The 109,136-nt window shown below is 40.3% G+C and overlaps 3 protein-coding genes and 1 non-coding gene across 12 annotated transcripts; 2 read left to right on the top strand and 2 right to left on the bottom strand.

Moving 5' to 3' along the window:
- Window positions 1-12,720: 12,720 nt before the first annotated feature.
- PARG (poly(ADP-ribose) glycohydrolase) lies at window positions 12,721-73,818 on the bottom strand. 4 transcript variants are annotated; one of them, XM_038140572.1, is made up of 18 exons: window positions 73,445-73,818; window positions 70,545-70,611; window positions 67,179-68,153; window positions 66,007-66,193; window positions 64,799-64,921; window positions 64,043-64,126; window positions 62,875-62,949; window positions 47,616-47,708; window positions 45,345-45,502; window positions 34,452-34,531; window positions 31,983-32,043; window positions 31,247-31,322; window positions 28,887-29,034; window positions 23,814-23,892; window positions 22,903-23,011; window positions 20,188-20,293; window positions 16,911-17,039; window positions 12,721-16,162 (listed from the first exon to the last, which is right to left on the bottom strand). In XM_038140572.1, the coding sequence occupies exons 1-18, from the start codon at window positions 73,572-73,574 to the stop codon at window positions 15,990-15,992; spliced, it is 2,853 nt and encodes a 950-aa protein (XP_037996500.1). In that variant the 5' UTR covers window positions 73,575-73,818; the 3' UTR covers window positions 12,721-15,989. The 4 variants fall into 4 exon arrangements, with proteins under 4 accessions (XP_037996500.1, XP_037996501.1, XP_037996503.1 ...); XM_038140573.1 differs by having other exon boundaries at window positions 66,007-66,190; window positions 73,445-73,734; XM_038140575.1 differs by lacking the exon at window positions 73,445-73,818 and adding an exon at window positions 72,762-73,438.
- A 21-nt stretch (window positions 73,819-73,839) lies between these two features.
- TIMM23 (translocase of inner mitochondrial membrane 23) lies at window positions 73,840-94,616 on the top strand. The gene is made up of 7 exons (XM_038140607.1): window positions 73,840-73,997; window positions 74,430-74,488; window positions 77,377-77,470; window positions 77,695-77,779; window positions 79,979-80,037; window positions 82,588-82,698; window positions 91,645-94,616. Exons 1-7 carry the CDS (start codon window positions 73,901-73,903, stop codon window positions 91,758-91,760), a joined length of 621 nt encoding a protein of 206 aa, XP_037996535.1. The 5' UTR covers window positions 73,840-73,900; the 3' UTR covers window positions 91,761-94,616.
- LOC119702942 lies at window positions 79,272-79,474 on the top strand. The gene has a single exon (XR_005257490.1). It is a non-coding gene; the product is annotated as a small nucleolar RNA SNORA74 (small nucleolar RNA).
- Window positions 94,617-95,759: 1,143 nt separating the features above from the next.
- Window positions 95,760-107,918, bottom strand: NCOA4 (nuclear receptor coactivator 4). Of its 6 annotated transcripts, none has more exons than XM_038140594.1 (10): window positions 107,843-107,918; window positions 102,284-102,437; window positions 101,683-101,823; window positions 101,473-101,561; window positions 100,908-101,016; window positions 100,251-100,322; window positions 99,697-99,840; window positions 98,455-99,465; window positions 98,044-98,133; window positions 95,760-97,506 (listed from the first exon to the last, which is right to left on the bottom strand). In XM_038140594.1, the coding sequence occupies exons 2-10, from the start codon at window positions 102,422-102,424 to the stop codon at window positions 97,501-97,503; spliced, it is 1,803 nt and encodes a 600-aa protein (XP_037996522.1). In that variant the 5' UTR covers window positions 102,425-102,437; window positions 107,843-107,918; the 3' UTR covers window positions 95,760-97,500. The 6 variants fall into 6 exon arrangements, with proteins under 6 accessions (XP_037996522.1, XP_037996518.1, XP_037996520.1 ...); XM_038140590.1 differs by having other exon boundaries at window positions 107,744-107,878; XM_038140592.1 differs by lacking the exon at window positions 107,843-107,918 and adding an exon at window positions 107,631-107,731.
- Window positions 107,919-109,136: the final 1,218 nt, after the last annotated feature.

The raw sequence follows: 109,136 nt of genomic DNA, 5'->3' as shown, positions 1-109,136 counted from the left end.
CGTTTGCTCTCCAAAATTTTTACATAAAGTAGACTGAACGTAGTAGACCTTGACAAAATGATAATATCTGACTTATATGACCAAATATAAATGCCAGACAATACAATTTCAAGCGTTCCTTTGCTGGTAGAATTCTCATTTACAACTTTCATATTTTCTCCTGGTTGCCTTCAAATTACATGTCTGCCTGTTTTTTCTCATAAATCAAAAATGACGTATTTTTTTACTTACCTGCTGTTAACAAGTTACAACCAAGATCAAATGCCTATGTATATATGCAAAATTGGTACTTCAGATAAGTATTGACACCATCACATACATTCTAATGTTTGTTAACTTTCTGGATAAGTAATAAGATTGATGGGAAAACTGGACACACATGAAAAGGAAGGAAGCGAGAAAGAGCTATAATTTGTTTTGTGCTAAGGATATAGTGCAAAAATGAGTTTATCGGGGTCAGGTTCAGAAATGGAAAGGAAAAACTTCAGGAAGGAACAGAACAGGCTTCATCTGGGGTTTTGTCACCTAAGGGTCACTCAGATTTTCTTGAGGCTTACTGGTTGATACAATTGTTGATTAGAGTAAAATTAATTTCTTCAAGATGAAAAAACACTTAATCCTCACATAAAGACATCAAAAACCTTATTATCATCTCAGCAGTTTTCCCAGCAGCTGTGCACCTTCAGGGGACTGCAGAGTGAGGGTGTGAATGATGTATTCATGGTTTTGTGCTACACTGTTTAGTGCAGGGAACAGATGGAGCAGGGATGGGGCACAGGGAGCCCCCAGGACAGCCCACCCCTTGCTCAACACTCCCGGGGAGGGTGGCCCAGCACCCCTGCCAAGGGCAACAGGAGCTGAACTGGTACCTGCAGCTGGCCAGATGCTGCTTGAGCCTTTTGGCAAGTGGTGAAACGTTGTTAGATGTTGCAGCTACTAATTGAGTCTTAACCTTATTATGGGCAGACAGAAGCCATCTTTAGAGCAATCATGTTATGCTGACTGAACATAAATTCAATTAAAAATTATAGTGAGGAGAAGCAGACCTCCCCTCCACTTTAGAGGGAAACCCACATGCCAAATCTGACTGTGAATACCATTGCAGTGAACAGGATAAATTAAATATGCTTGGATAGTCACTAAGATACTGTAGTATGTTTCAAGCGCTTATATTGCTCCCAAAAGCCTTTGCCCAGTTTCACATTTATGTTAGTTTTCTTTTCTTTCTTCTTTTTTTTTTTTTTTTTTTTTTTTTTTTTTTTTTTTTTTTTTTTAATGCTTCACACAATGGGAATTTGTGTACTTGAAACAGAAAGATTCTGGTTTATTGGGATTTGGAGCAGCTCCCAAATTCTCCAGTATTAATTGTGATGTGGTTGTCCCACCAGCCTGACCCAGCAGCTTTTGGTGTACTGAGCTATTGCCTTGCTGCTCCTGACTTCTGGTGTCACTTTGTCACCAGTCTAAACCCCTGAGCAGCACCTGCTTGCCACTCACCCACTTGCTCTCCAGTGAGACCATGATGGACAATAAGCTATTTGCCCACAATTCCTATTTCAATCCTTACAGTTTCCATTTACAACTCACATTTACCTACCTATCTGTGTGTCCACTTGTATACTTACCTCTCCCTCAGCCAGCCAAAGGGAGATACACTGGCTTTGCTTCCTGCCAAACCATCACACTTCAAAATTGGCTGGAATGGAAATCCATCAGCAGAATGAAAACTTTGAACAATAGTGCAATCCCTAGCACACACTGAGTCAGGTGTGGCAGCTTGCTTCGTTCGCATGGTTCTCGTGCCGGCTCCGTAGTGAGGAAATGTTATGTGTTAGAAAAGTTTTGTGCTGGATAAAATGTACAGCACAGGATAGTCACAACAGCACCCCTGTGCTGCCAGCGGTGAAATTGCCTGCTGTGCTGAAAGACACGCTGCCTTGCCATTCTTTATTTTTATATGTATCCTTATGTCCAGCAGCACCAGTGTGAATCTAACAAGTTTGCTTACTTATTTCTGCCTCATTTCTGCCTTAACTCAGGCATGAGTTAACAAAACTAGATCCAACCTGTTTAAACAACCCAAAGCATGTTTTTCCAAAACCCAGCTGGTTTTGGAAACTCACCGTGCTGCCCACTGAGGGCTCAATGTGCTTGTTCCAGGGTACGGTGCTGCACGCCCCTCTAATGCCTTGCTCCTGTCTTCTCTTGGGTTTGGCACGAGGGTTTTCCTTGGCAGATCAGCAGCCACTTGCAATCAGCATTGAGTTCCTGCGGTTAATTGCTCCACACAACTCTCTCTCCAACACAGCACGACTTCTCAGTGGGCTTGTTTTTTCAAAGGGTAATCTCATAGGAGGTGGTCAGGGTACAGGATTACTCACAGAAGGACAATCTCATTAATAGCTTCCCCTCCTGAGATAGATACATTTATGTATTTTTGGCAACTCTTCATTGTTGTTGGTAATGTAATTCCACTAGAGACAATGTTGATTGGAAGTTCTCTTTAAGCCAAGCCAGAATGTCCACTTGCCTTTATTTCCCCCTGTGTTTATTATACACAGACTACAAACTAACAGAGGTTCAAGTCTAAAGCACCATCTCTTCTCAAAGCAAGGTAGTTTGGAAACTGTAAAACCTGCTCTCACTTTGAGCCTAACATGGATGTCACACAGGACTCTGGTCATTATGTTTGTCTAACATTTAAATTTGACACCTAAAACCTTAGAGCCCAGACCAAACAGCTGCAACAAATTATTCAGTCAGTTTTCAAAGGAGAGGCTTTGGGGGGATTTGAGAGGTAGACATTTCAACTATGTGCTAAAACCCTTTTTTAATCCCTTTCTTTGTCAACAAATAATTTATCAAGCTGTTCTCCCTCCTCAGTCCTACGTAAGAGAGGTATTTTAATTACATCTGACACCTCCTGCAGAAAATGTCACATGAGGAATTTCTCATGGGTTATTCTGTTCCCTTTGCTCTCTGAAACCTTGGCTCTGTGTGCCATAAGCTTCAGTAATATCCCTGACCTCCATGAATAAACTTCCTGTGGTAAAGGAGATGTGCTGCTGGATATCTGAGGGACAGGGAAGTCAGTCCCAGTTTCACACAGCTCCTTTGGGCAGGGTAAATGTGAGGCAGCAGGGAAAGCCAATGGCATGCTGCGCTGTGCCAACTGAAGCACAGCCAGGAGCTGGAGGGAAGCAATGACTGACTGCCCTTTCCTCAGACACAGGGATAACCTGGGAGGGGAGGGAGTTCAGCAGGAAGAGAGAGCCAGCAAAGCCAGGCTCTTCACAGTGCTGCACGGCAGGAGGTTGAGATGGTGAAATAGAAATGGCTCCATCTGGACACAAGGAAAACAGTGTTCACTCAGAGGATAAAAAACATCACAACAGGGACCCAGAAACATGATGCCATCTTTGGAGGCATCTGGATCCAGCTGAACAAACCCCTGGACAGCCTGGTGGGACCCCAGTGTTGATCCTGCTTTGAGCCATGCATGACCTCCAAAGTTCCTTCCAAGGTAGCACCTATTGTACCAGTTTCACAACAGAAGTCATGTCAAACCTAAGGGTAAGCAGGCCTTCATTATTTGGTCAACAGACAAACTCATATTGATATTTTTATCTGAGTAGCAGCTATCTTGGGTTTACTTACTCTCTAAAATGTCAGGCTGTGATGTTCTGGAGAAAACAGGTACAAGTACAGGATGTTTGACTGGAAGACCGGTAACACCCAAGACTGCTCCTTGATTGATTTTGGCCAATAGATTATTTTTAAGTGATTTTATTCTCCAAGCATATTTCTGGACAGAATCAAACTGCAGGAGCCCATTTGTCTGGCCACAGATCTGTTAGAGAAAGACAAGCTAGACAACAGGGCTGATTGAAAATCAGGAAAACACAACTCCTACTTGATGGTTTCCCAAGTCTTTCCTAATAAACCAGCCCATTACAGCTACAAGAACAAAAGCAACTGTTGCTGTAATTATTTCTTTGATACCTCATTGTACTTTCATTAAATTCTTAGAGTGAACAATTAACTACAGTATATACAAAGCAGTGAGTGAGTCAGAAAGATACGTAGGTTAAGGAGGAACTCTGGCATACATTTATTATAGCTGCCAAATAATGAATTCATGTGGAAATTAGCAAGAGCACTAAACTTAATTTGTCCCACTATTTTAATGGAAGGTTAGTACATTGGCAGGCAAATCAGCAAGAAGTCTTCCCACTAACTGTGGAAACAGATCACCACTGACACTGCAAAAGAGCCTGCCAGTATTTGGCACGATGACAATGAACAAAAAAGCAACTGCCCTTGCTTTAACCAAGAAAGAATTGAAAATATCTTCTTCTATTTGTGGATTAGGAGAAAACTGCTAGAAAATTGTTTTCAGTATTTGCAGGTGTTTCATTAGAGAATCCTAACAAAAATAGAAAAAAAATTCTTTTTGATACCTTTCTTTTGGCTACACCTAAAACACACTGCATTTTGTTAGATTGTTGCTTTGGGTAACAATAAAATTTTAAGGTGCCCTGACTTCATCATATTCAACTGGAAAATTATCCTCATCTATTTAGAACTATACCACTGGCTGTGTTTTCTTCAGGAGTATCTATTTTGATTTTTAATGCTATTTATCCAGATGAAGGAATATGTAATTATCTTTCATTTGGAAGAAAATAAATAAGGGAAGACAGTTCTTCATCAGCTAAAACTTCTGGGGTATCTGAGATTTACAGCTCGCACTAGGAGCAGGATTTGCTAATGAAGCTTTTGAAGCCACAGTGGCAGTGTCTGATTGTAATTGCTGAAAGGTGACTCTTGAAGAGCTTTATTTGCACTAATCAACACCACGTTGTGCCTCAAAGCTAGAGTTCCCTTAGAAGCACTGTCCCTACTGAGTTATTCTGCAATAACTAAACAGGCTTTTCTGTTTACTTCTGTTTTTCAGAAGGAAAATTTTTTCAGTGTTTTTCAATGGGATCCTTTTGGAGTTGCACTCAAAACCTGTTGTACAGTTAAAACATCATAATTTCTTTCTAACACTTTCCTCAGGCATTCCCAACCCTTTCTCTTCTGGTGCCAGAGCCATAGGGATCATCTGCAAAAGTATTAATGTAAAATACCCAAGGGCTCAGGGGTGGCCTTGGAGTATCAAACCTGTTAGATGTAGAGTCACAGTAATTTATTTTCCTGATGGCGGCCATTGGAAACATTACATTCACAGTGCTGAACTCAGCTGGACAGTATTCGAGAGTGCTTCTGCTTCACAGCTGAAACAGCTCTGTGCTTCCTTTATGTTTAGTTGCCAGCAAACTCTTCAATTGTTTTCCTGTAAAGAGGAAACACCTGAACTGAGCAGACCTGTGAGCATCTCAGTTACCAAGGTGAGCTTACTCCTCGTGCTTTATGGAGAACACTTGATCCACTAGCAGCCACCATCGTATCACCAAATATGTTTTCAAAAAATAATGCTGGTGCCATAGAAAAATGCAACAACTAACCCCAAACTTGCCTGCAGTCTGTAGTTTTGGGCTTGTTTTATCATCATGGAATAAACTGTTCTAACTTTGCTCTAAATCCCTTTCAGAACAGTTTGCTGTGCAGTCTGTGCTGTCACCTCAGAGATCCCCCTATTTTACCAAGTCCTCACCCACTGATGCTGAGCTCACGGAATCGTTCTAATGCTGATTAACACGAGGCAGCTGTGGAGCTCAGCACACAGCACCGTGGCACTGTCCAGCTCTCCAGTCTCTGCAGGCCAGTTCTCAGTGGGTGTCTGTGCTTGTGTCACGTATGTAGAAAGAGTATCTCTACAGCTCCATTTGAAGGCATTTTGAGCTGCATGAAATCATCATCAGCTTGCCTGATGAATCATAATATCACCTTCAATGCACAGAACACTACATGAAGAACAACATCATTAAGTGAAAGGCAGGACCCTCAGTGAGATGACTTTTGGCTGTAATGATGCTAGGTTGGGAGTTTTAGTGCAATTGCTCTGGCAACCTAAGGCAATTACAGATGTTGCCTTAACAAACAGACCTTTCCTACATAGACCCATTCCCTGGATGAGTACAGTGCCTGTGGGAGGCTGTCACTGAAGCCAATTATAGAAAAATATTGAAAAGTCTGTAAAGGTGTCTGGCAAGTAAGAAATAAATCCTGCCTGTCACTTCTTACTCAATCCCACAAGCAAGTCATAATCCTCAGTCATCACCACCTCGGAGCTTGTACAGGGGAAGGATCTAGCTAGGAAGAGCCAGGATTGCACGTCACTTCGGGGACTGTGATTAGCCCAAGCCTTAGGAAAATGAGCGTGGCTCTGTCAGTTCGGTCAATGCTCCAAAGCCACTGTGCATGGCCGGCACACGCGGTCCCCAGCGGGAGCGAGCCCCGAGGCTGAGTTACGGCTCCTCCCGCAGACAGGGTGAAGTTTGGGGCGAGGCTGAGCTCATCGGCCAGACGCTGCTGAGGAGCCGTCTGCCCAGAGCACAAATAGAAGGCAAGCTCTTCGGTAAACAAAGAGGCTTTTGCAAGAAATTTCAACTTCTCAAGAGCGGGACAAAACACACATGAGTCTCAGCCGCGGGACTGCATTGGTAGCAGTGTGTTTGACCTCTGTGAGGAAAAGGCGCTGCCTGGGTCTGCTGGGCACTGCCTGAGCAGGGGACAAGGGACACTCACGGGGTCCCTCCCCTCCCCTCCTGGCTCATTCTTTCCTACATCCCACTTCAGAGAATTCCTCTCACCTGGGTGTATAACCAATACTTGGTTTTGGAAAGGCTTAAGGACACAAACTACCAAATACAATATTATGATACTTCCTCTAGTTGCTGCCTTTGTTATGTCTCTCAGCCCTGGAGAAATATTAAGGCAGCAGAAAATACCTGGAGTTATTTGATCTAGAGATCAGGATTCGAAGTTGGACTTAATTCCCTTAAGACGTAGTTCTGTCAGGTCATTGCCACATGAATTTTCAGAACGGCAAAGCCTTCCCCTGCTCATTTAAGTATACAAATGCCTTATTTTGGTCATAGATTAGGCATTTCTCAGGGGTGCAATTTTACCTTGGACTGTAACAAAAACCAATTTCAGAGGAATTTATTAACATTTTGAGGCTCTCTGAAGGTCATATGTAATCAAGATTTGAGGCAAAAAGAAGGGGATGCTTGTCTAAAGCAAACAGAAATTTGATTAGCCTTGAAACCCTTCAAATTACCAAGGCCAAAGCCTTTCCTAGTAGGCAAAGGAGGTTCCTGATGTAAGTCAGGGTAACAAAGCCCTTCCAAAGCTGACATGCAGAAGGTGCAGATTCATCTGTTTCCAGGTCTCACGCCAATGACTGGAAACAATTTTAAGACTTCAAAAACTTTAGGAAAAAAAACAACCCAAAAAAAATCAGTGAAAAGATTTAGAGCCACAGAGGCTGAAGCCACATGACTTTAGGAGGTACTTAGTTGTCATTAGAAACATCTCATCCACATGATTGCTTACAATCAATTTCAGATAAAGAAAAAAAAAAGCTCCAAATCTGTTGCATTTTAAATTCAATCTGCTGGGTTTGGCTGCTGGGTTTTGTGTACATGGAATTGGCAGAATGAGGAAGGAGTGGACTCAATCAATCAGTAGGTCTTCTTTTTTCATCTGAATGCTCAGGGAATTGTCATCACCAACAGTAAAGTCTAAATGGCACTTAGCTGAGATTTACAATGTGGATGAATTAGGAACTTCCTTTTCTCAAAGTTGTGGTATGTTCAATCCATGTCCAGAAGACACTGATTGCATTTTTTCTCACCTTTTTCCTCAAAATGCAAAAGTTTTTGTTTCCCACAGAATGTAAAATCAAACATCCCTTCACTCCTGACCTACATTTGCTGCAGGTCATTTAATTATGAATGAAAATGCCACTTTGTTTATATGAGTTCAATTTATGACAGAGATTAAGTTACTGAATTTGTTCTCCTGGCATCTTATTAATACTGCTCTGCTGTAAAATTCCTCAGGCAATAGGCAAAATAATGACTTAAAACTGCAATGATATAATTACCTAACGATGCAGGCATTTTGAAGATAGACATAACTCTGGATTTGAAAATACAATTTTTAGGACCTTATCCTTTATATAAAAGGGTGTGAAACACTCACAATTACTTTAATTTATTTTCATGACATTTTGGTTTAGATCCAATCAATTCCTACTACATTAAAGAAAATTTTGTCATTATTCAATAACAGGATTTTAGCTATTCACAGCAATTTTCTTAACCTTTAATTTTGAAAAGGTAAGTCTTCAAATCTTGGCAAAATTAACTTTGTGCCATGATGAAACACTTTGATCTATACAGTGCCTTTATTGCATCTGGTATGCCAAGATGCTTTGATGAATGAAAAAAAGAGAGCAAATTCAGCACTTCCCATCAACTTCCAGCTGAAAGGCAGTTGTACATGTGCAAAGGAGCCAAGTCCTCACTAATGCAAGGCCATGGAGGAGGATTCTTCTGAAGCATCTCTGAAGCAGATGTCATAAACTACATCTAAATCTTAAGTGGACACATAATTTATTTGATTTAGCTCCCTCACCTTCCAAATGGATGTAAACAAAACTTCTCTCTCTTTAGTGATAATTCGCACAGTTCAGGATCATGAACTTTCCAAAATGTCCCTTTATAGGCAACACCTGATATAGAAATAGCACAAGAGATTAATTCACAAGAGTGGAGTGGGTTAAACTGCTGGGAAGAGATCTTTAATATAGTGCTTTTCCCCCTGGTCCCTTGTGCAAGGCCAAGCCAGAGGGGATACCCTGCTTTCTCTACATGTGGATTCAGTTCATCACTGGCCTGGTTATTCACTGTCACAAAAGAGGACCCCAATAACATGGGAACATCATGTTACTGGTGAAGATGCACAAGCCCACAGAAACAGGAAAACCTACTCTCTGGTGTTCCAGGTACACAAAGCAAAACAACTTCAACCATCCAGGCAGCCTGGAGAAAATTTTCCATATTTTTCTTTTTCCAATTCTAAAGTTGCAAGATTCTAGATATGTAAGGTGCTTAACTTTGTCATTTCCCCACACAGCTCCAAAACAGACATGACTTACACAGGTCAGAGCTCACACTGGTGTTTTCAGAGAAACATCACCCTTGTGGTTTTTCTCCCCTGTAAGCAAAGCAAGACTACTGTCAGGATCCAGTCAGAGTAGCCTTTCACAAATGAAAAACATCAATCAAACAGGTACCAAAAGAAGCCTATACAGGCGTTTCTGCTTGGACACCAATACATGGGAGATGGCAACGCAGCTAAGAGGAACACAGAAACAAAAATCAATTGCCTCCTGAAAGTGTTTTCTGCCTTTTTTGCAAAGACCTGCAAACTTTGAAAGTAAAGGCTATTTGGGAACATACATCCCCACCTCCCTTATAGCTGGTCTTGATGATGATTTCTGAGAGAATCTAAGCATCACATCTAGAGAGCATGACTACAGAATATTACTGTAATAAATATGAAAACATTGGAGTTTGCCCCGATTCTTTCTTTGCTTTCCTGGTTTATTTATTTAACAAATACTATTAGCAATTTCTGAGAATAAATGTGACAATTCCCCACAATCAAAATAATTCTCTGTCTCCATCAAGTGAGTGTAAAAGAAAAGTGAAAGCACTGTCTTTGAGCAAGAAGATTGCAGTTTTCCCCTGTAGCCTCCCAACACACTCCAGCACCCTGAAAAGATTTCAGATACTCAAAAGCCATTACAGAGCCATCCAGACAGGATTTACAGAGATTTAATTCCTTATGCACTTCAGATGTTGTTCTGAGTGTAAATTACAGTTTATAAAAGCTAGCAAACATTGTCCTTCCAGGCAAAATCACCCACAATGCCTGTAACGTTTAGCTAAGGTCAGATATATTAAAGAAGTGATGACATACAGATATATTAAAACTAACAGTTTGTAATTTGTCATTACTGCCTTCCTACAAAAATAGCCTTGGAATGAAAGTTCAGGATTTGCATAGGGACAGTGATTAGATGCCAACACACATACAGATGTCTTGGATCCAAACTGTTAACATCATGTGTGGCACTGCATTATTGTTTCTTGTTAACTCTAAACATGGACTTTTGAAACAATCCTGCCTCACTGGTCCAAAGGTCCTTTTGCCCCTCCTATTTAGCAAATACAGCTTTGATCTGTGCAGAATCTCACTTTGATAATATTAGTTACAAAAGGAAGCAGCTGTAGTAGGTATAAAAATTCCAATCATTCACAGAAGGCATCTCTAAAAAGCAAACAAAAAAGATGTTACTGAACTGGGCCTTCCAAGTGAAAACCACTGAGAGCAGAATAGACAAAGTCTCTGTGGTAAGTTCTGTACAGAGAAAGTAGGTCCCTATCTGCATGTTACATGAATTTTCCAAGAGATTTGCAAAAAACAATGTTTATCACTTGAGCAGAAGGAGATGAGGCTTTTCAGGAACCTTTACCCAACCAGGCATACTCTTACTGTTTTACACCCAATGGAGCAATGCCTTCATTGTATTCCATTTCTTTAGAAATCTGAAAATCAAAGTAGGTCCTCTTAGCTATTCAACAATACAAATACAGGGCAAAACACCTCATGTTTAACATCATCTGTTCAATTTACTATTAACTAATGAATAAAAAACCACAGGAAAAAAAAATCAGCACAAGAACTTGTCACTTTTAGGCACATCAGCAATGCAGTTTTCAGTACAGTCCATCAGAGAGAGGACAGCTGACTGCAAAAGGTTGAGGGGTGTGAACTGTGGACACAGAGAGCCCACAAGCACAGCCAGCTCATAAAGACAGTGCAATCTCTCTCTAGGTTCCTATCCCCTGCTTCCCAGATTTACAGCTGATGAGCTACATTAGCAATGATCCTCACTTCAGTAGCTCATGGCAGCCTCTTTAAAGCTTTTTCAATGTGTGTGCATGCACAGCACAGTGTGCATACAACCAGACACATCCCACAGTGTCATCAAGAGGACTTGGAACACACCAGTGCCTCCTTTAGCTGCAGACCAAGTGCCACTTAGCAGGACCACGCAATGAGCCTGACAGCTCAGCTCAGCACAAATTGATGGCATTGCTGTAATGGAGTTATCAGTGACAAATACCTCCTATGCAACTTCCAGGTCACACTCACTTAAGCAATGATAAATGAGCATGAAACAATGTTAGCACAAAACAAGATCATAAATACTCAATTCTAAGCTTAAAAAACCTAACCATTTCAGACAGCTGCTGCATCTTGCAGTCTCCATGATTTTATGGATGTTCTCACTCTTGGCACAGAGGTGCCACAAAACAGCAAAAGATGACTTTATGCAGATATTAAAAAGAAAAAAAAATATTTTAAAAGAAAAAAACCCAAGTCATCCATCCAGAGCAAACATTGCATCATCCTACGTTGACTAATATACAATTACCTCAGTGAACCTGACAGAGTTTGTAAAAGCTTTTGGAATCCCAAAGTCTGACATCCATCTGTCCATCCTTCTGTCATAGAAAGCTGCTCAGGATGACAGGATGCAGACTGTCAACGCAAACATGAAAAGTTGTGAAATTCATGTGTCTGGAATCCCTTTGTCCAAACACTGACATAGGTGGGAAGACAATGGAGAAAACCAGGAAAAGTCCATGGTGAAGCAGCCCTTGCAATTGTGCTTTATCCCCCAGAGTCATCTCCACAGGCTACGGTTGCTTTTTGAAAGTGTATTTATGAGGATATTTACTCATTACAGTGAGATCAGTGACAGCTTGGGACAGACTGGCAGCTGCTTCTGCACTGCAGCAGCACAATGGGAGCACCTTCTGCCTCCCCTGCACCTGGGATTTCCAGGGTACAACATGAAGGCATCAACCCTTCTCTCCCTTCCCAGTTGTCACGCAACCAAAGCCCGGCACCCCTAGCTCCTCCAGCACTCAGCCAAACACTGAGTGAAAATGGGATCTCTGGCCATTTCCATGAGCAGAGTTACCTGGGCACAGTGCAGGAAGCTCCTTGCTCAGCCACCACCCACCTGCTCATTCCTGCTCCCCCAGACGTGTCTGTCAGTCACCATCTTGGCTTCCACTCCTGCTGTTTGATGGGCAGAATCCTTTAGCATCAACACTGCAAACTTCATAAGCACAGCTACATATAAAACCTTAGGAGCAATCAAATTATATTTTTATTCTAATTTCCTGTAATGCTAAAAAAATTAATTCTGTAAAACAGTATTTTGGAAAAAGTTTGAAATGGTTTTATTTAGAAGGATCTCAGCCCCACTCTTACAAACCATAAAAACCCCAATACAACATGTTAATTATTTATATATATTTTAGGGGGTTATTTGCTTTTATTTAGTGACATTTCCTTCATGAAGTTCAATGAATAATCCAACATATCTACTTGCTTACCAAAAGCTTGGAAACATCAGAATATCTGCATATGGCCATACACATGGATGAAACCTCACACTCACACTGACACCCTTCCAATTTACAGCAGATAATTGTGTTTTACGGTGCTGTGCATTCAGAAGCAACTACCACAATCCTGTACAGGAAGAATAAATTTCTCAGCTCTGTGTTATCTGTCAGTTTACTGCTAGAATTATCTGCGGCATTATGCCCTGTGCATTCAAATGTGCTGGAATTCTTCTGTCCTGGAAAGTATATTAAGTGACAAATTACACAACATGGCTTCAGTCAGAATTTTTTAATTGTATTCCTACAAAATTATGTAAACATTAGCATACAGATCCAGAAAAATCAATACAATATAATGGTGCATAAACTGCAAGTTTAGAAGAATGTCAGGAACACTTCAACAATTTATAAATTAATATATACAGTATTGGATACTCCTCATTGGATAAGGAAACATCAAAACTGAGCAATTTAGGTGCAAGAGCTGTAGAACAACAGAAGTGCTCAGACACCAAACTTGACTATGAGGCAACATTGCAATCGACATGACTGCCTGTTGTTGTTTCATTTTAAGCATTCAATTTAGCTGCTAAAAGGTATAAAACAAAAGTTTTGATAGGAAGTTTATTTTTATTGGAAATCAAATAGCAAACATCCCTAAAATAATGAAAAATCCCAAACCTAGAATACTCCATCACCAGGTTTCTGGAAGAGTGAACCTGAAGCTTCCTAGGCTGCACAAGGAGATCACTGGCATCTCCATTCCACACTACTTCCCCCAGAGCACCAAAGGCATTGCCAGCTAAAGGAAACATTTCAGGGAGTTTGGAAATGGGGAGTGCTGGGTGGGGAGAAAAAGAAAGATGTATAGCATATATTGGGCTGACATGCAGCAATCTGGGCAGTTCAGCTCTTTACTGAATTAGAACATCATGGGAATGAAACACCACCGCTAACTAATTCTGGGCTATTTTGCTTTAAAAAAAAACAACAAAAAACCAAAACAAACAAACAACAACAAAATAATCTTCAGCCTGCCTGTGATCAAAATAATATTCAAAGCATTCTTACAATGTTGCCCTTTATGAGATCAGGAACACACCATAGAATCCAGGATATATCACTCTTTTGCAGACAACACATGAAATGAAAAAGGAGTTCTTTTCCTTTGTTCCTGTCCATACAAGCATAATTCACTAGAGGAAAAAGGTATGGTAAACATATCCTAATGAATGATCTCAAACAAAAAGCATTTTTCCCCATATTAGAAAATGCTCAGTATCACTGAAACTACAGACTGCATAAAAAGACTAGGATCATCCTGGAAGCACTTGACACTGCAAGAACTCTTTTAACTGCATACCTGTAATATGATCACCAGAGAATCTCTCCAAAGTTTAATTTTTTCTGTTTCTAGAGTTGAAGTAGAATTTCATTCCATCATATTTTGGTACATTTTTCATACCTGACCAATCACTTCTCACAATGACTACATTGCACTAAAGAAGAAGTATTAATATATAATAAAGGGGAGATCATTTCTAGCCATCTAAAGCTTTTTGTTGTATTTTTTTTCCAGTTGTTTAGGAACAAATTCTGTTCATCTCTTCTATACGAGATCCTGAGTAGTAAGGTGAAAAAGGTTTGGCTGATAGCACCAGTTTTCCATCACTTGTCATAATTCCCAGGGTACATCTATCATCAGCAGTGTATCTAGAAGCACTATCATACTTGAACCTAAATGCCCAAATTCTTAAGAGCTAATAAAACAGTTATTCCTATTGCCAGAATCTGAGCCAACACTGAAACACCAGGAGCAGGAGAAAAGATTTCTGCTAAATCTGAGGACACAGGTTGCAAACATAGAAAAAAGCCGAAAATTCTAGCCAAAATCTTTCCCTCAAAATGGATGGGAGTGGAGAAAACTACACCTGGTGGGAAGAACAGGAAGAAACCTCTGTGTCCATCACTTCCCAAGTAACACACCTGCAAGCTGCCCACTTAGAATTCATGCTAAGGTACAGCTCCCTGAAGGTACTTATAAACGACCCAGACTCCTTCCCATTGCTTCCTCCAGAGCAGATCAAGCAGTGAGTGATTTATTCTAAGCCAGACTGCCAACAGCTTCCAGTATTTAATTACCATGGTGTGTTTGAGGCTTGGAGAGCTTTATCTGACATAACTCAAAAGGATTCATTGATTAAGAAACTTAGGTCACTACATTTCCTGCTGCAGATTTGACATGTATTGCTAACTCGTAATAGCAACTGTGACAGACAATAAAAATCTAACACAAAAGAGGTTAAACTTAGGAATCTGGGCTGAAACTTAAACTGGGGTTAAATATGAATAGACAAAAGTTTCACTGGATTTGCCCTGTACATAGACCTGAAAAAGTTTTATCACAGATATATCTGCAGTTTTGTGTAAACTATTAATGTACTACAGCAACACTAATTTGGTATTCACAGATAGTAAAAGCACAGGTTTTAAAATGTTTTGCCAACACTTCACTGTTATTCCCATGTCTAAAATGACACAGGCAGAAATCCCTAACAAGATCTCATGTTCTTATCTACAGCCTTCAGAATTTCCTCCCACTGATATGTGATTTGTTTCCTCACTCACATATCCCATGGGGATCTTATACTCACATATATGCATACTGAGAGAAGGGAGAACTGATACGACAATATGAACACAACTAGCAGACCTTAACTCAAATTTTGCCAGCAGCAGCGAACCTTGAGAAACTTCCAATAGATTAAGACCTTGTTCAATGTGGTAACAGATAGCACCAACAAAATGGTATTGAAGAGTTTCATAAGAAAATCTTTCCCCCTCTGTTTCCAGCTTTGGTCACATTTCTCATTTTCCGACTCTCATTGCTCTTTCTCTACTTCTTTATGCTAACTTTTATGTGTAATTTGCAGTTGTGAAATAGCATTCTTGGCTCCCCCAGAACGTTTCAATTTCTAACCATTTATTAAAAAAATTAATTAGACCCAGGACATTTTAAGTTAAACAAATGAAAACTTTGGTAAGAACACCAATGGTACCTTGGCACTCTTAATGGTTATGACAATTTTCAGTAAGAACAATCATTAAAATGCTTCTCTCTAACATCATCCGAGGAGTTACATGGTTGTCTGTACTCCAGCTGTAAGCCTCCATGAGAAATCTACATAAGAGCTCTGAAAAATAACGGCAAAGGAGTACAGGGAAATCTGAAGATTTTTAGCAATCTCAAGTGAAATGTACATGTATACCAAAATATTCTACTTAACAAGGTATAGTATAATGCAAACCAGACTTACCAAAGAACTTTTTTCTGTACACACATGAACAAGGTTTTCATGTATCAAACCATCAAACAAATAAATCTCATCTCTCAAAGGTGTTTGTAGGGTTTTTTGTTTGGGTGTAATACATAACTACCAATGAAGTCAATATAAATTAAGCCAGCTCATTCATTATGTCCAGCAATTCACACAATATACCAGTGGGAGGAGATAAACATTATTCTGATCAAATACATTTATTTTAATCTTCAAAACACAACCCTTTTTCTTCATCCTCCTCATCATCATCAGTAGAATGTGCATAGGACTCAAGGGTGTTGTATATGAAAGAGTACAGCTTGACATCTGGTCCTGAAGTAGAACAGTTTCTGCATTGTTCATTGTAGTATCTCAGCAACAGCCTATAAATGTCCCCTTCAAAAACCAAAAAGAAGCCATTAAACACCATGTAAGAACATGCCACATGAGCAATGCATGATTGCAAAGGAAGGCTAGAAATGCACATGCACACTGAGACAGTGGCTAGGAACATCTCTAAATGAGCAGTGACAGAGAAGGCAGAGGACTGTGTAAATGGGAATGTCTGCACGTGGTTCAGAACATAGGACAGCCTCCCTCAGCTTCCTGCACAAGCTATCCTAACATTAAGCTTGCATACACATTACTTACAAATGTATTGCCAATTACCCAGCTTTCTGCTTCTGGCCCAGAAATTAAAAGACACATAACAATTACAATAGGACAATGGATACACAGCTTTTCTTGTATTGCAACTGAATAACACGCCAGACCACATCTCAAGACAGAACCACTAGAAGACAAACCTATATCAAGAATGCCTAAGCAGCTTTTCCCTTTTCAAAGCCTTACTGAGTTATATCAAAAGCTTTTGCAAATCTTCTACCTACCACATGTACCTCTATTTTTCAAATTCTTCAGCATAACTCCTAAGTGAATCAGAAAAGCATCTAGAAGTCTTCTAACTGATTAGCACTGTGCAGTAGATCCCAAATCAGAAGAGTTCCCCATTCTGGAAACAGGTACAAATAAACTGAGATCCATTTCCTTGTGTTCAGGACTTAGTGGCAAGAATTCATGTTGGAAAATTTCTACTTAGAGAGTCATGTCTCTTTTGTGCACACAGAGATTTCTTTTTGCTCACCAATAGTTTGGCCCTTTTCACAGAGAAAAGTATGCAAGCTGTAAATGTCCCGCATCAGCTCCACATCTCCAAAGGTAAAATACACAATATCACGACCAGCCTCAGCAGCTGCCAGTATCTGAATTAAGGCTGAAACAACAAAAAAGGATTACACACGAACACAGGATAAAACAATTTGCTAAAGGAAAAAACACAACTTAAGTTTAAAGCAAAGAACCATAACATCCATTTCCACGTGGATGCTGCAAAGCAGTACAAACAATGGGTAGGTAAATATTCCATTTTTTAAATGAAAAAATGAAGTAGTAAAGAATGCTGGGCACTGCAAGTCAAGAGTGTTGAAGCATTCTGCAAGAGCTGATAGTGACATCCAGCCTTACTTCCAGGTAAACAATGTGCTTAAAACTGAGAGGGGTTTATTTTGGTCGATGTCTGCCCCCAAGCAGCGTGCAGCCATTAATTAGCCAATAAATGCCTGTGGCAGCATAGGGCAACAGAGCACCTCCTTCCATCCTGGTATGAGCTGCCCATACAACCACAGAGAGTGGGGTAAAAAGCATCCATAAGCACTTGGCAAATTCCATTCTGTGCCATCTGTAAGAAGGAATGGGGCCAATCCTTTCACTAGGTAAGCTATGCAAAGTGAAGGCTGGCCCAACTTTTAATCCAAGAGAAGAACTATGGTTCTGCAGCCTCTTTAAGGTGTCCATCATACCTACAATAGAAGTATGCAGCAAGGAATACGACGGCTTATTCTGACCTGTGAGGGGTGATGTCAGCAATGCAATTCACATTACTTAACTTCCAGCTTTCTGTCAAACTCATTGGCCCAAGCTGCATCCCAAGTTCTGCCAAAAGCTAACATTACAATATAGACAGACTTTGTTCCTCTATATGCAGAAGAAAGAAAAACATTTCCTATCTTGGGAACAGTTTTTTGAAGATTCACCTTGAGAAATCATCTGGATCAGTAGTGCTGCTGAGCCAAGCTAATGACCCGCTTCACTTGGAGAAAGTAGCTGTGGCCCACTTCTCACCCAGCTCCTGACTTTTCTGCAGCTCTCTGGTGCTCATCAGACATCACTGTGCCAATTCCATTCACCAAAGTGGCAGAAAAGTTATACATGCAGAATAAAAGCTAATTGTTTTCTGCTAGAACAGCAGTTGAATTGGCAGAGTGAAAGGTGTGCTAAGAGCCAGAACTGAGGCAAGGGAGGGCACCAGACCACAGAGCCAGGAACAACAAAGGGGGAGAAGAAACAGTGAGGGGGAGAAGAAAACCAGGACCCTTTTAGGCAGCACCAAACTTAGAAGAGTGCAGCTTTTTCATCAGCCATCCCTGCCCGGATGGAGTGCCACAGAGGCGTGCAGTCAATCACGGGCTCATTTCAGGGAACTACAACAGCTCTAATGAACCCCAGCAACTATTTCATCTGCTGCAGCCTGTCTTACTTCAGAGCCTGTTGGTGCAGCTCTGATATTAATGCCTCCTTTTTCTACCCAGTAGAGTTAATTAAAATGTGATTAATTTTGTCTTTGTAAAGATTAATTTTAAATAAAACAGTGTACATAGAGCATTACCACCTGCTAGTGGAAGCTAAATAGAAAGCTGTTCAGAGCTCAGCTCAAGAATCTTTCACATTTTTAAACAGAGACCTATTAAAACACTGCACTCCTTAATCAAAATAAAAAAACCCTCCTCTTGTAAACCCATAGCCAAAATTATAAATTACATGATTCACATGTGAAATTAATCTCAATCTGGGAATGATATTTTAATTAAACTGCTGAACCAGCTGTGGATTTAGTAAAGCTTCAGTAGTTTAGCTTTTAAAGAGTCTAATTAACTAGCTTGCATAGGGGACCAGAACCTAATGAATCTTATTATTCATTCCAAACTGCAGTTTCAGTTTACAAGATGTTGAAAATACCCCACTGCTTATTTTGAATTGCTATAGATCTCATGAAACAAGGATCAAAATTCCTGTCAAGAATCAGACTTCACAATCTTCTGGACATTAATGATACATAATACCATGGGAAATTTCCATGCTACTGGTACAGAAAGAAGCATCACAGGAAGAGCAACAGAGCCTGTGGTATAGGGGTCTGGAGGGACCTGAGCTCTCTTGGTCCTTGCACCCAGCTGATATGATCCCACTTAACTTCTGGACTTGCACCTGAAGCAATGGCTGTACTGACATCCCTTCTTCTACTTTAAGAAAACATATATGGATATTACTGATCAGATCCAAGATCTTATGCAAACTGAAGTACTTGTTAAACCTTCCTAACATAAATCAAGTATGCTCAGATCTTACAGTAAATACTAGTTCCTGATATTGATAAGATATGCATTTGGCAGCCTATTTTATCTAATGGAAATCAAAAAACAACTGCCAGAAACTCAATGAGCACTGAGAAAAAAAATAGATGCTTGATGAATTAAGCTCATTGAGAAATAAATGAAACTGGTAGCCTGATGACTGTCTCACTGTAGCTACCTAAAGCTGTTCTGAAAAGCAAATCTGAAATACTCTTCAAATGCTTGGAAACAACAAAGGAATGTAAATTTCTATTTAGAATTATATGAACCAGGATATGAATTTGTATGTCAGGATCCATCAGTTCTTGAGTTGATGGAAAAGGTCTTAAATGAATGTAGGCATGTGATATCTGCTGCATTACAAATACTCTAATTAAATATAAAGAACATGAGAAAGTGAGTGATATAGCAGGCAAGTCAGGAAAGAAAGCAGCATGACCGAGTGACTGGAAACCTCTCTGGCATACAGCAATATATTAAGGAGTAAAACTAAACATTAACCATTGCTAGCAAATTTGTGAAGCCTTGCAAATCACCAGGTACTTTAAACAGCTTTGCAGAGATATGAATTTCAGGCAGAATCTAAAAAGACTGCTCCAGAAAGGTCAACTGATTTATATGACTGACAACTGCAATGAACATGTTCTGTGAACTAAAGCTGCACATTTGTGTTTTGGAAGGTTTCAGTGCTAGAAGTTCTTGCAAATCCAGCATTTCAGTATCATGTCCTTGCCCCAAACTTAAAACTGAAAACAGCATAAAAGTCTTCAGCACAAAGAATAAAGAGCCTAAAGATCAGCACTAATGTACCAATTCTGTAGAGTGCCATTTCTTGGCAAACATGTATTAATTAGAACAAAAGCAAAAAATGTACTTGAACAAAACCATATGGCCCAGGACCAAAATGTAAGTTATTGATTAATCTGAGCATTAATAATTGCTAGGATTTACCTTTTAATCGGGAGTCCCCTCCAAAGGCACCACATCCCCAGTTTCCTGTGGCTATTGCAGAGAGATGTTGAGGTGGAATGTTGGGTCGAGAGAAGCCACAGTAGGCCTGCATGCACACAAGAGTCAGAGATGGATCTGAGAGGCAACCTGGTGCAATACTTCCAAACAATAAAATTGTAACAAAAACCCTCATTGTCTTCTAGCAATACCAAATTCAAACTACTTCAATACACCATTAGTCTTCCTTTAAATTCAACTTCAATAACAAAAAAATTTAAGACAGGAAGACTTTTGCCTTATTTGGACCCAAGTTAAAAATTAAGATACAGGTCCTGAGTCCCAGGCATTTCATCACAGCTACAGGAAGCTTTTTAGGAAAGCCTGAAAAGAAAATTAACTCAAGTCTTGTAATTTTCCTTAAGTACCAATCAGTCCTCATAATAAAAAGAAATCTGCCAAACCAACACACCTCATAAACACTGCAGTGATTTACCATAATTTATTTTAAAAATCCAAACCAAATCAATACATTGAAAATTGTAGGCAGATCATAAATACACTGATGTATGTAATTTGAATTTTGTACTAAGATATCAGTGAGGTTTACAAACTCTACTAGAATGTCTTTTTAGGACTAATTTCATTACCAACCATGAAGAAACAAGCTGATGAATGTTATTTTAGTCAAGATGCTAAGGTTTCACAACTAATTTAAATTAGTCCTTCAGCACTGTCCATCATTTCAAGAGGGTGTATTCCCTTTCCAGCTGAGAATTAAGGCAGTATGTTCCTATGTTTGAATTTATTTAAAATTCATCCTATAAAATTCTATACCCTCCATACTGCAGAAAGCAGGAGACTTTAACAATAGTAGCATTGAGCTCTCATATTCAACATCCAAGCTCACCGCATCTGTAAATGTAGAATCTCACTAAAGAGACTCATCAGCATGTTTTGATCCCAAAAATTGGCACACTGGCAGAGTATAACTGAATTAGCATTCTCATACTTCACTGCCCAGTAAAAACAGCACTGCCACTGCTAGAACAGGCCTCACACCTCTCACTACCTGTGCCTTATACTGGCCATGCAAAGCCCTAATTCTGGCCCATTACCCTTCTTAGTAACTTAGAATCTGCTTTGTGAACTGGAGACTGATTCCAGACACAGCATGTCAGCAGATAACATTTGTGCATGGGATAACAGCAAAGGCCTTGAAAAGCTAAGGTCCCATAACCACAGACACCTCACTGACGGCAATTACTAGTCCCTGTCAAAGTACAACCTTAAAGGCTGAGAAAAGACTGCTTTAACTTCAACAAAAGAGCAGCAGCACAACAAGAAGAAAAACAAGTGTAAGGAAAACTCTGGCTATGCAGATGATAAAGCATCTGCCACAGCTTGGGAAAGTAACCCAACATTCCCAAACATTATGCAGCACGTAATCCAAGGCAGAGACCAAGGACTGGGAAAAATCTCAAATATCTTACTTAAGGACAAGACCCCAAATTAGGGATGGCAGAGAAGAGAATTATGTGCACCACAGTTCCAGCTTCCCCTGTCAAAGAGCTCTTCAGCCTGGGAACTTTGATGTGTGAGATTATCAAGGACCACAGTCACTGCGAAGTGCAGTTTTTAAACACACAGCTGACTCGGGGCAGGGTCAAGGACTGAAAACTTTGAATAAATAATGATAATGATTAATAATGTGCAAGAATTATTAGTAGGAAGCATGCTAGTTTTAAATGTCAGCCCAGAAGCTTTGTTTAAAGGATTGAAACTGGCCTGCATTGTCAGTCTTCTTGAAGACTGTAAGCTCTGACTGGCATGTATGCACACATATGTAGCTACAACAGCCCTTACAGCTATTGTGAAAATAAAGGGGATTTATGAACAGCTGGATCCAATCTCAAAAAACATTAATATAGGAAAAGGTAAACTCCCAGGCAATATGTCAATACCCCAAGAGCAAAGAAGAAAGGTGGAAGATAAGCAAATGGCACCATATTTACGAACTGCCTCCTTTTCCACCTTGACTGCACAGCTGAGTGGGATTCAACAGCACAAATCATAAAGAAAGAACTTAAGACTCATAATTTAGAATCATAGAATAGCTTGAGTTGGAAGGGACCTTAAAAACTGCCTCATTCCAACCTGCCTGCCATGGGCTGGGATGCCATTCACTAGCTCAGGTTGTTCAGGGCCCCATCCAACCTGGGGCTGAACACTACCAGGGATGGGGCATCCACAGGTTCCCTTGGCAACCTGTTCCAGTGCCTCACCTCCCTCACAGTAAGGAATTTCTTCCTAATACCTAATTTAAACCTGTCCTCTGTCAGTTTAAAACCACTGGCCCTTGCACTGTCACTATCTGCCCATATTACAAGTCCCTCCCTGAAGCCTTCTCTTCTCCATGATGAACAGCCCCAACTCTCAGTCTGTCATTTGGAAGCAGGACAGGGAAGAATTAACAAAATGTATATTTTGTTATATAGTTTCATTTATAGTTTTGAAAGTTATATAAAATACACCTTTAAATAGCACATCAAAAGACAAGAAATACATTTGACAATCTTTTGCTTTAACACTGGACAGCAAATCCCTGTCATATGAGACACAACTAAGCAAGAACTTCCTTAGATGAAGACAATAACAAAAATATTTGAAAAGGCTCTATAAACATTAGACTACAGGCTGTTGTAAGAAGTTACTGGCCTTGTTGAGCTCTCTTCTAATTTTATCTGGACCAAATTGATCAAGGAAACGTCTGAAGTGAAATGCATCTATAGCAACAATTTCAGTGTAGCGTCGTTGCCATTCATCCCTAAAATTGGAGGGGGGAGAAAAGTAGATGACATTAGTTGTTAATATCAGTCATATAACCCCGATTCAAAATGAGAAATTCCCTTCAGAGCTTCTCTGTTAGAAGCAGCTGAAAAGGTGAATTCAACAGACAATGGAATACTTTTTCTTTGTGGGTTGGGAATGAAAGCAGCATCAGAAATGAGACAGGCCTCCCCATAAATTTAGAAATACCCTGGCTAGACTTTGAGAGTGAACGTGAAACAAATCTAATTACACAGCACTATTTATCAAGTATGTAAGAACATTGCAAGGTCAGTATTTCTCTGTCTTCCTCCAACATTTAAATGAGAGTACACTGTGTATGTTTCTATACCAAATGAGTAATTTTCTGTATATACTCTAATGACATTGCTGGAGAAATAAATTCAAGAGCTCACAGCTTCCTACTCAGATTCATGGTATTGATTCTTATTTTGCCACACATCAGCTGCACTGTGGCATCTGAGGTATTACTGTCAAACTTCTAGTGACATTGCAAACCATAGTTCAGTCAGTATCTTAGCAAAAATGTGCACTAAATACAATATATCTCTAAACTGTAAAAGATGTTGGTCTAAGAACCGACATAAGGGTAGGCACCACTTATTAGCATTAGTATGGCATTACTAATATGGCATCACTTTCTTACCTTGTTGGTTCTGCTGAAGAAAGCAACATCAAGCAAATATCCTATTAAGGCAAATGCTAGAAAATACTTAAAAGTTTTCAAATTTCTAACACTTCTTTCTTCCTTCACTTAAAATACTTATGTGGAACTTTACCTAGGGGTCTTATCTTCGTGGCTCCTTGCCCAGCGGTAAGTCTCTGCATAGCCTGTGTACTCACTGTACTGCTCAGTACCTGAAACAAATTATTTTCCAGATTACATAAAATATGTACATTTTTTTTTCACTTGGTAAAACTTTGATAGGAATCACTGCTTCTCCAAATGAACACACAGCTCTCAGAAGCAGTGGGAAACAGAGAATTTGTATTTGCACCACAAATACAAGATTTCCTTGTAAAGCTCCCTTCCCACAGGTGATGAGCAGCACCACCACAGAACATTATGAGTGCAGACCTACGTATGCTACCCAGTATATAATGAGAAAGGGTCAGCACAAAAAAACACAGTCTGGAACACACTTGGCTGCTCTTGAAAAGGTCCAAAAAGGGGATCTTGGAAAGTATTAAAGGCTGTTAGAAAGCAGCTCCTTAAGGCCACTAGTAATTTTAGCTACTATGCTTGGCTATACCAAATCCTTTTCAAAGGTTTATCCCAGTACAAAGAAAGAGTATCTCTTAACTGAGAAGGATCGTAATCTTTCTAAAAGGCTGCCTTTCACCTCATTTTATATAGCTTCAGGACCTTGCTTCACAACCTGGGCACTGCACAAATGCTTCAGAGAAATACTCCTGAAGTAATGCCACAGCAAAATCACACCTTTTCCCTGTTCTGAGCTCACAACAGCTGAGTTTCAGAAGCAGTCACAGAATCATAGGATGGGTTGGAAGGGACCCCAAGGGTCATGAGTCCAACTCCTCAGTGAACTCACGACCTTGGCATTATTGGCACCATGCTCTGACCAGCTGAGCTGACTTGTTTGGAGCTTCATGCAGGTATAGTTTGGCACAATTACAAACAGTAAGAAGAGAACTGTTTAGCAATCCCTTAATTTGTGATACCAGCTATGTCTATAAATAGAACGGGAAGAAATAGGTTTTAAAGAATTGCAAGCTGACAGCACAAACCATCTGATTACTAAGACAAGAGCACTGCCTAACTATTGCACAGATCAGCAATACCCTGAGAATACAAATGTTTAAATTTAATCTGAGTTTTCCAATCTCTAAATAAAAATGCAATTGAAGTTGAACAATCAAAAACATGAAACTATTAACTCTAAACCTCACTGACAAGGAAACTTGAATGTTTACCTCCAGTAGTCTCAAGCACGGGAAACAAGCTGTTAAAAACTGTTTACAATGATGCATATATGTAAAGATATTTTCCCCATTTACCCATATTAATTTTAACTGACAAGACTTATCAATGCTCATTTAATTCATCTGCCCTGTTACCCACTCATTATTTATTTAGTCTAGAAGATTAATCATTCTGAAGGCACACAAATCTCACTTAAGGCTATTTTGAAAAGCTGCTATGCAAAATGAGTGGAATGGTAAGAGATTCCTCACCGAGTTCACTTCCTGATTAAAAAATCATCTGAAAAATGTGGCTAACAAAATATGCCCATGTATTTACACACATCCATGCCCTCAGACAAAGGACAACCACAAGCAGCTTCCATATTCTGAAATCAGTCTTCTAATTGAATTGCAGGCTATCAGCCTTCACTAAGACTTTTCCTGACATGAGTAAAATTCAGTTCTCTTGATAACTTTGATGAAAATGTCTAAGCACAGAGCAAGAAAAGACAGATAAGGGAAGTATGTGACTCTTTTGAGAGCTCTCTTTAGAGGACAACCTAGCAAAACTTCCAGCTTGAAAAAGGAAGCATTTACTTTGGTGTCTAAAATGGGGAAAGACAACTCTAAGTCATTGAGATATTGCACCAGGATAAATGATAAAGTATTAGGCTGGCTTTTTCAAGGTTCAATGTTTTCATTAATTTTTATGGAAGTGTAGTGTCTGACAACAAAAGCACCAGGAAACAAACACACAAGCAAATACACCCATATACACATATATATCCACTAAAAAAAAAAAAATCAATACTGGAGAAACTCAAGGAAATCACACAGACTCTAACGTCATGTCCCAGAAACCCGCAGTTAATGAAAATCAATGCGTTTTCATAAGTGAAGTTCTGGAAATTTGTCAGACAATTTTCACTGGCAATACTTCTGCCTGTGAATTACTGGGATACAAACTTCTGTTGCTGGGAGAACAGAAGCGATATGGGATAAGCTAGATATGTTAATGTTTCTGGTGAATCTTTTTTGTTCCTATTAAAAAAATAAAGAAGTAAAAAAAGGCAAACCACAAATACAGTTCCACCAGAACTTAAAAAAAAAGCTACAAAACCTAGAAAAGCCTACCTAATGTCAAAAGACAGTATATATAAGTACCATTCCAAAATCTATCCTTTGTGAGATTTGTAAAAGTTACAGCATCAGACAAAAAGTGAAATTGCCAGCCAAGTGTCAGTGTTTATAGGACCTCACTAATTTAGACAGATTTGCAATTATTACTAAATACAGATTTGCAATTATTACTTTCTCAGACTCCATAGTCTAGCTTTACATTTGCATATGATCTGTACAGCATTATAATGTTTCCAGGGATTGGGAAAAATCCCACCATAGTGTTCCTCTAGTATTTCTAATGAGCTAGAAATTATACCCCTGATGAGGCACGACCACTAGCACTAAACAAAAAGTACATGCGAAAGTTTCAAGAGTTTAGTTTTGTAGTCACCAACATAAAGGCACATTTAGTGCCATAAGAGAGAGGAAGGTCCTTCTTTCCCTTTCAATCTGTTCTTCCAATCCTTATCTTGTAGCATCATTAGCCTTTGGCTCTCCCAACACTGGCACAATCAGCCTGCTAAATCCAGCTGAAAACCAATTTTCCTCTCTGAGTAAATTTTCACCAAACCAATTATCTCATCTCATCTCATTTGCTGCCTGGCTAATGTGGTCAGAAGTCTCCAAAACTGCCCTGCTAAGATGTAGTACTGACTGGCCATTGATAGATCTGTAAATTTAAAGCAAACAAGGAACACAGCTCTCTCATCTGCTCTTAACACTGCCTGAGGATGTATGAGCTCAAACAGGAGGGAAAAAAGAAAAAGAAAAAAATCTGAATGAAAACCACTCACACTTATTCCCAGCTCTACCAGAAATGCAGCTGTAGGAATCTCTGGTGTTGCTGCTGACATTTCTGTAAGTAGATGTCTGTGCTGAAGAACTCGACTGTTTGCATGACCAGTTTCATAGTCATTACAGCAGTGATCTTAACCAGATACTGTAAAATCACAACAAATTTAATTTATCTCCCAATTTCTTGGGCTCCTCTGCAAATTTCAGCTACACAGTTATACCCATTAGGCTGCCGAGTCAAGATGCATCACAAAGAATGTAATTTATCAAGAGGATCGTGACACAGAAGAGACTTGGCTAAGAACCAAGGTGGAAAAGCTCCAGGGATTAAATAAAAATGATGGAATGGATATTTCCATTAGAGAAGACCTCCATATCCCAAATACTAATTGCAAAATACTGGAAGATAAAATATCAAGAAAGATAAAACGTTGCTGCAGTGAAAAAACATTCTCACCTTTACTTTCCATGCCAAATCACCATTTTTGTTTGCAGGGGAATGGAAGGTCTTTCAAAACACTAATTTAATGTTTCCCCCTAATCAGTTATTACCCAGACTGATAGCTTTGCTCTGTTTTTACCCTTCCCAAAAAAGTCTCTCCCAGAGGACAGTGCTTAAAATATGTTAATCTAGTATCACATCCAAAATACAGAACAGAAGTCTGATGGCCAAGAACTTCTTTTCTGACTCATTTTTTTTAAATGTAATCACAAAAGCCAATTTATCAAAAACTTTTCACAGAAAAGGCATTAATTCTGGCAGAGTGGAAAAACAAAATAAAACACTGTCTTAAAAAATTGCCAAGCATAAGACTGAAAACAAAAGATACTCTGCCCAGTACAATCAATAACTCAGGACAGAGTAAGACCTGCAAGATTTAAGCTCAAATTTCTACTGTGTATGCATGTGAGAGAAAGAAGTGCTATTGATGGATTTTTCCAAGAAATGTGCTCTAATACCTACAGAAACTCTTGACTTTTGAAACAGCTCAGGTAATTAAACCCAACATTTTTGCTACAGCAGACTGACAAATATAAACATAGTCTATTATAATATTTACCCAGAGGATCTCTCTCAGTAAATATATTTTTTTCTTTATAGTTATTTGTTAGTGTAAATAAAGTCATATTATAGCATCATTTTATTTCTTCAGTCATGAAAAATGCTCATTCATGTATAGAACTGAGACATGCAGCATGACTGGGGCTGCTCCAGTTCTTAGCAGTGACATTTGGTTTTTGATGCTGTTTTAATCCAATGGATAATAAAACAATTCAAGATCTATGACAGAGTGGCAAGCAAAAGAAAAAACCCTTTCAGCTAAGCTCTGGACAGACAGGACGTCTCCACACACAACCCCTCAGCACCACACTGGAGAAGCAGGTTATTTTTGATGTAATTAGGAGCCCATAACTAACCTTCAAGTAACATAAACACATATGTGAAACTTATAAGATAAAATCCTTCACAGACAGTTCCTAGCTTTCTGTCCTTTCCTAATGGATGCAGACGTTCTACTCTTCCTCCCCTTTTAGGTAATCAGAAGGTAGCTCCTTTTCTTAAGAGTATTCAATCCCACTTTGATCACATCAAATGTTACAAATTCAGGAGAGGAACAAAAACCCCACATCCTTTAACATAAGAACATAAGAGAAGCAGTATCAGCTAATAGCTGGAAATTGTGACTGTTACCTATATTGCCCATCAGCATTCTTTAGCTAAAGACACAAAGTCCTCAAACACATTTACAAAGGATAAAATAAGTTCTTCTGCTTGCTGTCACTTATTTTTTCTCCTTTCACAAAGCATCTGTGGAACAGTGTCCCTTGTGGTGTTAAGTGGGATGAAGTAGAAGGCTCTTTATCAAATGAGTATTAACTTTTTTCCTTTTTTTTTTTAGTCCTTACAGCTAAGCTTCTAAATCCTTCCACACTAAACTTCAACCTGAAATATATTTTGTATATCTAAAACCAGAATTCGATGTGAAACATTTTCTGCAAAGACTAACCTGTGATGATAAGACATTCATTGTGATCCAAGACTTCAGTGATGAGCCTTGATACAATCAGTTCTGGATTGATTAAAAACCGAATTTCTTCTTGTACTAGTCCTGCCCCGGTCACACCACCTCCGACAAAACGGTTTGCAAAATCAACCTACCAAAAATACATTCAGGAGGATTATGATAGGATAAGAAAAAAAAAAAAAAAAACAAAAAACCCCTTTGTTACCAAAGTAAATAAAATCCTGTACAAATTTCAATTATTGTGTTGAAATCTGCTGCTATCACTTAAAACTACAAGCAGAGAGACTGATTAACATGATCAGGCCTCTCTTTTTTTTTTCCATTCAACTTCTCAGAAAACTTAGGACAAATGAGACATTACATAGCAAAAGAAATTTTGCATCTCAAAGGCTCCAAATCCAAGTTGTGTGGATTTCCCTTGAAGAAGCACATATTTCAGAATAAAACACATTTCAGTAAATGTGAAAGATGAAAACAGCATTCTTTTTAGGGGCATTGAAAAATCATTAGTTTGTCCTTTGGAAAGCATTCTGCCCCAACTGTGCACATGGAAGTGCCAATCTTTAGATTAGCACTGCTCCTGTAATAGTTCTATACCCAAAAAACCCTCTAACAAATTCTTCGTGCAATGTACTAACAATCTCTTATGAATTGTCCTTGAAATGCACTTGAACAAGGCAAATACTTTTGACTCCAAAGGTTTCTGCTTGAAATTGAGAAACTCTGGACTGTTTTTTGCTGCAATAGTACATATTTTGCAAATTACATTTTCATATAGACAACTGTTTTAAAATTAGTTTGTTTATTCAATAAAGTAATTACTATTCACTCAAATTAACTGCCCATATAAATTTATAATTTTAAAAAGTTTGTTCATCTTCCAAATACTATTAGCTTCTTACTGATTTTTACTTAGGCAGCTGATGAGAGCACAGGTACAGGAGGGGGACAGAAGTTGCTGGGGTGACATGAACACCTGTGTAGATTACAAACTGACCCAGGAGGCAGAGTCCAAAGCACACCAAGAGCCAGCCACTACAGCAGCATGTGTTCCTCTAGTCTATCCTGGAAATACCAATACATTTCAGTAGTTTAAGATTTGCTAAACTTGACTATGATAAAAACAAGTTATATGAAAACCACTCAGATGTACAGCGTGCCGGGGCCCCAAAGCACTGTAACTGTGCTGGGCAGCCTCCCCTGGGGCCCAACCTTGTCCCACACAAACACCCACCCTGTCCAGCACCTCACCTGAGACACATCACCTGTGGGCCCAGGCCCAGCCCTGCTGATGCCCACGTGCTCACCAGACCTCTCTCACTGTCCCTGGTGCCCTGACCCACCACCTTGCCTTTGTCTGATGGCCACAGCCAGTCAGCAGGGGCTGTGATTGTCACCATCCCTGCCCACTCAGGCTGGGGTCACTGTGGACTCCTGCACTGTCCTGCCTTGGTCATCCTGCTCCCTGCTAGTATCAAATTTTGTTTGATAAGACTTGAAATAGCCAAGAGCAAAAGCTATCACCCCATTATACAGAGTACAATACTAGAAAAATGGTCATTATTGAGCAATTGCTGAGTTCTTCGTAATTTCAGCACATAGCTGAGTGCTCCAGTTTCATAAAGTTACGAGACATTTTAAAGTCTGAGCAAAAAGCATTGCAGAAAAAAAATTCTCCTTGTCTCCTTCCTCCTCTTCCAATCCAGTACTTGTCCCTGGCTAAAAAAGTTCTGATTTTTACTTTTTTTTTTTTTTTTTTTTTTTTTTGGTAAAAGAATTCTAGAACGCAGACCATTTTTTTTTTTTTTAAAGAAAAGCAGAAAGCAAACAACTAATTTGAAAACTCAAATGTGTTCCTTCCTATAGATATGGACAGGACATCCTCCTTATGAATTTCTTTTGCTGACTGCCTCCCAGACTGAAACAGTAGTGCTGGCAGCAGCAAGAAAGTCTCCTGGATCACTGACCTGGTCACTGTCTGGGGCACAAGAATAATTTTTTTAAAATAAACTGAAACCCTTGACAAGTCATCAAGATCGCAGCCTGAATCTTTTGTTTTGTCAATCTTTGATCCTGGCTTGAACCAGAAGACCTGAAGCTGTCCAGGACTTGTGATTTTCTGTCAGCCCTTTCTGTAACAGGTACATGTGCTACCTAGATGAGCTGGGGAACATTGACAGTACTAAGACTGCCCATTGAATTAATTTTGATAGGTTTTTTAATGCTGCATAACATCTTGTCATTTAATTCAATTGAGGATAAGCAAGTAACTTTGTTAAGCTGGCAGACCATGAAAGTATGACAAAACCATGAAATTCACATGAACCGTTATATGCACTTACCTGTAGCATACCTTGTCCATTGCTTTCAATGGTGCCTTCATAGGTGACATGCAATCTAGATAGCTTTTTCTGAGATCTACCATTGAGGAAAAATATTACACAGAAAGGATAATTTCAGAACCCTCACAAAAAACTATTCATTTTAAAAGAAAATTCACCCAAACCCCAGCTGCTTACACAAACACTTTAAACATAAAGTGGTTTAAAAAAAAAAAACAAACAAAAACCCTGATGGATTAAAAAGTTTGCCTTGCAGAAACAATGTGGAAAAGTTTAGCACAGTCATTTGTTCAGTTTCTTCACCTTTTACCACAAAACCCCACATCTGAAGTTCTAAGTTCTTCTTGTTCCCCAGCAATGAAGCTGCGATACTTATGCTCATGCTGATCACCACCCATAGTTCATTATATTACCTGTTATTTTTTAAATCAAGAAAGTATTGGTAATACAATCCCTCTTTGTTTTTTCCTCCCACTCAAGCAACAGCATCAAAGATACATTACTGTTTTAAAACTTCAACTAATACTTGTTTGCTTTACAGAAAAATGTATGGGAAAACTCAGGACACAAACTACTTGTGGCAATTCAGCCACTGCCCTCTGTATTTCTTTTTGCAACAGTCCATAGCAAAAATTGTTTTCTGTAGTACTTCTAGACCTGAATCAACTCCAAAGGAATGACACTCAGTTATTGTGGACTTAAGAAACTTCTTACATTAACAGGATGTTTGACTTACCTCTCCCAGTCTGGAAACTCCTGGAGACACTGCCTTGTGAACGTCACCAATCCCGTAGGTTCTACAGGCAAACCAACCCCAAAGGAAAATGTATTAAGTGTGGGAGCTTGGCCCTCAGATTATCTTAACTGATAATCTTCGAAAACTACAAACATCATTCTTAGTCGGTACCAAGAGCTTGACTTTCCTTAAGAGTGACTCTGATTTCTCCCCTGACAGCCCATGCTCCAACTGAAGACAAGTAACATGAAGACCAAAGTATTGACTTCTCTTCCCACTTTGCAGTCTGAGTATTTTAGTTTTTCCAGATCTAGGAAAAACTATTTCTGAAGTGATTTTCAGTTTAACAACACTCAACACTATTAGAAAGATCTAGTAGTTGAAGTAAAATGTGCTGCTTTAGAGAAAATGAGATTGTGAACCTTTAAAACCAACAACTGTTCAGTGCCAGAGAGTATTCAACCTACGGAGGGAGGAAACAGCAGCTCATATTTCCAAGGAAGTCCAACTATGTCAATAAGCATGCAGTGTTAGCAGATTCAAAATCAGGCAGTTTTTAACCCTGCCAGGATGCAAGTGAAATTCTCTGTATTCCAACGGAGAAAAGACTCCTGCTCATTGAAGGAAGGATGCAGTACCATCTTTTCTCCTTATTTCACTCAAAAAAAGTTCCAGTTTGCAACAGAAAGAAAATATCCACCTTTTATTAGGTGATATCATCTTTATAAAATCTTCAATTAAGATTTATTTCTCTGCTACAGTAAATCTACTGTGATTTATGAAAACATTGAGAACACTATGTAAAACACAAATGCATCCTTCTAAAAAAGCCTTAAATAGTTCTATGCTTTACTTTAAAATTTAGGTTTAAAAAAGGTTACTTTCTCTGAAAAAAAGTGCATAGCTTTCAAGCATAATAATCAAGTGCTCTTTCACAAGGGAATTCTGGTATCAGTTGTGGTATTCTGCAAATCAAGCATTCACCTTTTGAGCACAAAGTCTTCAGTTTCCAGTGTTCTTTTACAGAGAACTCAATTATTATTTACTATAAAAAGAGCTACAAAATTATTACAGTAACTTAGAGAGCTAAGTTACTTCAGCCTTACTAATTCCTGGGACACAAAGAAGAATACGAAATGGGGTATTTTAAAGGTACGATAGGAATTTTTAATTCAAGAAAAGAGCATTCAAGAATCTCATTAAATATTATTTAAAGTTCTAATGTTAGGAAATCTAATAGGGTAGTTTCATAAACCATGTTCCCATCAGATTTCATATTCTCAGGGGCTCAGGGACAGCTGCATCAATTTAGGATTTGGTTTGCACAAAAACATTATAACTCAGGTATTAAAAAAAGCTGGTACACTGTATCTCTTCTCAGTCCCACACATAGATCACAAGCTACTTTTTACCTCAGAGATTCAGTTCTATTGATATTGCTTAAAGTCTGACAGCTGAAATAGGATATAGCTGCATTTATTTTGTGGTGAATTAAAATGATGAAGATGGTCTGCACCAAGTAAGGGGCTTTTATATTTAATAGCTTAAATCTGTCTTTCTTTTAAAATAAACCCTTCTGAGAAAGTATGAAGTTAATAGTAAAATGCTGACATGGAAAGAAAAAGTGCTTTAAAAAAAGGCTATTGTAAGGGTATTGCTGCAGATCTGATGTATGCTACTATACCAAAATCTTTCTCCCCAAAAATGCAATATATAAGCTATGGTAGTTATCACAAAAATAGATCTGTTTTTGAAAGCTTATGCAAATGTTCAAATCTGTGGTATTAACAGAAGATCTGACTATGCATTAAATTCTCACAGAGCAGGAGATATCTCATGTCTTGCTATTATTTGTTTCATTTGAACTGGGCAAACCTAGAAACAGCTTTGCTTTGGAACCATAGAAGGGAAAAACCTGAAATATCAACACGAGCAGGGGAAAATCCCTCAGAACTCCAAACATTATAGTCAAAAGACTAAATATGCATTCTGCAGGAAAAGCGAAGCTTGACTCAAAATCTTTAAGCCTGTGATTTTAATGGCTGTAATGGTGCCAAGTCCCCTCTACATCCTCACTTTGATGTGGTGATGGAAGTGGTTGCATATACCACTAGCAATATATATTTACATATATTTATATCTACACATCTACACAATTACATACACACACATTTTTACACACACACACACATATATAAAAATATTTCTGCATTTCACACACACCCCATATATATTGATATATATTTTTCAGAAAAAATAAAACAGAATGAGCTCTGGACAAATAATTTGCTTGCATGCATCCTACGCATGGTAAGAATTGCCATTAGTATGAAAATCAGTGTACTTTGCAAGCTGTCTTTTGTTAAATACTTCCATCATGGCTGTATAGCCATTTCTAAATTGAATGGGATTAAATTTTTCATCTATCTGCTTTGCAGCTCAAAAAAAATTTTAAAAAAAAGGATATACTTTTTTCTGTGACTCTTCTAAAATAGCAGAAAAGGGTCTTAAGTTTCTCAGGCTTTCTTGGTGACCTCCCTTCAAACAACCTGAAAAACAGGAAATAAAAAACAAACAATTAGATTTCAGGGAGACAGTGCAGAGCAATTAGTGCTACTTACTAATTGCAATTTGATTTTTTATAATTATTATGCACACATTTCATTAGCTTTGCATTTAAGTACTGTACTGTAGAAAGAACACTCTAGACAGACCCTCTGTAATTCAAGATTTTAGGATTAATAAGTTTATTGACTTGCTGTATTTCTGACGAAGATGCCAAGTGAATGCTTCTCTCACTTGCACCAATTTTCTAATACCAAGAAATATAATTTCAATATGAACATTTTGGAAAGCTACTAGTTTTATTTGCAACAAATTGAAATGTTTAACAGGTCATTAAGTGACCAAGGGGTGAAAACATATGTTGAGTACTCCAAATGTCCCTCTCCTTTCTGCTCAGTGAGTTGCTCAGAAGAATTAATGCAGCCTTGTTGCTTTCAAGAGCTGCACTGCACCAGCAGCATTTACAAAGAAAAGAACCTTCCCCCAACAGAAATGGCTCCATCCACTGGGCTGTTACAGCCATTCTAACAGACATTTGTAAAAAACCTAAGCATTAAAACGAAGGAGCCTTTTTTTAGCCATTAAGTGAATGTATTCTTTTAAGGTTAGCAGAAATACTTTTACTGCATCATCTATCTTCCAGCAACTTGAACATGCATTACTTAATTTCACTTCCAGCAGAGTGACAAGGGATTGTTATTGGCAACACATAATGGAATTTATCTGGAAGGAAGAACAGCAGTGACTTCAGAAATAATACCCTTTGAATAGGAAGTTTACTAAAAGATGTCTGATCCACTGAAAGCCCTGAGGATATGATTCTCCCCAAAAAACAGTCTAAGTAAAGCAATGACACAACATTATTCATTTGTTTCTGTGTAGTGGAATGACAATCTGCCTTCAAAACCAGAATGCTGAAAGGTGAATTAAACTAGATTCAGCAAGGAAGTGAACTAGATTTTTTTCAGCATTTAAAAATTCTTATGATGTATACAGGCTGAAGAGGTCATTTGCATCTGAAATCTATATTAGGTCACAGAGGTTAATTTTATTAGCACTTTATTCTTTGAACAGTGAATAGGGACTTTAGGAAGGTAAACTCCAGACTTTACAGGCTATTCTAACATGGGCCCACATGCAAGCTCTATCAAGGCCTTGAGCTTGCACATGTAAAAAGGGGTTTATGAAAGGAGTCAATGTGTGCATGTGTGTGCAGGTGCTGCCTAAATTACCCCCAACCTCTTATCTGGAAGTCTCAATTCATATGAAGCCTTTAAACTGGTTAATTTATCTGTCAGCCTGATCATGCCTTTACTAATTTTTTTGCCTCTTCACATTAAAGTGACATCTTGCTTACATTGCAAACTTTCAGGAGAAAGTTCTTCATGTCACAAAGGCAATATGTGATCCAGCATAAACAGCAGGCTGGGCAGGGAAGGTGCAGAACTATGCCTGAAGTAAGTCAGATCACTAAAACCAGTCATATTTGTGAATGCAACAGGAAAAGCAAGCGATATTTACATGAGTCAAAAATGGCCTGCTCTGACCCCATTAACTTAAATGAGGACATCACATGGCAAATTTACAAACACTTTAACCTTGGACCTTATTTCAGAAATAATCAAATGGGCAAAATAATGAAAATTTTCTTCTTGAAGCAAATATTTTAAAGAATAGAGCGATATGAAGGCATCACTAAGATATTAAATAACATTATTCTTCAAGTACTGCAACACAGATCCTACTAAAAATCCACCCAAAAATCTAAGTGGAAACCACATAATTTCCTGACAGAACCACCTAGGGCCAAAACCCATTAATTTCAATTAAAGAACTCATCCAGATGAAGCACATTGTAAATCAAGCACAAAGCACTGCAAGTCCACTTTCAGAGGAAGTAATTAAAATCTTAGTGGCAACTTCATATGTAAGCTTTGTACAGGATGTTCCCACTGCCATGCAGTAACTTCAATTTATCAGCTACAGGAGCTGAGAGAGCCTCCAGGACTCATCACCAAATTTATCTCTGGCTCTCCAGCCATGCCAGGGCAGCAGCAATGTTAATCAAACAGAAAACCTCCCCAGAGATACATTCAGGTATTCGAGGCCAGAGATTTTAAAATATAAGAAAGTAGATGTGTGAACTTTGTGTTTATGACATTGCAGATTGTAAAGTCATTGTGGCTAAATGTAAAATCTTTCCTAGCAAATATTCAGACATTTAATTGTTCTGAACAGAAACACAATACACGAGAAATAAAATACTAAAAATAGTAAGGACTAATATTGAATGAATAGTAAGTGAAGTAAGCACACAGTGAAGTATGCTCACTTCACGTAGTAACTGCCAGTAAGCATACAGTAAAGCTGCAAGGCAACAGTTCATACCATTTCAACAATTATTACAGAAACATGTATGAGCATCTTCCTAAAAATTCCAGGGTGGAAAAAGAAGCATTTAAAAAGTGCAATCAATATTCTGGTTTTTGCAGTCCTGACTGTCAACTCAAAATTGTCATATTTGCAACCAACATCTCCACCTTCTAAAGCTGGAGTCAAAAGCTCCAAAGAACCTACTCCCAAGTCCTTCCTTGCTGAGGCAAGTGGACTTTAAACTTGCAAAGAACTTCAAAGGGTACACTGAAAATAATGCAAGAGAAAAATTATTTAAGAACATTAAGAGCATCACAAAAGTGACCTTGGCTTGCATGGAGTTTACTGGGGAGAATTTGAACCAGCCTAAGTGAACAGTTCCCAAATACTCTGTTTCTGATTAAGGTAAAATTAAAATACAGTATTTACCTGTAAAATTTAATTTCCAAGGAGTTAAATTGTTCCCCCGATGTTACTCTAAGAACTGGCTCCAGCAGGAGCCATTACAATCACGTGATTTAATCTCCCAGTTCAATAATTTCCTAATGATATTTCCATACCCAGGCTGGCCTTCCTTTGAATATTCCTTTTCAAAGAGAATAACCATGTCTTTACATTGAAGTTGGAACCTATTTTAAGACCCAGAAAGGTGTACACACTGTAACAATATGCAAAAATTTGCAGTACGGATCATACTTCAAATAATAATTCCCCTTCATAAATCCAGGGCATTCCATGGGTACTCTTTGCAGAAGTGTGGATACACAATTCTGTACTTGTGATCCCTACAATTAACCATGTGTAAGGTTTCCTCCACTACCCACAGGCACTAAAAAGTGTCTTCATCTTTACTACTGGACTTAAAGAAACCTTAAGTTGTTCATTTATTGTGTTGTTTCTTATATTTTAGTGTGATCTCACTAAAGATAATAGAACATCTGAACAAGTACAAAACATTTAACTAAAACCTGATCTTCTCCTACAAACAGAAGTCAAACAAGGACTTACAGAGAAGTCATATGGATAGATGAATTTCACCCAGTAAAGGGACTGAGCAGGGGGAAGGATGGACAGTTAAGGCAGAAATGAAAATACTGGATTGATGTTTCCTTCCACCTCAAGAACACAGCTAATCACTTAACAGTTTTAGTCTAAGGCACTGGATGACAAAATGTTTGGTAAAGAGAATAAACCAAATATCATGCTTTTTCTATGTTGCTCCATTTCAAGCCTATGCTTACCTGATGTATATATACATGTAGGGGTGGAAGTAACATACTTGAAGTATGTAACTGTCAAACTTTATTGCCCTCCATATGATTAAGAGCTATTTTGATTAAGTGGCTGAGCATCCTCAGTGGCCGAGCATCCTCAATAGGAACCACTGAAATTTCAGGTTGATACACAGCACCCTAAAGGAAAAACTAATATAGTGTTGAATGGTCCAATAGCCTCATCATTTAGGACTGCATTAGTTGCACTGGGGAGCACATAAGAAGCATCTCTTCCATCTTTCTCCTGCAATTCCCAACCTCTTGGAATAAAAAAGTGGAGTTCCAGGAACAAACAAAAAATATAAAATTCTCTTTTTCAAAACCAGTATCACATTTCTAATGAAGTATTTTTTGAGCTTTGACTTCTGATACTAAGCACAGCTTATCAAAACAGTTTCAAAAGGATTCTCTCTCAGTATGATTTGACATTTTTTATTCAATTGTGCTCAAGGCAACCTTAGTCACATCCACATTAAGGATTACCTATAGATTTTAGTGTATCAAAGGTCAAGCAAAGCTGTGTGCATTAATGTGCAGAGAGAGAGAGGAGCCCTCCATGAAAGATTTGGAATGTGTCTGTAATTATGGGTGCTTATCACACAATTGCATAGGACAGACAACAATTTCATTCTCTAAATACATAAAAGCAGACCCAATTACCATATAGGAATACCCAGAATTACATTAATTACTCATATCATTTGCCTCAAGTATTTTCTGAGAATACTGTTTTGTTCATTATTTATTGGGTGGGGTTCCCCCCATACAGAAACATATATCTGCCTTTTAAAATGGAGTTTTAAATCTCTAAAGCCTCACTTCAGTGAGTAAGATAGGACATAGGACCAGTCAAGGACTTTTCATTAAGAATGGAGCTGCAACAAGTGTTTCATTGCTATGATTTATGTTTCCCTTCCCAAGGGAAACAAGCTACACTTTGGGCACAGCAATACCCCAGAGACCCACTCTGGTCTCCAAAGTACCCCAGGGGGTGTGCAAGACAATCCACTAGGGCTGCAGGAAGAATATATTTTTGTCCTAATTATTAAATAAAAAAAACCATTTTGAAGTAGTGGTTATTTCATCTTTATCTCATCCTTTCTAAATTTTGTTCATGTTTTATAATGCAATATATTAGTAAAATAGCACATTTATGTAACTCCTAAGTAAATAAACACAAATACATTGGGGTCCATGCTCAAAAATGTTTTACTGATAAGTATGTGTGATCAAAAACATTTGGAGACCACTGCCCTAGACAGCTTGAAACATAAATACCTAAACATCAATTAGATAGCGCAAGATGAAGAAACCTTAGCAAATTTGAAATGGGACATTCTTATATCCAATATAAAACATAAACCCTTACTAGGAAGTCCTGTAGTGACTAAAAATATTTTAAGTGATAATTAGAAGAAAAACAATTTAGTATATTACAACTTTATGAAAGTTGGACTTAATGGAAATCAAAAGCAGAATAATCCAAATGAAAAATTCCTTCCAGAGAGATGAAAGGCAGGCAAACTGACCATTCTCACAAAACAAAAGGAAATGTCACTATCCACATCTTGCATTTCCTGATAGAAAAACAGAGCACAACCTTCCACAAGTCAGGCACAGCAACCTCGGTTCTTCCTTTCTGGTGCCTTGTGTGTGCCTCTTCCACTCAACATGAATTCTATCTGCCTGTAGTAAAACTCCCTTCCTTCTCTGGGCTTATAAAGGACATCATTCTAGAGTTCTCTAACTTCCTTCATATCAAGCAGGAGAAAAACAAAACATTCAATATTTCAACCTCATGGGCAATTTCTTATTTACTGACGTGTTATAGGTACAAGCTGTTGTCATCTGAGAAGCTATTTAAGAACACTGCACTATTCAATAACCTTATGTTGAATTAGAATTTCATCTGTAGATAAATAATGACTTTTAAGATGTGTGTAAACAAAAAAAAAAAAAAAAAGGAGCAATGTAATTTTTTTGGGAATCTAGATGCAAAAAACGTTTATCTCAGACGCTCCCATATACTCACACGTCTCTTCACTGTGCTTTTCATTTTGTCATTCTGTTTATTGTGGCAAGTAACTTGGTGCATTATAAATCTGTTTTAACAAAAGGTTTTGGTGATTTAAGAGTCTTAAAATGTATTAAGTTGATATTTGATCTTGATGAAATGATAAGATGCTAACTGCAAGTACTCAACACCAGAGAATAGTGGGGTAAAATGTTTTACCCTGGAGAATCTAAAACAAGGGACAACCAACAGCATGGTACAACTAAGTCCTGGACTACACTACTATATTTACTAAGCTAAAAAACATTCAGATTCAGTACTGTTCTAATCACTATAGCAAAGTAATTATGCCAGATTCATATAAATAGTGTCCTTTTGAAGTTGTCTATTTAAAGTGTTTCCACATTTACCAAACACAAATGTCGATTTAAATTTTTTTTTCAGAAAATTATACTCGGCTTGAAGTAATCCATCCAAGGCTAATCAGTTTACATGCCCAAAGCAGGCATAACAGAATGAGTTTTGTAGGATCAGTGTCCTTTAACTCAGAAAATCTAGAACCCCTTACCAGAAGAGCAACACATCTCAGTCCAAAACAAGTTCTCTCGAAGTCATTAGATAATCTATTCCCCAGAGAATATTCATTAGTGTTATGAAATTGATGTTGTTTATGGAGAGATAATTGCATTACTGGTAAATTAGATTTCAATTCTCCTGCATAAATGAACCATACAGTTTCCCATTTCCTTTCATATATTATATATTCCATAAAAGAAATATATCTTAACTAGTGTGTTTTTCTCCTCATTTCCAATCACTTGAAATTACTTTAAAGGTTTGTTTGATAAAGATGAAGAAATTCAGTCCCAGTGGAATACTGGTGGTTTCAGACCAGAGCATGCACTAATATATGTGCCAGAAGATCTACCAGGCTCATGCTGTTAGACTTTACTGCCTTCAGTTATAGATTCAAGCCCAGTGCCTTTAATGGGAGCTATTACATCTTCAGTTTAACCACAGAGTTTTTGAACAAGGAAAATGGAGAGTTCTTCTAACTTGACACAACAGCTAAAACAGATCTGTAGCAGTCAAAGACACAGCAGAAGCCAAGCAGGTCCATGGCAAACCTGTGTCACTTCCAGCACACTGATTCAATATTGCAGATATTTTTCCTCACATTTTGCTTTCACATATAACCAAACTACACAGTTTCCTAAATTACCAAATTCTATAGTGTCTATAGGGCAATTACAACCATCACCACAATCAACAATTTTAAACTCTGCAACCAACATCATAATGTAGGACAGTCAATGCAATTCAGGCTCTACATTCAACCAGAATGCAACTTCCAAGAAAAATACATCAATAAGGTAAATAAAATGGCCAATTCAATTACTTCTTTCTTTTGTGATGGGTTATTTTGGAATAAAGCTGCCCAATCTAATGTCATCACATATATTGTAGTAGTGTTTTTAAAAAGAAAAATTGAACACTCTAAATTTAGCTTGATATTTTGAACAGAAGCAATATTTTATGCTATTTAGTAAGATCTAATGTTTGGCCACTGAATGGATGTCATTCTACCTACTCAAATTCATAAATATTAAAGCTCTTAAACTATGAATTCCTTTTTATCAACTACATTTGAAATGAATTATCTTATTAATGACTTAAGACTCATAATAGGCTCATCCCTGCCAAGCAAAAAAGGGAAGAATTCAACTAAATTACTGAATATTTAATTATACACAGGTGACCTGCAGTCTGTACAAGACAAGGAATCAAAATGGACAGTCAGTGTCAACACACACCATTAAACCAAGTGCTTCTATGTCAAAAGAGGAATGGCCACATTGATTCTCCTCTCAATTGGCAAGACTAACAGCAGGAGAGAAATGAAGCATAGATGATGTGTGTTAATACTAACACATGCAACAGCCTTCCTCTCAATCAGCTGCACTTATGTCTCTATGAGTCTTAAATTTTAAACTGTCTTGCAGTGACTGTCTTGTTTTGTCAAACAGATTTGTACCTTGGGAGGAGTAGGGGTGGAACTCACAATATGATAGTTAACAGCACATAAAAATCTAAAGCAGGGAGAAGACTTGGAGGAAAAAGGGAACATATCAGCATTTAAATGTTAAAACCATTACTATTTTATAGTGCATAAAAAGGTACTCATGTTTAAGTCTGCATAAAGTGACCTGACAAAAGACTGCTGTTTAAAACCAAAACCACAAGAAAACATACACAGTTGTTTCTAACTTAGAAGTTGCAAATTTCAGTTTTTCAGTCTCAGAGATTTGAGGGGAGGAGTGGGAGCCTTTTGTATGAAGATAGACAGGACATGGATAAAGGAATGGAGGAACATCACCTTTTCTAAAGAAAAGCCCCTCAAATGCTAGCATCCATGCACTCAGTACTTTGGCTTTGTTAGGGAACAACAGCAGATTATTTCTGATACCTTAGGAACAAACTCATTCACTCACAGTCACGTAGCAAATGAATTATGCTGAGGAAAGAACGAAGTCTGAAAAAAGCAACAGACCATAATACTGTGGGGACAAAAGGTTGATGTGTGAACAATCTGTTATGCCCATCCCTAAGCAGACAGAGCAGAACAGCAGCCTCCAAAGCCTTTACATCAAAACATTTTTATAAGCAGGAAAAAAAGTCACAAATATTTTAACTTCAGTCATTGCCTACTGCCTTTTGAGTACATCCAGCTTCCCAAAATGCTTTTTTTAAGAAGCTGAAAACACACACTGCAGTGAACCAAATCCTGTCATCTTTACAAGTCTGAAACAATAGCTGAAAACATGACTGTTCACTCTGTCCTTTCTACTAAAGAAGGAACTTGGCAGGGCAGGAAAACACTAGGTTGACAGAAAGGAAAAAAACATGATACTATCTATCCTCCTTCTTCCCTCTCATTTTAGATTTTAACTAAGTCGGGTTATATACAGTAGCAGAAAACTGTACAGTCTTGTAGTACTCTCTCCAGAACTCTTCCTTTTGCTTTTATCCTACTGCTCTCACTGACACATTCTCTCAAATTTTATCCACTGCCTGCCACACTTTGTATTCCACTTCACTAATCTGCTTATTATCAAATTCAAAATGTAGGAGTGTGGATTCGGTGCAACAAATGGTTAAGTAAAAAAAGGAACAGAAAAGAAAACTGTACTTATTTAACAAATGAATAAATTGGCAAACATTGAAGAAGAGGCACTTTTAATCCTCAATAACCAGAGGACATTACCTTCCCTTCTTTTCTCCAGTTTGGCAACATTATTGTTGTTCTTGCACAAATAAAAATGACTTTCTACCCTATGTGACTCGAAGCTGAGCATTGCCGCATGCATAATGCAAAAGCAAGGCCTGAAGGTTGTCTCCTCTGTTCCCCTTCTAAATAACATTGTGGGACCTTATCATGATAGCACCAGGCAGCCAAGTCAGAAAACAATGCTGGACTGACTGGAACAGAGCAGAAAATTCTGAATGCTTAATGTTTTATACTGGTCATTCTTTGAGTCCACGGCAGGAAAATATTTACCTAATAATTTGCCAATGTTTTTTATTTAGAAGTAGTTTGCAGTATTATGCCCTGAGTTAACCACAAGTAGGCCACTCTAATACTATCACCTTACATTGCTCTGCAATTATCATAGAGGAGCATATGAATTTACTCCAGTTACTTAACGGCATTTTATTCTATAGCTGGTAAGAAACTATCCAACTTGCAAAATTTAACTGCTTGGTTTATAAAATGTTTAAATTACAACAAAAAACCAGTAGCTTAAAGTCCTTTAAAATACTAGAAAATACAGCTAGAAGTGTGCAGTCAAAGAGAACTCCTCCCAGACCTTTCACTCCCCTCTTTCAATGCTCTGAACATCAGTATTTTTAATGCACCAATGGTACTTTTCATTGATTTGTTCTTAGCAGCTACTGGTAGAAAAATGCATTGAATTGTATGGTGTAATAATGTCCACTCACACTTCTCTTCCATAACCCACTGCACTCTTGGGATAACCACCCAGACAGTGACTCTGGTGTCCCCTCTGAAATACACAATATGGACAAACCTGTGACAGCCCTTAAAGGCAGCAGCTACCAAAACCATCATTAGTGCATTGGCATGCCTGACAATTTATTCTGAGAAGTCCTAGTCCAATACAGCTCTCATAATACACGCACCCAAGTGTGCTGGATCACAGGCAACACTGCTTTTGTATTTCATCTCAGCTGTCAGAGCACATACACTACATCTGTTAACAGTGAGGAATAAGAAAAAGTCTAGATCAATAATCTATCCAAGCTTCAGCCTAATAAACTTAAGGTTGATCTACACTTGTATGGAAGTGCCAAAAAATGATTAACTCATATTTCCAATCTACAAGTCCATGTGAACCATAATATTCTGCAGCAGAAAATGCCTCCATCTACTTTCCTCGTTTAAAATTGAAATAAGCACATTTAAATTATAAAAAGGATGTGAAAAAATTATAATTAAAGCTGCTTGTAAGTTAGCACTAAGAAAAAAAGAATAAATGCTTGCTTAGACATCAGAGTATCTTTAAGCACATTCTTATTGTGGCCTTCTTAGGCTAACTTGCAGCAAAAAGAAAAAGTTAATTTTAACATGCAGTTCTACAACTCCCTTAGAATAATGGTATGGATGCCCAAGAGTGAAGTCCTATTGATATGACTTAATGTGCAGATCACCACTGATGACACAGGAGACAACAGAAATGTGGCTGGGGAAACACCAATCTTTAATTTAAATACACACAGAACACTTGAAGCACAACTAAGATATACCATTTGCAGATGATTAGCTTATGAGGAGGCAGGGAATTGTATCAATCTAATTATGCCAGAGCAAGAGTGTGTCTGTGCATGCTCATGCACAAAAGAAAATTTGGAATATTAATCAGATCTTCCTGTGCTCAAGATCCTTTCTTACCTAGATGCACAGTTTTCTTTCCCTTAGAGGTAACAGGAAAAAAAGACAAAAAGCAATCTAGTGAATTTAGTGACAGAAACACAAAACAAATGAGTTTCTCCCCTAAAAGACAACAATATTTTCATGGCAGTGTTATCAGGCTCATTTACTGCTGAGTGCCATACCTGTTGAAGTTAATGTCTGGATAACTGGAATACTCAGACTTCATCTTGGCATTGCGACGTGGAAAAGTACAGAAGAAAGCATTGGCCAGAAAGCTGGCGATCTGCTCCTGTGACATTGTGATGGAGTGATTCATCTTTTGTTTCAGCAGAGGTATTGGCTACCAACAAAAGAAATGAGGGGGAGGAAGGGCCAGAGGAGAAAGGAGGGAAGGAGAGAAAAGAATAATTAGCTTACCCTTCTTGAAAGAAAAAACAGAAGTACAAAATTACATTTGTTATATTAAAGCAAGAGTAATTTAGGCCATTGGTAAAGCCTTTAATCAGCAGCACCGTTAAAGTCAAGAACAGTTTATTCAAGACAATTCAGAAAGGGCTTGCCTGGCAAACTGCAGATTTCTAATCAATAATAAAAAGATCAGAAAAGCACAACTTATCAAACAAAACCATCAGGAATGCAGAGGGGAAAAAAACAGATGGGATGTTGCAAATCCTGGGCAATGTTAAAAAATGAAATAAAAATCCACTTTCAATAGCTGTATAGTTAAGACCCCTCAGGAAATGCTTTCAGCTGCAATAAGCTTGCTTTGAACTTTACAAAGAAACAAGGAAGTCATGCCACAGATCATAACTCTATGACTTGCTTTGAATTTTTTTTCCATCCTACTTGAAGAAATAACACTGATGGTATTTGTAGAAAGTGTGGAATTATTCATTCTTTTATAATCAGAATGAACAAAAAGCTCAGTTTCACTTGGTCTTCAGTTTGAAGTTTCATTTTACTCTGGTCAGTGTTTCCTTAATATAAAAAGAAATAAATGGCCAGAGGGAAGAAAGAACTCCCCAACTTGAAGTATTATACATCTTTCATTTTATCAGGCATTAGCCTTGTGATTTTGAGCTTTGGCTCACAATATTCATGGTATTTCATTTTTTAAATTATGTGTTAATATGGAGCATGGCAGGAGCACATCTTTATGACTGCTGAGTCCAGCAACCATTACCATAAACCCACTTGACAGGAGAAAGAGGTTAAAACACAGTTTTAACCTGCTTGGAAAAATTCTTAGCCATCATCATTAGCCTAGCACCAGTACAGCTACATTTTCATCCTTCTAGTTGTGAATACAGAAACTGCTGTTGATTTAGACTGTTGAATATCTAGCCCTGTTGACTCCAGAAAACAAACAAGTACCCCTTCATTCTTATAACTACTACATTCACATTCACTGAATCTCATTCTGTCTTCTGGCTATTTAATTAACAAGCTTTATTATGATGTCTGAAGTCACACAGCTAGAGGGGGAAAAAAGCCTGAGAAGCTCACTCTAATAAGTTCTACAAATGTATAAAACCAGAATATTTTGGATAGTGTTATATTAGAACAAATTTATCTTTATGTCTAACCAAAAAAATGAGTCCAACAGAGATCTTCACAATTTACATTGCCTAGCAGTACAAAATCTCTAGAAGTCTTGCAAGTCTTGTGCTTGACTTGTTTTCAGAAACTTCACAGCATTTTCAAACCACTTCCCTCATCCAGTTACCAGCAAAATAAAAGTAAGACATATTCATAGCTTGAAGTTATGTATATGCTTCAGGATTCTTGCAGCATAAAAAAGTATGGAAATATTTTCCCTGCTTATTCCTAATAGAATCAATTCAGAAAATGGTAAAAAAGAAGTTTACAAATTGTTGTCACCCTACTAATATGTTACGTACCATACATGCTCACTTGACGAGCCTCACTCACTTTCATCAGCTTTACTCCTTACAGACCAATTCCCATAGCATTAACACAGAATTAGTTAAGGTTTGTATGTGTGCAAGCTCCAAACAGAATGAAATATGTTCCCAAGTAAATGAAAGTTTTATGAAAATACCGCTTCTAAGATTAAAAAAATTCTAAAATAAAAAATTAGATCAGTTTAAAATAAGAAAATGAATCAGATTATTCAATTGTTCCAGTTTCTAAGGCTGATTTTACAACCTGATTTGTTGTGTGGTCATTTAAGAAATGCAATAAGCAACTTCAGCATATAGAAAGGAAAGGGTTAATGAGGTTCAGGCCAAAACTATGACAGTGAGATTCACTTTTTTTTTTTTTGCATTCTATTACATAATTGCAGATGTGTATTGTCCATTCTGCTCCTTAGGTCTCCTCTGCCTTCAACACAAAAATTACAGCTTTTATTAAGAACATAACATGACTCTGATGTTTTGACCTTAGCCATCAGCTGCAGTTTGCAGCACTTGCTAGCTGGGTTTGCTTACCTGGGTGCAGATATTAGGGAGACAGAGTGCCAGCTTGACCATATCAGGAAGAATAGACTGGAACAGATGTTGAGCCTCTGCATCTTCAAGAACCTGTTAAAAAAATATAAGGGAAAAAAAAAGCTTTTTACCTCAGAAATAGTGAATAGGAGCTTTTTACCTCAGAATAGTTGAATTAGAAGTTTGTGGAAAGAGGACCCATGCAAAAGAAACAAACAAAAAACAGGTCCTCTTAGCTTCATACCAAATCTGTAACATTTTCACAGCAGTGCCTCACTGAATTTACCTTGCAATAATGCACTGAGATACAGAAACAAGTCTCAAAAGTCGCAGTTGAGAAAACATGTCACCAAATGCCCTTTAAAAGAAAGCTTAAGTTATCCTTTTACTCTTTCCAAGGCAATGAACCAAATTTTCATCTGAAAAAATCACTACCTAACCACAGAAGTACTGGAATAATTTACTCAATTTTCACATTCAGGTCATAGTCCAAGACAAGTGCCTGTGACATCCTCCTACAAAGGACAGATAAAATGCACTCCTGGCTCAGATCAGTGGGCCTCTGCAGCAGCAACAGGAAATCCTGTACAAGAGGATGCAATCCTGGGCATTTTCTGCCATCCATCCCCAACATGTTCCCTCAAGAATGACAGCCACTGTGACATAGCAGGGACAGCCTGCCAGGCCCCACAGGCTGAAGTTGCAATCTTTTCAGTCTCTTCCTGTGGGACACCTGACACTACGACTATTTCAGCTGCCTCACCCTCTCTTCTAACATACTTTCTGAGAAGGGGAGACCAGAGTTGACAACACTGAAAACAAACGAGCACACTCATGTTTCACAAGGCTTTTATACCTAAGAACAAGTCACATCAAACCTTTCTTGCCCTGCTCTCAGTTCCCCCCTGAGAACTGGCCCGCTGTTTGGCTGCCAAAGCCTATCAAGCCAATATATTCAGAGCAAGTCCAGGAACCCACCCACAGGCCTATTCATATATCACACACCTATTTTTCAAAGATGCAAAAATTTCTTTAAGGTAGGTAATGGTCTTCTAATAAAAGCTAGGATAAGAGGTTATAAAAAGAAATGCAACATAAAGTGGCACAGTTGCAATATGTGAAGCAGCACAAAAGCCTCAAAACTCTCACAGTCTGCTGAATGAATAGGCTGAAGGGAGATGTAGAGGAAAGCACACTCCTATGATGTGGAAGTTGTTCCCATTTTCTGTGGATACAGGCATCAGATGCCAGTGCCTGTTAGATTTGCATGCTGCACTCAAGGCAAAAAGAAGAGAGAAGAGAACACACACCTTGCACTACAGCTGGGGAACAGAAGACAAAGGTCACAGCTCACTTGTCTGTCTCCATCCTTCCCCTGCAGGGAATCTGTATTTGAGACCAATACTTTCTACCAGTTTTTAGACTAAAATCCTCAAAATTCTGAAATGGTGGCTTTATAACTACACAATATTATTTTTCAAGTAACACTTAAAATTTTTATTTGCTACCAGTTTTGCACAAAACCAGCTGCAGACAGAATGGATGAAACAGAATGAAGGTATTATCAACTTTAGTCTCTACAACACTTAAGACTAACTGTGAAATCAACAGGAACAGATCTTTTTTGTCATATTATCAGGGCTTTGCAATTCACATTTCTATGGAAAGTTTCACATAGGCTTCAAAATACAAAAACGACACTGGCAATTCTCTTGAGAAGGAAAATATAGTTCCTCTGACTCAAGACACATCGATCCTCATAAACACTGAAAATATTATTTGAAGGTAACTGTGGCAACTTCTGCTCTTCCAAGTTCATTAAAATAACCATAGAAATATCTTGGCTCTGTTGTCTCCTGCTCCAAGTAATAATAAAAAGGGATAAGAGTACTTAGGAAGTTGAAAACCAAAACACAAACAAATGCTCAAAGCACAAACAACTTCTGTTCGGGAAAAGGAGGAAAATATAACAACACCAAGACCTACACAGTTACTTTCTATGCATTATGTATGCTGCTTGTGGAGGCATAAAAACGAGGGGTTAATATAAAGTTTTAAAATGAAAGAAGAACTTACAAAGAACAACAACCCTAGGAAACATGAAAATCATTTGATATGAGGAAGAATCCAAGTAATAAACAAAGTACTTCTGAAAGTAAGATGGAAACTGAGCAAGATGCATCTCCCTCTCCTGTTACTGGCTGCATATGCACCTACATATTCACACAGTGTAAGTCCCACCCTGAAAACAATGACCTAACCTATAACATTATCCTCTCTAGCAGGAAACTTTGCTCTGTTCTTAGGCACAATGTTTTTAAGCACCATAAAGTAACCAAATGAGCATTTAAAATCTGGAATTTCAGATCTCAACCCATAAAATGAATATGTAATGAATGAATTACAGCTATTCAAAAAATGACATTTAACCTCAGATGTCTACCAGGCTGTCAAATTCTGATATTCTCTTCCCTTCGGGTAACACTTCCTCTCTTTTAAAGTTGACATATAAATAGTGGCTGCTGTGCTTTGCTGACTGCCACAGACCATACAGTATCACTTATCTGGTGACACATTATGGCACCGGACTTTGTCAGAGCTGTCAAGACTTCAACCTTTTCTTTATGCTTCTTTGAAAACAACATAATAATAGTGTGAGACAATTTCTTCCCAAAACAGAGGCAGGCCAGCAATTGCACAGCTCAGCTCTGATGCAGAATACTTAACTATAAAGGTCACTTCTACTCTGAAATCCTACTTTTCCTTCTTCTTACCTTCCTAATGACGTACCAGAGTATGCTTTCTTTTCTGTAGTATTTCTATGCATGAGTTTTACTAGATCTCCACTAATGAAAAATGGCAACATTTAGAGGTGTTACTGCCCAAAAGTGTTTTCCTTGACTTCTGATTATTCTTACATGTGAATGAAGTGAATTTTTAAAAGAGTTTTGGGTGCCATGAGGAGCCCACAACTTCAAATATATAATCTTGTGAGATCTTGTCAATAAACTCCTAACTCAGCATTGTTCTCTATCAAATGGCCACATCCATCTGTGGCCTGGTAAAGTTGACCCTGTCTGCCCTGACACCCTTCCTGTACAGGTAACATTCCTTTGAGGTTTCTGTGAAAAAGCAGACCTGCAAACCCCTGGCTGCTTGTCCTTCACAGCCTCTTTTGACCACTCACCCAGCACACCATCACACGGGCAGCTTTGTAGACCCACCACTGTCACTGCATATTCTCAGCTATGCTGAGTGCAACACAGAGCCTCGTGTTACCTGTGACAGTCTTTTCAGGCTGTGAAAGCAGCAAAAAAGGAACACTCAATCATGGAAAGTAAAAGAATTCCAGGACATGGAGTGTTGACAACACAGCTACATCTGGCAGACATCCCACGATGCAAATGCCAACCTCAAGAACCTAGCACCAGCAGAGAGAACACCTGGTCACAGAACTGAGGGGAGATTTATTTAGAAGGCAACTCTCTTCAGGAAGCAGTGACTTGTACTAATGTAAAATCCAGCATATTTAGAGTGACATTGCACATTCTACATATTTGATGCTGCTGAAAGAGGAATGTGTTCATTCCATCCATTCAAACACGCACACATGCTCCCACACACCACATTTCATCAGTTCCCATGTTCATCTGACAATTTCCTGAGATCCTTCATCTTGCTGATTCTAAAAATCAAGAAAAATAATCTGGAGGTGGGGGTAGTCTGCCCATGCAGTAATAAGTTGAAGCAGCCTACCAAAAAGTCCTGCATTATTAGATGTGTGCAGAGTGGGTGTTAAGTGAAAAAGAACCAGTCATGACCCTTGTCAAAGGGCTGCAAAGGCAGATCTTGGTTGCAACTCTTCTCACTGAAAAAGCAGGAATGTTCTAATCAGAATGAAGTTGTTAAAACAAGCACCTCACTTGGAAGTAAATCTGCTAGTACAGGAATGTCTGTATAAATTCACTAATGTGCTTTTAATTGCATACAAGTTTTTCAAGGCTGAAACTCTGCAAATATTAAGAGAAAGGACTGAGTTTCCATTTTTAAAGGAACTAACATGTGCTTTCTAACTTAAGGAATTCTAAAATGTGAAATAGTTGTCAACAAGTTTTCATAAAGTAAAATACATTTAAGTACTGTAGCAATTTTGGTTTTAAACAATTGATCAGTTTCTCCTCTCCTTGTTATGCACTACTGTCCTTCGCAGCTTCCTTCAGTATTTGAAACAAAAACATAAATCCAGTGTTGACTTTATCAGTGCTCCAGCCATGCAAAATACGTAGGAATTAAATACATGCAGGGGTTATAACCTGAGGGAAAAGTATATGGAGCCAGAGTTGCAAAGCATGACTTGCTTTTTACCAAAGAAATAATTTGGCAACTCCATCACTATTTTCACTGGAGTGACTGATTAAATGAACAGGACTTAAGGCTCCAATTCCTAAGATGCAAATGGCTCAGTGAGCCGTAGCAGAGGTATGAGCTCTTGGCCAAACCTGCATTGCAATTTAGCAAAATGAACATTAATCCTGCAGCAAAGAGGCCTGACTAAACATGGCTGTAAGTAATGGCCTCTTGTCACTATAAACCAGTCCTCCAAAATGCAGCAGACAAGTATGCCTGACAGCCTAATAAGAAGGATCTGAGGTAGCATGGGGTGATAGTGATGGTAGAGAGTTTAAATCTAAATCTGACAGCTCATCAAAGCAAACAAACTGCACGTAGGGTACCCACATTTGGACAGCTCTATCTATCACATGGGAAGGCACAGCCATCATGCCAACAGGCAGCCAGCATGCTAAGACAGCAATGGCTTAATGCTTTCAATTTGTTTGGTTTTATATGCCCATATTAACTTCTGTGGCAGGACAAGGACCAACTGAATCATGTTCTTAAGGATGAAGAGGAAAACCAGAGTGCTTCATTCAGACTGTGTGTCTCTTATTTCCTAATTCAAATGGATTCTGACCTTCTGACTTTTTCCTTCACAGCTGCCATAATGCCTCATGCTGTCAGTGATTTGAACCATCTACAGTTACTACACTGAACTTTCCAGTGACAAGTTTCCAAATTATTTTAATGTAAGATATCATATGGTTAGAGGTGATAATGGACTAAACAATTGGACAAGCCAAATAACTTGTATGTGCTCTATTTACAGAAGGTTCATTCTCCTAATTTCAGGAATAGGTTTTTTTCTTTTTCCTTCTTCACTATTTTCAATTTGTCTCAAATAAAATATCTATTTATATTTTTATAGGGTATTTAGAGGCACATGAAATACTTCAAAGCTGAAAAAAAGACCTTGAAGGTATTTTAAAAATGTGTGGATGTGGTAATTAGGGATGTGGTTTTGTGGTGGACTTGAAAGTGCCGTGTTAATGTTGGATTCTATGAACTTCAGGGTCCTCATCAAACTAAATGGTTCCATGATTCTGAGGCATTTAAACACCTGAGTGTGCTCAAACAATCACAACATGTGGCTGCTCCTTTATTGCACTGTTTTCATTCTCTCTTCCTTCCAGAGCAGCCTGTATTTATTTCCCTGCTCTCCTGTCTCATCCACAAGTCCCCTGCTTTTTTGCACTGTTTAACACTTAAACATGGGAAGTCTAAATCCATGACTAGAACTCTGCAGTGCCAATAAAATAATGAAGAAGCTGGTTATGACATTGAAGTCCTTTACCTGAAAGTAACCAACCTCAGATGGGCAATCTGTACTCCCTTTCTTCCTCTAATCCTTGTCATAGGGGCCTTTAAACATTACAGAATCCTAAGAGAAGACTTTCTCAATTTGATATTTGGAACAGCTGAGGAAAAACAACTGAACAAACAAACACACAAACAACAAAAAGGCCCATGCAAATTCTTATTGGGTGACTTTAAAAACCAATCTATTTAAATTAAACCCCCAAAACAAGCTTCACTAAGCAGTGCTCTCTACAAAGCCTTTCTTTCTGCACAGGGAGGAGATCAATTCTACTTAAAGACATTGTGCAACAACTATCAGTGTACTCACACCCAGACAAAGACAGCAGGCTGCAGCCCAGTAACTCACATGCATCTGTAAAACAGACTCATCATAACGTCAAATTCGGTACATATTAACAAGGCTGAAACATAGAAGAAATGTGGGGTGGAGGGTGTGACGTGCGTGCATTCTAGTTCCCAATTTATCATGTCAATGAATTTCCAAAACTGCAGGAAAGAAAACGCTCATCTGCCTCTTCCAGTTCCCTTACAAAACTAATTCAGTAGGAAACACACTCTGCTGTCAAATCCATCCCATTTATTGAGCGCTTGTCTGATTAGAAACAAAAGGAAGGACAAAGTAATCTTTGGAGGAAAGAAGAAAGAAACCGTAACACTGGATTATGCAGAGAAGAATCTTATTTGAGAACAAGAATGCTTCTGACATTTATCAAAACCACAAACTGACACTTCAAAATGAAAAAAGAAGACAGCTTACAAGGCAGAGGTTAATTTGGTTATGTTTAATTTTTTCCCCCCAAAGGCTCATTCATGTCTTCTGCCAATCCAACTCTGGAATAATCTCTCAGGTGTATCATCCTTAACAACTGCTGCTTTGTTCCCGGAGCTTTTAAACATTCTAAATAAAATCTGAGAGAAGAATGTGTGTTTATTTTTCAATCTCCTCTTAATGGTTTTATACTTGTTTATAAAGCCCAGTTTATACTTGCAAGGAACTGGAAATCTAACCTCAGTCATTTTCACTACCCTTCAGGCCACCCATAGCTTCTACCTCTACGCTGCTGCAGAGTGATTCTGTCACGGGTAGAAGCATCACAGCCATTTCCAAAGCAGTGGCAGAGGCCTGGGTTGAAAAGCCAAATATCACTTTCTAAGTACTTTCAAGTTATTCTAGAGAAGTAGAGCAGTGGAGAGGACAATGACCTTGTCTCTACAGAGGAGTTGTAACATGAGGGGAAGATAAAGTACCTTTCACCTGCCTGATACAAGTTACCAGTAAAAGTGATCTGTTTCCAGGCTTATTCAAAACTTTTATCTCTCTGAATACAGTAATAGGGGGAAAATATTTACTACTGTTATGATTTATAAAATATTTTTAAAAACAGTGTAGAAGCATTTGAAAGCCTTCAGATACTAAATACGTTCTGCAACCACTTTTGAAACCTTTGCACAAAAAGCCTCATGAGACAACACAGCTGTTACCCTTATGAAAACTATTTTCTTTAACATGCCAAAAAAAACCAAACCAAAACAAAAAGAGTCAAGCACAGGCAGAAGGGAAAAAAAAAAGGATCAAGTAAAGACAAAACTATACCACTGCAGATTTTAACCAATCTGTAGACCATTTTTTGCTCAACTGTCAGTATTACACAGGCTCAAAATTACCAATAATTAAAGAAAAAATCCAGTAATTTCTATTTTATTGGCCAAATAAGACCTTCAGACCATCTTGAGGGTACACACTTTGCCACCTTTGAAAACCTGCTCTTTAAAGAATGCATGGCAGCAGTAACAAACTCTCCAAGGAAACCATATAAGCAAATTCAGTTTTTCAGACGAAAAGGAAGGAGGGAAAAACTCAGGAATATAATTACAATCTACTTCCTTTATACTTTATAGTCATCCTAAAAAATGGCAATTCCTCTTTATCACTTCCCTACCTACATGTACACCTTTTCAGCGAGCATTTCTCTTGAAAGCTTTGACCATCAGGGCTGGTTTTGTGGGGCTTTTGTATTCTAACCGCTCAATACATTAGAAATAATTTTTTTTAAAAAAGCACTAAGCAGCTAAGGAAAGCCCCCCTCACAACAAAAAGAAACTTCTCTTAGTCATTTGGGATACATTGGTGAGCACAGATAAATGATCACTTACACATAATTCAACAGAAGTAAAGAAATCTATTCAACAGTTCTCTGACTCCAAAACAAAACAAAGCAAATATCAGAAGGCAGCCTTTAAACCCAGAATTTTAGGGGGTTTTTAGGGGGTTTTTCTTTTGTTTTTCAAAGAGGGATGTTCTCAATACAGTGAAAAACTACGAAAGAGACATTCAGAATGTGCCTTTACATAGATCTTTATTAAAGCACTGCGTATACACAAGCACTTGGGACACAGCATAATTATATCTCTGCACCTGCTATGTGCAGCTCTCCCTTCCCTGATAATTCCAGCTTAACAGTTGTTGCAACAGTGCTTACAAAACACCACTTAAAAAATACTCAACTGTTCTGCCAAGCCAGTACAGAAAACTAAGAATAAGTCTGTAATTCAATGCTCTTTCGCCTCTACAATGCTTAGTTTCTAATGTTTTGGATGTGTACAAGATGCATATTCCCCCCACCACAGAAAAGCTCACCTTTTGTTCTATATGGGAATAAATTCCTTTCTGCTGCTGTGAAAAGAAAACCCTTCATGGCACACTCAAAAGATCTTTTCAGTTTAGATTTTAAAAAGGTAATCTGATGTAATGAAAATTGCTTGAAAACATCTGGACTAAAGTAAAATCCAACAAGGAGCAATGGATAGGCTATTTTCAGCCTTGGGACATTCTGTTTCTTGCTTAAAAGCCTACATTTGTAGTGCTGACATCTCTATACAATGCTCACTTCTGTTAGTACTGTCCAGACAATTATAAAAATGATTTATCAAAAACCCAGTCACCAGAACAATTTGGTACTTCAAAATTCCTTCTATTCCAGTTTCACTGATTACAGCAATCACTTTTTCAAGCAGGTCATTCAAACAACAAAACAAACAGGAGAGACTGTCATGGTTCATAAGACGTATAAGGAGACAGGAGTGGGGTGAAACCCTATAAGAACATAAAGATTTCCCAATATATGCACATACTTAACTGTAGCAGTGTTCTGTGTTCAGTCTTTTTCAAATGAATGAAAATCTAGAGCTCAACCATAATCCAATTAAACTACGCTGCATTTGCCTCATTTTGACATGTTGGATTTACAGTCATTTTTTTAGATCTAAGTTTGAAAAAACAGTAAAAAATGGAACCATAATTTCCAAAATTACACGGTTAATTTGAAAATTTTCTCAAGTTAATTTTGAGGTTATTAAAGTTAAGACTATACACCCACAGAAGACTGTGTGGTTCTGTGGCTGTCTGCAATTCTGCAATTGAAGTAGAGCATTTCATTGACAAGAGAGTTCTTAATTTTATTCAGTTATCTCAAAATGCAACCAATTCTTCTTAGAGAGGAAGCAGACACACTGTCAATATTTGCATGTCAGATTTTTTTTGCTCAGTTCTCTATCATTTAGCATGATCTATTGTAACTCAGTTACTTGTATTTGACATTTTCTGAAAGTAGCAAATTCAGCCCAAACATGTTAGTATGCTAGGTACCAGCATACATTTAAATGAGAAACTACACTTTGGCCAAACTACACTTCAAGCACATTCTGTAGATATTATCCCAGGTTTTACAGGTTTGCACCACAATCAGCAACACACATGTGCTAGGTGTTCCAGTGAAATACATCAGTGTTCTTCTATTTACTTTAATTATTCTTAAGTGCAAAGTACTGACTAACAAGACTCATTGTAACAAGCTCCATCACTCCTCACTTTCAGAATATTCTCTTATACTCTGGAATCTGCACACAACACCTGCAGTAGAAAAAGTGGCATTTTAGAAAGTGTGTGCACATATACCCATATAAATACTGCTAGACTGAAATTAAAATGGCACGAATTTGTGAAAACAAAAACCCATTTCTAGTACAAGAGTTAACTTCAATTTTGCAAGGAAAGGAACCCAGACTTTTGGAAGATCAAAAATATATAATATGGATGCGTGGTATTTGTGGAAAATAGAAAGAGTTGTATTTCTAGATCAATTTCTTTACATATTTATCTTATTACTTAGTTTATGTGGTTTTAAATTACATTTATGGAAAATTTTAAAAAGGCATTAAGTGAAATTCTAAAAACTTACAAATAGAGACTTGCATGTAAAAGCAGATGGTAACAAAGTCTCACATGCCAGCTGTTCTGGACTTCTAAAAGGATCCAGCATGCAGTAGCATCCATCATGTACGGGTTAGTGTGGAAAGAAGTGAGAAATGGAACTCCTTTCCTAATATTGTATCAAAACTAATTACAGCTCTAATTCTAGGACAACTATTTTTAAAGGGCCTAGAAAAATAGCAATATAGTCCTTCAGTTTGACGTATGAGTTTATTTTCTTGCTACATGGCTTTTTATCAGATTTTAGAATAAGGTGAGGTTTGTGCCACAAAAAACCCCAACTGCTAACAGTCAGTTTTGAGGCTAAAGCCAGCGACCTCACGCTTGACTGGAAAAGGAGAAAGAGGTGGACAGAGAAAGTCATCTGGTAAATTCTTCCCTCATGCTGAAAAATCTAAAATTTTAGAAAAATCTAAAGGTAAAAGATATACAACTTCTTTTGTAATATAAAAGGATTTCCTGAATGCTGAATTTGCATGGAAATAAACTGCAAATATGCAATTACTGGCCATTAAATAGACTGATTTGCTTCAACAGCTTTCCCAAAAGACAAAAAGACCACAAGGCATACACAGGCACTACAGACACAGATATAGTTTTCTCTAAACTATTTTCTCTATACTAGAAGCAAATCTAATCTTCTAAATCAGTTGAAAATTGAGTATTACACAGTGGAGAGTGTCTGCAAAAATACTGATAGCATATCCCCTCTAAGAATTCCTACTTGAGTCAAGTAGGCACCAAGGGTTTAAAGAGAGTCTGGAAAAGCAAATTTTGAAAGGCATAAGTGCCTTAAGTGATTCAAGCATTTAAAATGTCAATGACCTTTATTATTTTTGCCTCTTAGAGGAGTCTAATGTATAGATGCCATACCTTTCTGTCAGCAACATCTCATATTGCACACTATACAGCAACATACCCTGCATGACAAGGCCACTTGTCTCAACTCTCAGCTTCAATCCAGCCAAGCCATAAAAATGTGAAAATGAACAATAGCTCCACGTACAACAGAACAACACTAGAATGAAAGCACAGCAGCAAAGGATTCCTAGGAAAGTCTAACAGCAAGAAGCACAAGTAATCAGCAGCACTTCCTCATTTGCAGTAATCACTATCAGAAATTCCCAGAGTCCACCAAAATATCTCTGTGGGTGTCAATGAGATCTGTTTAACAGCAATTTCTTCAAATTCCTTCAAAACCTGATGTAAGGCCACAGCATCCTCTAGCTCCCCTGACAAGGGGTTCCACAGCATTCAGTATCTCAATAACTGCTTTTGTCTGGTGTTGAAACCCTTACCTGCTAAGAACACTCATCTGGTGTCCCTTAACTGCTGTTCTAGAAGAATGGACAGTAATTTCCTCTTCACCCTCTCTTACATTCCTTTTGGAGAGCACTGTTACACCCATCACTCATGTTCCTCAATTAGGATGAAAAGGTGAAATGATCCTAACTTATTAAGACATTTCTCATATGGAAACTATTACATACCTTTGCATCACTCCTGACTCCTCTCCCTGTATCTTCTCCATTTCCTAAACTTTCCACCAAGATGACCAAAGACTCCAGACAAACAAAATATAGTTATGGATCCACTGTATTGAACCTGCAAGAGGTATTGTGATCCATTTGTCAGACCAGCTGCAGCAGCTCAGAGACAATCACTGCCTATGCCACACAAATTTACCTAAACTCAATCTTTGCCCTATGCCATCTTCAGATTTAAACACTCCTCTGTTCCTGAAAGGGCAGGACAGAGGCAAGCAATAAGAGGAAGAGTTCATTGACAAGAATTATACTTCAACTCTAAGAGACTTTAAAGCAATATAACAAAAACAAAGCATGTCCAGCACAAGAAGGCCCAATCTAAAGCATCAGACCATGTGATTCTCTTAAATGATAGAGCTCTACTATTCCCTTTAGATAAAGTTGCTGTTGGCACAGATTAGTCTAAGGTATCAGTCCTGAATGGCCTAACCAGACTTTTTATTTCACACACTTGGGAAAAAGAAAAATAACTTGGTTTTGCCTGGAAGTGGAATGGCAAATCTAGAAGAAAGAAAAATAAAAACTACCACAGTACATAGCACCACTGAGCAAAAGCATGTAATTAATACCCAACCCGTCATCACCCCCAGAAATAAAGCTCATCTATAACACATTGTGGGTTCCAATACAGCTCCATCCATAGTGGTTTCCTCACATTTTCTTTTCTGCTTGATGCTTACTCTTTCCTGGCTTCTAGGTAAGTTCTGGGAAAACAGATGCAAGGATGACTTCCAAGTGACAAGAATTTTGCATGTACAAAGAAAAATATTAGCACTAATAACTTTCATCCACCAAGTAAAAACTAAAAAAAAAATCCTATGCATGTATGCCAATATCAACAGACAGATGGCAAAATAAATCAATACAACACTGTGGAAACTCTGTAGAGAACAGCAAAAGAGTCAGATGTCTGAAGTAAACAGCCAAGAACTTTACATACACTGTTCTATGAACAAGTTCTGTGTTCTATATACAAGTTCCATGAAATTGTCAAAAGAAACAGAAAGGAATCCAAACATCCCAATTTACCTCACTGTACAAACAGGAATTATACTGCCACACATTAACTGATATTCAAGAGAATGCTTTGGGAAGTGTGAGGGCTCCCTCTTCTGACAACACTTTGACCAAACTGCAGAACTTGCAGGCTGTGTTGTTCTGGAAAAAAATCTTGGCTCACATACATGATATATATTTCCTATTAGTTAAGAAAGCTGAGAGTGTTTTCATCTCAAGGGATAAACAAACCTAAGCCAAATAAACTGGTAATTATTGTTATTATAAGAAAATTGACTTGAATCTTACAAAGTAGTGCTTAAAAATAATGCATATTTTGATAGCATAACTTGCAAGGAACTACCCAAAATAGGAAGCCCAATGCAAGACTGATATGACAGTATTTAGGAGATTAATAGATAAGATGAGCTGTACCATAAGCAGAATATAAAATAACAAAAGGCACTTTACAACCAAATGCAGACCTATTGAAGCAGTATCTGAATAATCCTCCAAACAGACACCACTAGATTTACAGACACAGCTCCCTTCTAAATCAGACTACAAATTCCTTGGTTAAGCAGCCACTGAAAATCAATAGTGCCCGACAATATAAATACATATCTGACAATCTCAGACTCTGTTTTAATCTTTTTCTTTTAAGATACATATTTGTGACCACATCTCCTTCTATTGAGCTGCTGCCACTCCCTTTGGCTGCTTACTCAGGCCAGCTTTCCTTTTAACCAACCCCTCAACCTTGGCTGGGCACACCTGAAACAGCTCCTCTGTACTATCAAAATCATAGGATAACCCAGAAAATACACAGGCTAGGATGCATTAGCCCTTCATCATTAACTCATAAATACAATAAATTTAAAAGCACTACAGCTCACTACAGCCAGTATATTTAGGTCATTTCCACAGAGGAGGGCAACTTTCATACAAGAGCTGCTCACTTAAACAGACTGCAAGCATTCTTTGAAAGCAGATGCCTTGTTTATTTACCAAACTTGGAAAGTTCACACATTCCTTAATAATGGAAAAATTCAAGCATTTCTCTGTGAAATCTATCCCTTCCACATGTCCTGTTCACTAAACTCAGTACATTTAACAAAGCAAACCAGGGCTTGTTTTTGCTTCTGTGGTCTACATGAGGCAACTCTGTCACAAGCTCTTCGCTGTTTCTTATTTAAAATACTGCTGCACACTCTTTTAAGTTGGCTGAAAATCTGTGTATGAAACAGATCTCTGCCCTTCATCTGAGAACCGCACAAATAAATCATCATTCCCAGGATACAGAAATTTCCTTTTCATCCTCATGAAAGATTGATGCCTGATCCCCAGTTTATTTCCCTATTGTTCCCTCTCCTCTGGAGACAGCTGATATTACTTACGCTCTCTGGCTAATGATCTCTGAATCTAATCACCCAGAGCTTCCAAAATCCCAAATGCACACTGTGAACACATCAGGACAAGCTCAGTTGTGCTTGCAGCAGTATGATGTAAATCTGTTATGTTCCTGAGTCAGATTTTTAACTGAATAGCACTCATACTTTCAAACATTCTAATTTAAGTATGTATACTTCAGTAACACAAAAGTGAACTGAACAGGACAAGTTAATTTTGCTTATCAGGAGAGTCAGCAGGAGCAGGGACTGACTGTCCACATGGAGACATGTCAGCCACCCCAGAGATGAGAGGGGGAACACTAAATCTGCAAGATGGGTGAGCACAGCAGCTCTCATGGCTTGCAGGTAAGATACCACTGGGACTTCTATAGGTGCCTTTTGTCAGTAGTAATAACACTGTGCTGCATGCAAAAGAAAATTCATTCTGTGAAAGAGCAGCCCCCACACACAATGGAGACCAGCAACAGAGAGAACAGAACAGCTCCTCTGATCATATGGCCTCAGCAGACATCTATTCACATACAGAACAAACAAAATTCACTTCAAATCAAATTTAGTTTCCACCGAGTCGTAACAGAGCTTAGCAAGCCCCTCCCACAAAAACAGGTATGTGTGTTTTAGAAGTACTTCTGAAGTATTGAAGAAAAATACAATTTCTACTGCATCTCACTTAACCTTTCATTATGCTTTTATTAACATAGTTTTTAATTGTCAGTCAGGATGTACATTAATATTAGTCCAAGTTGCATTTGAGACCTACTATTAATTTCTCTTTTCCATCCTCCCCATGAAAGTACTAATACCTCATACTTGAAACTATAAAACCCATCCCAGTCTTTCAAAGGCTCTACAGTTTAAATTCACCATCTTACCAAATAGCAAAATTTTCCTGCTATACCAGCAAAACACGGTCTATACAAACACCACTGCAATATAACATTGAAGTTTTACAAAAATGGAAAAAAGACCAAGACTTTTTTTAAAAAACAAAACATTACACTGGAAATATTAACAGTATTTCTTAATAAATCTGGTTGTCATAAAACAGGAAAAGGGCATTTCTCACCTTACCTTCAAGAAGCTTAGCTATTACAGAAGAACACCAATTATATGTATAAAATCTAAAATTAAGTCAGTTTATAAAGTACAATTATTATTTCAGCTGAAGTTACCAGCCAAATAGCTGCTCACTTAAGATATCTGACAACTGGAAACATTTACTCTTGAAAATGGAAATAAAGCCGAAAGCATTGAGACATATAGGCAAAATAGTCACTTTCATATTACTTGTCTCCATATTTTAAATCAACTTGTTTTACCTTCTCACAGAAGTCAGTAAGAGCTGTGAAGTCCCATTTCTTGGAATAAGCAACATTGTACCTCAATATGGCCTCCTAAGGAAGAAGGACAACAAAACAGAGCTAATTATAACTGGAAGAAAAACCATTGTAGGAAATTTCCTTGTTAAAGGAACAGCACCATCTGGTGGCTGAAACCTGCCACAGAGCCTACCAAAATCCAGAACACTTAATTTGCTCTATTAATATAGAGAAAATCCTTGATTCTGAACTCTGGTTTGGCTTTAGCAATGAATAAGCTTCAGTCTATGGGGTTTTTTTCTCCTAACACAAAATAAGACAAGGCATATCTCCCAACAATCAACATAAACATTCCCCATCCCACACTTGCTCTTGTTAACAGGACCAATAAAAGTTATTTAAGGTATAAAAGCAATATAGCAGAAGTTGCACCAGTTTAGGAACTTAAATCAGAAACACAGCAAATTTAATAGACCCTTTACAACAACACCACCCTTAAAAAATTCAAAAGGAAAAAAAAAGTAAAATAACATCAAGGGAAGTCTCCTCAGTTGCTGGGGAAGGTCTATTTGTTCATTTAAAGTTTATCTATAGCTTTTGCATCCTCCTCCTTCCCTGCCTTTCAGGTATAACCTCAATTACATTATTCTTCACCAAAAAAACATAAAGCAACTCTAAGCTGCTCCAAATCAATATTCATGTTACTGTAAGACTTTGTGCCAACATAACTGTAAAAGTTATCAAAGAGCATTAGTCTCCAAAATCTACAGATTTTTGTCAGCAGCTTGAATTGTGATTTCAGTGGAGTGAACTGATGCGAAGAGTTACTGTTTCCAACCCTCTCACCTGTGCATCCCTGACCATCTGGCTACATAAAACCCTCATGTTATGTTTACCAAAGACTAGTATATACTGCTGGACAAACACAGTTTTGTGTATATCTTAAAATGGCAATTCATTTAAATAACCTGAATGAATTCACTGGTAACACTTAGTACTCATTAAGAACCTTCATTCTTAAGAAATCCCTTGAACAAAAGAGACTTTTTTATAATTTATTTTTTTAAGTCATTAAACAAATAGAACCAAGGCAGAATCACTGGTAGTACACAGACAACCTGAATGTATTTATATGCATTTAGACTTGATTTCAAACTGACAGGCTTACCTTCAAATCATGTGAGCAAGTGAATTTGTTAAGTAAGGCAGTTTGGATTAGTTCCCATCGACTTCCAGCAGTTCTATCTCCATTCTTTAAAGTAAAAGCCCAAAACAAGGTAAAATTATATTATTCAAAACATCAAGACACATTTACTGTCATTTGTAAAATCAGTAAGTGAAAAGACTAAGTGTATTTAATAGAGGCTATAAGAATTCTTCGTTTCTGAGTCGAGTATCAATAATCATTACAGAGTTTTTACTACAGGACACATTTGCTGATTATATTCACCCATCTGAAGTGGGCATGTTTAAGTCTCAAGCAGTGACAAGAAATACCAGACCAACAAAGCATGCAGGGCTAATCTCTGCAATTTCAGATACACCTCACTATCAGCAATACCTGAAAGAGTGTTAGAACCCAACTGTGCTGACAAATTCATTCACTGTTGAAATTGCAAATTGCTTCACACACACAAAATAGATAACATATAAATATGTAAGTAAATAAATACATCATTTATAAGGAGTTCAAGTTTAAACTCCATATAAGTATAGAAAAATATATATCATCAAATCATTGTCTAAGTAAAATAATTACCTGGAAAAAAAAGTCTTCTGCTCTGTCTGAAGCATCATGACCCAAAATCCAGTTTTTCAGACTTGACATAGTCAGTCTGACAATTGAGCAAATGCAGTAAAATGAAAACTCATCTATGTGGAAACAAACTTATTTGATCACACAACTGTAAACACTTAATCTTACCTCATCCTCTACGGGGTATAAATTTTGTTCTGAGCAGGGCATTTTAACATGCTTGTTGTCCCACAAATCTTTGTAGTGAGTTGGAAAAGGCTTAGGTACCTCTCCTTCCCTCAGAAGATCTACCTGTAACACAGAAGGACAGGGGGAAAAAAAATCAGACTCTACTTTCAAGTTTTTAAGTGGAAGAAATAAAAAGTAAGCAAAACCACAGTTTAAAAAGCTCTCATCTACAGCCATCGTTTTTGGAAAGGGGAAAGCTACAAACTGATCACATGATAGCTACTCAGAAAAAAATCCACCCGTTAATCTTACATTATACTTGTTGAAAAGGACGCCACCTTAACACACTCAAATAAAGGCAATATATTCAATTACTATTTATCAAATCACCAGTTAAAGATTTCCTATTTATCAATTAAAGCATCTACATATTTTCATCTAAGTATTTTCAAAATGTAGTCACAAATGTAGCCACAGTTATATGCAGAAATAGTATTTTTAACTTAACACTCAAAGTGAAGACGAATCATTATAGCTAGAGCAATGTCTCAAGTTTACTCCACATCAGAACATCAGAAAAGTAAAAAAAAGAACACCACATCCTTAAAGACTTAATTTGCTATTCAGCCCTCTAGCAGCACGAAGTGTCTCAGAGTAAGTATTTAAACTCAATGTGCCTTTCTTTTGGTCGGGATTTATCCATCACCTCATAGATTTCCGGTCACGTTTTGTTTCAACAATAGTTGGATTGTATACTACTCCAAACGATTAAAGGAAAACTTATTAGATTTGATCTAAAATGCACTGGTAAAATTGCAAGAAACTCTGCTTCATTCCTGACAATCTTAAGCCTTTTGTACATCTTGAACCCAAACCAGAATCACATTGAAATGAAAACATAGCATGAAAATGTTGGAAGTATCAATTTTACTTGTAGAGTATTTAAATTCTCAAACTTTAAAATTCAGTCAAGGAAGCACTCACAACCCCCACAAAACAAAAATACTTGCCCCTAACAAGACTGAGGCAGCAAAACCCTGCTTTTCATCTGGATCTCATTATCCTAATTCTATGCACCAGAAGAGTCAATTTTCAGGAAATCAGTTGCCCCAGTCCACTTGCAAGGAGTGGCAAGACAGGTGGCATTTCACATGACTGAACACTAGAGGCAGAAGTTGGGCTGGAGGCAAGGCAGTGCATGACTGTACCCTGACGGTCACGGTGTGGTTGGCCGAGGGTCGCAGGTGAGGCAGACGGGCCCCACACGCCGGCATCCTTCTCATCTCTTCAATCGGGGTCCCAAACCATTTCTTGTTGGTCGGCAGAGGAGGTGGTGTGTATTTAGCAATCTTCCTTCCTGGCCTCGGGGGTTTGAATTCACACTTTTCTTTCCTGCTGTTAAAATATAATGCATTGAAACAGTTTATCTCCACTGAAAAAATTGATAGAAAAATACACAAACTTCCACCCCAGGGTTACAATGATGCCAGCCTTTGCTGCAGCCTCAGGCCAAAACTTTATCTGGGGAGAACTCCCACCACTAACCACCCCTCCCCAAAACACACAAGTACTTGTCTACCAAAACATTCTTCCCTACAGGCTGACAAAACCCTTCACAGAACTGCAGTGGGTTAGCAAAGCAGGGTATTCCTCTGCAGAGCCATGCTCCTTCCCAACAGGATCGGCTTATCTGTGGACAATGCCCCAGTAAATATGTGCAAAACGAATTTCTTGCCCTACATGAAGGACTTGAGTCAAGTCAAAGAATTGCATGTTATACCAAAACATAGAGTCCTTTTGTTTCTGTTCACTCCTTAAGATACTTATTCCCCTTCTCAGCTCCCACTGAAATCAAAGGTCTTCGGAGCCGAGATTATCCTTTTGTCCTTCCACAACACCTGGCATTGCAGAGTCCTGTGTCATGCTCAGGGCTCCTGTTTCCATTGCTGCAGCGTAATCACCAGTCCTTCTCTCTCCCAAATTATGAACGGAGCCAAACAAAACAAACCAAGAAACCCCACCCAACCCAAAAACATCAACAAAAACCCCCAAACATCTCTACAACTGCTCTCAAAAGTGAATTTTCCCATGTCTACTTCAATTAAAGCATCAATAGCATTGACAGTTCAACAAAAATAGATTCAATATTTTTGACAGATCAAACTAATAAGAATTCTAAGAATTGCACTGGACAAACATATCCTTCAAAAACCCCACAAACAGCCCCATTAAAAACAAGTTATTTCAATCTTACATCAGTTGCCTTTGTATCTTAAAATACATTTTGCAAAACTATACAATCCAGCCTCTGAAACTCTATCACCAAGGAGGAAATTTCCAAGCATGAAAAAACCAGATGAAGAGGCAGACAGAACGCTACCTTTTCTCCTCAACTTTAGGTATCCTCATGAAGTGAGAAGTGATTTTGGAGTCTCTCTTCACACCCTGTTTTGCACCTTTGCATTCTGATGATGGAGCAGGAGAGATCCCAGGTGCCTTTGTATGTAGCGTGTCCTCTTTAACAGAATTATCTACTTCCTCAAAGCTTTCACAGCCCTTGGCAGAAAAACGTGATTTCCTGGACTCCAATTCAGCATCCCCATATTGAATTCTAAAAGATTTGTTTATGGGTTTTGACATATTAATCTCCTCTCGTTCATCCAGAAAGGGACTTGTTTCTTCATCAGCCTCTGACCCATGGCAGCTATTCTTAGAATTATCCACATCCATTGGTGACTCTGGTTCACTTTCTTTCTCAAAAGCAGGTGAGTCCCCTGAACTGCTCTGACATTTGCTCAGTTTCCCAGGACCTCCAAGATCAGATACACAGGCATCACAACCAGCATCTGAAAGTGGGCTTTCTGGAACTACATCCCCTTCCTCTTGCTCACCCGTTAAACAGACAGAATTGCAACTCTTCAGCTTCTGTGAATTGCATGAAGCCACCTGTCCATCTGTCTCGATGTCTTTGGAAGGTTTTGAATTTCCTGTTTTTGAAGCCCGGCTTGCTGATAACTTCCTCTGAGTCCAAGTAGCATTGCTTTCTTCAGAGCCTCTCTCCTTGCCAGTTTTGTGCATCTGATTAATGTTGGCGTTTTTAAAGAGGTCTGCAGACTGTAGCCCCTGCACAGGATCTGTATCTAAGACTGCATCTTTTTCCTCAGCCTCCCACTTACACATGCTGCCCGTCTGAGGCAAATTTACTTGGTTTGAATCAACTTCCACAGACATTTTTGCATTATTTTGCTGACAAGTATTCTCTAGCTTTTTCACATCATGCTCACAAAAGTTCTCTTTTTTAATGGAAGTCATCTTAGGATTTGCTTCAGTATTGTTATTAATTTTGCTGTGCAAGCTGTGGAAAAGAAGTAAGGGAATTTAATGTCTTATTTCCAAATGAAATTTCCGTGCACATTTTTTTAAGGAACAATGACAAAGAAACAACAGAAAGTACAGATTTTTATTCATTCTACTCTGTAAGTGAACACTACCAGGAGCAACAGGTTTTACTGCACTGAGGACTGTAGGTTACTAGCAACCTATTTCCATTTAAAGGCTCCAAAGGATGATCAATCAGCTGCTTACCTCAGGAATCTCTTCCAGTCATTCATTATCATTGAATGTATATGTTTAGATCTTCAAATCTAAACATTATGAGGCTATTATTTAGCTATTTTCTCCAGATAAAAAAAAAAAAACCTAGAACTTGTGATAAAGTCCTCCATAACTTTTACTTTTATCCATTAAATACAATCAGCAAGAAAATAAATGGTTTTATGGCCATTCCCTCAGAGCTACAAATTCATCAAAGAGGCCACAGCAGTCCAGTCTCCTATTACTTCTTTACTCTTATAAGCAGCCCATGATTTCAAAAAAACTCCATACAAAAGCTCAAGTGTAAAATATATTTCAAACTGCTAACAAAAATTAAAATATACATTAAACAGGAGGTTTTTAAGAGAAAAATAACCTGATTTGTCTTCATGTAAGGCAGGGCAGGATAGAAATATGCCCTGATGATAGCACAGGGAAATGAACTGAGATTTGTATGAGCAGATGTCAGAAAGTTGTTTCACATTTACATACTTTATGTATCACATAATTTCTCAGTGTATTGATAAAGAAAGTTAATTAGAGGACACATGAATATTTAAAAAAAAACAAAACCCTGAGTAGTCTTGGTGAGAACACCACTCTAAACAGTATGAATGTATTGTTACAGCACCGTATATTCCCAATGGAAACTGAGCACACTAAACTCTGGTCACTGTCCAGCTTCCCATTTATACTAACTAAGAAATTATACAATTATCACACCATCCTAAACTCAGCCACTGGACATTTTAATAGACTGTAGATTCCTGAAGGCATTGACTTTCTCCATGAATGGTAACAGATCATCTTCTAAAAGACCACTCAGGCTAAGGAGAGATAAAAGCTTGGAACTGCATCCACAGGATGATTATTTGAAAACAGAAGGATTTTAGAGGGCTTTTTTTTCCAGATAATTTAGCTTCCCGAGTATGCATGTATTCCTGCAAATTTTGATGAACAAAAATTAGAGTTATGATACTGCTGCCATCTCAATCACTCTTTAAAGGTACTGACAATATCTGTTGCCAACTTAAATTAAAATTGTGATGTTAACTGCAATAGAAAGGCACATGAAATGTTTACGCAACAAATCTGCTTCTTAAAGTTGCCTAGGCTCTAATCTGTCAGCAGGGATGGAGAAGGGCATAGAAGAGCAATTCTGTAAAGGGAATTTAAAAAAACTAAAATAATTCATTCCCTCCTTAAGAATCCTCTTGACATCCTTGATTTATTGGAATCTATATGCCTGAAATTAGCCCTGCATACTTCTGTATTAATCACTATCACAAGTCTTCCCAACTATTTTTAGCACTGCTATGGACTTGGATCTCTATTAATAAGCAAACACCAAAGAAAAAAATTAACCCACATATTTACAACTGCAACTACGGGAAAAAGAAAATATCTGATATTCCTCTGCACCAGACAGCTAAGCTCTTTGGAGTATAACTTTAAGACAGCCATGCAATCACTGCTCCTGACAGACCACATTAGTTGAAAATATCAAACTTAACCTGGTATCATACAGCAGCAAAAATCTGTAACATCTTCAATAAAAAAAAGCTTCAAAGCACATTTGAGCACCTGTAAATTCTAGCTGTAATTAAACCAAACAGCACATGTTTAAACTACAATTGCAGTCCAGTGAGACAAACCAAAACAGATTTTTGTCTGTAAATTAACAAGTGAGTTGGTTGCAGGACTATCAGTGCAAACCTGCAACTGCTAGTGCCCTATGTCAAACAAAAATGAAAGCAGAACTTGACCAAAGACATAGTCTGGTATTACAACTAAATTGATTATTTGGCTGCCACTGGAAGCAACACTCCCACTTTGCCTTTCCTTGCTCCAGGTTCCCATCTTTTGCTTTGCAGGAACAGATGTATTTATTCACCTAAACAGTGACATGCTTCAGGAATCTACATCAGCAATAAGTCTGGGCTTGGGTGTTTAGAGAGGATGGAAGGGGGACTACCTAGCTGTTCGCAGTGAAATATCAGTTTGTTACCCAAGAGGATGTGCCAAGGTAAGGAAAGCAGCAGAAACGGGGCTGCCTCCATTTAGCCAGCTGCACTGGCAACCTGCACTTCTAGCTCCCAGCAGGCCCCTCAAAGAACACACCTTTTGAACGAGTTTATGTTGTGCTTTTTACCTTTTGGACTCCGTTGTCTTGGGTCCTTTGTTCTCCAACCAACTGGTAATTGTCCGCTGTTTACAAACTGAAAACCACAGTTCACTGTTACTACATGAAACATGATAAAACTGCAACATCATTGCACATGAAAAAGATCATTTGTACTGGGTGAAGATAAAAACACTTCCAATTAATCTCTCATTAGCATCTCTACTAGAGGGAGCATCCGGACATTAGCTACATGTGATGCAATATTTAATTTGCATCAGTCAGCAGCTGTAGGTTTTATAATAATCTCTATAAATTCCAGGCATGGTGTGTGGTGGGATTTTTTTCATCCAACCTATTTTTTTTTTAAATACAGATTAAAGGTTAAAATATACAGTGAATGTATAGAATTCAAAGAAAAAAACAAAGTAACTTGAACTTTCTAGCTCTCATCATTACCTTTAGTCACCACCACAGTGAGCCCCAAAAGCTTCTGCTGAATTTTGGAACAAAGAGGAAATGTGACATAACTTAAAATCAAAAAAGAACAAACAACAAGGCACCTTTGAGGACCCATCCAAGAACTTTATTTGTATGTAGCATCCTGTGAAACATAAGGCTCAATATAAGCATAGCACACCCTATAAATGACAAGCACTCAGAAAAGGACGACTTCCTTTCTCCTCCATTCATAAACAGTTTGAAAAGCTTTTCAATACTCACTCTCCTAAACAGCAACAAAACAAAGGACACAATTTGTCCAGATTTACTACCAACAAGACAGTTCCAGTCTTATCTACGCGTTGCTGCAGCTCAGACAAGCTGCCAATAGAACAGCAACATGTGAATTAATTATGCAGAGACTTGGGGGAGGATGGGGAGAAAAAATTCAAAGAAATTCTTTCAAAAATAGAAAACAGTCTTTATTAGTATAAGGGGTATTTACTTTTGTAGTTGTTATTTAAAGATATTCTGCAAATTTGGCAACTAGCTTCAATTCCCTCCCCTTCCAGTTGCCAAGAGAAAGCATCTCGCTGCCACTGCTGACTGAGCAAGGTGTTTGCTCTCTGCTTTCAGCTGGGTAAGGAGCAGCTGCAGTGCCTTACTGTAACAGTTTTGCAGAACTTCAAAACCAGTAAATCATGCCTGGCTTTGCTGATTCTGAGCACAGAAGTCTCAGCAGCCTTCTGCAAATGGAGGTTGTGTAACTTGTAACAAAGATGGCTGAGGCCAGATGTTACTTAAGAGACATTGTTTCATAAACACTTTCCCTAACATTCAAGGCCTTGAACACTCTTGCACAGCTGCTCATCAAATACCCTCATCAGAGGGTACCACAGGTTCTAGAAGAGAAGTAATCTCCAGAAAATACTAAAATAATTTTTAGCTATTCTGCAATGGCACTAGCAACAGTGCAAAGACTTTTATTTCCAAAGATTCACTAAACTTAAATCTAGTAGTTATTCTGATTAGCAAATTTCACCTTCTCCTAACAACTGAAGTGTTAATCCAAATTGCCTACAGGTAAGCAGCCAGAAAAAAAAAAAAAAACCAAACACAAAAACCTGAAGAGACATGTTAAAACACGGGACAAATAAACCTCCTCAAAGGCAGCTGACTACCTCCTGAGGTGTAAACTTGTGCTGAGAAAAAAAATACTTATTTATTAGCACAATAAATAGAAATGATGGCAGCAGCACCAGAACAGAACAAAATGGCTTTAGTTTGAACTTCAACACCTGAGCAGCCACATAAGCCCTCCAACACAACACACGTCACTTTCATACTTCCAGCATGGCTTTTTGCTACAGATAAGGTGGTGAAAACAAGAGGCAACAGAAAGACAACCCAAACTTATTCTCAGCATAAAAAACAGAACCAGACTTTGGTTGTTGTTTGTTTGTTTTTAATGGCATATTTATTTCTACTAGAGATAACTCAACCATTCCCAGAAAACAAATAATCCCTTACAATCTACCTTTGAGGAAAACACCCTGATTTTCAGAAGATTCTCATTTACTCTGTAGGAGAGTACACCTCTAACCAAAAAGTACCATCTACTCAAAGCTGTCTCCTAGTTAGGGCTTAGTGAGATTTAACTCATCAGCTACCGATGACAGCAAATCTGTCTTCTCCTTTCCATGCCTTCCTTTCTATTTCTGAAAGAGGTGCATTAAAATTTTCACAGCTTTAGCTCCAAATAGAAAACAAAACTAAGAAAGCCACGTGGGAACTTGGTCTACACACCTTTGTTAGGCGGCAGGAGGAGCAGCCACCCCACCCCAAGCTGGCAGCCACGTGCTTATGGCGAGCTCCTGTCAATACTCTGGGCTCTCCCTGTGTCACAGCCGGGCACAACCCCCGCTGAAAGCCTTTTTCCCCGCAGAAAATATTTGTGCCCTCTCTCGTGGAACACGCTAACTTTAGCGGCTCACACCTCTCCTCGAGGATTTGCACTAAGAGCGGGAACTTGCAAAGAATCGGGCACAAAACCGGTGTAAAGATCCTGCAGGGGAAGCGGCGCGCACCGGTCACACCGCGGGGCTGGGGCACAGAGGACACGCTGGCACCGGCAAGCGAAGTTAGAGACAAGTCCAGCCAGACGAGGAAGGGCAGCGGCGGGGGGGCTCCGTGCCCAGGCACACGCGGCCCCCGCCGTCCGACGCTGCCCAGGCCGGCAGCAGCAAGGCAGCGGCGCCCCGGGAGGCGGCGAGGGACACGGAGACTCAGAGCCTCCGGCCCGGTCCCACGAGCGACCGCGGGCGGCCCGGGCTGGCGGGGGGCGCCGAGCAGCGCTCGCAGCTGGGCCGGTTCAGCGCAGCCCGGGCTCCGCCAGCGAGCAGGCGGCCGAAGGAGGCGGGGGCGGCGCGGCCGCCAGCGAGCCCCGCTCCGCGCCCGGCCGCTCCCGCCGCCCCGGGGCCGGTACAAACCTTTATTCCCCACGGCGGTGGCGGAGCTGCTGCCCCCGGGCCCCTCCTGCCGCTCCCCCTGGGAGCCGGGGCTGCCGGGGCCGGGCCGGGCTTTCTTCCGCGGGGGTTCCCGCCCGCAGCCCGCGCTCATCCTCGGCGGGGCCGCCCTGCCCGCCGGGGCCGGCCAGCACCCGCCCCCCGGGGACGGCGCGACGCTGCGGCAGCGGCTCCGCCCGTCCGCATCCTCCGTCCCGCACGCCGGGCGCTTCCCAAGGCGCGGGGGGCGCGGCGGGGCCGGGAGCGAGCAGCGTGCGGCGAGCGCGGCCCGGCGCTCCAGCAAGATGGCGCCCGGCGCGCCTCACCCCGTCGCCATGGCGACCCGCAAAGCAGCGGGACCGGGCGGCGCTTTACGGCGCTTTACGGCGGCGCTTCGCGGCAGCCGTTGGTGGCGGCGAGGGCGGCGGGCGCGGCGCCGCCATGGAGGGCGGCGGGAACTCCAAGGGCACCGGGCTCGGCGGCCTCTTCGGCGCCGGCGGGCTCGGCTACTCGCACGCTGACCTGGCCGGGGTGCCGCGTGAGTACTGGGGCGGCCGGCGGGGCCGGCCCGGGGCGGTGGTGTCCGCGCACCGGCCGCTGCAGGGCCGGGCGGCCGGGACCGGGAGCGGCGGCGGGGCCGGGAATCACGCGGCCCCGAGGGCTCGGCCGCCCCAGGGGGAATCGGCCGATCCCGAGCGCCGGCGCCTCCCGGGGGTGGGCGCGGAGGTGGCGGGCCTCGGCGGGGCCGCGTGTCGCGGCGGGCGCCGGTCACAGGGACAGCGCGTCGGCCTCGTCCCGGCCGCTCCCGTTCGCTGCCCGGAAACGGGGAGCTGCCCCCGGTGCCGCCTGTTAACGAGTCGGGCAACTGCACGGCAGAATATCCTCTCCTGCCATGCGCGAGATCTGCCCCTTCTTGCCTTACAGGATGTGAACTGTTGGTGTTAAAATGTTCTATATTTTTTCCTTTTAGTAACTGGGATGAGCCCTTTGTCACCGTATTTAAACTTGGACCCCAAGTACCTAGTGCAGGTGAGAGGGTGGCGTGTATTTATTGTGTGGAACTCGATTTCAGTGTTTGCGTGATTCGTGAACACCTCAAACCTCCTGCAGTGCTGGGCACTGTGCACTGAAGTCTTGAAGAACAGGGGAAAGCAACAATTTTTTCAGTATTGTCCTTAATAAATCTTGAAGTGCTGTGACATCTAGAGCAAAATGAGCACTGATGATGCAGAGGATGGGTAGGGCTGTTGTGTCAGTACAAGCCTGCTGCTGTTGGAAAGAGGTCTCCCTCCCTGCCTGCCTTGAGGCAGACAGCCCAGCACCACCCCACACAAGTTCTGGCTCTGCTCACACCTCCACTGAGCCCCTTCAGTCAGTAAGAGCAGCCAGAATCTCTCTCCTCTTTTCGTGGATGGGTTTTCAGAACTGTGCCGAGTTTGATCAGTTGACTGAGGTGTTCAGCCAAGCTCCAGACCTGATAACAGGCTTTGCCAGCACAGCAGCTGCACATTTCACATCACTGTCGTTATGTCTTTACCCAGCTGAAGGGAGACCATCATGAAATAAAATTTCCCATTTTATTCTATAGAATAGTGTAGCTGTCACACTTGCACATCTTGACATCAGTTAGTATAAAACGAGACCATCATAAGGAAAAAAAAATTTTAAATCAAGTAATGATTTCCATTTTCATAAATATTAACCATAGCTGAAAATGTTAACGTGAATCCAATTACAATGCATGTCAATGATTTTATTTAGTTATTCTTTTTCTACATGCATGGCTTATATTATCTGAGAAATGAAGTTTTCTGGAGTTAGCAGTTAAAGGTCAAGAGTAGCATAGTGTCTGCTGTCCTCTGTGCCTGGTGTCGTGGTGCCTGGGTCGCTGTTCCTCATGGAAGTGGAAGCTGTGCATGCAGTTCTGGGGCCTAGAAGCTGTTGTAGCCTGGGTTACAATGTAACATTCCCAGAAGGATAGAACCCCGGGCTGTGTGTCTGCTGGGAGTGGGTTCAGTGCTGTGGCTGCTGTTGTTGAGTGGTCAGAAAAAGCTGAGATTATTTAGACTTTCTCCACAGACACTCTCCAGAGTGGTTTTGCTCAGTTAGTAGTTTTTCTGACAACATGTTGCTGTTTAAAACGGTATAGCAGGGATTTTGGAACAAAGTGTGTGTGCTAGGAGATTTTTAGAAACAAAAGGGAAGTTTGCTTTAAATGCAAAGGTGTTGACATTAGTGCCATGAAACACTTCTAAAAATACCTATTGATGTAACACCAGAGGCTGCAGTCTGTGTTGTAACACTGCACTGCCCTTCATGTTGAGCACTAGTGTGTTGAAGTAATAGCAAAGTGCATTGAAATAAAAGGGAATTGCATTTTTTTACCTGAACAAGCTGCCCATACAAGCTGTGAGGTCTCCTTCCTTAGAGAATCACAAGACGTGGGAATGGCTCTGAGTGCCCAGCACTGACTGACCTTTCTTTTAACGATGGGAGTTGCACTAAACAGTCTCCATGGGTTCCTTGGGCTCTAAATACTGAAGGAAAAAGACATGGCTAATATTTCAGAATATAAGAGGTCTTCCCCTAATAACAAATGGTACACTGGTTCTCGTTACTTTAAACCCCACATTTTTGGTTGGTCTGTGAATGCAGGCACAGAACAAGCTGTTTTCTGCAGTGCTGCCTTGCCTGTAGCAGGGAATAGGTGTTACAAATTTGTGTGTCAGCCTTTAGCAGAAGTCTAGAGGATGGGCTTTTGAGGTTGCCTTTAGAAATTTAGATGTTATGTAGACAAAGATTGCTTCATCTTGACTTTTGGGACAATAGTGAAAACTGTTAGAAACTGCTAACTTGTGTAAACACTGAATTTCTCCAGCCGTCTAGTTGCAAGGAAGATAGAAACCATATTGTAGGTTAATTTTATTGATAGCATTATTCACAATTTGAGGAGCTATTTTTTCTGTATTGCCATTCACTTTCAGTCAAGTGTGGGCCAGTAAAACCTCTTAGAATGCATTTCCTTGAGCCTGCAGCTGTTGGAGTCATGCATCAGTTAAGTAGGGGTGGATAATACTTTGACTGGAAAGCACAGAAGCTTAAAAGAGATCTGCTGCTTTAGCACCTTATCAGCAGCAGGAATCTTCAATGTCTCCTACTGAAGAAGTGCCTTGGCACACCTTATCTCTACACATACTCCAGTTTCTCTAGGCCATTTCTCTAGCTTTTTAGACCAGTGGTTTAAAAAGCTTGTGGAAGACCACAAGCATATCCCTGTGGGTGAAAGATGGACAAGTGGAAAATTACCCAACCTCACAGATTTCATGCCTGATCATCACTAGTTTTGAGTGTATTCCTTGCATTTTTCACATCCCTAAATAGGTCACTTATTTCAGTGCAAGGAAATACTTATTTTCATAAAAAGGCAGTTTTTAGAATCAGAGTAGTGGGAAACTTAATTAATGCATTATTGTATCAGACAGAGCTGCTCAGTGAGGAAACAGTGCTATGTAATCAGACAACAGGAATGTTTTTAGAAGGCTTGTATTGCCTGCTGCAAGGTGTAATTATTAATTAAGCAAATAGTCATTAAAAACAAAAACAACCAACAACCCACACAGTATGAGTTCCTTGGCTGACTGATGTAATTTATAAAAAGTTAGCACAGCTAGGGAGAAAAAAAAAAAAAAAAAAAAAACAAAACACTCAGTCAATTGAACTTTTTCTAGTCCTTCTTCATGCTTAATACAGTATACACATAGTACATTCCATCTCTGTGCTGCTGTAGACAAGCATTTTCCAGAAGTACTCATCCATCTTTAGTTTATTGCATGGATTAAAGAAAAAAAAAAGAATATGGCTTACATTTTGAACTGGACTTGGAAAATACAAAAGCATTTGTTTTTGTTTTCCCCCAGGATACAGATGAGTTTATCTTGCCCACAGGAGCAAACAAAACTCGAGGCAGATTTGAGCTGGCCTTTTTTACCATTGGAGGATGTTGTATGACAGGTAGGTGGTTGTGGTTTTCCCTTTTCCCAGCTGTCCAGGTAACACCTATGCACTACAGTCATGGATGGGATTGGAAATGTCTTGCTCTGCAAGACAGTGTCTGTTCTAAAGTAAAGAGATACTTGATTTTAGTTTATACACTGAATTCTGTTCTCAGTATTTGCTTCTAGCATTGTTTATTCTTTTTCTTCTTAAAAAGTAATAGCTGATATTATTCCAACTAGGGGCAGCATTTGGTGCACTGAATGGTTTGAGACTTGGCTTGAAGGAGACACAGAATATGGCATGGTCAAAACCTAGAAACGTACAGTAAGTGTTCCATCTAAAAAAAATGTACTTCTTGGTGACAGAGTTTTTTCTTCCAGTTTATACAAGGTTATCTCTGAATATACAGTTAAAATAAATGTTTTGGGTTTTTTTTCTTTACTTAGGACAAGTGGGAGTCAGTATTTGTCTTGATCAAGTTACTACATGTTGTTAATTACAGTGATGTTGAGTTCAACCTTTTTGCTTTTTGTTTAGTCACAATTGGTGTGTCCTGTGACTTACCTTAGATATTTGAGAAATAATTACTACTTTGATGTTTACTAAAAATCTACTTCAAAATCAAAGCAGCTTTTATATGTAGAAATATTCCCAGAAGCAGCAGTCTTTGCTTTGAGCTTTTTTTGCTGTATTTTGAGTACAAGTCTCCCTTCTTTCCCAAGCTTTTCGCAAGCAGGAAAAGATTCAAATGCAGCGCTGGACCTGCCTGGATTTGCCTTAGGGCTGACATTGGTGTGTGCTGCTGAGCAGGCATTGCAGGGGGGAGCTGTTCTGGGTTATGGCATCCAGGAGCACCCAGGACATTGCCGTGTTTTCACCTTACCTGATTGTTTTAAAGAATGCAGCAGAGACAGGAACATTTGTTTCAACAGGGTGCCTCTTCTTAAAATAATGGTAGCTTAGACATAGCTATAGGAAAGCCTCAGTGAAAGAGACATTGGAAACCAGAGGAACAGACTGACTGGGGGAAAGCGTGGGAAATTTTCACTCCCAGAATACTTTGGAACAAGGGAATTTTAGAAGAGTAACTTCATATTTCCTGGTACAGTTTATATTGGCTCTGCTTCTTTTTAAATTGTTTCTATATTCATTCCCTTCTTTATCAAAATAGTCACCACTATAATTATGACTCTTTCATAATGCTCTAGATGAACGGAATTGTATTTTAGCATTTGGAATGAGCAGAGTTGGAGAAATCTGTGATGTTAAGCACAAACTTTGGCAGGTCAAGCCCAGGAGGTGGCAGTCAGTGCACACACTGGTGTTATCCTGGCTCTGCAAGGCAAAGGTCTGCTGAAGGTCATCACCTTCCAACAGTGCATTAAGTTCTGGTTTTCCCTCATCAGGTGCAGAGAACAGACTTGCTTAGCTAGATTTCTTCCAAATTTATTCTTAATGTACACTGATTTATTTCTTAGTGAAGTTTAATTTTTACTGTTATTCACTTGTCATCAAATATCTCATAGTATGCCATGGTTGTGAGAATTACTGATTCTCTTATCAATTCAGAATGAATATAAAGTTAAAAGGTGGGGGTTGTAATTAAGGAGAGGTTATCAATACCCTGGCCTCTTAGATTTTGTTTTCCTCTAGTTTCAAAATGAAATGTTCCATTATTGTTTAGTTCATTGCCTAACCATATTCAGTAACAGCCTGTGTCCTAATGAAAATTATAAAAAAAGGAAAAACAAAAGAAAATCAAATCAGAAGGAACATAAAGCAATTAAAGTGTCAGACATTAAAGGCTGAAGTAAGTTCCAGTGGTAGTCAGCTGTCCAGAGCAATACTGTGCCTGTGATAGTGTTACACTGCTGGGAGATAAAAATCAGTCATTTCTTCTGGCTGCTGTTGTCACCGTTCTGGAGACAGCTGGTACCAGCAAGAAGTGGCATTGTGCTTCTCTGAGAGCGCACTAAGAGTTCTCTTTTCCTCTTTAGTGCTAGTCTGGAAGCCTACACACAGACCAGACACACAGACACACCTCTTGGCCTTTTGCTGGGTGGACACATGGGATTGGAAGGGACTCTCTTCCTTTCCTGACTTGCTTTTTGCCCACACCATTTGCTCAGGCATCCCCACACTCCCTGACACATGGTCCTTGTAGAGGGGCACTGAGGCTTTCTTGGAGACCTTTTACCCAGCTGAGTCTGCGTCAGTGTGTCAGTTATTCCTGGAGCTGTGCGTCGTCACCATGTAAGGAAGGACAACTTGGGTTAGAAAGTCATTTGAAGGGAAGAGATTTGAGTCTTGGGGAGGGGGGGGTCAAGTTTGTCTTGAAAAGAGAGAAAGATTTTCTTAAGACTTGACAGGACTGAATATTTGCTTTCAGAAGCTTTTAGTTCATCATTGCAGTTTTGTTAACCACATATATAGTGTAAACACACAAGCCCTACTGTCATAAACACTGCCTTGATGTAAACACAGAGTGCTGAAGGTTTTCATACCTCTTTAACTCCTTTCTAGAATTCTAAATATGGTGACAAGGCAAGGAGCATTATGGGCTAACACTCTGGGATCACTGGGTAAGTAAATTCGTTCCTTCATAGGGAAAGTGACTTAAAGTTGGAATTGTGGGAAAGTGTATTTGTGTATTATCTGAATAAGAGTGTTCACTCAATTTTCATTATTAAATCCATCAGGAAAAAGTGCAAGTTTTTTTCTTTGTGGGCTTGAGAGTATTTCAGTAGACATGAAAATGGAAATTAAAGGCTAAAATAGGATTTGCAGCATAAGGAGCCAAAAGCCCTTAATTAAACCCCAATTTTTTTACTGTATTATAAACAAATTCTAGCTATATCAGAAATAAGTAGAAATTACCGATGATGTTTACTTGTTAATAAATTACAATTAAATTACAACTTAAGGCAAAAAATGTAATTTAATATTTTGGAAATAACTTTAATAACCTATATTGAGACTCTGTGGTCATGTGATCAACTGTGTAATGTTTGTTTCCTGTCAAAGTCAACAAAATGTCTATGTGAAGAAGAAATGTGATAGTCAGTACAAAGATTTATCCTTTAAATTATGGTACATTAGCAAGACAAATCACACGTGGTACCACTGACTGAACCTAAATGTTGCTTATAACTAATATGGGTTAGAAAAAAGAGAAAAGAAAATGACCAATAGCCTGATGTATGAGAAAAAAATTTCTGTGAACTGAGATTTGGGTGGGAGGGGGCTGTGGAACAAAATCACATCAGTTGCCTCAGAAAAATGAGATTCTTTCATAAAAGTCAGTGAAATAACTAATGCCCTAGAAATTACAAATTTTTTTACCTCCCCTGCAGTCTTAAAAAACGAAAACTGAAGCAGTAACTTTAAAAGGAGAGATCCAAAATTGATTAGATTATTTTGAAGAAAAATAATGATGGAACTTGTTGTCCTAAAAGTTGTAGTTGGAGTTAGCAATATTTAAATCAGAAACTACATCATGTCATAACCCAGTCTACATCTGTTTGACTTAGGAGAAATGCATCAAAGTATAGGCTAAGTTGCATTTATGACATTTTATTTCAGTCTTATTTCTGAAGAGCAGATTAGCTGCCATTTAATTTAGGCATTAGCATTTGAGGCATTGCATAGAGGGCACAGTTAGAGGGAGGATTCTGAGCTACAGCAAGAAAGGCACTTTTTCTATAAGTAATGCCTGTTGCCTGCTGAATTTTATGGGCCATTTTGTGTTTGTTTTTTTTTTCTTTTTTTTTGTTCCAAGTCTAACAAAAACGTGTCTGAGAACTGAGATGCAGGCACAGGGCAGTTCAAGGTTTCAGTTTAAGTGACACATTAACAGGTTTTTCAGCTGTGTTTGAAGAAAGATTACTCAAGAAAATGTTTGTGCATTCCAGTAACAAATTGTTATTTTTCTTACAAAATATGGCCTCCAAAATTACAGGGCTTTTATATTTGGGATTCTGGTAGACCTCTGTCTTGTCCTAGCTACCAGAGAAATTCCTTTCAAGGAGCTGAATTATTTTTGCATCTTACTTCACCTCGTGCAGCCTTTCTGTACCTCAGAGATTCTTTTTGTCACTACTGACAACTTTTGTCATTCTTTTCCTGAACAGAGGCAACATCTGTGTGGAACTGTTTTAAAAATTATGTTGAGTTCAGCTTTTCCTTTCCTCACTGTTAATCTACTTGCTGCTAAGACAAACTGAAATACCCTTGCCTGTGCTGAGTGGAGAATGATGCTGCTGTTAACTCACTGACATTATTATGGTTGCTTATGAAGGAGTTACTGCCTTTTAGCAGAAGGAAAGATTTCAAATTCTTGGAGGGCAAGGAACAAATGAAGTAGCATTATCATTATCACTTCAAAATGATGACATACTCTACTATTCTTTGCCAGCATGAAATAAGAGTGTATCATGAGGGGTGAGGATGGGGGGGCTTTTCCTCTCATCGAAATGTATAAATGAGAAATGCATCCATGCTAAAAAGCCCGTGCATTTCTCTTTCCAGTCCCTTCCAGGACAGTCCCTAAAGTTATCCCAAAGCAAAAGGCCCTCTGGGGCTAAAGAGTTCATGCACAAGCAGAGGTGAAAGAGCTGTAAATGTCCAATGCCAAGCATTCTAATAGTAATTTTTAAAAGAAATAAAGCCCATTGTACTCCAGCTCTTGGTAGCATGATCTGAATGCTGTACTTAACTCACATTTCATCACTGTCACACATGGACAGCAATTTTCTCTGCCTAGAAATTGCTGGGTTTAGTTTCATGTCATCCACAGAAGACAGAATGAAACTGCCAGTACAAATTTAAACACTGAATTTTCAAACAAATTCAAACCAGCAAAATAGGCTTAAACTTCAGTCAGTGCTTTATAGCACATATTGTCATGGAGAATGTACTTTATAACCAAACTACAGCTCGAGAAAGAAGAAATAGCTGTACAGGAAGAGATTTGGAAAAGAAACACCAAAAATGAGATTTTGTAGAGGATTCCCTTCAAATAAGCAGAAAATGTGTTCTGCAGAAGCATAGTCTAAATAGCCACACCAGGCCTGGATTATTAGCTTTGGGCCTCAGACCATGGAGGGTTTTTTAATATTTTTTTCTTTCCTCAGCTCTACTTTACAGTGCATTTGGAGTCGTCATTGAAAAAACACGAGGTGCAGAAGATGACCTGAACACCATAGCTGCTGGAACCTTGACAGGAATGCTATACAAAAGCACGGGTAGAGTAGCAAAATATTTCTCCTTTCCCTTCTCTTGTGCTTATCCTAGTTATTAAGATTCTCATTACTTTTACTAAATACTGTCCTCTTCTCAAAATTGACAGTGCAAAAATGGCTATTAGCTCAACGTCCCCTAACCCACAATGCTTTGACCCAGCTAAGGCTACCTAAGGAAAACTTGCACCAAAAAAAATCCAGCTGAATTAAATTTGATTCTTTGCAACTGCACAGTCCTGACAGTAACCATGAGAGCCAAATTATGACTGTTGTACATATATACTGAAGAAGCAGTCATTTTTTTCCTCAGGTATATGGTGAGGTTGTATAAAATACATACCCACCTCATTCCTAGCCGTGTTTTCAGCAATAGCAGGAATAAATCTAATTGTTTCTCAAGTCCATGAGTGGATGCTGGCAAATGGGGTCTACCTTCCAAAGGGAATGGGGACAGGGAAGGAAAACAGAACACAAATTGATTGCATGAAGATGAAACTTGCTATAAGAGATCCATGTGACAGTAATTCACATGATAGTGGTACCTGGATCTGCAAAAACCCTACACACAGAGAAATTGATGTATTTATGAAATTATGACTTAGGTTTTCATGAAACTGTTGTCTTGGGATAGGATTCTAGTCTCTGCATAGTGGTCAAAGCCAACAAAAAAGGTTATTTGAGAACAGCATGGATTTAAGGTGAGACTGCTGATGCAAACTGAATTGTTTACAGGAGAGAGGGTCTGATCTTCATCAGCAAAATGGCTGCCAACACATATTCCAAGCTTAACAATTGGAGGTGTCTTTTTTAGAGGATTGCTGGGTACCACAGGTTGACATGAGCACGTGGAAAAAAGTTTTATGTTTTAAGTTACTCAGTAAATGTTTGGCTGCATGACTCACCTGCATTTTATGGAGGAGATAATGCAAGAACTGACCTATGTACTTTTGCATATCTAACTGGGCCTCAGTGTCCGAACAGCGTTCCTGAAGGCCTGCTTTTTTTTCAGGTAAAATAGTTTGAGTAACTCTATTTTCCTGATGCCTTAGACTACCTGAAGCCACAAATAATTGGCTGGAACAGCCCTCATAAATATGAGACTCTTAACTTTGCAAGGGCACATAGCTCTTCTGTAATCCATTTCTTCCTTGGGATTTCATGAGTGATATGACAGATTACCAAGAACATCTGGAAAGGGTAGCATATAGAAGCCTAATATTTTCTGTAGGAATTTATTAATAAGGAGAACTGTCATCTAATACTTCAGCAGAAGTATCCCCCTTACCTTCCAGAAGTATAGAGCTGGCATTGTGTGTAATATTTTTTTGGCACAGTGCAACCACAGATAACTACTCCAGTCACATGCACAGTCATCTGACACTACTGAGGTTTTTATTACCAGAGCACAGTGGGACATTTGTTTTGTAACACAAGATCTACAGAGCTAATGGCAGTCCTTATAAAGGCAAATGAAGTCAGTAAATCTCTATTCATTACAATATTGTATTTCAAGTGTGTGTTGTGCCTATGAACCATAGTGCAGAGAAACTGCTGCCTCTCCTCTCACCTTATGCCAGAGCACCCTTTCTTATTCTGTATGGTAAAAAGTGTAAGTTCTGCCCTTACACTGTATCACTGTATATATTTACCTTATAACCTGGAATATTTAAACCATGCAAAAGATCAGCCCCCATCTGACACATCAAGCCTGTAATAATTACCTGTGCTACATGGAATGCCATGAGGTGTTGGCATTAAAAAAAGGAAAATGTAAAAGCTGTCAAGGACACTGAGTTACAGATCTCCATATTTCAGTGTCAGCGGGAAGCTCACACAAACGTGCCATTGCAAATTCAGGCTGCTCTGCAGTCCACAAGGGATGGATACAGAGTTGCAGGCAGTGCTGTTTGAACACTCACATTTCCCACGTCCATCATTCCTGCTTTGTAAAGAGATCAGGAGCATACTTAAGAAGAAATGGGATAATGCATGGCAAGTCTTATAATTATAACTTCATGCTTAACCACAACACTGATGGAGGAATCACATCAGAATCCATTTTGCACTGGAAAACACTCCTGTGAACACTTCTAAACCTAGACTGAATTTCTGGAACCAATGATTAAGCATCTGATGAGTGGACAGGAAGAAAAAAACAGCTGGGAAGATTTTGTCAAGGCTGAGAGTTGTTGCCCCAAACTGGTCCCAGTTTTCACAATTTGTCCTTGGAGAAGTGTTAATCATTACCAAAATGGCAGCAGTCAAACAGAACCTGCACGTTCTAAAGAAATTGATTGTGAGCACTTTTGTGTAAAGCTACTTGACATAGCTTGTGTGGGAGAAGAGAGGTTTGAAAGCTGTGCAAGTGAGGACAGTGGTCATTCAGCCCCCTCCCCGCATTCAGTGGCAGTGCCATCACTCACTGGAGCTCCCGTTGAAGTGCCTGAAGCAGCTCAATCCCCAGTTAAAGCAGGTGATAGCTGGGTTCCATCTCAGCAGTAATGCATAGCTTAGGTCAGAAGACACCTATTGAGAGGGAATGGACAGCTGATGTGAGGAGTTTTGAAACAACTTCTGCTTGATTCATCTGACCAAAGTGATCTCCAACTTTCAAATTTGTTTAAATTTAATACCACAATTACTGACTAGATTTTAGCCCAAATGCAGCAATAAGGGTACATATTAATTTGTTACACCAGTCTTACGACTTCATGGGAGCGATTTTTTGAGCTTAACACTTAATGTGTACCCAGAACATCCAGTTTGGGTGACACTTAGAAGAGAACCCTTTGTGTTCCTCTGCCAGTGGCATATGCAAGAGAAATGTTACAGCAACTTGGTCGATTCAAGTTTTGCTAAAAGGGAGTCTGATACTCTTAAGTCCACAAGGATGGCTTTTCCATTTAATAAGATACTATTCTTTATTCTTCAATTTTAGGCAAAGGCAGAAATTAGTATGTGTTATGTCATGTTTTTTCTGATAAATTTTACAAAAGACAAACATATCTTAAAACAAATGTTCACCCTCCTTGCGTGTGCTTTCAACCTCTTTTCTAAACTGACCGTCTTTATTTGGTTTTCTTATCATTGTATTAGTCTTGAAAATGATCAAGACTAATCAAGATCAAGATTAGTCAAACAAAAATGATTGTCACTGTGCACTGTGTCACTGTTACACCCTCCCACCATGAAAATGCATGGTTCCAGGTGTCACAAAGGTACAGCTGGCTGAGGCTCCTGCACTCCTCCCCAAGCGTGCAGATTGATCACTCAGGAAAAGATGAACTAGCTGGGACTTTGGCCTGAAACAGTGTGACAGCAATTAATTTCTCACTAGAATTCCTGACAGACTTCAGTAAGCAAAAAAGTTAACCAATCTTTACCTCTTATCTGAGGGTTACACAGGTTGTAGATATTCTTTTTCTTGGATAATTTTTTCCCTCTCTTGAGGTTAGGGGTAACAGCAACAAAAGTACAAAAGTAAACTAATTCTTTGGATAAACTAAATTTACTTTTGTGCAGTAGGAACCCAATCCTAGGTACAGCACCTCATGCCTTTGGAACAATAGATGTTACATCATTTGGTACAGAAAATGGTGTGTCTGAAAAGACACGAACTGCATGCTGGCAATAGCTGAAGGTAGTAGTTGTCATTTTAAGACCTCAGAACACAACCCTGAAGAGCCAATACGATATGAATTACAAAGGGCTGAATGTTTTATTGCCAGTAGTAAAATCTGGCAGGAGCTAAAGATCAGTTTTGTGACATCCTGTGGGTAATTAAAGGCAGCTGTGTTAGCTGATAGCTTCTTGAGCTATAAAAAGCCTGTTCTCTGAGCCCAATCCCATGTTTTTCTTTGGGCCAGACAGGGCTGTTTTCTCATTTTTCTTGCCTGGAGAGGAGGAAAGAGCTTTTTGGGGACTGCTGTAGGTACAGGCCTGGGATATCTTACTTTTTTGCAGTATTTGGAAAAAAGTGAAGAACTTGCTTGTCATCCCTTAAGTTAAGGGCTGTGAGGCATTTTGGAAATTTAAGAACTCCTTTTAACATAACATGTCTATAGGATTATCAGTCAAATGATGTTTAGAGAGAGGATTTTATTTTTTAATCTGAAATAAGGAAGAGATAAGGACAATGTACAAGCAGCACTGCAGGTAACAGTTTGTTGAGGCTTTCTTGGTTATTGAGGACTGTTATCTAAGAGTACGTGTGGCCACTGAGAGCAGTGCTGCCCAGCTCTGCTAGTCAGGAGCAGGGAACTCAGAGCTGCAGGGGTTTGCAGTTTGCAGGTGCCATTCATTTACAGTAGCTAAAGTAGCCTCCCATCAGTCAGGTGCTGCTGCTTTTACTCAGTGAGAATACAGCAAATTTTAATCACATTTGCAAAGTAACTTCAACAGCTCTAGTACTTCCAAACCAATAAACTAAATTGTAGATTCCTCCTGTTTTTTCTAATTTAACCTTCATACCACAGTAACTACAGGAAATGTTATCTCTTTCAGGCTTTGTTGTTTCTGTATTCTAAGCACAATACTGCCTTAGCTGCAGCAATATGAAAATGGAAGATGCTTTTCTGGAATATATCTTGCTTCCAAATAGAACTTTATCAGTTTCCTCAGTAATTTCTGTATCCACAGACTTTCCCCACTACTTACAAGATTTCATGAAATGAACCCCATGGAGCAGCAGGAGGAAACTCTTGATCTTTCAGATAGTCTGGTTACTGAGCTTGAATTTGGAGCCAAACTGAGATTGCCTTGTACAGTTGAGTTGAGCCCTTTAAACCGTTTAAAAGTATTTTTGTTCCTGAAGGCCTGTTGTCATATGTGCATATATGTAACAGGAATTTTATGCTATCATCTCTTTCTTACAAAAGTTTCATACCTATTTGGTGTTTTCTGGTGAGCAGCTCCTCTGAGCACATCCTTCCTCTCTCACCAGGTAACCGACTGACTCCAGTTCCCTTCCTGCTTTAAGGTGTGGCCTCTTGCTGAGCCAACCCACTCTTTTATAGCTCCTATTGTTCTTACAATAGTGGTTCTTACTAGTTGAAGTTAGGCCTCCTCCTCATTTTGATAATTAGCCCAGCTGCAACTCCTTAGGGGTAAGATTACTTCAAATACCATCTCCATTCTATCCCCCCACAAAGGCCCAAAAGAAAGAGAAGCTGTTTTCATTCAGAGCATCCAAGAGAGATTCAAAGACAGAAAACTAATGACAATTTAAAGATTATTCCTCTTCTGTTTGGCATAAGTGGGTCTGAGGTTTTGGTGAAGATATTTGTAATGCTTGCTATTGGATGATTCTTGCTTTAAGCATTCCAGGAACTATCCTAGGACATTGGAGTAACATTCTGAAAATAGAGACAGTAAGGTTCTAAATGGAAGATATTGCCCCCATGGTTTTACCTACTGGACAGGTGCAGCTCAGTGTTAGGAGTGGTTCCTGCAGTGCTGAAATGCAGAGCTGTGCTGTTGGAATGCTGTGTGCCATGGCACAGAGCATGGGAATGGTGAGCTGTGCCGTGGCACGGTGTATTGGAATGCTGAGCTGTGCCGTGGCACGGTGTATTGGAGTGCTGAGCTGTGCCATGGCACAGTGGATTGGAGTGCTGAGCTGTGCCATGGCACAGTGGATTGGAGTGCTGAGCTGTGCCATGGCACAGTGTATTGCAATGTTGAGCTGTGCCGTGGCACAGTGGATTGGAATGCTGAGCTGTGCCATGGCACAGTGTATTGGAATGCTGAGCTGTGCCGTGGCACAGTGTATTGCAATGCTGAGCTGTGCCGTGGCACAGTGTATTGGAATGCTGAGCTGTGCCATGGCACAGTGTATTGGAATGCTGAGCTGTGCCGTGGCACAGTGTATTGCAATGCTGAGCTGTGCCGTGGCACAGTGTATTGGGATGCTGAGCTGTGCCGTGGCACAGTGGATTGCAATGTTGAGCTGTGCCGTGGCACAGAGCATTGGAATGCTGAGCTGTGCCGTGGCACAGAGCATTGGAATGCTGAGCTGTGCCATGGCACAGAGCATTGGAATGCTGAGCTGTGCCGTGGCACAGTGTAAGCTGGAACCTCTTGAGATGCATAGAGGAGGGACAGTACTTGATGGTGAAAGGGTGCAGCAGCTGAAGCCAGAGAACTGATTTCCCATTTAGAGAGCATCAGATGTGTCTTTGGAAACCCACAGTAGTTCTCAACTTTTGTGCAAGGTGCCTGATCTCAAAATACCTGCTTCCAGAAGTGTCTGTCAGCTGGAGCCCTTATCTTAGTGGGACATGCAAGATTAGGGGCTCATGGCCATGTTTCAGCAGGGCTTGTCAGGGCAGCCTTGGTATCAAAGGCTTGCACGGAGTGATTGCACAGGAGGGGTGGGAACGTGTTCTATCATGCAAACACAGCTGGGATGGGAGTGGAGAGTTTCTTTTTTATTTTTGTTAGCAAGTTAATTTTCTCAGAGGCCCTAAGATTTTCTGCCCAGCAGCAGGGCTGTGTTCTAAAGTGCATTACTGTTTGAAGTCTGCCACAGACCTGGACATATTTACTCAAACATAAATATGACCAGTTAAGGAAAGGAAAGTTTTCTTTCTTTCTTTTTTTTTTTTTTTTTTTTTTTTGTCATTACTGTGGGTAGTTCAGAAATCAGGCACAATTGCTACCAAAAAAAAAAAAAAAAAAAAAGCCAACCAAACATAAAAGCCCCCAGCATTTTGTAGCAGAAGCATAGTATAGAAACACTGGTGACAGAACACTTCTTGCATGTGTTCCTGGATATTTTCTCTCTCAGTCATGCACCTATACCAACGGCACAAGTTTAGTACCTGTTCAGGAAACATCTCCAGCAATGTCCCGAAGTTGTCTGCAGGCCTATGGATGGCTTTAGGCCCTGTGGTTCACTTTTCCAGTGGGTTCAGAGCTGCCATCCTTACCTGGCTGGCTCAGCACGTGACAGAAGCAATACTTGCTGCAGTAGGAGCAGCACATCTGAAGTCCTCATACATGGATGCTGGAAGACAGCTCAGTGACCCGAGTTTAAGATGACACCTTTCTTGCACAGCCCTGACTTCACAGAATCTGGAGCCAGGCTTGACCATCCTTCTTGCATAGGAAGAATAGGATTTTCAGGGGAAAGGAGAGGAATTGAGCCTGGGGGGTAAGGAAAGAGCCTACAGGAATAGTCACAGTTCTGTAGTGCATCACATTCTGTGGGGATGTTCCACATTTCCTGGTACACCTGATGCTCGTGAGCCCCCTTTGGGGGTTCCTGCTGTGATCTCTTGGATCCTGATATGAACAGCAGAAAATTTGGCTCTAATGTTGTATTCATTTACCCCAGCAGGAATGAGGAGTCAGTATTTTTACACATTATCTCAAATACTTGTTTTGCACAAAGTGTCCTTTAAATTTCACCTGTGGCTTTTTGCCAGACACTGCTTGCACATGGTTAGTTTTGTGTACCCAGCTGCAAGCCCTTCTTATGAAAAGCTTTTTGTGCAACAAATTCAGGATCAATTAACAAATACAGAACATCCACATTTGCTTTCCTAAATGCTGATTTAGGCACATAGATCATATTCAGTAGGGCTTTTCTTAGAGCTGTTGAATTCTCAACAGTTACAGCAAGAACTCAGCCTTATACCCTAAAAGAACCTCTCAAATTGTCTCAGCTGGTCTGGCAATGAAGTTTCTAGAAACTGTGGCTAGACATGGCTTCTAATACCAAGTCCCACTTCCGCAGCTTCTTGGTTTCATTGCATGCCCGGGCAGTACAGGGAGGTTGAACAACTCCAGTGAAACCCATTTAACCTTGCAGCACAGCTAACACAGTGTCAGTCTAGCTGATGCCAACAGCTTGTTGCCTCACTAAAAGCCTAAAGGCAATTCTGTGAGACAGCTTTATGACCCATAATGGAAAGGAAAAAAAAACCAAACACAATCTCTCTGATTACTGAGGTACATTTGTTTTCAGGTTTGAGGAACCCGAACTGCACTGCCAGTTTCTCCAATAAAGCAGGCAGGGTTTTTTATCATGCTGTCAGCAAAACTGGCCTTGTTCTATACACTGTACACATTATCTAGCTTGGTTCAGCTGCAGTGATAAACATTGCAGAATCAAACTCACTGAAGTTTTCCTAGCACTGAGGGTCATACTCCAGGTGTTCTGTGCATTTATAGTGCGTTCTGGGAGCTCGGCCAAGGCGCAAAGTTTTGCTGTTGAGTAAAAGCAACAGAAGTCTCTTCTTGTGCCCCTTTACACCCCAGTCCTCATGTGGATAGACTGGACATGGGATGCCACCTGACTCCCAGCTCCAGCCAGCTGCACTACCTGCAGGCAATAGCCAAACTTGCCCTATATTTCTGCCTTACACTGATGTGCTCATCAGCACTTTAAGACTTCAGTCACCTGTGTGACTCAATATTTACCATTGCAAGGTGATAATTCTGATTATTAATAAAAGAATAAAGAAAGCTGTTCAATGTACACCATAGTAAATATCTGCCAGTTAATCCCTTTCATCTACTTCTATTTTTTAATCGAAAAGTTTTAAAATTCCAAAGCCACAGAAGCAGTGATAGATTTTGCATGATGGCCCTAATGAATCTCTGGAGCCCAGTGTCACCTCCATATCAGCTGTTGTTTTGTTCACTTATTTCCCTCCTGCTTTCTCCTTCTGCCCAGAGCTAAAAATCATAATTGAAAACCTGGAGGAGATTTTGTAACGGGAGGAGAGCATGTCTCTCTGTAAAAACAAATGTAATAAGGACAGATAGAATAGATTAAGTAGGACTTAGGAAAAGCCATCTTGGCTTCCAGTGCTGGAGAGTTACTCAAGAAAGGAGTGTTCATTGAGATGCCTCTGGATTTAAACAGCTTCTTGGAAGTTGCTGTTCACTGACCATTTCCTGACAGTAAAAGTAATGAGCTGCAATGTGTTGTGTGTTTTGCAGGTGGAGTGCGCGGGATAGCACGAGGTGGGATCGCAGGCCTGACGCTGACTGGCCTCTACGCCCTGTACAACAACTGGGAGCACATGAAGGGCTCCCTAGCCCGGCAGTCCCTGTGAGCAGGGCAGAGGACACGCTTGCTTAGTCACCAATCAAATCAGTTGTGAGATCTGTTGGTGCCCCTTGCTGTTTTATTTACAATTAGTGTGAAACTGATGGAAGCTGTGCTGGGAGGAACCTCTTGACACCGTGTAGCTGGACTGGCCCTTCCTGCCAGCCAGTTGCTGGAGAGACAACAGTATTTGTCGGAGCTGCAAGTGAACAGAGTGGCCAGCGAGACGGTGTCTGTGTCTCCTGGCCAGAGCTGCCAGGCATGCTGGGCCCCCATAGCTGATCCTGCTCGCTGCCGGGTGTGTTGGGTGCCTGTAAGGTTTGTGTCCACGGAGCGCTCCCTGCAGTGCCAGCGCCTCGCCCGGCAGCACAGCCCCAGTAGCCGTGGCACAGCAGGGCTTGCTATTCTGAGAGCACAAGACAAGCTAGCAAAAGGGACATCATCAGAATAAAAAGGGTGGTACTTACTCAAACACATTTCTATCCTTTGCTCTTCCTGCTACAAAAGCATTCTGCATCCAGTGACCTATTTATGGATTTATTCTAAAGGACCTGTGTGATGAAATCCTGGAGGAGTTGGTGGGTGAGGGGAAGTGGACAAGCAGGCTGATCATCTCCTGATGATGTTACAGTAAGGCATAGCTGGGCTTGACTTTGCTCCCTTATTTGCTCTAACAAATTGGTTGTTTATGGATGAAATAAGTTGCTGTTGCAGAACAGCTGCCAGTGGATTACCAAAACATTTGGGTGCTCTAATATCCCAGAACTCATTTAGCCAACAATTAGAAACCAAATAGTATAAAGACTGCACTCATTACCTATTATAGGACTTTTAATTAGCAAGAAACTTTTTGTCTGAAGTACCATATGTAGGTTATTGGCAGAACAAAGACCGTGATGAACCTACGTGGTCTCCAGTGTTAAATTTAAACCGTAGTACCAAGTATCATTTGCAGATAAATTAAACAGTAAGTTGGGAATTAGTTCAGTAATTAGAGTTACTGTGCAACAACTCATTCCTTCCACATTTAAATAATTAAACGGGCAAATTATTGAAGAGTTCTGAACACAGGGAAGGCAGAGCAAGGGAAAAACAGGAAACTTACTGGTCAGCAGACAGTATAATGCAAACCAAGTTTACATTTGAGTTTTTACTGCTGAACAGCTCTTAATAACTACATTGCATACACCAAAATAAAAACAACAAAAGCAGTAAAGGGAAGATGGTAGCTCTTAACCTTCCCACAAGAAGAAATGCCACTTTGCTAAGAAGCCTCATTGGTAGCAAATAACCCCTGAGACCAGCTTTTTATAGAGCACGTGCTCCAGCTAAAGAGCCATCACAGGTGAACTCAATTTGCTTTGCTTGGCTACCTGGTCAAATTGCTTCATGCCAGCACTTAATGTGGTATAAAGGAAGCAGGCCTTTTCTCCCCCCCTGTGTCAATGCTGGTTTTGTTAAGCCTAATGTTCCTCAATTCCATAGTGCTCTGCATGTTGTTATTGTGGTGTGAGAGCTGGACTTCCTTCCTAGCATGCATTTTTTGAGGGCTGTACCACCAAAGAAACTGTCCCCCCACTTCCAGGCTGTAGAGGGGTGGCGTGGCTTCATCTGCACAGCACTGTCACATCAGGAAAACAGGTGCACTTTCTTCTGAGCTTTTTCTCTCCCCACTGGCATCAGTGCGTTGCTCCCCTGCATGTTTCCTGGTCACCACTGATTGGATTTGTGTTCCTGCACTCTTCACCATGCTGGATGAAGCATTGAGAACAGCTTTGGGGGTTGATGGGGTGCAGGGGTGGCTTTTTAAATGTCAGGAACTCTGCAATGTCTCTTAGGTTTTCTTAATGACTAAAATGTGACCCAGGAACTGTCTGCTCTGCTTGAAGTGGGTAAACCATGGAGCTTAACAAATGTATTCTTCAGATGCACTGGAGATAAGACAGAAATGAGCCTTTTCAAGTTCATAGTTAGCACAACCTTAATGCTAGGCTGACTCTCATCAGCTTAGCATGTTATCTGGTGTGCAGCGCACTCACATTTCCTGGAACTGCTCACTTCAAGGGCAGAGCTGAGAGCATTTTTCTGAAATAGCTGTGTTACAGCTGTTCAAAGTTTTGGTTCATAATCTGTATATGGAGTAGCCTGTAGCTTGAGCTGTGAAGCACAACCAGCACTGAAGCAGCTGTGAGGGAGGTGAATTGTACGATACAACAGAGAATGTGTTTACAATATTCTGTCATGACATACTACACTCATGATTTACTGGAAATCAGTATAAAGTTGCTACTTTAAATTGTGACCAAAAATATATCCAAGTTCAATAGGAATAAAAGGATGTAAAATCAAGTTGAAAACAGAATTTGGCTCAAGTTAGAGCCCTCCCATGCAGTGTTACATAAATGTGAGCATGGGAGACCTTGACTGCCTTGGAAGAGAGGGGGGTTTAGGTGCCAGTTGTGGTATCTTTGCTGATAGATCCAAGGCAGCTTTCCATGCTGTGACACCAAGTGAGGGAGCTGAGACAGCAGGTGTAATGGAAGGGTTTTGAATCTTGTGAAGCTGGTTCTGCTTAGTCTGGAACAGAAAGGCAAATCCACTTACACCATTCCCTGTCAGCATGTGACTTCTCTTACGGTTGGAGGAATTTGTTGAAAAATCACTATTTAGGGTGGGAATCTCTGGGCACCCTGAAGCAGCTTCTGAAAACAGGAGGCAAATGTGTGTTAGGGCAGAAAAACTATCCTGTGTTTATAGTCTGTTTCCTGTGATCTAATCTGGGACTTCAGAAGGAGGGGGAAAATCCTTTTGTATGCTTTAACAGAAGGTTACCCCTGCACTTAATAAATTCTAGATAGGAAACTGGAATGTTTTAAGTGGAGCTTTGTGCACTCTGAGTATTGGTCTGTGCTGTTCAATGCCAGGCAGTGCAGGGACACCAGAGGATACCCCAACCCTTTTTGGTACTTTGCCAGCATCGTTAATACCCGCTCTGTGTTCCTCACAGGTATTTCCCCCTCTGTCAGCCCCCCTCTCTCCCTGCTCTGTGGGAACAGCTGCCCCCCTGACTCCACAGCTGCTCTGAGGACAAGGAGTTGAAGGGGCTGATGGCCCAGGAGCCTGTGGCCACCCTGCTTCAGGGAGGTATGGGAGGGAAGGAAGCATTCCTCAGTACAGGGCATCAATCTCAAAGCTCACCTTGTTCAAAGAAAGTTCTCCAGCCATTTGAGAACCCCTGAATAGCATTTGCTTCCTGCTACTCTGTCCTTCTCGTCTTGGTATAATTTTGAAGTACTTTTTCCCTGCCTTTGAAAGCCAAACATTCAGGATGCACATTCAGGAGTTCTGCATGTGACCACTTCTAACAAAGAACTTCCAGTCCACTTTAAAAAAAAGGTGTGTGTGCACACCCCCACGTGAAATTTAAGGTATTGTGGCTCAAAGGCTGCCAGGCCCAGCTGTACATGTTCTCCTAATGAACGCTGCAGGCTGCAGTTAAATACTGGAAAATACTCAGTGGAGGAACCAGTCACACAGGGAGGCTGCTGCTCAAACACCACGGAGACAGAGAAGAACTCGCTTCCAATTGCACAGATGTTCTTCAGCCATGAGAGAAGAGGGCCAAATGCTACTAAAATCCATAAATCCTCACTAAGTCTTCACGAATGCTAAGAAGCAAATGGGTCATTTTGTCCAAGTCTATTTCTTCCAACAGCTGAGCGAAGCCCAGCTGACTGAGACGCACCAGCAGCATGTCCAGGGGGTCGCACTGCAAGGCAGTACCCGACTGGAGCTTCCCTCTAAGAGTGTAGCAGTGAGAGCGCCAGCTCCAGAGCTTCCCTGCCCTGGAGCTCAGTGCGGCTCCAGGCAGTGGTGAAATGAGCTAAAGCGTGTGAATCCCATCTGGACGGAAGCACAACTGTAGCAGCTTCCAGACAGAGGCAAGCTGGACGTGCACCACAGCAGGTTTTTGTTGACCATCTTGTAAATGAGACATAACGCACACTTTGGTTGCAATTATTTTTTAATGGAAAAGACTAATCAATGTTTCACATAAATATCAATTAGTGACAAGTCAGTTGAGTAAAGGAATACATACCCCAAGTTTTAAAGGCTCATAATGAACGGACAAAGTAGCACACAATGACGACTACATGGAATTAATTGGAAGAGGTGGGCTGCACGTCAATCCCATTAATTAAGTTCAACTGCCGATCACATCTGTTACTGGAGTTAGTCACAGTGCAGTCTTCCCATGGAGCAACAAGGACACATGAAGGGGAAAGTGAACTCCTAAAACACCTCTCTGCCTCCAGCAGAAAGCCCTGGCTATGAAAGTACAAAAGCCTCGTGTTGCTGATGTTAAGCCCTTTCAGGGTCTGGTTTCAGATGTGCAGTCTCCCCTTCTCAGACGAAAAACTTACTTTTAAATGAATGCACAGGATTGATCAGACAGGAATGTGTTCACACTGCAAAGTGACACCAAGGTCGGATCTTAATAATCATTTGTTTTCTACAGGGTTGTGAGGAACTCAAGTCGCTTTTATTCCCAGGCAGGCTGCAGGGATGGGGAGAAGGGGGCCTATTTTCATAGTCATTAAGAGCAATTTGTTAAGTGAGTAGAAGCTGCACCAGAAGCTGTGGAGCTTCACAGTTTTTCCATGGAGCCTGACAGGCATGATCCACGTTTCCATATAACGTCTTTTCACTCGTTCCTACAGACTCAAAAGGCTAAATATCTGAAGAGGTATTGCTCATATTATGTCCACAGCTTCAGGAAGATCCAAGTTACTGGACCTCACTTTCACATACATAATCACATGGAAACCACAGATTAAATACCTTTAAACTGCATCAGTGGGAGCCACAGTTTGTCAAGTTAGTGTTTCCCAATTAAACAGCAGGTCATCAATCTGCTGAAGGCATCTAATTCCCCAAATATTACCTTTAAATATTATGTGGCTAAGATGCCTGCTTTCCAGTGGTTTAGTCAATAAAAATTCATTATGAATTACCTAGAACTAACAGAAACACACATTTCATTTTACAGCTTTTTCAGTGACATCCAGATAGTTTGTAAATGCTGGGGACACAGTAGGGTCTGATCTACTGGTGCATGAAAATTAACACCCTACCCTGTTCTCTGAAAGGCTTAAAATTCACAAGAAGAGTTTGGATCTAAAACTAAGTTACCAATTCTCCAGTCACATGTTAGGTCCCATAAATCCATGTGTTTTTCAAAGTCTGGATTTCACATATTTAGCTGTGAAAACCTCCAAAGTGAGCAACTGCTCCATAAAACAAATTGCTTGCAAGTACAGCCCAAGTAAGCTGGAACCCAACGCATGACAGTTGCAGCAGCTGAAAGAACAGCAGCACTTCTAAAGTCACTGTCAAAGGTGGACATTCCACAGCACCAGGAAGATTCTGCTTTATACCTGCACTGGCCTCAATATCGTGTGACAACCCGTTAAAGATCCTTGTATTCCCATAACAGATACAAATTTGCTGGCACCTCTAAAGCATCAGATTGCTTATGGTCAGTGGGTTTACATTTCAGAATTAATGACAACAAAAAGGGATCTTCTGCACCAGAACTCTGTTAGATAAGGAATCTTTCTTTTTGTTATTATTTTAGAAGAGAAAGCAGATGGCCAAACACAAAACACAAGCACTCAGCTGGCTGCAGTCACTCAGTGGTGTGCGACTGGTAGCAGGAAGGGGATGATTTCAACACATCCAGTTCTTCACATCTAAACAAATTTAAAATAGGGTTATTATTCTCTTTGATAAACAGCAACACTTTGGGGAAAATAAACAACTATAAGATAATACCTTTGAAAAAAAGTGATACTAACATTCCTCCTAGAACTGAGGATCCTGCCTTTTAGGGTTTGAAGTACTCCTGCTAAGGACTATTTCCATTAATTTCAAAAACAATGACAAAAAGTTATCATCAGAAAGGAAAGACATGATGTCAGCTGTAAATACATTACTAAGCTAGAAAGAAGCTGCCTGGAGATTGATACACTAATTCCATATCTTAGTTACAATCAGAGTTACCAAGTCTCAATCAGTTGAGAGATTTACACAGGAACAGAAGTAATACCCTCCCTGGCCTGTGATCAAAAGAGGAGGAATAATAACAAAGGAGAATGGTCCAAGCTGTTAAAAAGATGTATGGGGAGGAAATTACTACACTGTTAAACATAACAGTGTAAAGAATTTAAGGTGACCATTAGCTGCCAATATCTGTGTTCTGTACCATTCTAATACATTCTGTATCCTACCTGTAGAGGAGACCGATACAGCCATTTTTCGTTATCTCCACTGAGTTTCATGCAGGCAAAAAGGTCACAAACTGTAGGAAGGCCAAAGTCCTGAAAGAGAATTCACCTTAATTACCAACCCCAAACATAAATACATTCTGATGTATCTTCAAATTCTGTAAAGTGTTCAAAACCAAAACTGATTTTTGAGTCTTCGAGATTAATACTTCCTTCATTTAGTATAACATATTAACTTGTTTAGTGCTCAGTAACTAATCATTGTGAAAACATTACAAGAGCCAAGAAACCTAAAAACTTTCACTCAGTATCGTTCAGAAGAGCTATGGCCTTGGAAGAGAATGAAGTCATTAAATTCAGTAAAGCAATAAACCTGGCGCATAAGACACAAAAGGATCAAAAACTTATGCTCACTTGTGCTTTCTTGCGCAGAAGCCATTTATCTTCCACTGGAGGCAGGTTTGCATTTTCTAGGTCATTTGAAGCCAACACCCAGCTGTTTACATTTAAGGGGAGGTGGAATGGAGCCAAGAGGTCTAGGAAAGGACTCTTGAAACTCTTGTCTGCTTTTTCCCGACTCTCCTTTTCTTCTGTGCTTTCTGCTTTGTGCTCAGCCTTGGCCAGCCAGCTTGTCAGAGGCCTCTCGAGCAACGCTTTCCAGGGTTCTGCGATCTCTGCTGAATAATCTGCTTTCTCTGCACTCACGGCTTCCCCTGGGAGCTGCTGGGCGGGGCTAAGCCAGGAACTGGCAGCAAACTTGGTCTTCTCATGCTCAGGGTCTGGTACATCTCTCTGGCTGACTGGAACTCCATTTTTGTCCTTCCCATCTTTCTTCAGAAGCCATTTGCAAAGAGCCTCTTTTCCACAGTTTTCATCACACACGCATTCTGAAAAGCTGGCGCACAGATCATTAGCTTTGCACACATCTTCCACTTTAAAGGGGGCCTGAGGATGCTGAAGAAGCCAAGCATTTACAGCAGATGTAGTGGGTGATTTCTTTCCATCAAGATGCTCATTCAGGCACTTCAGATTTCCCAGGTTCTCGATTTCCACACTTTTGCTCTGGCTGCCACGACAACTGGTACATGTTTCAGCTTTGAGGAGCCAATCATTCAAATTGCATTCCTCTCTAAAAGGTTTAAATTCATTCTTCCATTTCTCATCTGAAGCACTGCTTCCATTTTCTGAGTCAGGAGTAAGCAGCCAGTCAGAAAGGTCCATCTCTTCTTGTCCAAGGGATTCTAATTCCTCCACCTTTTCAATAGTGGAAAAGGACGAGCTGAGAGTAGAGGTGGAGTCCTTGCGACCAAGGGAATCTGTCTTCCCAGCAACATCACGCTGCTGATTGTGCAGGAGCCAGTTCTCCAAATCCTTCAGATTTCCCCAGGCTTGCTCAAAATAGCAGACTTTGGAAGAATTCAAATCCTAGTAAAGACACATTGAAATACATCTATTAACACTAAAAGGCAATGTTCAGTAACTGTTCGTATAGATAGAGCTCAGAGCATTCAGCTAGTGAGTGCCAAAGCGTCAGGTGAATGTGAGGCAGAAGGAAGAGTACCACAGAAGGTCTCTCATTCCCACCACATTCTGCTTGCCATCAGGTATTGTGTTTCCTCCTCTGTTCAAAACTAGGTTAGCACACAAAAGGTTTACCTGGCTGGGCTCTGACACACACTTTTGGGTAACCCATTCCTCAAGATTGGTGCTGGGAACGTAGGGAGCCTGGCGCACACCCACGGGCCTGCTTCCGAGTAACCAGCCAGCCAGCGAGGCACTCACTGTCCCACACGGCGCCTGCTGCAGAGACAGAATGCCTTGGTTAGGAGAAAGGCTCAGCAGTCTGCCTATCTGTGGTGAACATCAACACAGGCATTCAGCAGGCAGCAGAATTTCTGCACCTGAAGGAAAAACAGTCCCCTCTAATTATGAAAAAAAACCCACAGGAATTGGATAGTTCCAACACCAAGGAACATGCAATTAAAAAATCCTGTCAGTCACGCCCCACATACACTGTCATACTCTGTTCTTGCCTGTGTGCTCCTGGAGCAGCTACAATATCAGATCACTCTGCTCACCACAGCCACTGTTACTGGCTACTCAAGCATCTTAACAAACAAACACAAGTCACTATTAAAGCTCACATAACGTGCTCGAGTTCTCCTCTTTCCTCTAATGCAATTAAACTCTCAAACACAGGTCAATCTTACCTGCTCACAGTTCATTAGGGCACAGCTCTGCCCTGGGAACCAGGGAGAAGTAGTCTCTCTCTCTGAGGTTTGCTGAAAGAAAAGTAAAAATTAACTTAAATCTCCGTTTTGTCCAGTTTCTAGGACAAATTCTACAATAAAGCAGAAGTAAAGCACAGTTACAAATTCTCAGTGCTTTATGGCTAACAATGTTCTCAACATTTACAAACAGAATGGAGAAAAAATTACTATAAAAATACTGCCTTGAGTCTGCTTCCTTTAACAGAATTGTCTCAAAAAATACAGGAAATATGCTGCTTACATAAGAATCCCAAAATACTTTTATCACAAAAAGATCTACTATGTTTTAACTATTGCTATCTAAAGAAAACAGTAACGAATTTTCATCTGCAGGAATAGAGCAAGAATGCAGCAGTCACTCCCTCAGCCTCTTCCAAAATACATTAAAACAACTGTACATAAGTAAACTCAGTGAAAACTACATGCAATAATTAATAAACCACTGTGTATTTATTATACAGCTAAAATTATATGACTTGCACACAGAAGCCATTCAAGCTGTCACTAAAAGCAAAAGTATGACTTGGAATATATTGCTCTACTGAAAAAAAAATCTTTGAGGCAAGTATTCCAACGCAGGGAAGTCCTGGTGCTCACCATCGTTTTAATGGAACCAAATGAGGTAATAGCTTGGCGAAGGTAAGATGTGTCAGCCTCAAAATTCAGGATGGAAGACTCTTCAGGTTTGAGTGTAAGACTTTCCAGTCTGAAAGAAAAAGGTGATAGTTAGTTACAGAAAGGAAAAAAAAAATTACAATTCTCTTCATCTCTCCTGTTTTGGAAGTCAGTCCATTATTTTCTAAAAAGGCTTTCAAGCTACTTGGCAGTAATCAGGTAACAAAGAAGACTTTTGATACAGCATACAAGAAAGGAATGGCTATCTACAAACCAAGAACAGAATAAACAAAGCCAGCAAAACACAAGTTTCACCTTCTTACTTCAACTGCCATCAACAACTAATATTTGAAATAATCTGCATAAATGAGTACTTCTCCTGCTCATTTTAGTCCTGGTTTATCACCTCAGACTGTTGTTCTTATTTCTAGGAAGTATTAAAAATGTAGGAACAGTGAGATCTGTTAGTCTTATTAGAATAAAAAATCAGATTAAATTCCTAAGTTAAATGTGTTATGTGTTAACTTGCATCATAAAATATATTTACCTCTCCAGGCAAATTGAAATCTGGTTTGCCAGTTCGTTACTGTAGGAGTGTTCCAGCTGATGAATAAGGCAATTGAACTGTCCCAAGTACTGCACGGAAGACAAAACACACGTTATTGTTTCAGCTTCCAGGATTAAAATTGAGCCAATACTTGCAAGGACGACGTTTGCTTGAAAATGCCATGTGCAGCAACTGACAACCAAGCCTTACCCAGTAGAGCTGCTGTGCCTGCTGCTGCAAGGCCTCCTCTTTGAGCTGCTGGATCAGATCCACCTGCTCGAAGAGCCACACCTCACGGCTGCGCAGGCACTCCAGCTGCCGGCTGATGTGGCTGTGGATCTTGGCCTTGACCTGTCAGGAAACACACACCGTTTCTGCATCTGTCAAGCAGAGTGGACGAGCATGGGCTGCATGGATTGCAAACTACTGGTTGTCAGTGGCAAGTGGTATTTGTGGAGCGATTTATCTCAAAAATTCATCACAGTCACCCACAGCAGCACATGACTCAGGTCAGTAACAGTTCCAAGGCTACCTTTAAAGAGGCATCAAAGAAGAATGTAATTTGTAATCTCTCTCTATTCTGATGTTTCAATCATCAGCTTTTGGAAATGCTGCATGCCTAAGCTCGCAGAATTGATAAAGAAGATAAAGGTATACAGGAATACCTTATCAAGAGCATTGGCAATGTGCTTGCAAATTGCTAGGCAAATTTCAGACCACCATGATAATAGTAAATATTCTGGAATAATAAAAACTTTAATTGAAATCATGTTAGTTATTAAAGAATCTTTAAGAAGTAATTTAAAATTACCTCCCGCCAGTTTTCTTTAATCTGCTGTTCAGCTTTGACAATTCCAGATATAGCTGTTTCCAAGTCCTTCTTTGCTTGAAGGCACTTTGCCAGAGTGTCACTGCTGCAGGAATTTCTATTTCTATCTTGTGGTGGACTCATTCTTGAAGTGTTCCTAAAACACAATGGAGAAACGATTTCTTAATAGTTTCTATTCCTCTTTAACAGAAGAGGAAGGGCATCATATGAAGAACCATCTGCTCTACTTCACTTTAAAGGTGAACAAAAAACCCCCTAAGGCCCTACACAGATGCAAGTTTTCTAAACATAGATAAAGCTCTCCTCCAGGAGCAACAACGGTCTCTCAAACGCCTCGGCCCACGGAATTTGCACAATCACAGGAAAACCAACAGATATTTGACAACAGCTTCAGCCACAGGAGTTTAGGCAATCCTCCCCTGCCAGTCACCTTCCTCCAGTTTTATGCCGAGCCAGCAAACTCCAGAGCTGAGGGCTGATTCAGGGAAGGTTCAGCAGCAGTGTCGGAGCTGGGGGAGAATGGCCTGACCATGGGCAGGAAATATTTCAGCCGCCCTTCTTTCCTCTGCAGGCAGTGAGCTGGCTCCCATAAATGAAAAAATTCCAGTAGTTTCACCAACTGAAAACCAACAGGCTGCTACAAAGATCATTCTTTACTAAGCTGCAAAGGCCAGAATTTTCACAGCTACCCATTTTGTCCTGGTCACAGCTGTGGCAACTTCGCTTCAGCACAGTGTCAAGTAGAAGGGGCTCAAATACAAAAGTTCTACAGAAGTTATACTGGCAAGGATTCTGCAAGTAAGGGGGAAAAGATAGTATGGATTTTTACTAAAAATGGGAAGGATCACTGTAAGCACTTTTCCTAACCAGTGGGTTATTTTGTTACCAAAGAGTTTGAATTCTCCTGTCAGTTTAATGAGATTCCAGAAGCACTAAACATTGGTAATATTTATTCTATTTAAACAAGTTCTCAGCAATGACAACTATGGAAATACCCAGCAGATTTAAAGCACACACATGTGCCAATCTAAAATGTCACAAATTTTACCACAGCTCTGGAGGGAACTGAAAGTAGTTTTGAATATAACATGACAACCAAGAGCTTGTGTTACTGAGCAGCTATTTAGTATGTAATTTCCAAGCCCCATGATCATATAAACTGCAACCCAAAAGTCCTTCCACAGGAAGATATAAAAGTGTGTGTTTCACACAGGAGAGGGCTAAGAGCGGCTTTCAAGTGGAAGGTGACAGAAGAAACAATGTTCACGGTGGGGCAGGAGCAGAGGCTGCACCTCCCTCAGTTCCCTCAGCACCATGGGCTTGCTGTCTCTCCAGCACCTCTGGACACAAGACACAGACTAGGCACAACAGCCACCCCAAGACCCTCCACACAACTCAATGCCATCCTCACCACAACATCTCATCCTCCAGGAACTGGAAAGCACAAATGCAAGAGAACTCAAATGTAATATTGATGTTTATATTATTTTGCATCAAATCAGACAGTGCAGAAGTCCAAAATACATCATTCTCCACGCTGTGCTGTGAACACCAGTATTTGGACACCCTAGCTTGTTCACAGGTTCACTTCTATAAGGTTTCATGATCTTCACCATGCTAGCAAAATTCAGTAACAGGTAAGCTAAGCTTTTTCTCACAACACTCCCTAGACTTTATCTTGCTTTTCAACTCTAACATACAACCCAGAGGATGTAGGAGCCAATAGTGTAAGTGGGAGCCCTAGTTCCCAGATGTAATCTAACAAGTAGGTGACAGCAATACACTCAGCCAAGAAAACAAGGATATTAGGTACCTTAAAAACTATCATATACCCAAAATTAAATTTTAAAAATCATATTTTTATATTATTACATAACAATGTCAAAGTCTGAAGGGCTAAATAAAGCTACCATATTTGCTCACACAATAGATAATGTACTTAACAACTCTTGTAAAAATTATGTTTACCTACTTTATCACACTCTTCATTAGCAACTTCGTAATGGCACAACTGAATTTAAGAAGCTCACACACTCTTCTCTAATGATCTCTGAAACTACTGTTTGTTGCTTTTCCTTTTTTCAATGACTGCAAGAGACTCACTCCAGAATGTATGGAGAGAACGAATGCTGCCTTCCTCCAGCCAGCCAGCTCCTGTTAAAATGGCTGTTCTGAGGCTTTGTCGCAAATAAGCCAGTAAAACTCTCATGTTGAGCATGAGAGCCAATCCACTCTTCTTTTTCATTTCCACAAGCCTCTAACAAAACCAAGTGGGGGCAAGCACCTATTTCCTTGCTTCCCAGTTACTCCCAAATAGCACTGAGAATTTAAGATGTTTTCAGGCCACATGCTCTGATACACCCGCGATCACACAATTCGGCTCACCAGTAACAAAACACAAGCAGACACACGGCTGCAACACACCGTCACCCGCCTTGGCCATTTCCGTGCCATCAAACGGTTTCCAAGCACACGGGGGTCGCCAGCAGCCCCCGCTATGTGCGTCACGGGATGCACACCCCCAACAGCTGAGCTCGCACTTACTTTCCGCGCTCAGGAAGCAATCCCGCAATGTCCGGTTTATAACGCGGCCTCCATTCCCAGGCACGGCCTCCGGAACGCTCTCCGGAACGCTCCCGACCCTGCAAATTCCGCTCCAAGCGCCGGCTTGCTGGAGCGGCCCCTCGCCTTATCGGGTCGGCCCAGCCCGCGCCCCGCCCCGGCCACCGCGCCCGGCCGAGCCGCACGGCGCAGCGCGGGGGGGCCCGGGCGGGCCGCGAACACCGGCCCCGAGCCGGGACGGGACCGCGCCGAGCCGCGGCCGCTCTGCCCCGGCCGGGCTGCGCTCGGCCACAGCACCCAGCGCCTCCCAACACCCAGCTAGCAGCTGAAACCGCGTAACCTCAACGTTTTGCAACAAAACCGCTATTTCTTGCAACTTCGTAAGTGTGGCAATGTATCTTCTGCATGCAACAACAAAGCAGACCCGAGCGCTGAGACATCCCTCCCGGATGGAGCAGCAAGAGCCAAAGAGCTGCCAGCCGACCCAGCTGCCGAGCTCAGCCTTCCGTCCCTGGCCAGGCACAGCCCGGCAGGGAGGCTCCCCATCCAGCACTGAGCCTGCGACTGACAGAAACCCTGACACTGAGCAGCTCGGATGCCAGTTAGCTCCTGGAAGGACCAAAATGACACGCACACACACACAATTCTTGTCACAGCTACTCTTGCTTCCACAATTTCATACACACAGCTGAGGAAAGCACACAGAATGGCCGCGGGTGGAAAGGGCCTTGAAGACCACATCATTCCAACGCCTCTGCCATGGGCAGGGACACCTCTCACTAGACCAGGGTGCCCAGCGCCCCATCCAGCCTGGCCCTGGATACTCCCGGGGATGGGCCACGCACGTGTCCTCACCGGCATATAAGCAGCAAAAATGTCAGCCACGAAACCAGAAGAACTGCCTGAATGATAAGGAAGATTATATTATTGTTCCTAATAGTAAAATAACTACCAGTTTTTACAGAAGACTTTTGGCTCACTGGAGAGGTGTCACCACAAGACCCTGCAGCTCCAGGTGCTCTGTGCAACCTCCTGGCTGCTTGCACTCCACCCCTGGCATGTTACTTCCCACAGGTCAGAAACTGCTGGACAAAAATAATTTTAGGTTTTTAATTAAGTATCTGGTGGCTGGGGAGCAGAGGAGGAGGAGACAGCCCTGCCTCTTCTGCAAACAGGCTGGCAGGAAACTGGTTCTGCCAGCTTTTCACTCCCAGCACAACCATGTCCGCTGCCCATTGTTTTTTATTTCAAATGGGTGTGGAAAAATCACCTCAAAAACGGGGCTGTGCAGAGCTTTTGCTGGGGAAAAGCTTCTGAAGGGAATGAAGCCTCCCATTGAACAGGCTCTATTTATAAATGTGGAATGATTTCTTCCATTTGGCAGGACAAGACTGCTCCAAAGGCCTCTCTGACCTGTCTTTATGTGGCTTTAAACCAGCTGGCTTGATTGAACTGAAATCCCCACGGACTTCCATCTAACCCCACCAAAAAACAGAAGTTCCTCTTAAGAAGCTCTCCCAAATTAGACAGGCAGGAGTTGTGGTCAGGGAGTGAAGTACTCGAAGTACACGAGCTGAATCTGGGAACTTCCCATTTACATCCAAGCATAACAAGCACTTTGTACAGCGCAGCATCAGCACTGTGTACCAGTATCTGTATGGAGCTCCTCCTAGGGCATCATTTTACTCCAAAACAAGTCTACAACACCTTATTTTTTTAAGTCACAAGCCATGTGAAGCAAATAAATAACCTTTAACAGTTTCAAGCAAGAGAAAAAGTGAAATTAAACACCTTAAGAAATAGTAACAGAAGTTTCAGGTATTACATTTTTTAAATTCAAGTAGTTTTCACCTCTCTGCACAGTATATGGTCTGTGCCACGGACCTGAACACCTGTGACTACTTTTTCTACCTGTTTTAGCTCTGAAACAGCCCAGCCAGTGCACAAAGCACTTGTACTGAGACAATCTCACAAGAGCTGGGCTCTGAACAGTCACAAGTCACTAATGCAGCTGTGAAGAAGTCGGATCCCATGTTATTCCATCTATCATATAGATTTTTTTTATGCACAACAAGCACATAACTGAAATCACACAGTATCTGAACATGAAGGCCTGATATCTCTATGCTATAATTACCCAAAATTCCAAAGAAGATACCCCAGAGTGGGGAAGACACACGTTTACCTTAACGCAGATTGCACATTACAACGCATCTTCCAGACTATTGCACTTAAAACCCTTCGGAAAACAAGTGACAGCCCCCTGGTTCTGCCTGAAGCATCTGGCCCCACAGACAGCACTGCCATGCTCTCTGCACATCCATCTATCCAACGCCAGGCGCTCGCAGCGTGACGAACAGTGGTTTTTACATGGCTGCCGGCTTCTTTCCGCTCCCCTGACGGCACACCTTACCGAAAGTCTCGGGGGAAGGCAACCTTGTTCCTCTGTCATCTTTTCTCTTTAATCCCAGCCATAAACACCGAGTTTGAAGCTGTCAGAATGCTCGGCAAACCCCCGGAAGCTCTGGCTCACACCATTTACCAGCAACGAGCGACACAGGTCTGACAAACTTTCAACAAACACGATGCGGCACAGCCCCGGCCATTCCTAACCCAGACATCTACTGCTTATATAACCTCTGAGAAGCGCAGCTGCTAACAAAAGACTCTGCCTTTGCCATTAGAAACGTGGCTTTAGGAGCGCTCGCGGCACAACCTCTCCGGCACACGGAGAGCGAGATCAGCACGAAACCGCGGCCCCGTGTACCGTGCGAGCCCTGCGCCGCGGAGCGTCCATTTCCCGAGCGACCTGCCCGACCCAGGCCGGGCGCCTGGGCACTTCCCGCAGCGCGGCACGGGGTGCCTCACGGGATGCCTTACCGGATGCCTTACGGGCTTCCTTGCGGGATTCCTCACGGGATTCCTCACGGCTCCCCCCCGGATGTCTCCCCCGCCCCGCCGGCCCCGCCGCCCCCTCACCGCTGCCCGCGCGCCGCTCCCTCGGCCCCGCGCCGTCCGCCCGCCCGCCGGCCCCGCGCGCTCTCGCGAGAGCGCCGGCCCGCGCGCCCCCTGCCGGAGCGGCGGAGCGGCTGAGGGGCGGCGGCGGCGGGGGTGCTGCTGCTGCTGCTGCTCACGGCAGCCAAAATCCGGGAATCGCGGCTGACCCGGCAAGGCAAATCCTCCAACGTGTATCACGGGGAGAGCCACCGGTGTGGGTCTTTTTCGTGTCCACCGGAAACTTCCCGGAGTACGTGGCTTGGTGCGGCTTTCCCCAGTACAGGTTTTGGGTTTTCCTTTCCGCAAGTGTGAAGAACACCTCCCGATTCTGCCTCCCCGCTTTCCAGCCGGGAAAAGGATGCAGTAACTGCTCCCTGCCCGCACGCTTTACCGGTCGGGGCGAGGAGATCGGCTCAGCCGGCCAGAGCGAGGCGCTGATCACGCAGAGGGCTCGGTCCCTGCGGGGGCCGTCCAGGAGCTGGACTCGCTGCTCCTCGGGGGTCCTTTCCAACACAGACTATTCTGTGATTCGGTGAGATTTCAGCCTCTCCGTGACTACCCGGCCAGCACATTTGCGAAGTGCTGCCTTTCGTAAGTGTACACTCAGCATTTAAAGCTTAACAAAGAATGTATGGGGGCTTCAAGCAGAAAGGACTTCAAATGGAAATCTAAGTAGCTAAGTACATGTGGTAACCGAGTCACAATTTCCCACACATTTCCTCCTCTGGGCACAGTCCAAGGAGCCGTTCTTCTGATCAGGACCTTACTCGCGGTTACAAGTACAAATTATTCAGTGCTGACATAAGAGAAAGTATAAATCAGCCGCCTAATCCCAGATGTGCTGTTACCCTAGGAACAAGCATTTCAGGTATTTGGCTTCCTTGCCTAAACATGTAGCAGACACAGGGTGTGTTATATAATCCTCCTCTCTGTACTTGGATTTAAGAGGAAAAATAATACCAACCCTGCCTGACCTCGGAAAACCAGGAGCGCTCATACACCTGTTGTGCTCCCCCATGCAGCCAACCCAGCAGGACTGTCCCGCGGAAAGAAAGCTGCCTCTCCTGGGCAAGCAGGCACAGTGGACAATGGCAGGTTTCTGTCATGTCTTCCACAGGCTTGACGAAGGCAATATCATAATTCAGATGGTCTGAGTTTTTTTGTTGGTAGAGTTGCTTCACAGAGTACACTTTCTGTGTGGATTCATTGTGGTTAAGGTCATGCCTTCCTAAGAGGATTTGCTCTTTGGCTACATCTTCCATCTTACCTCTAAAGG

The sequence above is a fragment of the Motacilla alba genome, chromosome 6 (genome assembly GCF_015832195.1).
Source record: "Motacilla alba alba isolate MOTALB_02 chromosome 6, Motacilla_alba_V1.0_pri, whole genome shotgun sequence".
Classification (NCBI taxonomy): Eukaryota; Metazoa; Chordata; class Aves; order Passeriformes; family Motacillidae; genus Motacilla; species Motacilla alba.
This window is presented reverse-complemented; position numbering and strand designations above follow the sequence as displayed.

Excerpts from the sequence above, each read along its gene's own strand:
- PARG (XM_038140572.1), bottom strand. The coding sequence starts at position 73,574 with ATGAGCGCGGGCTGCGGGCGGGAACCCCCGCGGAAGAAAGCCCGGCCC. Across the intron at positions 34,532-45,344 it reads CCAGACATTAACTTCAACAG|GTTGTTTGAAGGGAGGTCAC; the intron begins GTATGGCACTCA and ends CCTGTTTTTCAG. Across the intron at positions 23,012-23,813 it reads CACGAAGATAAGACCCCTAG|GGATGAATGGCAACGACGCT; the intron begins GTAAAGTTCCAC and ends CTCCAATTTTAG.
- TIMM23 (XM_038140607.1), top strand. The coding sequence starts at position 73,901 with ATGGAGGGCGGCGGGAACTCCAAGGGCACCGGGCTCGGCGGCCTCTTC. Across the intron at positions 74,489-77,376 it reads ACCCCAAGTACCTAGTGCAG|GATACAGATGAGTTTATCTT; the intron begins GTGAGAGGGTGG and ends GTTTTCCCCCAG. Across the intron at positions 80,038-82,587 it reads TAACACTCTGGGATCACTGG|CTCTACTTTACAGTGCATTT; the intron begins GTAAGTAAATTC and ends TTCTTTCCTCAG.
- NCOA4 (XM_038140594.1), bottom strand. The coding sequence starts at position 102,424 with ATGAGTCCACCACAAGATAGAAATAGAAATTCCTGCAGCAGTGACACT. Across the intron at positions 101,824-102,283 it reads TTAAAGAAAACTGGCGGGAG|GTCAAGGCCAAGATCCACAG; the intron begins GTAATTTTAAAT and ends GTTTCCTGACAG. Across the intron at positions 101,017-101,472 it reads ATTTCAATTTGCCTGGAGAG|ACTGGAAAGTCTTACACTCA; the intron begins GTAAATATATTT and ends TTTTTCTTTCAG.